Source organism: Oncorhynchus keta, chromosome 11, assembly GCF_023373465.1.
Source record: "Oncorhynchus keta strain PuntledgeMale-10-30-2019 chromosome 11, Oket_V2, whole genome shotgun sequence".
In the NCBI taxonomy this organism is placed as follows: domain Eukaryota; kingdom Metazoa; phylum Chordata; class Actinopteri; order Salmoniformes; family Salmonidae; genus Oncorhynchus; species Oncorhynchus keta.
The window spans coordinates 38,978,267-39,096,658 of NC_068431.1; the positions used below are offsets into that span (position 1 = coordinate 38,978,267).

The window sequence follows — 118,392 nt, forward strand, 5'->3', positions numbered from 1 at the left end:
GAGCCTGTAGTAAATGTTTGCTGCCAGTCAAAAGATACCCCCTGTGTTAAAAAGGGTGATTTTTTTTTGTGGCGTTCATTGCCACAGTTATGAACTGTATGGCACAAGCCTCAAAGAAATCTAAGAAACTGGACATTATTGTGTCTGCAGCAGAACAGTTTTGGGGATTTTACACCTGAAGACTTGCAAGGGATAATGGTGCCGGAAGACCCGCCCTTCCTGGTTTCCTTGAGCTTGTGTAGGGATCAGATTTTTAAAAATTGTATATATATTTTCTTATTTAGTTAAGTTTATTTTTTGGTCGTTTTTTTATAGTTTTGGTTGGTGTTTTGGGGAATCCTGTTTCCTTCCCGCACAGTAGGTGGCAAATGCACATTAAATTATGCAATCGTCAAAATACCATAGACGAAGGATAACTTCCTCTTACGTCAGACTAATATGTCGGCGTTCAGGAGAGGTTTTTTTTTTATTGGTTTGAGGTAAGTTATCAGCTAATTCACGTACTAAATTATATAAGTGTGTCAAGTTTGACCTAATATTAACAGCTAGGCTATGTAAGGCCGGTGTATTTCCAAAGGGTTAACGTTAATTAGCGTTTGGATATGTCGAAACAACTAGCTATGCGAGCTAGCTAACATTAGCTAGATATGATTGTTTAGCTAATGTTACTGTTCTTAGCTAACTAACGTTACTCTTGTCGTGGCTACTTCATTACACGTAGGTTGTGGTATCTTGAAATGGCAATTCACTTCGTGATTTATTTATTTTTTCTTTCTGTCTTATAGCTATGCCTCAAACCTGGGGAGACTCAGTGGGGCGTTGGTGCGCCGACAAGCCATGAAAATCCCCACGGTGATCCGGAAGAACTGGATATCGCTGTCTGCTATTGGTGGCCTATGTGCAGTGCCCTTATCACAGGTTGTTTTACACATTTAAAAGATATACACATAGCTAGTCATGCATACTTGTAAGCCAGTTGTAGATTCCTTCAGCAGTTTCATGTTCCAATTCAGTCGAAAACTAAACCAAAAATAAGACTAGCTAAGCTAACCATCCATCTCTGCCCTCTTCTAGAAACAAGACAACCTATCTCATGAAGCCTTGGTCCGCAGGGCATCCTCTTTGGTCACAGATAGCACCAACACCTTCCTCTCTCAGACCACCCTAGCACTCGTAGACTCATTCACACAGTACGTTAAGGTAACCGCTTTTTTACATTACCATGTGTTAGGAGACAATTAAACTTGGGCTTTGATGTTATACTTTGTATCCCATGCTATATAGAAGCTTTGCAGGAACTTAAAACATGTTGATTCATTAGGATAGGACTTACCATAGCTGAGATCTTATTTTCAAGTTATCGAAAAAGTTCAATAATGTCACGGCCAGGTCAATGTTAATCCTTAATCAATTGTGGCTCCAAATCACCTGTTTGGATTCTTAAATTCAACACATTTAGTTTAGTATTTCAATATAGCATGGTCATATTGTAATGACATTTTCAGGGCTGATGTAGAGCAGGGATGATTCAAATAAATGTATAATTTATTACAATTTTATTTTATTTGAAGATAGACATGTAATATACAAATGAGTCTGTATGGAATACGTATTTACAGTAATTTAAGCTCAATAATTCAAAGTAGGGTGGTAATATTAACAAATATGACTGCTTTATGCAAACCTGAGTTTGTAACAATTTATGAAATTAGAATACAACTTTTTGTACACATTTATGGAAATTAGTTACTTAATACACACAGCACCTACACAAACACCATCTCACACACAGCCTAACAGACACACACTTCTCACTAAGTCTGAACTTCAACGCAGAAGGCTACTAGTCTAAAAGCTTACTTCTAAGGTAGGCCTACCTGTTAGATTACATTGTAATGTTATTTTTGGTGTTGATTAGTTACTCTTGGTCATGGGAGGTTTAACTGAAGCAAATAATTTGCCTAGGCACAGATGAGACGGTGAGCTGCCTCCTAGCCAGCTTCACAGTAAGATAATGTAGATGGGACACATTTTCAATTCACTGGTATTTAGCTATGTTTTTATCGACTGTAGGGCTGTAGCTACTGAATTCTGGTAGTTTTTACTTTAAAGAATAAAACCATCACAATACAGCCAATGCCACGCAACGTTGCCTCAGCCAACGGTGTCAGGCACTCTCACACAGCTAACACTTGTCATAGAAATGTGGGTGGCTAAAGGTGAATTTGGACCAATCCCTGACAACCCATCTCTGAAAACATCTGAATGACAGAAGTGAAGAAAAAAACAATTTACCTTATATTTCAGTCAAAAGGCATCTGATGACTGTGAAACACCCTCAGGATATTCCTGCACTTATTGGCCATACAATGTTACATTGATCTTACTCTGACAGGTTGAGGAATACACGTCACAAATATTAACTCACCAATTCCACGGGTTTCACAAAACAGATTAGAAAGTCCTTAGCACAGCACTTGCTTTACATTTGGGCTCATATCGTGTAAATATCATAATGTACAGTATTGGGATTTTTTGTTTTTGTCATGGGTAGCAACTGCCACATTAATGTTTTCAAAATATTTTTGTCTTAACTATCACATTTGACATTTACCATTTTTGTAAAGTTCTTTCATATTGTCCATTGTTTGTCACCTAACATCCTTCAAATGTCACAAAAGTGATTTTCATAGGCCAGTGTTCAGCATACTTCACTGTATTAGGGGAGAGTGGGGTATGTTTAGCCAATTACATTCAGCATCACTACGTCAGGGAAATATAGAATTAGTTCTAACAAAGCTATCTACATATATTTCAGGATGTTGTATATCCCTTTAGAAACATATGTTTCTGAAAACAGGTTGTCCAAAAAAAGTTGTCTCTTTGCACAACCTACCCCGGGTAATGGGTAAGTTAAGCATAGGGACATGGTAAGTTGAGCCGCCTTGGGATAAGTGGGTGATGGTGCTGGTAGGTCAGTTTAATTAATGCAATGTCGGTGTGATATACAATATCTTAAATGTATGCCTACATTCAGATATAGATCTCTCTGTTAAATATCATTTACCCTTACATTTCTTGACCAGTTGTCTGGGACAGGGATGTGCCAATTCATAGGAAATTTCTCTACATTTGAGGTTTCTAAGCCCATGTGAAATTCTTGATAGGATTAGCAAGCTCAGACTCCATGGCATCGGATAAGACCTTGTGCACTTCTGCTACTCTGTCATAACCTCTCTTTTGCAAAGTACATGTTTTATTTTTGTCAATTTCTCTTCAGTGTCATTCAGTAAATAGGATCTTGCTGCTGCTCAAATGGACTTCTCGCACTTCCTTGGCTGCTCTCTCAATAACCTCGTGGGGGTCTTGTTTTACTTCAGTATACATGGGGTGGGATGTTTGCTCTAACAATGCAAATCTTGAGTTCATTGCAAAAATACTATACATATTATGCGTAAAACGGACAAAATATAATCATAATTTGTATGGTGGCCTTTGGCTCAACTCACCCCCACGCAAGCATTTTTACTATTAGCCCAAACAGCTACCAGGATGCACTTTCATGATAGGTTTAGGACCTCATATTGTGGCTTATAGAGACCCCAACTGATGTAGAAAACAATCTACTTTAGTGTAGATACAAGCATCATGAAACTATAACACAGTACATTCGTTTGAGTTTGTGAAAATCGTTTAAAAAAATTGACATGCGCTACGTGACCAAAAGTATGCAGACACCTGCTCGTCGGACATTTCATTCCAAAATCATGGGCATTATTAATGGAGTTGGTGCCCCCCCCATGCTGCTATAACAGCTTCCACTCTTTTGGGAGGGCTTTCCACTAGATGTTGGAACATTGCTGCGGGGGCTTGCTTCCATTCAGCCACGCACATTAGTGAGGTCGGCACTGATGTTTGGTGATTAGGCCTGGCTCCCAGTCTGCGTACCAATTCATCCCAAAGCTGTTCAATTGGGGTTGAGGTCAGGGCTCTGTGCAGCCCAGGCAAGTTCTTCCACACCGATCTCGACAAACCATTTCTGTATGGACCTTGCTTTGTGCACAGGGGCATTGTCATGCTGAAATAGGAAAGAGCCTTCCCTAAACTTTTGCCACAAAGTTAAAGCACAGAATTGCCTAGAATGGAATTGTATGCTGTAGCATTAAGATTTCCCTTCACTTGAACTAAGGGGCCTAGCCCGACCCAATGAAACAGCCCAGACCATTATTCCTCCTCCACCAAACTTTACAGTTGTCACTATGCATTGGGGTAGGTAGCATTCTCCTGGCATCCGCCAAACCCAGATTCGTCCGTTGGACTACCAGTGGGTGAAGCGTGATTCATTACGCCAAAGGAATGTGTTTCCACTGCCCCGGAGTCCAATGGCGGCGAGCTTTACACCATTCCAGTCGGCGCTTGGCACTGAGCATGGTGATCTTAGGTTTGTGTGTTGCTGCTTGGCTATGGAAACCTGCTGACAGTGCTTCCAGAGGCAGTTTGGAACTCTGTAGTGATGGTTGCATCCGAGGACCGATTTATTAAAAAATATATATATATATTTTTGTTTCAGCACTCGCCAATCCCACTCTGCCTGTAGCTTATGAATCTGAACTTCTAATATTGTCCAGTTTCAGTATATGTAGGTGTTCTAAACTAGTGCTTCTGCTTCTAGAATCACGGAACATAAGATGGCGGACCATTCAGAACACAAAGAATGTACACTTTGCGGCTGACTTGTTGCTCCTAGACATTTCCACTTCACAATTACAGCACTTACAGTTGACTGGGGCAGCTCTAGCAGGGCAGGGATTTGATGGACTGACTTGTTGGAAAGGTGGCATTCTGTGATGTAAGTCACTAGAGCTCTTCAGTAAGGCCATTGTACTGCCAATGTTTGTCTGTGGGGGGGTTGCATGGCTGTGTGCCTAATTTTGTTTTAATCTATTTAAAAAAATATATATATATACACCTGTCAGTAACGGGTGTGACTGAAATAGCCAAATCCACTAATTTGAAGGGGTGTCCACATACTCTATATTAAAAACTGGCTTACCAGTTTGTTGCATGTGGTTTCTTCCTTCATAAATTGAATAACTCTTCCTAAATGTGGTCACATGATTGATTTTTGTGTATTGTTTCCTAGAAGCAAGGGTTGGCTCAACAGACCCCACTCTCCTCTACTCGGCTTTTACTGTGGATTCATTCTACTGTCCATTCATAAACTCTGAAATATATTTGTCTGTGACAGTGGAAGTCTGCACACTCCAGTAATGTGGCTTTATCTTAGGTTTGACACAAACAGCCCTACTGTAGCTGCACGAGCAGTGTATGACATCACAGCACCGTTCAATTTAGGACACTCCACTTGTGTACACACAGTATGTACTTGCACGTGTTGGTTTGTGCGTCTGTCTTCGCCAGCTAGCTAATGTTTGCATTTTCTCTCTAGACTATACATACACTGGTGACCCTACACAAGCACTATGTTGCCTCAGGCAGCAAGCTGACCCCTTCGGAAGAGGACTCTGTTTGGCAAGTGATTGTTCGCCAGCGCCAGGAGGTAGGTGTCATCAGTGGTTTAAGAGGTCAAAGGTCATGCACTACTCAAGCTGCCTTGTTAGCTTAGACTATTCCCTGTCAACATTCACCCTCTGTATTTGTTAAGTTAACGTCACAAATGTAAAACAAGATAGTTTTGTATGTATGTTTTTACCGGATGAGTAACTCAAGTCCTGTCCTTGTCCCATCTTTTGCTGTCTTTGTCTAGGTGAGTGATTTGAGGGAGGACTGTAAGAGGTTTGAGTCTAACTGGATGATGGCCATCAACCTCTCTAAACTGGCAGCTGAAACGGCATACAACGCGGGTACTGTATCCTATGCACCTACTCCCACATTGGATGGTAGAAAGTAGATTTGTTAGGATTTTTATGTTCACTTCAGGTTGACCCGCCTATACCCCTACCAGTTAGCCTGCGTACCAGCCTGTTTGTGCTATCATTCCACTCCTTGTCATGCCAAACATGACATGATGGCATAAACAGATCTGGGACCTGGCAACCTACCAGTGCTTCTGGGTATATTGCAAGGAACATTTGCCAGTGTACTGACAAGGTAATCTCTTGTTAAACCATCAATACGTGCTAAAATTACCCGCACAGCTGTTATCAATTGCAACCGTTGGCCACTGATTTACCACTCCCTAAAGTGGATTTCCAGGTTCTTTTAGTTCTGATTGCTGCCAACATTGTTCAAGATTTTGCGCTCTTGTGGTTATAATAATCAGAACAAATTAATCCTACTTTTTAAACCGACTAAGGGCGACTTGATCTATTTGACAATCATTCCGTACAACTGAAATAAAGTATTTACTATTTTACCATGGGTAATCTACTGTGATAATTTACCCTACATGTTGTATGAATGGAAAACTCATGTTGGTGCAGCCTCATTAATTTAGTTTCCAATTAATGTAATATTTTAATTACAATTTATCATTAAAGCATAATTTCTTAGTCAATCGTGATGAGTCATATCATTTTATCAAATGAAATGTAGTCTAAAACTCAGCAAAAAAAGAAATGACCTCTCACTGTCAGCTGCGTTATTTTCAGCAAACTTAATGTGTAAATATTTGTATGAACATAAAATTCAACAACTGAGACATAAACTGAACAAGTTCCACAGACATGTGACTAACTAAATATAATAATTTGTCCCTGAACAAAGGGGGGGTCAAAATCAAAAGTAACAGTCAGTATCTGTTGTGGCCACCAGCACTGCAGTACTTAATGCAGCATCTCCTCCTCATGGACTGCACCAGATTTGCCAGTTCTTGCTGTGAGATGTTACCCCACTCTTCCAACAAGGCACGTGCAAGTTCCCGGACATTTCTGGGGGGAATGGCCCTAGCCCTCACCCTCCGATCCAACAGGTCCCAGATGTGCTCAATGGGATTGAGATCCGGGCTCTTCGCTGGCCATGGCAGAACACTGACATTCCTGTCTTGCAGGAAATCACACACACAACGAGCAGTATGGCTGGTGGTATTGTCATGCTGGAGGGTCATGTCAGGATGAGCCTGCAGGAAGGGTACCACTTGAGGGAGGAGGATGTCTTCCCTGTAACGCACAGCGTTGATTACCTGCAATGACAACAAGCTCAGTCCGATGCTGTGACACACCGCCCCAGACTGTGACGGACCCTCCACCTCTAAATCGATCCCGCTCCAGAGTACAGGCCTCGGTGTAACACTCATTCCTTCAATGATAAACGCGAGTCCGACCATCACCCCTGGTGAGACAAAACCGCGTCTCATCTGTGAAGAGAACATTTTGCAAGTCCTGTCTGGTCCAGCGACGGTGGGTTTGTGCCCATAGGTGACGTTGTTGCCAGTGATGTTTGTTTGGTGAGGACCTGCCTTACAACAGGCCTACAAGCCCTCAGTCCAGCCTCTCTCAGCCTATTGCGGACAGTATGAGCACTGATGTTGGGATTGTGCGTTTCTGGTCTAACTTGGGCAGTTGTTATTGCCATTCTGTACCTGTCCCGCAGGTGTGATGTTCAGATGTACCAATCCTGTGCAGGTGTTGTTACACGTGGTCTGTCACTGCGAGGCCGATTAGCTGTCCGTCCTGTCTCCCTGTAGTGCTGTCTTAGGCATCTCACAGTACGGACATTGCAATTTATTGCCCTGGCCACATCTGCAGTCCTCATGCGTCCTTGCAGCATGCCTAAGGCACGTTCATTCAGATAAGCAGGGACCCTGGGCATCTTTCTTTTGGTGTTTTTCAGAGTCAGTAGAAAGGCCTCTTTAGTGTCCTAAGTTTTCATAACTGTGACCTTAATTGCCTACCGTCTGTAAGCTGTTAGTGCCTTAACGACCGTTCCACAGGTGCATGTTCATTCATTGATTATGGTTCATTGAACAAGCATTGGAAACAGTGTTTAAACCCTTTACAATGAAGATCTGTGAATTTGTAAAAATCCAAATAACTTATCTTTGAAAGACCGGGTCCTGAAAAAGGGATGTTTTTATTTTTTGCTGAGTTTAATTATTTCAAATGGCACACATTATTTTTGATTTAATAAATAAATAATAATTAAGATGAACATTTTGAAGTTTAGGCCTACTACTATATTCTGATGCTCCTGACGGGCCATTATTTCATTGGGGGTGGGGATAGAGAACCTAGACAACGAGTGTTCACCTGTGTCTGTTTTGGTCCTTGGTTGTAGACTGTTTTTTTCCCCCCAGGTGCCGACCAGGCGTCTGTGACAGCACAGAACAGCCTCCAGGTGGCGCAGTCTCATGTCAATCAGATCAGACAGCTCTTTATGGAGGCAGAGAAGAACCTAAAGGAGTCCAAAGCAGAGGACAGTCAAAGGATCAAGCTACCTGCTGCCATAGAGGAAGAAGACATCCCTGAGGCATATCTGCGAGAGGACTAAACTCTACTTTATTACATCCATTCCCACAGCTTTGAACCATTTACAGTCTTATCCACCTGATTCTGTTTGTATGATGTGATACTAGGCCACATGGACTGTACATTGATGCTGCCTGTATGGCAGCCTAGTGGTGATACGCCTCTTGATGAATGGAGGGGATTTTCTTGTTATGACCCCTGATCAGTTATTGATACGTTTTGACTCAATCATGGGAACCAATTTGTGGGTCCAATATTTTGCATTGAGTGTGGGATATCAGCTCTACAAATTAAATATTGTTATTTTGTTGCTAATGTGAATATACTGCTGTCGTGTTTGTGTGCATTTAAGCAGAGAAGTGCAATTTGAGATTACAGCTTTCACTGCTGTTTTTAGATCATGTATTACGATAAGTATTTTTAGGAGTTAAGTGCTGAAAATACAAGTATTGTTATAACTTTGAAGGTGATTTTTTTTTTATTGCTGTCTGATCTTGTTTGTGTATCTATCAGTTATGTCACTTTTAAATGCAAGTAAAAAAAGGTTGATTTCTGATTCTATTGTTACTAGTATGTAACATGCCAATAGCAGAGCGTTTGGTCTGGGCAGAAACACTTGTGTTTCTTATGCACTTTCTGTCTTAAGTTGACTTAACGTGAACTAGAGTCAAATGTTGCCTTAAGTCCATGTTCAGTATTCGTATCTCAAGTCTGAACCGGGGTCCCAAATGAGTAGCAGCATGCTGTGTTCCCAGTGTCACTGCCTTTTTGATTTATTTATGGCCAGCAGATGTCGCTGTAGGTTCATATGTCTTTGCTGTGTAACTCAACTCAATCTACTCATGCATGATGAGGTGCAAGCTTGGGAGGAATAAAGATACTCAATGTGAGTGGAAATTCAGACTAGGTTCTAGTGAATGAATGCAACACTTTATAGTGGTATTATTATAATGCACTCACTTTAGAGATCTCTCAGAATTTCTCTCTTTCAAATGGTGCCCCTTTCCCCTTCATTGACGCGTATAACTTGATGGTCTTCGGTGTGAAGTCATCTTGATATTAGAGTGCTGAGGTTTAAAACGTCAGGCCCTTAGTATACCCCAGGTTCAATCACTTTAAGGCACAAAATCCATGGTATTCTTTTGACTGTGATTCTATAAGGATTTAGCCTTCATGTGAAAAGCTGAGTGAAATGGTCTAGAACTCTAAAAGTAACTCAGCCTGAATAGAGTACAAAGTATAACTGTCCCTGGGAAAACATGTCCAATGAAAACCTTGTAGGGATACAGAGAGTCTTATCAAGGGGCACCTAAGGAGCTGCAGATGAACATTCGTCCATCCATCCCCTGGCCTGGGAAACTGGACACTTGATAGTGTTCAGTTTGTTCCCTCTGTTTTCTAAATGATTTATTATGCTAAACAGTCTCAGACCTGCCCATGGCCAAGACAGACACGTGTTTAAGAGGGCAGGAAATATGGATAGATGTATGAGGGGAGGAGACCCACAGAATAAAAGGATAAAGGGGGACTTGCACTTATTACACTGAGCTTCACTTCCACCAGCCCCTCCAATCCCCCTGGCACTCATTGAAGAGCCCTTGAGGCTTACTCAACATTCCTCAGAGAGACAAAGTGCTCTGTGAAAGGCAACAATGTGAACACGGATTGCACGACGGGATGTTTGTTATCCCAGCCACAGGACAACAGTTTTAAAGAGACCACAAATCCACCATCAAAAATGTCATAGTTCCTGTTCAAAGTGAAAGTTATGCTGTTACACAGTTCCTTTTCCTCTATCGCCCTCGGCTTCAATTTATTGCTTCATTTCATCAGTTATGCTTTATAACAGGTGTATTATGGTCCCACCAGAGAATTTGTGTAACAAATGTGCTCTGGTGTCTGACAATGGTAGTGCAATTGTTTTACTTCTCTACCTTTTAATAATGCTGCCTCACTCAAAACAAACCATCCATGTTCCTGCTAAAGATATGCAGATGTGTTCTTTCATTAGCAAACCATGTGGGTAAGGTGATGACAAAAACATGCAGAGAATTCATCAGACTAACATGGATCAGAGTGCAAAGTATTAATCTAAGATTAACAGGAGAGGACATTAACTGCCGGTGCTGTTTCCATTTGTTTGTGTGTGTGTGCTTGAGTGTTTGTATGACCTATGTTTGGTGTAAAGTCTGGTGGGTGTGTTTGTTGTTCTTAAGGGTAGAACTTGTGAAATGGGGTGATCGGAAGAAGAGGATTCTGCAGTCTGGTTCTAGATTATTTGCATAGCAACAGACGTATGTCTCTATAATGATATAGAGGGGAAAATGCAAGCAGATAAGACACATTATTGATTTTAAGTCACACACAAACAAGTTCCATAGACTTAAAAATGTAGTTAATATGGTAATTCTGAGGCTAAGAGTCACTTGCAAGACCAGTTTATTTTTATATTTTATGTTGGTGAAGCAATAAACACACTGCACTGTGAACACACAATAATGAAATATGTTTTATTTCATATTCACTTGACTGCTTTAGGAAATCCTAATATATGTCCTCATTGCATGAATTAAGGTATTGCATCAGTGGGAAAGGTTGTGATGGAAAAAGTGAAGACACCTGAGGGATGTGAAAGTTTTAAAAAAGAAAAACATTGAAGTTTGAGACAGCTAGAGGGGGAAATAGATTGAAATAGAACACGGTGTCGAGTTTCAGGTCTCAGTTGATCTAATCCATGGCAGATGAGAAGGTCTTGAGCTGAATGAGTGCCTCTGCTCTCAGGCACATCGAGGTGAAAGCTCCCTGGGCTCTGCTGCTGGGGCTACTGACAGGCAGCCACAATGTTTCTGTAATGACAGCCACTCGCTACCCCGTGAAGAGGGGTTGTGGGAGAGTTTGGTGAAACTTTGAAGTCATTGTATTTTGATGAGGCCATGAGTGTGGTGTAACCATAGATCATAAAATGAAACAAATGAAGCATGTATCGGATCCACTTTTTCTCACCATCAAAACTCTCTGACAGACTCCCTAACAATAAGACTGTACCAACTGTAAGCCTGCATCTGTGCAAGTAATAATGGCTCTGGCTGACTGGTATCTAGCCTAGTAGCCTATAAACATTCTCTCTTTTTTCAAACAGTAGGATATCAGTGTCTGAGCACTTTATAACCCCATTATTAATGGAATTTCATTACTAATCTGACAATGTATCTCTTAGAATCCAATACCAGGACATTGTGCTTAAAAAAAAAAACAGTCTTCTTTTGTTGTGGTCGGAAAAGTATTCTTAGCATCCTTCACAATGGCTAGGGCACTCTTTAAGATAGATTCTTCCCCATCTCATAAATCAGATGGAAAGACATTCAGAACACATCCCAACACACACACACACACACACACACACACACACACACACACACACACACACACACACACACACACACACACACACACACACACACACACACACACACACACACACACACCCTGGCCTGCCTCACACTGTGCCAGGGTGTGGATGAATAGGGTGTCAGGAGAGGAATTGTGTCCCTGGTGGCTCTTGAGAAGACAGAATATGAGACTGAAATTAAAGCACTGACCTGGTTAGGTTCCAGCCAAAAGGAGGGGTGCCCCCCACAATTGCTGTTTGCAAGGATTAGCTAGCTAATTTCTGAACGCCCCAATTAGACTTGGGGTTGTGTGTCCTAGTTGTTGAAGAACGGCAGGGGGACGGATGCACAGATTGGGTTTTTGGAGAGAGGTTCTAGTGGGGGGATTACCAGTGGGGAACAGGGGATTAAGGCTGATGCTGGTCCTGAGTTAACTTGCCTTCAGAGAGAGGTGACTGGGCCAAACATGCATTGAAACAGGAAGGAATTCGGACATGGGGAGCAGAGATAGGCTTACAGCAATGGATGTGGACCACACTGGCACATGTGCCATGCTCAATGTGCTGCGTTCTCCATGCTGTATATAACAATGTGTCTGATTGCAACCTCCACTCGCTTAGAATACATATTTGTGTAATATCCCTTTAACTAAAGATTTGTTGCAAACCGCAAAATATGTCTAATCAGCGGTTGATCAAAATTCAGGCCATATTGTTACTCATGTCTCTTATATTGATCTCATTCAGAAAATCTTTATTATTTCTTCAGTTAATTAATGATAGGTAATGTGTTTTTACTTACCAATTACCACGGGGAAATGACCCCCGTTCAGAAACACATCTTATTTCATAGGCCTACTTCAGTAAATGTGTACTTCAACTGTAACATAAATGTATAAATCTTTATTTACAATATGGATGACGTAATCTATATATGACACAATTCTTTCAGGGGTGGTGTGCTGGAGGATTGCTTCTCATTTGACTGTATCGCTGGAATCAGGTGAGCCCCCCTATTGGGTGCTCTAGTGGTACAGTCCAATCGCAGTTTGGAGTTGTTGCTGAGGAGGTTTCGTAGTCCGGCGGACAGACAAACGTGTTCGATGGAAGACGGCTCTACTTTCAAAATGTTCCTGCCTTGCCTAAGGAATTACCCGCTTTACAAAGGACAGCATGATGTATTTATTGTTCTTCTGTACATCTTGACAGGTATGCTATACATTGTGAACGCTCGGTAACATTAGCCAATGTAAAAGATTTTGAGAAGTTCTGAGTGCATTCAGTGAGAGCGCGGCAGCAAGCCGACTTGGGTCTCGTCTTACACAGTCTACAAAACATTTGTTGTAGTAGTTCATTTGAGATTTGGACTGTAATTGTTTATATACGAAAGGTTGACTTGTTTTTCGATCGCCATTAACGACTGTGCAAGGTAGGGGAACTTTTGTTGAGAAGTTTTAGTGCTGGTATGGTGCCGCTGACTGATGATGGTGTGATCCGCGGCTGCCATGGAAACATTGCCATAGGAAACCACCGAGGAGCAACGTTGAGGTAGATGCTCTTAATGAGTGGTGGGGCAATTTGAAGAGCCGCACGGTAGCACATATGTTGCTCTCATCAGTACATTTTGGGGCCCTTAAACGATATTTGGTTGGGCCTCCCCACCTTGCAGGCAAAACATAAAAGTTTGAAAGTTAATATCCTGCAATTCTACACATTTTGCCATGGGGTGGAGTATACATTTTGCAGTTTTAAAGCAAGATTTTTCAGTTCTACACCATAGGAAGCTGCTGAGGAGAGAACAGCTCATAATAACAGCCAGAATGGTGCAAATGGAATCAAAAACATGGAATTCTGCTCCAGCCATTACCACAAGCCTGTTCTTCTCAATTAAGGTGCCACCAACCTCCTGTGTTCTACACATTTTGCTATGGGGCAGACTTAGAGAAAAAAAAATGCAGTTTTACTGCAAATTTCCTGCAATTCCACACATTTTGACATGTTAAATATTTCTGAGTGAGTGACAAGGTAAATGGGAGCCCCCTGGAGGTCAAGCACGTGCCAGTTGGTATTCGTTCATGATTACTACTAGTTTAGGTAGCTAAACTAACTTACCAATAAAAACATTATCTGAAATGGCTAATTGGGTGACTGACATAATGAGGAAAGTTGCTGATGCACAACCAAATGTTGAACTTGCACCTTGTGCATTCTACCATTCGATCTCTCAACCGCCAGTTGAGACCCCATAGGCAACCAGCCGGCCTAGAGCCGACCCTTAGTCCTTTATCTTACCTGAAGATGTCTGACCAAACAGCCAATCCTTGCATTTTGTTATTTAATTGAAGTTATCATTTTTGTATTTTTAAGTGCTCCAAACTATGACTTGTTTTGGAGAGTGGAGACCCATTGCTGATCCTTGCATAAATTCCAGAATATAACATTGTCAGTCATCAGTGGTGTCTTATGTCCTAGAAGTAGGAACTAGGTATTTTCTGATATATGTAGGATTTGAGGAACGGGCCAGAACGAATCAATATGAGCTGTTACTATCCACCATCTGTTTGAATTGGAGACAATCTGTTAAGCTTTTATCATCCAAGTCAGAGAATTTGACTTGGTAGCCTTTTGCTGGTTAGAGTCAATTGTGGGTAATACAGTGCTTGATATAACTTACGAATATGATATTTAAAGTTTCTTTGTGGACACCTGTCTCCATTTACTAGACTGACAAATATCAAACAATGGTCACCCTTGACAGAAGATGAAATAAACGTGTGGCAAATTGGTCCAATTGCTCTGCAATAGGCAGCACCTGTCACCGGTGTTGAAACAGTTGCTGTCAAGCAAGGGGACATAAGCTGATCGATTTAGGGTATGTGTGAAGTTTGTTCAGTTTCTCCTCTCCTGGAATTATTGATATGCACTTTTTTAAATGTAATTTTTTTATTTATTTCACCTTTATTTAACCAGGTAGGCAAGTTGAGAACAAGTTCTCATTTACAATTGCGCCCTGGCCAAGATAAAGCAAAGCAGTTCGACACATACAACGACACAGAGTTACACATGGAGTAAAACAAACATACAGTCAATAATACAGTATAAACAAGTCTACATACGATGTGAGATAAGGGAGGTAAAGGCAAAAAAGGCCATGGTGGCAAAGTAAATGCAATATAGCAAGTAAAACACTGGAATGGTAGATTTGCATTGGAAGAATGTGCAAAGTAGAAATAATGGGGTGCAAAGGAGCAAAATAAATAAATAAATTAAATACAGTAGGGGAAGAGGTAGTTGTTTGGGCTAAATTATAGGTGGGCTATGTACAGGTGCAGTAATCTGTGAGCTGCTTAAAGCTAGTGAGGGAGATAAGTGTTTCCAGTTTCAGAGATTTTTGTAGTTCGTTCCAGTCATTGGCAGCAGAGAACTGGAAGGAGAGGCGGCCAAAGAATGAATTGGTTTTGGGGGTGACTCGAGAGATATACCTGCTGGAGCGTGTGCTTCAGGTGGGAGATGCTATGGTGACCGGCGAGCTGAGATAAGGGGGAACTTTACCTAGCAGGGTCTTGTAGATGACATGGAGCCAGTGGGTTTGGCGACGAGTATGAAGCGAGGGCCAGCCAACGAGAGCGTACAGGTCGCAATGGTGGGTAGTATATGGGGCTTTGGTGACAAAGCGGATTGCACTGTGATAGACTGCATCCAATTTGTTGAGTAGGGTATTGGAGGCTATTTTGTAAATGACATCGCCAAAGTCGAGGATTGGTAGGATGGTCAGTTTTACATGGGTATGTTTGGCAGCATGAGTGAAGGATGCTTTGTTGCGAAATAGGAAGCCAATTCTAGATTTAACTTTGGATTGGAGATGTTTGATATGGGTCTGGAAGGAGAGTTTACAGTCTAACCAGACACCTAAGTATTTGTAGTTATTATTATTATTATTAGTTGTCCACATATTCTAAGTCAGAGCCGTCCAGAGTAGTGATGTTGGATAGGCGGGTAGGTGCAGGTAGCGATCGGTTGAAGAGCATGCATTTAGTTTTACTTGTATTTAAGAGCAATTGGAGGCCACGGAAGGAGAGTTGAATGGCATTGGAGCTTGCCTGGAGGGTTGTTAAGTGTCCAAAGAAGGGCCATAAGTATACAGAATGGTGTCGTCTGCGTAGAGGTGGATCAGAGACTCACCAGCAGCAAGAGCGACCTCATTGATGTATACAGAGAAGAGAGTCGGTCCAAGAATTGAACCCTGTGGCACCCCCATAGAGATTGCCAGAGGTCCGGACAGCAGACCCTCCGATTTGACACACTGAACTCTATCAGAGAAGTAGTTGGTGAACCAGGCGAGGCAATCATTTGAGAAACCAAGGCTGTCGAGTCTGCCGATGAGGATGTGGTGATTGACAGAGTCGAAAGCCTTGGCCAGATCAATGAATACGGCTGCACAGTAATGTTTCTTATGAATGGCGGTTAAGATATCGTTTAAGACCTTGAGCGTGGCTGAGGTGCACCCATGACCAGCTCTGAAACCAGATTGCATAGCAGAGAAGGTATGGTGAGATTCGAAATGGTCGGTAATCTGTTTGTTAACTTGGCTTTCGAAGACCTTAGAAAGGCATGGTAGGATAGATATAGGTCTGTAGCAGTTTGGGTCAAGAGTGTCCCCCCCCTTTGAAGAGGGGGATGACCGCAGCTGCTTTCCAATCTTTGGGAATCTCAGACGACACGAGAGGTTGAACAGGCTAGTAATAGGGGTGGCAACAATTTCGGCAGATAATTTTAGAAAGAAAGGGTCCAGATTGTCTAGCCCGGCTGATTTGTAGTGGTCCAGATTTTGCAGCTCTTTCAGAACATCAGCTGAACGGATTTGGGAGAAGGAGAAATGGGGAAGGCTTGGGCGAGTTGCTGTGGGGGGTGCAGTGCTGTTGACCGGGGTAGGAGTAGCCAGGTGGAAAGCATGGCCAGTTGTAGAAAAATGCTTATTGAAATTCTCAATTATGGTGGATTTATCAGTGGTGACAGTGTTTCCTATCTTCAGTGCAGTGGGAAACTGGGAGGAGGTGTTCTTATTCTCCATGGACGTTAGTGTCCCAGAACTTTTTTGAGTTAGTGTTGCAAATTTCTGCTTGAAAAAGCTAGCCTTGGCTTTTCTAACTGCCTGTGTATAATGGTTTCTAGCTTCCCTGAACAGCTGCATATCACGGGGGCTGTTCGATGCTAATGCAGAACGCCATAGGATGTTTTTGTGTTGGTTAAGGGCAGTCAGGTCTGGGGAGAACCAAGGGCTATATCTGTTCCTGGTTCTAAATTTCTTGAATGGGGCATGTTTATTTAAGATGGTTAGGAAGGCATTTAAAAAAAATAGCCAGGCATCCTCAACTGACAGGATGAGATCAATATCCTTCCAGGATACCCCGGCCAGGTCGATTATAAAGGCCTGCTTGCTGAAGTGTTTCAGGGAGCGCTTTACAGTGAGTGGAGGTCGTTTGACCGCTGACCCATTACGGATGCAGGCAATGAGGCAGTGATCGCTGAGATCTTGGTTGAAGACAGCAGAGGTGTATTTAGAGGGCAAGTTGGTTAGGATGATATCTATGAGGGTGCCCGTGTTTAAGGCTTTGGGGAGGTACCTGGTAGGTTCATTGATCATTTGTGTGAGATTGAGGGCATCAAGTTTAGATTGTAGGATGGCTGGGGTGTTAAGCATGTTCCAGTTTAGGTTGCCTAGCAGCACGAGCTCTGAAGATAGATGGGGGGCAATCAGTTCACATATGGTGTCCAGAGCACAGCTGGGGGCAGAGGGTGGTCTATAGCAGGCAGCAACGGTGAGAGACTTGTTTTTAGAGAGGTGGATTTTTAAAAGTAGAAGTTCAAATTGTTTGGGTACAGACCTGTATAGTAGGACAGAACTCTGCAGGCTATCTTTGCAGTAGATTGCAACACCGCCCCCTTTGGCAGTTCTATCTTGTCTGAAAATGTTGTAGTTTGGAATTAAAATGTCAGAATTTTTGGTTGTTTTCAGTTCTTTAGTTTGGGTGATATTATTTAGTTGTTGTGCAGCCTGCCCTAAAGACGACTTTCCAAGAATATTTGAGAATCAATGATGCCCCAATATGGACCGTATGGTAGGTAGTTCTGTGATCATTGAACTCACCTCTTACATGATAAATGGTGGGACATATTTGTTCCTGGTTTTTCATGAGCTAGAGAACCGTTTCTGTTGTCTGTCTGGTTAATAGTCCATTTATATAGTAATTATTAAGGATGCCCTATGCAGAACCGCTCTTCCATTTCCTGGTTGCAAAAATGGCAGTTTGTGATAAAACATGCAAGTATAGTGTAGTGCACGTGTCAAACTCATTCCACAGAGGGCTGAATTTCTGCGGGTTTACACTCCACATTTGTACTTGATTGATGAATTAAGGTCAATAATTAGTAAGATACTCCCCTCACCTGATTGTCTAGGTCTTAATTCAAAGGAAAAAACAAAATCTGCAGACACCCTTCCCTTCATGGATTGAGTTTGACACCCCTTGTGTAAAGACTCGTATCTAAATCGATGTGAAATATATATTTTCCATAACCAAAAATATTGTATTTTCAGCTGTTTGAAGCGGATGTAAAAAAACCATTAGTAACATGCAAAAAATGAAACTTAAAGTAAATATTCACCCATTTTATTTTGTTTTTGTGCATCTCTGAGCGATGTTCTATCAATTCCCTGGGTCAATTCATGTTTTCATGTGTATCTGAGATGAGATATTGCCGTTGGAGCAGGCAGAAATGTGTCTGGTATGACGTAGCATTGAGATAAAGCCACTCTCACTACACTAGAAGTGAATAGGAATATGACTTTTAGATCGCGGAAATGTCTATCATACGTGTCAGATTTCAATACTGGCCAATATCATGTCTTCTCTCGAATGAGCCATTGATCATATTTTTGCAATATTTCTACCTCAAGGAATGTCATTTAACAGAGGGTCTAACACATTTATCCTATTTGTCTGCCTCTTCAGTCCAGAGTGCATTGCATGGTGCTGTTGCGAATGTCAGACTCAACTCTTTGAGGCACATCGAGCTGCAGGTTGAAAATGGTGTGTTTGTAGTCCTAAATTGATAGCTGTAAAATTGCTTAAACAAATTGCACCAACTAGCTACTTCACATGCTGATATTGACTTTGATATTATTGTGTGTAGCTACATTTGCTACCTAGCAGTGCATTGTTGGTTTTGGAGTCAACTTGAGCTGCAACAGATTACCACAAATATTTTCATATATTGTTGCCAACGTTATTTTAATGATAAAATGATTTTTTTAAACAAATAATATTGTTCTCACATTATTTTTTTTATTTTTTTATTTCACCTTTATTTAACCAGGTAGGCTAGTTGAGAACAAGTTCTCATTTGCAACTGCGACCTGGCCAAGATAAAGCATAGCGGTGTGAACAGACAACACAGAGTTACACATGGAGTAAACAATTAACAAGTCAATAACACAGTAGAAAAAAAGGGGAGTCTATATACAATGTGTGGAAAAGGCATGAGGAGGTAGGTGAATAATTACAATATTGCAGATTAACACTGGAGTGATACATGATCAGATGATCATGTACAGGTAGAGAGATATTGGTGTGCAAAAGAGCAGAAAAGTAAATAAATAAAAACTGTGGGGATGAGGTAGGTGAAAATGGGTGGGCTATTTACCAATAGATTATGTACAGCTGCAGCGATCGGTTAGCTGCTCAGATAGCAGATGTTTGAAGTTGGTGAGGGAGATAAATGTCTCCAACTTCAGCTATTTTTGCAATTCGTTCCAGTCACAGGCAGCAGAGTACTGGAACGAAAGGCGGCCGAATGAGGTGTTGGCTTTAGGGATGATCAGTGAGATACACCTGCTGGAGCGCGTGCTACGGATTTGTGTGGCCATCGTGACCAGTGAACTGAGATAAGGCGGAGCTTTACCTAGCATGGCCTTGTAGATGACCTGGAGCCAGTGGGTCTGGCGACGAATATGTAGCGAGGGCCAGCCGACTAGAGCATACAAGTCGCAGTGGTGGGTAGTATAAGGTGCTTTAGTGACAAAACGGATGGCACTGTGATAAACTGCATCCAGTTTGCTGAGTAGAGTGTTGGAAGCGATTTTGTAGATGACATCGCCGAAGTCGAGGATCGGTAGGATAGTCAGTTTTACTAGGGTAAGCTTGGCAGCGTGAGTGAAGGAGGCTTTGTTGCGGAATAGAAAGTCGACTCTTGATTTGATTTTCGATTGGAGATGTTTGATATGAGTCTGGAAGGAGAGTTTGCAGTCTAGCCAGACACCTAGGTACTTATAGGTGTCCACATATTCAAGGTCGGAACCATCCAGTGTGGTGATGCTAGTCGGGCATGCGGGTGCAGGTAGCGATCGGTTGAAAAGCATGCATTTGGTTTTACTAGCGTTTAAGAGCAGTTGGAGGCCACGGAAGGAGTGTTGTATGGCATTGAAGCTCGTTTGGAGGTTAGATAGCACAGTATCCAATGACGGGCCGAAAGTATATAGAATGGTGTCGTCTGCGTAGAGGTTGGATCAGGGAATCGCCCGCAGCAAGACCAACATCATTGATATATACAGAGAAAAGAGTCGGCCCGAGAATTGAACCCTGTGGCACCCCCATAGAGACTGCCAGAGGACCGGACAGAATGACCTCCGATTTGACACACTGAACTCTGTCTGCAAAGTAATTGGTGAACCAGGCAAGGCAGTCATCCGAAAAACCGAGGCTACTGAGTCTGCCGATAAGAATCTGGTGATTGACAGAGTCGAAAGCCTTGGCCAGGTCGATGAAGACGGCTGCACAGTACTGTCTTTTATCGATGGCAGTTATGTCATTTAGTACCTTGAGTGTGGCTGAGGTGCACCCGTGACCGGCTTGGAAACCAGATTGCATAGCGGAGAAGGTACGGTGGGATTCGAGATGGTCAGTGACCTGTTTGTTGACTTGGCTTTCGAAGACCTTAGATAGGCAGGGCAGAATGGATATAGGTCTGTAACAGTTTGGGTCCAGGGTGTCTCCCCCTTTGAAGAGGGGGATGACTGCAGCAGCTTTCCAATCTTTGGGGATCTCAGACGATATGAAAGAGAGGTTGAACAGGCTGGTAATAGGAGTTGCGACAATGGCGGCGGATAGTTTCAGAAATAGAGGGTCCAGATTGTCAAGCCCAGCTGATTTATACGGGTCCAGGTTTTGCAGCTTTTTCAGAACATCTGTTATCTGGATTTGGGTAAAGGAGAACCTGGAGAGGCTTGGGCGAGGAGCTGCGGGGGGGCCGGAGCTGTTGGCCGAGGGAGGAGTAGCCAGGCGGAAGGCATGGCCAGCCGTTGAGAAATGCTTGTTGAAGTTTTCGATAATCATGGATTTGTCTGTGGTGACCGTGTTCCCTAGCCTCAGTGCAGTGGGCAGCTGGGAGGAGGTGCTCTTGTTCTCCATGGACTTCACAGTGTCCCAGAACTTTTTGGAGTTGGAGCTACAGGATGCAAACTTCTGCCTGAAGAAGCTGGCCTTAGCTTTCCTGACTGACTGCGTGTATTGGTTCCTGACTTCCCTGAACAGTTGCATATCGCGGGGACTGTTCGATGCTATTGCAGTCCGCCACAGGATGTTTTTGTGCTGGTCGAGGGCAGTCCGGTTTGGAGTGAACCAAGGGCTGTATCTGTTCTTAGTTCTGCATTTTTTGAACGGAGCATGCTTATCTAAAATGGTGAGGAAGTTATTCTTAAAGAATGACCAGGCATCCTCAACTGACAGGATGAGGTCAATGTCCTTCCAGGATACCCGGGCCAGGTCGATTAGAAAGGCCTGCTCACAGAAGTGTTTTAGGGAGCGTTTGACAGTGATGAGGGGTGGTCGTTTGACTGCGGCACCGTAGCGGATACAGGCAATGAGGCAGTGGTCGCTGAGATCCTGGTTGAAGACAGCGGAGGTGTATTTGGAGGGCCAGTTGGTCAAGATGACGTCTATGAGGGTGCCCTTGCTTACAGAGTTAGGGTTGTACCTGGTGGGTTCCTTGATGATTTGTGTGAGATTGAGGGCATCTAGCTTAGATTGTAGGACTGCCGGGGTGTTAAGCATATCCCAGTTTAGGTCACCTAACAGAACAAACTCTGAAGCTAGATGGGGGGCAATCAATTCACAAATGGTGTCCAGGGCACAGCTGGGAGCTGAGGGGGGTCGGTAGCAGGCGGCAACAGTGAGAGACTTATTTCTGGAGAGAGTAATTTTCAGAATTAGTAGTTCGAACTGTTTGGGTATGGACCTGGAAAGTATGACATTACTTTGCAGGCTATCTCTGCAGTAGACTGCAACTCCTCCCCCTTTGGCAGTTCTATCTTGACGGAAGATGTTATAGTTGGGTATGGAAATCTCTGAATTTTTGATGGCCTTCCTGAGCCAGGATTCAGACACGGCAAAGACATCAGGGTTAGCAGAGTGTGCTAAAGCAGTGAGTAAAACAAACTTAGGGAGGAGGCTTCTGATGTTGACATGCATGAAACCAAGGCTTTTTCGATCACAGAAGTCAACAAATGAGGGTGCCTGGGGACATGCAGAGCCTGGGTTTACCTCCACATCACCCGCGGAACAGAGAAGGAGTAGTATGAGGGTGCGGCTAAAGGCTATCAAAACTGGTCGCCTAGAGCGTTGGGGACAGAGAATAAGAGGAGCAGGTTTCTGGGCATGGTAGAATATATTCAGGGCATAATGCGCAGACAAGGGTATGGTGGGGTGCGGGTACTGCGGAGGTAAGCCCAGGCACTGGGTGATGATGAGAGAGGTTTTATCTCTGGACATGCTGGTTGTAATGGGTGAGGTCACCGCATATGTGGGAGGTGGGACAAAGGAGGTATCAGGGGTATGAGGAGTGGGACAAGGGGCTCCATTGTGAACTAAAACAATGATAACTAACCTGAGCAACAGTATACAAGGCATATTGACATTTGAGAGAGACATACAGCGAGGCATACAGTAATCACAGGTGTTGAATTGGGAAAGCTAGCTAAAACAGTGGGTGAGACAACAGCTAATCAGCTACCATAACAGCAGGTAAAATGGCATTGACTAGGCAATGGGGCCGACAGATAAAACAAACAAGCAGAATGGAGTACCGTGATTAATGGACAGTCCAGCGTGCATCAGCTATGTAGCCAAGTGATCAGAGTCCAGGGGCAGCGGTTGATGGGGCAGGGGGGCTGGACTGGCGAGTGTTATCCAGGTTAAAAAAACTAACAATGACTAAATAGCTTGTAGCTAGTTAGCTGGTTAGCTTCTGGAGGTTCTTGAGTGTGTTCTAAAAAAATAAAAAATAATAGCGATTCCGTATCACATTGGGTGAGGCAGGTTTCCGGAAGGTATAAACACATTTTAAAAATCGGGAAGAGATAGAAATTACATATGGGCTACTGCGATGCAGACGGTTAGCAGGCCTGTGCTAACAAGCTAACAGATTAGCAGGCCGGGGTAAACAAGGTAGTAGTTAGCGGACCTGGGCTAAAGAAGCTAGCAGTTAGCATGCCGAATTAGCAAGCAAGGAGATAGCGAGGGCTAGAGAGTTAGCCTTTGGAGGACGTCGCGATGGGGTGAGTCTGTTTATTCCTCTTCATGCAGTGACATCGATAGACCGGTCGTGGATCCGGGTATAGAAGCCCAGGAGTATGCTAGGAACACAGGAGCTCTGGCCGGGCTAGCTTCAAGCTACGTGGGTGGAAACGCTAGCCAGGAGTAATCAACCAGGGTTGCGGTTTAGCTCGATAGCTAGTTGTGAAGATCCAGCTGAAAAAAATGTTCCGTTTGCGGAGGGAATCCGGGGATAAAAAATAAATAGGTCCGTTATGCTCTGGTTAGCGTCGCGTTGTTCGAACTGGCGAGAGCTTTCCGAGCTAAAGGTTAGCTGATGACCGGTTAGCTGAAGACCGCTAGCATAGCTGGTGGTTAGCTGGCTAGCTTCAGTTGAGGGGTTCCGGTTCCGAAGTAAATATAAATACTTTAGGAAAAGTAGCTACATTGGGTGAGGCGGATTGCAGGAGAGTATTTGGAAGCTTAGGTTTAGCAAAATGTTTTTAAAGATATGCGAAGAAAAATACCTAAAACGAAAAAGAGACGATATTTACAGATATTTACAGAGAGACGATACCACAGGACTACTTACTGCTACGCCATCTTGGATCCAAGAGCGAGTGTTATGTAGCACTGTAAATCATAGTTATGACTGGTTTTGGGTGGAGTTTTAAGAACGGGAAGCATAGAAATAGCATGCACAGAACATTATCTACCACTTTTTAGACTTGCTTTTAATGAGAACAACAGATCTTTAACTCACATTTCTATGTGAATTTGGTGCAGATGTTCCTGTTCAAGATCCCTATTGACTCACTCAATCTCTCTCTCTCACACACACACACACACACGCACACGCACACGCACACGCACACACACACGCACACAGAGGCGTCTCCAGCCAGCATGCGACCTTGGGTCCGATGAGGTGGGACAGCTTCCCCAGGTGGCCCAGGCAAGGCCATTAGCTGCTGTGTTCAGACTGACTGATGGCAACAGGGGAAGGGGAGGAACTGTTAAAATACCACAGGGGAGCGGGGGATTACTGCCGGCATTCCTTCTCTAATATCACTGGTGACTGCTGTGTCTCTGTTCCCTCTGTTCTAGGAGAATCCTCTCTTCCTTTCCTCCTCTATTCTTAATTATATAGTCGGCCCCTGTCTCCTTCCACTTTTGTCAGTATGTCTGCCTGCTTATTGCCTTGGATCGATGAGGGCACTGATGTGACTTGGGAATTGAAACATTAGTAGCCCAATCCTTTTACTGACCCCACACCCACCCTCTCAATGCATCACTGTTGTCTCTAAAGTATTTGTATGTCATTGATGGTAGGCATTACAAGACAACAGACACAATGTTAGATGGAATTTTATTGTTTGACCTGTAGTAACATTAAGACAGCATGTTGTGGCTGTTGCGCTGTGAAGGGCAGGCCAGGGGCTTCTAAGGAGAAAGAGGGGAAGCTGAATAAATCATGTTCTCTTCACATGGAGCCTTTCATCTACTTAGGTGTCAATGTTCCCACAAGCAGACCCCCCCTCGTCCCCGTTCCTACTGCTGCCGGTTGGCTTTTAATAGGCAGGTGGGAGATTCCACGCCAGGATAGCCTGAACATATCTAATTGTTTTGGCAATTCTCACAGAATCTTAATTGGGAGGAAGGATATTTGACATGCTTTGTATCACAAATGATATTTGGAAAAAAATTGTGACAAAGTGGCAATTTGTTCAAGGCCCTTTTTATACCTTTACATGTTTACCCTTGGTGATATTATACTCCTTATAGTGTGTTGTAAAATATAGAGTATACTAGATTCTGTGAGAAGAAAAATCACATTTATTAAACATTTTAAATATGTCTCAAGTATCCTTTTTAGATTTTTTTAACTAATTTATTAGTTCCAAATAAGGCATTCAACAATCACAGAGAGAATGTTCTTGTTTCCAGTTCCAATGCTTCTACAATATCACCCGTTTGCCAAAATTAAACAGATGGATCCCAAATATCATGACAGTCTGGGGCTTTCTTTTTCACTATATAAATACATTTTTCAAGAGCTAGTCTTGATGTTCATTATTTTAACCAATGACCAAGTGAGGGGGAACTGACATACTTCCAGTGGAGAGCAATTAAACATCTAGCTTATAATAGACAGGTCAACCATTTTATTTTCTCTCCTATGTAAAGAGATATTCTGTAGGTAAATATTTAGGATGCAAAGTCTAGCGATTAGTGGCATTGGGGTAGGGGTAATCTCTGAGATATAGCGCAGTACTGAGCTCCTAAACTTGATCTCAGCACACTCCCATAAGCAATAATACAAGGTGCCTAGATTCGTGTTACATTTAACACACAAGTCTGGGATATTAGCTTCACATTTGTGAAGCTTAATAGGGGTGATATGTGTTCTCGTTATCCAATTGTATTGCAACGATCTCAGGCGGGCATTTATCGTCTGTATCTGAGCTCTAGTGCATATCATATCCCAGTTCTCCGCTGAAATATTTTCCTGCATATCTTATATCCACTGAAGTATCTTACTATCAGAGTTGTCTTTAAGAGTAGCTACTATTTTCCCATAGTGACGTAATTTGACCTCTCCCATATTTGAGTGTGCTCCCGAGTGGCCCAAGGCACTGCATCTCAGAGCTTTAGGCATCATTACAGTCCCTGGTTCGAATCCAGGCTGTATCACATCTGGCAGAATGTATTCTTAACTGACTTGCCTAGTTAAATAAAGGATAAATAAATAACACATTAACAGAGAGCGTTTCTAAAGTGGTCAAAGGACGTTGTAGGGCAGATTTGTTTTAGCCTGGAAAAAAGATTCTCAATTGTAAGTATTTGAAAAATGCTTTTGTGTTAAATTACATTTTCCCTTTAGTTCATTCAAACGACATGAGCCCAGTTAGTCCATTGCGCTAACATTACCTTTTCTAGCCCATTCTTTAACCCCCATGTCATTTTTACCAGGTGTGAAATTGTCATTGCCCCAGACGCACTTCCAGCGCCGACAGAAATGGCCGCCTCGCTTCGCGTTCCTAGGAAACTATGCAGTTTTTTGTTTTTTTACATGTTATTTCTTACATTGGTACCCCAGGTCATCTTAGGTTTCATTACATACAGTTGAGAAGAACTACTGAACATAAGAGCAGCGTCAACTCACCATCAGTACGACCAAGAATATGACTTTCGCGAAGTGGATCCTGTGTTCTGCCTTTCACCCAGGACAAGGGAATGGATCCCAGCCGGCGACCCAAAAAAACAACTTCGAAAAAGGGGAAAACGAAGCGGTCTTCTGGTCAGACTCCGGAGACGGGCACATCGTGCACCACTCCCTAGCATTCTCCTCGCCAATGTCCAGTCTCTTGACAACAAGGTCGATGAAATCCGAGCAAGGGTAGCATTCCAGAGGGACAGCAGAGACTGTAACGTTCTTTGCTTCACGGAAACATGGCTCACTGGAGAGACTCTATCGGAGACGGTGCAGCCAGCTGGTTTCTCCACACATCGCGCCGGCAGAAACAAACATCTTTCTGGTAAGAAGAGGGGCGGGGGCGTATGCTCCAAGACTGCTTCCATCACGTGGACTGGGATATGTTCCGTATTGCGTCAGACGACAACATTGACGAATACGCTGATTCGGTGTGAGAGTTCATTAGAACGTGCGTGGAAGATCGTTCCCAGAGCAACGATTAAAACATTCCCAAACCAGAAACCGTGGATTGATGGCAGCATTCGCGTGAAACTGAAAGCGCGAACCACTGCTTTTAATCAGGGCAAGATGACTGGAAACATGACCGAATACAAACAGTGTAACTATTCCCTCCGCAAGGCAATCAAACAAGCAAAGCGTCAGTATAGAGCCAAAGTAGAATCTCAATTCAACGGCTCAGACACGAGGTATGTGGCAGGGTCTACAGTCAATCACGGATTACAAAAAGAAAACCAGCACCGCCACGGACCAGGATGCCTTGCTCCCAGGCAGACTAACTTTTTTTGCCAGCTTTGAGGACAATACACTGCCACTGACACTGCCCGCAACTAAAACTCTCCTTCACTGCAGCCGACGTGAGGAAAACATTTAAACGTGTCAACCCTCGCAAGGCTGCAGCTCCAACCGCGCCCTCAGAGCATGGGCAGACCAGCTGGCTGGTGTGTTTACGGACATATTCAATCAATCCCTATCCCAGTCTGTTGTTCCCACATGCTTCAAGAGGGCCACCATTGTTCCTGTTCCCAAGAAAGCTAAGGTAACTGAGCTAAACGACTACCGCCCCGTAGCACTCACTTCCGTCATCATGAAGTGCTTCGAGAGACTAGTCAAGGACCATATCACCTCCACCCTACCTGACACCCTAGACCCACTCCAATTTGCTTACCGCCCAAATAGGGCCACAGACGATGCAATGTCAACCACACTGCACACTGCACACTGCCCTAACCCATCTGGACAAGAGGAATACCTATGTGAGAATGCTGTTCATCGACTACAGCTCGGCATTTAACACCATAGTGCCCTCCAAGCTCGTCATCAAGCTCGAGACCCTGGGTCTCTACCCCGCCCTGTGCAACTGGGTACTGGACTTCCTGACGGGCCGCCCCCAGGTGGTGAGGGTAGACAACAACATCTCCACCCCGCTGATCCTCAACACTGGGGCCCCACAAGGGTGCGTTCTGAGCCCTCTCCTGTACTCCTTGTTCACCCACGACTGCGTGGCCACGCACGCCTCCAACTCAATCATCACAACAGTGGTATGCTTGATTACCAACAACGACGAGACTGCCTACAGGGAGGAGGTGAGGGCCCTCGGAGTGTGGTGTCAGGAAAATAACCTCACACTCAACATCAACAAAACTAAGGAGATGATTGTGGACTTCAGGAAACAGCAGAGGGAACACCCCCCAATCCACATCGATGGAACAGTAGTGGAAAGGGTAGTAAGTTTTAAGTTCCTCGGCGTACACAACACAGACAAACTGAATTGGTCCACCCACACAGACAGCATCGTGAACAAGGCGCAGCAGCGCCTCTTCAACCTCAGGAGGCTGAAGAAATTTGGCTTGTCACCAAAAGCACTCACAAACTTCTACAGATGCACAATCGAGAGCATCCTGTCGGGCTGTATCGCCGCCTGGTACGGCAACTGCTCCGCCCACAACCGTAAGGCTCTCCAGAGGGTAGTGAGGTCTGCACAACGCGTCACCGGGGGCAAACTACCTGCCCTCCAGGACACCTACACCACCCGATGTCGCAGGAAGGCCATAAAGATCATCAAGGTCAACAACCACCCGAGCCACTGCCTGTTCACCCCGCTATCATCCAGAAGGAGAGGTCAGTACAGGTGCATCAAAGCTGGGACCGAGAGACTGAAAAACAGCTTCTATCTCAAGGCCATCAGACTGTTAAACAGCCACCACTAACATTGAGTGGCTGCTGCCAACACACTGACTCAACTCCAGCCACTTTAATAATGTGAATTGATGGGAAATGATGTAAAATATATCACTAGCCACTTTAAACAATGCTACCTAATATAATGTTTACATACCCTACATTATTCATCTCATGTATACGTATATACTGTACTCTATATCATCTACTGCATCCGTATGTAATACATGATCACTAGCCACTTTAACTATGCCACTTTGTTTACATACTCATCTCATATGTATACACTGCACTCAATACCATCTACGGTATCTTGCCTATGCCGCTCTGTACCATCACTCATTCATATGTCTTTATGTACATATTCTTTATCCCCTTACACTTGTGTCTATAAGGTAGTAGTTTTGGAATTGTTAGCTAGATTACTTGTTGGTTATTACTGCATTGTCGGAACTAGAAGCACAAGCATTTCGCTACACTCGCACTAACATCTGCTAACCATGTGTATGTGACAAATAAAATTAGATTTGATTTGAATTGGTGCAAAACTGGATAGTACAGGGGATTTGCCCAGATATTTCATGAAATATAATTTGGGTGTTTTTAACAAAGGGATTAGTAGTATTCTTCTTTAGTGTTTTAAAGGGAGCAGAGTACAAATCCATCTAAAGTTAAGCCTTTTGTGGACATCTCAGTCAGCAGCTAGGGTAAGTATGGTTTCTTGGAGAACCAAATATTGCAGCCCAATGATATCACTGTAGGTTTGCCCCCCCCCCATCGTAGGGCAAATAAGGAAGAGAAATTCTAAGAATTGGTTTTCTGTTGCTCCAGATATAATTTGAGAGGATCTTTGGGAAAAATAAAGGTGTTGGAGCCAGAGGAATTGATTGCAATAGATTAAGAAATCTGGGCAGAATATTAATCTTATTGATATTTATTCTACCAATAATAGATATAGGCAATGATGTCCATCTGTTGATGGATTCTGTTAATTGTTACTATGGGTTCATAATTTGTTCAACTCGAATCAAATTTCTGGTGATTTTAATACCAATATATGTGAAACCTTGTTCTGCATTCACAAATGGATGCGGTACAACTGGATTCTGTCTGTCTTGCTTGTTCAGGAAAAGGATGGAAGAATTGGTTTTATTAATTTTAAAACTATAGAAAACTGACTAGTAAGAAGGTATCATTGGCATACAGGGCCACTCAATGTTCAAAATCGTATGTTTTAATTCCACTAATTGACAGGTGGGCCTTTACTGCAATGACAAAGGGTTCTATAGCTAAAAGCAAGAGTCCTGGGCTGGCTGGACATGTGCCTTGGTCTTGTGCCCCCCCTTTTACTCGTGTTATGAGTCCTCCAAGGATCACAGACTTAAGTCCTTAATGAAATGCTGTAATTTCTTTAGACACTTTCTGGGAAGTGAATTTAAAACCATAACACCACGAGAATGAGAGGAGAAACCGGATGCTATTACTTGCTCTTGCCATCTCCTGCGTACTTTAAGTAGCTCATCTTTCAACAAGTGAGTTTCTTGTAGGAAGTTGAATAGAGTTGTTTAGGCCTAGTGATAACCTGTTTTAGGCTTGGATGGTTTACCAACTCTACGGACATTCCACTAAGTAAATTTAAGTTTTGCATTTGTCATTTAACCAAAGATGTAAACATGGAATAAGCGATAGCATAAACGCATATCTAAATATGTTTTGCATCGCGTGAGTATTCTTTTAGTTAGGAAAATATTTAAAAATCTGAAACAAACAAATCTATCCTAACAGTGAAACACTGAACCACATTCCCCTAATTCCCTAACCAAGACACCCAACGCTTCCCCTCCCACCTGCCCTTAATCATAAAGTATACGCTGGTAGACAACTGATCCATTAAAGGGAGCAGTCTGACCAAAGTGACGCTAAACCAAACAAAGTGTCCCCTGCCTACTCTCAGCTATTACTCCTCACGAACAAAAGAAAAGGCCTATCAAGCAAGATGTTATGTGAAATATCATGTTGTCTTCGTTTTGAAAGGTAGCTAAGTATAACTCTACCTAAAACAGTAACGTTAGTGAAGCTTGAGACTAACGTTACATTAACGTTACAGTATGGACAGTCCAAAATAGTTGTAGATCTACAACACAAGCTACCAAGCTAATAGCTACCAAGTAACAAAATGGCCCATACATGTAGCGTTAACATAGTATTCCATGATAAGTTTATAAACCTAAAAAATGATCAAAGATCAGAAATGAACAGGCACATGAGTGTCAATCATTTTTGTCCAAGGATATGAATGAAACTTAAGTCTATGTAAAGTAGTCCCGATGTTTATCAGGGGTGCAGAATGAATGAATAAGGTTCCTGTTTCGTTATGGCTGGCTCACTGGCTAAATAAGTGCGTTAAAGTTAACCATTTTGAGTCCTAAACATATTCGCCGGCATTTTACATTGTCTCATGTAATCCAATGGAAGAGAATTGTAACATAACAAAAATAAACTTAAACTTGGCCTCCAACGTTCAATTGACAGCTATCACGCCTGTCGTCTGGAAGAAACGCAGCTAACTGATAAGCACGTACAGGTTACAAATAATATAAGGGAACTTTGAGTGGGCTCGCTCACCATATTATTCACTTAACTGTTATGCTAGGTAGAGTAGCAGCAAATAAATTGGCTAATGTTAGTTAGCTTGCCAACAGTAACATAATCCAAGCTGGTTTAATTCTCCGTAGACCAAAGTGGTGGTAAACTTCACACGGCAACATGACTAGGAAGAAGATTCACGTTGTATGTCACAGATGAACACCTTGACTTGAGGGAGATTCAAACTCCATTTGAATCGTCAGACGTAGTTTAGCCAGGAAGGCTATTCCAAAGGCTGTTTTTCGCATCACTCAGACTGTCTTGAAAGTTGAGAAATGTAATAAGGATTCAAGGAGAGGGGTGGCTTCTTGAACCTGTATGAGCTGGAAGCCGATGGGCTCTTTCAATGGAAAGTTTATTTTATTTTATATTTTACCCCCTTTTCTCCCCAATTTCGTGGTATCCAATTGTTTTAGTAGCTATCTTGTCTCATCGCTACAACTCCCGTACGGGCACTGGAGAGACGAAGGTCATGCGTCCTCCGATACACAACCCAACCAAGCCGCACTGCTTCTTAACACAGCGTGCATCCAACCCGGAAGGAAACACCGTGCACCTGGTTAGCGCGCACTGCGCCCGGCCCGCCACAGGAGTCGCTGGTGCGCGATGAGACAAGGACATCCCTACCGGCCAAGCCCTCCCTAACCCGGACGACACTAGGCCAATTGTGCGTCGCCCCACGGACCTCCCGGTCGCGGCCGGTTACGGCAGAGCCTGGGCGCGAACCCAGTCTCTCTGATGGCACAGCTGGCACTGCAGTACAGCGCCCTTAACCACTGCGCCACTCGGGAGGCCCTCGGTCTGGAAAGTTTTCTGTCCCCAATGCCTTAGGCAGCCATCTCTCGAAACGCAGCTGCATCATCATTTCCCCCTTTTTCAGGTAGATTAACCAGTGTCAAATTAGACCTCGTGGTGGTTCTCGAGCGAGCTTAGTTTTGAGGTAAGGTCCACCAAATGTTTTCCCAACTTTTTGGTTGTTGTTTTTACAGTGACGACAGTATCCACCATGCTAAATCGTTCCTCTGCTTCGTCCAAGCGTGTGGAATAGGCTTGAAGGTCACGTTTAACCTCACTAATCCCTGTTAGGTTGAAAAGTCAACCCTCATGGCAGAGATTGCTAAAACCCCTTTGCTCTGGTTTAGGTTGTCGACATCGTTGATTGCCGTGTCGGACTCATGGTGTGAGGAGCTAGCTGAGCTTGCATGGCTAACTGGCCTAGCCTGGACCATGTTGTCGATGCGAGATGTTCTTCTTGTTTTAGGAGGATGTTTGAGTCTATTCATAATGGATGAAATTGTCCAAGAAAATTGCTGTTTGTGTTACGAGGATTTAAAATAGGAGATTAAAATAAATGTAGCCGAAGTTGGCAGGAGAGCACAAAAAACACTCCCGCTAAGTTTGTCATAACTGTATACCAGGCTATTTGGAAATCATCACGGGATGGTTTTTCAGTACCGTCAATACTGTTGAAACTATTTATTTGAAGTTTTTCTATTCATTTTAGTATTTGTAGCTACTTTTTAAGTAAATACCTGCAGTCAACTTGTGCAACTTGTTAGAAGATAAAGCAGATTGCTTTACTTCTTCATTTCACCTGACACTGACCGTAGTTCCCCAGAACAGTTGAGCCAATCACGTGTTTGTTTGTAAATAGCACAACTGGAGAAAGCATGAGCAGGTGAGTCCAGCTGTGTATTGATGGGTCACGTTTTATATTGAAAGTCAAGTGTGTTCATTTTTTTTGCTTCAATAGAGTGATCAGCGATTTGCAACTATAGTTTTCCTTCACAGAAAATACATTTGTGCTACACATTTTGTTATAAAATAGCTTCATTTTCATCAGATGAAAACAGAAGTGGAACGCTATTTGCCTGGCAGCCACACAATATGGCAAAATGAGCTTACAATATATAAGCAAGGTACTTTTTGCAAAAACTGTTAATCATAAAAAATATAGGCAACATTCAATTCCCAATGTTTAAAGTAGAAAAATAATCTGGCTAAGAAAAGTACAGGAAAAGTACAGGAGAAAAGTAGCTACATATCAGTCAGAGCGCTCTGCTGATAGAATGCCCGTTTGTAAATTCTCATCTGAGTGGAGAAGTGCAACTGAAGCACTAAATTAGTCTGATGCCGAGCAGAAAAGACAATGAGAATCATTTTAGATCTGCTTTTACAAAACGCAGCAAGATTTCTTATGGATTAGAAATGATAGGCTTCAGTGTTAACTGTAATAATGACCCCTAAATTTAATTTACTAGTTATCTAAGTAAGTGGCTGAATTAATAAGATGACGGGGCATCATATTGTGTTAGATTTCTGATGTGTTCAAGTTGTCAAAGCCCTTTGGATTAGTTATCTGTACAGCTGCCACTTCTATCTTTTGATTTCCTTGCGTTTTTCTCCTCTCCGTTCTTGCCGTCTGCTCCTCCCCCATTGAGGATCCTTGACTGGCATCACCACTTGGTACGACAACTGCAAGTCACCCGACCACAAGGCGCTTACAGAGGGTTGTGAGTCTGACCCAGTACATCACTGGGGCCAGCTCCCTGCCATCCAGGACCTCTATACCAGGCGGTGTCAGAGGAAGGCCTAAAATAAATTCTGACTCAGCCACCCAAGCCATAGTGTTTCTCTGCTACCGCATGGCAAGCGGTACCAGTGCCCCAAGTCTGGAACCAACAGGATCCTGAACAGCTTCTACCTCCAAGCCACAAGACTGCTAACCAAGACTGCTAAATAGATCATCAAATGGCTACCTGGACTACCTGCGTTGACCTTAGTTTAAAAAAAATAAATAAATAACTCTCTTGCACTCACTCTATGCACACACTGGACTCTACTCACACATTCACACATACTTACACTGACACGCCAACACACACTCACGTCATGCGCCCGCACACACACAAAATGCGCACACATGCATACTGACGCCACACACATGCTTTCACATTCACCACATGCGCTGTTGCTACAGCTCAGTCTATCTATCCTGTTGGCTCGTCACCTTACCCCTACTGATATGTACATACAGTAGCTACCTCAATTACCTTGTACCCCTGCACATCGATTCGGTACTAGTACCTTCAGAAAGTATTCACTCGACTTATTCCACATTTTGTGATTCATCTTGAATTCAAAATGGATTACACACACAATACCCCATAATGACAAAGTGAAAACACGTTTTTAGACATTTTTGCTAATTTATTGAAAATGAAATACTTCTGTATCTAATTTACATTAGTATTCACACCCCGTGAGTCAACCCATGTTAGTTGTAATCGCACCCAAAGGTGATTCTTTCTGGGTAAGTCTCTAAGAGCTTTGCACACCTGGATTGTATAATATTTGCACATTATTCTCTTTAAAATTCTTCAAGCTCTGTCAAGTTGATCATTTTTAGACAGACATTTTTAAGTCTTGCCATAGCTTTTCAAGCTGATTTAAGTCAAAACTGTAACTAGGCCACTCTGGAACATTTAAATGTTGTCTTTGTAAGCAACTCCAGTGTACAGTGGGAAGAAAAGGTATGTGAACCCTTTAGAATGACCTAGATTTGTATTCGATCTTCATCTGTCACAACAATAGACAAATACAGTCTGCTTAAACTAATAACACAAACAATGAATTGTTCATCTTTATTGAACATACCGTGTAAACGTTCTCAGTGCAGATTGGAAAAAATAAGTGAACCCTTGGATTTAATAACAGGTTGACCCTCCTTTAGCAGCAATAACCTCAACCAAACGTTTTCTGTAGGTGCGGATCAGACCTGCACAACGGTCAGGAGGAATTTTGGACCATTCCCATTCCCATTTGTCTTTTGTTGTGACTTAGATCAGGTAAAATTGATGCAGAAATCCAGGTAATTCCAAAGGGTTCACATACTTTTTTTTGCCGTTGTATATTCTGCCTTGTGTATTTTAGGTTATTGTCCTGCTGAAAGGGGAATTTGTCTGTTGGAAAGCAGGTTTTCTGACTGAACCAGGTTTTCCTCTAGGATTTTGCCTGTGCTTAGCTCTAAGTTTCTTTTTAACCAAAATAACTCCCTAGTCTGTGCTTGAAATTATGAAGAGTGGTACTCATTGATGTGTTGTTGGATTTGCCAACACAAATGTAACTTTTAGACAAAGTTCATTTCTTTGCCACATTTCTTTCAGTTTTACTTTAGGGCCTTCTTGCAAACAGGATGCATGTTTTAGAATATTTTTGTTCTCTACAGGCGTCCTTCACTCTGTCAATTAGTCAAGTAACTACAATGTTGTTGATCCATCCTCAGTTTTCTTCTGTCACAGCCATTAAACTCTGTAACTGTTTTAAAGTCATCATTGGCCTCATGGTGAAATCCCTGAGCGGTTTCCTTCCTCTCTGGCAACTGAGTTAGGAAGGACACTTGTATCTTTGTAGTGACTGGGTGTATTGATACACCATCCAAAGTGCAATTAATAACTTCACCATGCTCAAAGGAATATTCAATGTTGAGGCATTGGAAAACCTCCCAGGTCTTGGTGGTTGAATCTGTGTTTGAAATTCACTGCTCGACTGAGGGTCCTTACAGGTAATTTTACAGTGGATTTGTTAAGTATTACTCCTTTTTCCACATTTCGTTACGTTCCAGCCCTGTTCTAAAATGTATTCAATTGTTTTCCCCCTCATTTTACACACAATACCCCATATTGACAAAAATGGGAATTTTTGCAAATGTATAAAAATGTAAAACTCAAATTTACATTCACAAAAGTATTCAGACCCTTAACTCAGTACTTTGTTGAAGCACCTTTGGCAGCGATTACAACCTTGAGTCTTCTTGGGTATGCCACTACAAGCTTGGCACACCTACACGTTTGGCACACTTGATGCTGTCACCACCATGGGATGGTGTCAGGTTTCCTCCAGACGTGGCGCTTGGCATTCAGGCCAAAGAGTTAAATCTTGGTTTCATCAGACCAGAGAATATTGTTTCTCGTGGTCTGAGAGTCCATCGGGTGCACTTTGGCAATCTCCAAGCGGGCTGTCATGTGTCTTTTACTGAGTGGCTCCCATCTGGCCACTCTACCATAAAGACCTGATTGGTGGAGTGCCGCAAAGATGGTTGTGCTTCTGGAAGGTTCTCCCATCTCCACAGAGGAGCTCTGGATTCACCTAGTTCTGGATTTAACTCTCACACAGTGAGTCCATGCAACCTAGTATGTGACTTGTTAAGCACATTTCTATTCCTGAATTTGGCTTGCAATAACAAAGGGGTTGAATACTTATTGATTCAACATATTTCGGTTACATTTTTAGATTGTTTTCTTAACATTTCTAAAAACACAATTCCACTTTGACGTGTGTGTGTGTGTGTGTGTGTGTGTGTGTGTGTGTGTGTGCGCCAGTAACACACACTCTCAATTGAATCCATTTGAAATGCAGGCTTTAACACAACAAAATATGGACAAGTCAATTGGTGTGAATACTTTGAAGGCATTGTATACTTTTACTTTTGATACTTAAGTATATTTTAGCAATTACATAAACTTTTGATACTTACATATATGTAAAAATCAAATACTTTTAGACCTTGACTAAAGTATCTTTAGTTTTACTCAAGTATGACGATTGGCTACTTTTTCGATACGATAACATGAAAAACTGTCCGCTATTAGAAGAACCGAAAATAACATTCATCACACGTTTGGAAATCAATTAAATGTTTCGGACCTATTAGAACATTTAAAAAAATATTTTCCCAGGCTTATCAAAAGACATGAACAGAATGCATCAGTGATAAGTAGGCAATGGAAAGGCTTTCCCAAAGACCTCAATGAAAAGTTAAGTACAAAGTAGCCTATGCCTACCTGGAAGGATCATGATTATTTGCATAAATCCAAATCTGTCCTCCGCTTTCTTTATTTGCTGTGTTATCGTTTTGATTTTGAGTATAGTGATCCTAAACCTGGCATCTGTGTCGAAGTCAAAATTCTGGTTGTGTGTGTGTTTTACTATACTTGAGGTCCAAATGTCCGCACAAGAATAGTAAACCAAGGAAAATTCAGACAAGTGAGGACATTTGACTGGTCCTAAACATGAAAACGGCTATTTTAGGGTTATATTTAGAGTTACGGTTTGGGGTTAGAAATAGGATTTTGAAAGGGATACAATTACTGGTCCCCAAAATGTCCTCAAGTATAGTACCGGTAATAAAACACTATATTAAGGAGTATTGGGGTGCACTGGGGAGACTAATGCAGTGGCACAGCACAAGCTTTGGAGGATCTGTCTTTTTGTTAGCGCTTTAGAGGATTAGATTCAAGCAATAACGGAAGGGCTAGGTTTAAGTGCTTTTCTGTTGATGTCTGTGTTTTGTTGTGGCTGAGATAAGATAATGACAGGGGCAGGGCCGTAACTACATATGCGGACACAGAGGTCTGGACCTCAGAAAAAATTACTAATTTCATTTGAGTGTACAAAACATATTTTCCATGAAATAGACTAACGAGGTGAATCCAGGTGAAAGCTATCATCCCTTATTGATGTCGCCTGTTAAATCCACTTCAATCAGTGTAGCCTAGATGAAGGGGAAGGAGATGGGTTAAAGAAGGATTCATTCTTGAGACATGGATTGTGTATGTGTGCCATTCAGAGAGTGAATGGGCAAGACAAAATATTGAAGTGCCTTTGAACGGGCTATGGTAGTAGGTGTCAGGTGCACTGGTTTGTGTGTCAAGAACTGCAACGCTTCTGGGTTTTTGACACAACAGTTTCCTGCGTGTATCAAGAATGGACCTCCACCCTAAGGATATCCAGCCAACTTGACACAACTTGTGGGAAGCATTGGAGTCAACATGGGCCAGCATCCCTGTGGAATGCTTTCGACACCTTGTAGAGTCCATGCACCAGAGAATTGAGGCGGTTCTGAGGGCTAAAGGGGGGTGCAACTCAATATTAGGAAGGTGTTCCTATTGTTTTCTACACAGTGTATATATTTTGTACACTAAGAAAATCAATTACCGGCCAACAATAATATATTGATTTAAAGCTTAGAACGCCTCTATTCTTGATCTGACGGAGTTGTTATCCTGCCTGCTTTTTGCAAATGAGTGGAATCATTTACAGTGGTTTGTTCATTATGTTTGCCTTTGTCCCCCGGATTTGCCTAAAGGTTTACCTTTTTTAGCAGCACATTCACCACTCTCTCAAATGGCTAACTCTGCCCTCTCGCGCACAGGCCGGGGCCTCCGCCGTAAAACAAACTACCCCAGCTTGGAGTCGACTCAAGTAGACAATTAGAGACGTGGTTGAGATGGCGGGCAAAAGGCCATTTTAAAACCGTCCCGCGACTCCTGCCGTGTGTACAGACATCCACCAAACAAACCAAATCTGACTCTCTCGGAGAATGACTGACTGCACAACTGCCGGCAGTGAATTCTATTGCAATAATGTTGAAGGGCTGTGGCTAGTGTAACTTAGCCAGCGAGAAGGATGAAATAAGAAATTAAAGTTAAACAATGCATACCTCAGCAGGAGAAAAAAATATGCTACTAAGTTCTCGTAATAGCTTTGCTTTACAGAGAGTAGGCTACTGAGACACAGTGACGTGGTGAGGCTGAGGCAGGCTGCAGAGCATGAAGGAGGAAGCAAAGGAGATGAAGAGAGGAAGCAAGCTGAGAAAAAAGATTAGTAAAGTGGGGTCTACTGAGAAACTGTACTAATCTTATCAAACAAGGTAAGATTAAAACTAAGATATTTTTCAATGGGCCATATGAACATGTTCATATGGCCCATCTTCTCTATAGGCCTACATTTAAAATGTAATCAAAATGAAAACAATACCGTTTTAAAAATGTCACACGTTTTCCGTTTATTGGCGGTTGATTTTTTATTTTTTTTTACCACTACACAACTGATATTAATACAGAATCGTGATTATTATTTGAATAATTCATGTGAATGTGATAATTACAATCATCTGTGTGCTCCATTGATGTTTGTTTGTGCAGAGCTTGATTTAATTATGCCTAGGATTACAAATGTGAACACTATCTAATTTGAGACAATCAGACCCCTTGACTTTTTTCCCACATCTTCTTACGTTACAGCCTTATTATAAAATTGATTAAATAAAAATGATCAGCAATCTACACATAGTATCCCATAATGACAAAGCAAAAACAGGTTGTTTGAAATTTTTGCAAATTTATTTAAAAAAATTAAACGGATACCTTATTTACATACGTATTCAGACCCTTTGCTATGAGACTAGAAGTTGAGCTCCGGGGTATTCTGTTTACATTGATCGTCCTTGATTTTACTGCAACTTGATTGTGGTATATTCTCACTGCTCCAATTGTGGTATATTCAATTGATTGGACATGACTTGGAAAGGCACCTGTCTATGTAAGATCCCACAGTTGACAGTGCATGTCAGAGCAAAACCAAGCCATGAGGTCGAAGGAGTTGTCCCTAGAGCTCCGGGGCAATCGGGGGAGAAGGGCCTTGGTCAGGGAGGTGACCAAGAACTCAATGGTCACTCCGACAGAGCTCTAGAGTTCCTCTGTGGAGATGGGAGAACTTTCCAGAAGGGCGACCATCTTTGCAGCACTCCCACCAATCAGGCCTTTATGGTAGAGTGAAGAGTGGCTTCCCGTCTGGCCAGTGAAAGGCACATGACTGCCCGCTTTGAGTTTGTCAAAAGGCTCCTAAAGACTCTGATCATGAGAAACAAGATTTTCTGGTCTGATGAAACCAAGATTGAACTCCTTTGGCTAGTCAAGATCAAGGGAAAGATGAATGCAGCAAAGTAGAGCAAAATCCTTGATGAAAACCTGCTCCAGAGCGCTCAGGACCTCACCTACCAGCAGGATAACGACACTAAGCACACAGCCAAGACAACGCAGGAGTGGCTTCAGGACAAGTCTCTGAATGTCCTTGAGTGGCCTGGCAGGAGCCCGGACTTAAACCCGATCGAACATCTCTGGAGAGACCTGAAAATAGCTGTACGGCGACACCCCCCATCCAACCTGATAGAGATTGAGAGGGTCTTCAGAGAAGAATGGGAGAAACTCCCTAAATACAGATGTGCCAAGCGTGTAGCATCGTACCTAAGAAGAATCAAGGCTGTAATCCATGACAAAGGTGCTTCAACAAAGTACTGATTTGTCATTATGGGATAGATTGATTCAATAGTTTTTCTCAACAATTTTAGAATAAGGCTGTAACGTAACAAAATGTGGAAAAAGTCCAGGGGTCTGAATACTTTCCGAATGCACAATATATACAAAAGTATGTGGACACCCCTTCAAATTAGTGAATTCGTCACCGGTTTATGACAGATTTATTAAATCAGGCACACAGCCATGCAATTTCCATAGACAAAAATTGGCAGTAGAATGGCCTTACTGAAGAGCTCAGTGACTTTCAACGTGGCACCGTTATAGGATGCCACCTTACCAACAAGTAAGTTTGTCAAATTTCTGCCCTGCTACAGCTGCCCTGGTCATTTGTAAGGGCTGTTATTGTTAAGTGGCAACAACGGCTCAGCCACGAAGTGGTAGGCCACACGAGCTCACAGAACGGGACTGCCGAGTGCTGAAGCGCTTAAAATAAACGTCTGTCCTCGGTTGCAACACTCACTACCGAGTTCCAAATGGCCTCTGGAAACAATGTTAGCACAATAACTGTTCACCAGGAGCTTCATGAAATGGGTTTCCATGGCTGAGCAGCCGCACACAAGCCTAAATTCACCATGCGCAATGCCAAGCGTCGGCTGGTGTGGTGTAAAGCTCACCGCCATTGGACTCTGGAGCAGTGGAAACGCGTTCTCTGGAGTGACAATTCACACTTCACAATCTGGCAGTCCAACGGATGAATCTGGGCTTGGCGGATGCCAGGAGAACGCTACCTGCCCGAATGCATAGTGCTAACTAAAGTTTGGTGGAGGAGGGTTCGGACTCTTAACTCTACAGCATACAATGACATTATAGATTATTCTGTGCTTCCAACTTTGTGGAAAATATTTAGGGAAGGACCTTTCCTGTTTTCAGCATGACATTGCCCCCATGCACAAAGCTGGCTGAATGGAAGCAAGTCCCTGCAGCGATGTTCCAACATCTAGAGGAAAGCCTTCCCAGAAGATTGGAGGCTGTTATAGCAGCAAAGGGTGGACCAACACCATATTAATGCCCGTGATTTTGGTTAAGCGCAGGTGGCTACATACTTTTGGTCATGTAGTGGATCTATGTAAAGAGTTGATGATTTTATGCAATTCATCGTTGCAACTGACTCCGAGTGAAACATTTCTCCACCCCCCCCACCATTTCAGAGATAGAACATTACAATTGTATCGCTAATAGGCTGTGTGTTTCGTGAATTAACCTACAGCAGCAACGGTGATAATGGCTGGGGTCATTTGTTGTTTTTGATGTGCTCCAAATTGCATATTAAAGTTTTAATTGTATAGAAATGCAGTAAATGAGTTTCAACCTAAAAAAATAATCCTGGGGGGAAACTCCTTCCAGACCTCACTAAAACTCAAATCCTGCTTACGGCCTTGGACAGGGGCCACGTTGATGTCTGTTTTTGTGTGGATTTGATATTAATTTATGTGATGAGCCTGATCTCCCAGACGGACTTAGCCCATCTCTTTCTAATGCGTCCCCCCCTCTCTTGACAGGAGTTTAGTATTAGAGATGTACTACTACCAGGTGCAGTTGTTTTTGAACTGATTTTAACTAAAGAGCAACTGCCTTTAAAAAGCAACTAATCCCTATGTGGCATGAGTCAGAAACGGTTTGTAAATAGGATCATTTTGGTCATGAAGTCAGTCTTGTTAGGAACTGGTGTGCGTCACAAAGGGCAAATGAAGATTTGGTTTTGATTTGACGATGTACCACTAAAATGAGGTGAATAAGCTGCGGTGATTGGTCTCTATGCAATAGCATAGACAGTGAGGCAAGTTGCACATTTTGTTACTAGAGAAATGCTGCACCTAACACCTTTTTAGATGTAAAATTGAGCAACTAAAACATCCTCGACAAAAACTCTAGAAATCTGTAATTCATTTGGAAGTTAGCTTAGATTGATTCTGGGGATTTTGAGGAAGTGAAATAGGCTTCTCGTTTTCAGTGTCTCATGGGAGACGAACATAATTAACCAAACACGGAATCGATCAGGAAATGCACCTCCAAGACTGAAATCTCCCTTTTCTAATGAGCAACAGACAAACACACGTGCCCATCGGCATGTTCAGTGGCTCTTTAACTCATGAGACTAAAACTGAGAAAAATTTACCTCTCCCTCCCACTCTGTATTTGGCCTTGATTGAATCAATTTGTTGCAGACTTTGTCTTTGAGTTCCTATCAATGATACCCTTGTAATATATTCCCTTCCCTTTTCTGTTATACTCAGAACAGTCTGTCTTTGCTGCTGTTAAAGTTCAGAGCATGGGTGGTTAAACATGTCTAACTTGCATTATATATGCTCTTTTCCACTCTTTCCGCTGTATTTTGTGGTTATGAAAACTGAGATTTGCCGTTGTGCTTTAATAAGCGGGAGAGAGAGAAGGCAGTATTTAAGTGGGCTTAGACTATTCTCATTCTTGATCACACAAAGGCATTTTAACAGGAAAAGCAGCCTTGGAAAATGACGTCTTTAACCTCAGCAGAAAATGTGCAGCCAGTTGAGGAAATCTAGGACTGGGAGATGTTTTAATGCAAATGTAATTATACTAGAAAACCAGTCCTGGGTGAAAGAGGTCACTCCTAGTCTCCTACCCCCTCATCTTCAGCTCCTCTACTGACTTCTTCTGTCCATCTCTAACCCGTTCCCCTCCTTCTCTCTTCCTCCTTCCTTTCCTTGTACATGACCTGCAATGCAGATAGCAGCACTTGTGATCTATTATTCATCATTGGTGGTTGGTTAGGTCTGATGAGGCCCAGCTGGAGGCAGTGACTTCTCCACCCAGAATCATGCTACAGAGGGGAGTTGACACTGACTGCTCTTGCAGGCTTTCCCTCTTTATGCCAACAAACTCCTAGTCAGCATAGAAGGCCGAGGAGGAGGAGGGAAAACCTGACAACCAACTTCATCTCCTTCTCATTTTATTCCACCCACCTACCCTCAGAACTTATCTTGATAATCTTACTGTAGACCCACATTAAATTATAATTGTGCGGCAAATTATTTATATTTCCGGAAACCGAAAAGCAGATGTAGGGGTTAAAATACCTCCAGGGTTTTCAGGTAGAGCTGTAGTTGACTGTGAGACACTACTATAGTTAGAACATAGGTTACTTCTTCAGTTCCCCCCCAGTCTACTGTATGGGTTGACGCTGCTTCTTCAGACCCCCCCCAGTCTACTGTATGGGTTGACGCTGCTTCTTCAGACCCCCAGTCTACTGTATGGGTTGACACTGCTTCTTCAGACCCCCCCAGTCTACTGTATGGGTTGACACTGCTTCTTCAGACCCCCCAGTCCCCCTTCTTCAGACCCCCCCAGTCTACTGTATGGGTTGGTTTGACGCTGCTTCTTCAGACCCCCAGTCTACTGTATGGGTTGACTTCTGCTTCTTCAGACCCCCAGTCTACTGTATGGGTTGACGTGCTGCTTCTTCAGACCCCCCCAGTCTACTGTATGGGTTGGTGCTGCTTCTTCAGACCCCCCAGTCTACTGTATGGGTTGACGCTGCTTCTTCAGACCCCCAGTCTACTGTATGGGTTGACGCTGCTTCTTCAGACCCCCCCCCAGTCTACTGTATGGGTTGACGCTGCTTCTTCAGATCCCCCAGTCTACTGTATGGGTTGACGCTGCTTCTTCAGATCCCCCCCAGTCTACTGTATGGGTTGACGCTGCTTCTTCAGACCCCCAGTCTACTGTATGGGTTGACGCTGCTTCTTCAGACCCCCCCCAGTCTACTGTATGGGTTGACGCTGCTTCTTCAGACCCCCCCAGTCTAGTCTACTGTATGGTCTACTTGACGCTGCTTCTTCAGACCCCCAGTCTACTGTATGGGTTGACGCTGCTTCTTCAGACCCCCAGTCTACTGTATGGGTTGACGCTGCTTCTTCAGACCCCCCAGTCTACTGTATGGGTTGACGCTGCTTCTTCAGACCCCCAGTCTACTGTATGGGTTGACGCTGCTTCTTCAGACCCCCAGTCTACTGTATGGGTTGACGCTGCTTCTTCAGACCCCCCCAGATCCCCCAGTCTACTGTATGGGTTGACGCTGCTTCTTCAGATCCCCCCCAGTCTACTGTATGGGTTGACGCTGCTTCTTCAGACCCCCAGTCTACTGTATGGGTTGATGCCCCCCCCCCCAGTCTACTGTATGGGTTGACGCTGCTTCTTCAGATCCCCCCCCAGTCTACTGTATGGGTTGACGCTGCTTCTTCAGACCCCCCAGTCTACTGTATGGGTTGACGCTGCTTCTTCAGACCCCCCAGTCTACTGTATGGGTTGACGCTGCTTCTTCAGACCCCCAGTCTACTGTATGGGTTGACGCTGCTTCTTCAGACCCCCCCAGTCTACTGTATGGGTTGACGCTGCTTCTTCAGACCCCCCAGTCTACTGTATGGGTTGACGCTGCTTCTTCAGACCCCCAGACCCCCCAGTCTACTGTATGGGTTGACGCTGCTTCTTCAGACCCCCAGTCTACTGTATGGGTTGACGCTGCTTCTTCAGACCCCCAGTCTACTGTATGGGTTGACGCTGCTTCTTCAGATCCCCCCCAGTCTACTGTATGGGTTGACGCTGCTTCTTCAGACCCCCAGTCTACTGTATGGGTTGACGCTGCTTCTTCAGACCCCCCTACTGTAGTCTACTGTATGGGTTGACGCTGCTTCTTCAGACCCCCAGTCTACTGTATGGGTTGACGCTGCTTCTTCAGACCCCCAGTCTACTGTATGGGTTGACGCTGCTTCTTCAGACCCCCAGTCTACTGTATGGGTTGACGCTGCTTCTTCAGACCCCCAGTCTACTGTATGGGTTGACGCTGCTTCTTCAGACCCCCAGTCTACTGTATGGGTTGACGCTGCTTCTTCAGATCCCCCAGTCTACTGTATGGGTTGACGCTGCTTCTTCAGATCCCCCAGTTCTGTATGGGTTGACGCTTTCAGATCCCCCCAGTCTACTGTATGGGTTGACGCTGCTTCTTCAGACCCCCAGTCTACTGTATGGGTTGACGCTGCTTCTTCAGATCCCCCCAGTCTACTGTATGGGTTGACGCTGCTTCTTCAGACCCCCAGTCTACTGTATGGGTTGACGCTGCTTCTTCAGACCCCCAGTCTACTGTATGGGTTGACGCTGCTTCTTCAGACCCCCAGTCTACTGTATGGGTTGACGCTGACTCTCTTCAGATCCCCCAGTCTACTGTATGGGTTGACGCTGCTTCTTCAGATCCCCCAGTCTACTGTATGGGTTGACGCTGCTTCTTCAGATTTACCCCCAGTCTACTGTATGGGTTGACGCTGCTTCTTCAGACCCCAGTCCCCCAGTCTACTGTATGGGTTGACGCTGCTTCTTCAGACTTACCCCCAGTCTACTGTATGGGTTGACGCTGCTTCTTCAGACCCCCCAGTCTACTGTATGGGTTGACGCTGCTTCTTCAGACCCCCCAGTCTACTGTATGGGTTGACGCTGCTTCTTCAGACCCCCAGTCTACTGTATGGGTTGACGCTGCTTCTTCAGACCCCCAGTCTACTGTATGGGTTGACGCTGCTTTCTTCAGATCCCCCCAGTCTACTGTATGGGTTGACGCTGCTTCTTCAGACCCCCCCTGTAGTCTACTGTATGGGTTGACGCTGCTTCTTCAGACCCCCAGTCTACTGTATGGGGGTTGACGCTGCTTCTTCAGACCCCCCAGTCTACTGTATGGGTTGACGCTGCTTCTTCAGATCCCCCAGTCTACTGTATGGGTTGACGCTGCTTCTTCAGACCCCCAGACCCCCAGTCTACTGTATGGGTTGACGCTTCTTCAGATCTTCTTCAGACCCCCCCAGTCTACTGTATGGGTTGACGCTGCTTCTTCAGACCCCCAGTCTACTGTATGGGTTGACGCTGCTTCTTCAGATCCCCCAGTCTACTGTATGGGTTGACGCTGCTTCTTCAGACCCCCAGTCTACTGTATGGGTTGACGCTGCTTCTTCAGACCCCCCAGACTCAGACCCCCTTCAGACCCCCCCAGTCTACTGTATGGGTTGACGCTGCTTCTTCAGACCCCCCAGTCTACTGTATGGGTTGACGCTGCTTCTTCAGACCCCCCCCAGTCTACTGTATGGGTTGACGCTGCTTCTTCAGACCCCCAGTCTACTGTATGGGTTGACGCTGCTTCTTCAGACCCCCCAGTCTACTGTATGGGTTGGTGCTGCTTCTTCAGACCCCCCAGTCTACTGTATGGGTTGACCCCCCCAGTCTGTTGGGTTGACTTCTTCAGATCCCCCAGTCTACTGTATGGGTTGACTGCTTCTGCTTCTTCTGTATGATCCCCCCCCCCAGTCTACTGTATGGGTTGACGCTGCTTCTTCAGACCCCCCCCAGTCTACTGTATGGGTTGACGCTGCTTCTTCAGACCCCCCAGTCTACTGTATGGGTTGACGCTGCTTCTTCAGATCCCCCAGATCCCCCAGTCTACTGTATGGGTTGACGCTGCTTCTTCAGATCCCCCCCCCAGTCTACTGTATGGGTTGACGCTGCTTCTTCAGTCTACTGTATGGGTTGACGCTGCTTCTTCAGACCCCCCCAGTCTACTGTATGGGTTGACGCTGCTTCTTCAGATCCCCCAGTTTACTGTATGGTTTGATGCTGCTTCTTCAGTTCCCCCCCAGTCTACTGTATGGGTTGACGCTGCTTCTTCAGACCCCCCAGTCTACTGTATGGGTTGACGCTGCTTCTTCAGACCCCCAGTCTACTGTATGGGTTGACGCTGCTTCTTCAGACCCCCCAGTCTACTGTATGGGTTGACGCTGCTTCTTCAGACCCCCCCAGTCTACTGTATGGGTTGACGCTGCTTTCTTCAGATCCCCCAGTCTACTGTATGGGTTGACGCTGCTTCTTCAGATCCCCCCCAGTCTACTGTATGGGTTGACGCTGCTTCTTCAGATCCCCCAGTCTACTGTATGGGTTGACGCTGCTTCTTCAGACCCCCAGTCTACTGTATGGGTTGACGCTGCTTCTTCAGACCCCCCAGTCTACTGTATGGGTTGACGCTGCTTCTTCAGATCCCCCCAGTCTACTGTATGGGTTGACGCTGCTTCTTCAGATCCCCCCCCCCAGTCTACTGTATGGGTTGACGCTGCTTCTTCAGATCCCCCAGTCTTCAGATCCCCCCCTGTATGGGTTGAAGCTGCTTCTTCAGTCTACTGTATGGGTTGACGCTGCTTCTTCAGATCCCCCAGTCTACTGTATGGGTTGACGCTGCTTCTTCAGACGCTCCCCCCTGCTTCTTCAGTCTACTGTATGGGTTGACTGCTGACCCCCAGTTCTTCTAGACCCCCAGACCCCCCCCAGTCTACTGTATGGGTTGGTGCTGCTTCTTCAGACCCCCATTCTACTGTATGGGTTGACGCTGCTTCTTCAGATCCCCCAGTCTACTGTATGGGTTGACGCTGCTTCTTCAGATCCCCCCCAGTCTACTGTATGGGTTGACACTGCTTCTTCAGACCCCCAGTCTACTGTATGGGTTGACGCTGCTTCTTCAGATCCCCCAGTCTACTGTTTGGGTTGACGCTGCTTCTTCAGATCCCCCAGTCTACTGTATGGGTTGACACTGCTTCTTCTCATCCCCCAGTCTACTGTATGGGTTGACGCTGCTTCTTCAGATCCCCCAGTTTACTGTATGGTTTGATGCTGCTTCTTCAGTTCCCCCTAGTCTACTGTATGGTTTGACGCTGCTTCTTCAGACCCCCAGTCTACTGTATGGGTTGACGCTGCTTCTTCAGATCCCCCAGTTTACTGTATGGTTTGATGCTGCTTCTTCAGACCCCCCAGTCTACTGTATGGGTTGACGCTGCTTCTTCAGACCCCCAGTCTACTGTATGGGTTGACGCTGCTTCTTCAGACCCCCCAGTCTACTGTATGGGTTGACGCTGCTTCTTCAGACCCCCCCAGTCTACTGTATGGGTTGACGCTGCTTCTTCAGACCCCCCAGTCCCCCCTTCAGACCCCCAGTCTACTGTATGGGTTGACGCTGCTTCTTCAGACCCCCCAGTCTACTGTATGGGTTGACGCTGCTCCTTCAGATCCCCCAGTCTACTGTATGGGTTGACGCTGCTTCTTCAGATCCCCCAGTTTACTGTATGGTTTGATGCTGCTTCTTCAGATCCCCCCAGTCTACTGTATGGGTTGACGCTGCTTCTTCAGACCCCCAGTCTACTGTATGGGTTGACCCCCAGTCTACTGTATGGGTTGACGCTGCTTCTTCAGATCCCCCAGTCTACTGTATGGGTTGACGCTGCTTCTTCAGACCCCCCAGTCTACTGTATGGGTTGACGCTGCTTCTTCAGACCCCCCCAGTCTACTGTATGGGTTGACGCTGCTTCTTCAGACCCCCCCCAGTCTACTGTATGGGTTGACGCTGCTTCTTCAGACCCCCAGTCTACTGTATGGGTTGACGCTGCTTCTTCAGACCCCCAGTCTACTGTCATGGGTTGACGCTGCTTCCCCCCAGTCTACTGTATGGGTTGACGCTGCTTCTTCCCCAGACCCCCAGTCTACTGTATGGGTTGACGCTGCTTCTTCAGACCCCCAGTCTTGTAGACGCTGCTTCCCCCCCAGTCTACTGTATGGGTTGACGCTGCTTCTTCAGTTCCCCCAGTCTACTGTATGGTTTGACGCTGCTTCTTCAGACCCCCCAGTCTACTGTATGGGTTGACGCTGCTTCTTCAGATCCCCCAGTCTACTGTATGGGTTGACGCTGCTTCTTCAGACCCCCAGTCTACTGTATGGGTTGACGCTGCTTCTTCAGACCCCCAGTCTACTGTATGGGTTGACGCTGCTTCTTCAGACCCCCAGTCTACTGTATGGGTTGGTGCTGCTTCTTCAGACCCCCATTCTACTGTATGGGTTGACGCTGCTTCTTCAGACCCCCAGTCTACTGTATGGGTTGGTGCTGCTTCTTCAGACCCCCATTCTACTGTATGGGTTGACGCTGCTTCTTCAGACCCCCAGTCTACTGTATGGGTTGACGCTGCTCCTTCAGATCCCCCAGTCTACTGTGTGGGTTGACGCTGCTTCTTCAGATCCCCCAGTTTACTGTATGGTTTGATGCTGCTTCTTCAGTTCCCCCCTAGTCTGCTGTATGGGTTGACGCTGCTTCTTCAGACCCCCAGTCTACTGTATGGGTTGGTGCTGCTTCTTCAGACCCCCCAGTCTACTGTATGGGTTGGTGCTGCTTCTTCAGACCCCCAGTCTACTGTATGGGTTGACGCTGCTTCTTCAGATCTCCCCAGTCTACTGTATGGGTTGACACTGCTTCTTGAGACCCCCCAGTCTACTGTATGGGTTGACGCTGCTTCTTCAGATCCCCCAGTTTACTGTATGGTTTGATGCTGCTTCTTCAGTTCCCCCTAGTCTACTGTATGGTTTGACGCTGCTTCTTCAGACCCCCAGTCTACTGTATGGGTTGACGCTGCTTCTTCAGATCCCCCAGTTTACTGTATGGTTTGATGCTGCTTCTTCAGTTCCCCCCTAGTCTACTGTATGGATTGACGCTGCTTCTTCAGACCCCCAGTCTACTGTATGGGTTGACGCTGCTCCTTCAGATCCCCCAGTCTATTGTATGGGTTGGTGCTGCTTCTTCAGACCCCCAGTCTACTGTATGGGTTGACGCTGCTTCTTCAGATCCCCCCCAGTTTACTGTATGGTTTGATGCTGCTTCTTCAGTTCCCCCCCTAGTCTACTGTATGGTTTGACGCTGCTTCTTCAGACCCCCCAGTCTACTGTATGGGTTGACGCTGCTTCTTCAGACCCCCCCCCCAGTCTACTGTATGGGTTGGTGCTGCTTCTTCAGACCCCCATTCTACTGTATGGGTTGACGCTGCTTCTTCAGACCCCCAGTCTACTGTATGGGTTGGTGCTGCTTCTTCAGACCCCCAGTCTACTGTATGGGTTGACGCTGCTTCTTCAGATCACCCCCCAGTTTACTGTATGGTTTGATGCTGCTTCTTCAGTTCCCCCCAGTCTACTGTATGGGTTGACGCTGCTTCTTCAGTCCCCCCAGTCTACTGTATGGGTTGACGCTGCTTCTTCAGACCCCCCCAGTCTACTGTATGGGTTGGTGCTGCTTCTTCAGACCCCCCCATTCTACTGTATGGGTTGACGCTGCTTCTTCAGACCCCCCCAGTCTACTGTATGGGTTGACGCTGCTTCTTCAGATCCCCCAGTCTACTGTATGGGTTGACACTGCTTCTTCAGACCCCCAGTCTACTGTATGGGTTGACGCTGCTTCTTCAGACCTCCCCCAGTCTACTGTATGGGTTGACGCTGCTTCTTCTTATCCCCCCCCCAGTCTACTGTATGGGTTGACGCTGCTTCTTCAGACCCCCCCACCCCCCCACCCCCCAGTCTACTGTATGGGTTGACGCTGCTTCTTCAGATCCCCCAGTCTACTGTATGGGTTGACGCTGCTTCTTCAGACTCCCCCAGTCTACTGTATGGGTTGACGCTGCTTCTTCAGATCCCCCAGTCTACTGTATGGGTTGACGCTGCTTCTTCAGACCCCCCCCAGTCTACTGTATGGGTTGACGCTGCTTCTTCAGACCCCCAGTCTACTGTATGGGTTGACGCTGCTAAGGGAATTTGTGGGAATGCCAGGGAACTTAGGGTTGTGTGGGGGGGTTGAGTCCCTCTGGGGAAGTTATAGGCCTATCCATTCTTCCCCAGAACAGAATCACTTAACCTCCGCTATTGAGGTTGTTTTATAGTTGCTCTTACTGTTACTCCCACCCACAGACAGTGCAGAGAGGAGAGGGGCGCTGTGAGAAAGTAGGGCACTCCTTGATAATGTGTCCAAAGGGAAGGGTGGGTTCATATACAGCTCCAAAAGCACACAGTGTTTCCTCTTCACTCAGAGAATCCCTGCAGTATGAGCACTTTTTATTCTTATAATCCAACCTATTTGTCAGTGCACTAGAAGACATGTCAGATGAGTAGAGTAATGCTGACAGGCTAAGGACAGGATGCTGCTGTGTGTAGCCGAGCATGTGCAGAGTTGTGAACACACTGTTCCATAACAGCAGCCCATCAATTATGAATACACTGCACTTGGTAACATTTGTTACCCTTTCACAGATTGTTTTAATGCCATTATGGCCCAGTGTAATCTCTAACTGCTCGGATGTTGTTTCCTGTTGGGGGACTCAGATGGGTATTGCATGAGGCTCCTCTGTGATGTCATCCGGTCCAGTGCTAGTGGAGGTTGTTACATCCAACTGTGGTTCCTCGGCAGTCAGTCAGTGACTGAGTCTCTGACGGGGACCGACCACCAGGCCACTGTGTGGTGGGTCTGTGGGGTTCACTGTCAGCCCTCACCCTGTCTTTGTGTCAGCCCATGGACCTGGAAGGCTTTAATGAGCTCTTGTTGGCACCGGAGGACCAGCCTAATGTTTATCTGTGTGCACAGCGTGTTTGTGTGTTTTACCACGTATGCCTGAACTGAGATATAAAAAGGTAGTCTGTCTCAAGTTATACTGAACAAAAATGGTTTCATGAATTGAAATATAAGATCCCCAAAATGTTCCGTAAGCACAAAAAGCGTATTTCTCTCAAAGTTGTTTACATCCCTGTTAGGGAGCATTTCTCCTTCACCAAGAAATCCAACTGACAGGTGTGGCATATCAAGAAGCTGATTAAACCGCATGGTCATTACACAGGTGCACCTTGTGCTGGGGACAATAAAAGGCCACTCTAAAATGTGCAGTGTTGTCCCACTACACAATGCCACAGATGTCTCATGTTGAGGGAGTGTGAAATTGGCATGGATTTAGAATTCCTTACAATCAAATGCCAACCGCATTATATACCAAGATAATTCTCTTCGATCATAATCACAGTCATGTATATTCCCCCCCCAAGCAGACACATCGACGGCCCTTAAAGAACTTCATTGGACTCTATGTAAACTGGAAACCACATATATCCTGAGGCTGCATTTATTGTAGCTGGGGATTTTAACAAGGCTAATCTGAAAAAAAGGCTCCCTAAATGCTATCAGCATATCGATTGTGCTACTAGGGCTGGCAAAACCGTAGACAACTGTTATTCTAACTTCCGCAACGCATATAAGGCCCTCCCCCGCCCTCCCTTCGGAAAAGCTGACCACGACTCCATTTTGTTGCTCCCAGCCTATAGACAGAAACTAGAAAAGGAAGCTCCCGCGCTCAGGTCTGTTCATCGCTGGTCGGAACCAATCGGATTCCACGCTTCAAGATTGCTTCGATCACATGGACTGGGATATGTTCCGCATTGCGGCGAACAAGAACATTGAGGAATACTCTGATTCGGTGTGCGAGTTTATTAACAAGTGCATCAGTGATGTACAGAAACCGTGGATTGATGGCAGCATTCGCACAAAACTGAACGTGCGAACCACTGCTTTTAATCAGGGCAAGGTGACCGGAAACATGACTGACAAACAGTGTAGCTATTCTCTCCGCAAGGCAATCAAACAAGCTAAGCGTCAGTACAGAGACAAAGTAGAGTCGCAATTCAACGGCTCAGACATGCGAGGTATGTGTCAGGGTCTACAGTCAATCACGGACTACAAAAGAAAAACCAGCCCCGTCATGGATCACGATGCCTTGCTCCCAGACGGACTACATTTTTTGCTCGCTTTGAGGACAATACAGTGCCACTGACACGACCCGATACCCAAACCTGCGGGCTATCCTTCACTGGAGCCAACGTGCGTAAAACATTTAAATGTGTTAACCGCGTCCTCAGAGCATGCGCAGACCAGCTGGCTGGTGTGTTTACAGACCTATTCAATCAATCCTTATCCCGGTCTGCTGTCCCCACATGCTTCAAGAGGGCCACCATTGTTCCTGTTCCCAAGAAAGCTAAGGTAATTGAGCTAAATGACTACCGCCCTGAAGCACTCACTTCCGTCATCATGAAGTGCTTTGAGAGACTAGTCAAGGACCATATCACCTCCACCCTACCTGACACCCTAAGCCCACTCCAATTTGCTTAACGCCTCAATGGGTCCACAGACGACGCAATCGCCATCCCACTGCACACTGCCCTAACCCATCTGGACAATAAGAATACCTATGTAAGAATGCTGTTCATCGATTACAGCTCAGCATTTAACACCATAGTACCCTCCAAACTCGTCATCAAGCTCGAGACCCTGGGTCTCGACCCCGCCCTGTGCAACTGGGTCCTGGACTTCCTGATGGGCCGCCCCAGGTGGTAAACAACATCTCCACCCCGCTGATCCTCAACACTGGGTCCCCACAAGGGTGCGTTCTCAGCCCTCTCCTGTACTCCCTGTTCACCCACGACTGTGTGGCCATGCACGCCTCCAACTCAATCATCAAGTTTGCAGACGACACTACAGTGGTAGGCTTGATTACCAACAATGACGAGATGGCCTACAGGGAGGAGGTGAGGGCCCTCGGAATGTGGTGTCAGGAAAATAACCTCACACTCAATGTCAACAAAACAAAGGAGTTGATCGTGGACTTCAGGAAACAGCAGAGGGAGCAGCCCCCTATCTACATTGACGGGACAGTAGTGGAGAGTTTCAAGTTCCTCGACGTACACATCACGGACAAACTGAAATGGTCCACCCACACAGACAGCGTGGTGAAGAAGGTGCAGCAGCGCCTCTTCAACCTCAGGAGTTTTACAGATGCACAATCGAGAGCATCCTGTCGGGCTGTATCACCGCCTGGTACGGCAACTGCTCCGCCCACAACCGTAAGGCTCTCCAGAGGGTAGTGAGGACTGCACAACGCATCACCGGGGGCAAACTACCTGCCCTCCAGGACACGTACAGCATCTCATGTCACAGGAAGGCCAAAAAGATCATCAAGGACAACAACCACCCGAGCCACTGCCTGTTCACCCCGCTATAATCCAGAAGGCGAGGTCAGTACAGGTGCATCAAGTGGGGACAGAGAGACTGAAAAACAGCTTCCATCTCAAGGCCATCAGAATGTTAAACAGCCATCACTAACATTGAGTGGCTGCTGCCAACATGTTGACTCAACTCCAGCCACTTTAATATTGGAAAAATGATGTAATCAATTTATCACTAACCACTTTATATTATATAATGTTCTCATACTCTACATTACTCATCTCATATGTATATACTGTACGCTATACCATCTACTGCATCTTGCCATCTTGATGTAATGTATCACTAGCCACTTTAAACAATACCACTTCATATACTGTTTTCATACCCTACATTACTCATCTCATATGTATATACTAGAGGTCGACCGATTAATCGGAATGGCCGATTTAATTAGGGCGGATTTCAAGTTTTCATAACAATCAGAATTTTTTTTTTTTTAAACATTTTTATTTAACTAGGCAAGTCAGTTCAGAACACATTCTTATTTTCAATGACGACCTGGGAACGTTCTGCCTCGCTTAGGGGCAGAATGACAGAATTTTACCTATTTAGCTCAGGGGATCCAATCTTGCAACCTTACAGTTAACTAGTCCAACGCTCTAACCACCTGATTACATTGCACTCCACAAGGAGCCTGCCTGTTACGCGAATGCAGTAAGTCAAGGTAAGTTGCTAGCTAGCATTAAACTTATCTTATAAAAAAACAATCAATCAACGACTGTCGTTGCTCCAATGTGTACTTAACCATAAACATCAATGCCTTTCTTAAAATCAATACAGAAGTATATATTTTTAAACCTGCATATTTAGCTAAAAGAAATCCAGGTTAGCAGGCAATGTTAACCAGGTGAAATTGTCACCTCTTGCGTTCATTGCTTGCAGAGTCAGGGTATATGCAACAGTTCGGGCCGCATGGCTCTTTGCGAACTAATTTGCCATCATTTTACGTAATTATGACAAAACATTGAAGGTTGTGCAATGTAACAGGAATATTTAGACTCATGGATGCCACCCTTTAGATAAAATACGAAACAGAATAAACTCGTAGGCTCATATTTCTGTGTGTTTATTATAGTAAAGTCTATGATTTGATAGAGCAGTCTGACTGAGGGGTGGTAGGCAGCAGCAGGCTCGTAATAGTCAAAGGTATATGGTTTAGAGAGAGATAGTTGACGCGTTGTAATTCCTGTAATAACTTGCGGCTGAACTTGAAAGGGGTTCCTTCATTATTTTACCGTTCATGTCTTCCATAGAGAATGTCTTGATCTACTTCAAATAAGGTCTGTGTTTCGTGCATTATTAAAATAGGATTTCCTGCATATAGAAATTACAGTTTTTGTTTTAACATTCATCATTCATGTTATTTGAGACTAAATTGATTGTATTTATGTATTATATTAAGTTAATATAAAATTCATTCAGTATTGTTGCAATTGTCATTATTACAAAAGTGTGTGTGTGTAAGTAAAACATTTTTTTTTTTAAATAGGCCGGTTTAATTGGTATCGCCGTTGAAAAATCATAATCGGTCGGCCTCTAGTGTATACTGTACTCTATACCATCTACTGCATCCTGCCTATGCCGTTCGGCCATCACTCATTTTTATGTACATATTGGTATTCATTCCTTTACACTTGTATGTATAAGGTAGTTGTTGTGAAATTGTTAGGTTATATTACTTGTTAGATATTACTGCATGTTTGGAACTAGAAGCACAAGCATTTCGCTACCCTCGGATTAACACCTGCTAACCATGTATGTAACAAATAAATGGGATTTTATTTCGATTTGACTGCAGGAATGTCCACCAGAGCTTGTTGCCTGAGATTTGAATGGTAATTTCTCTACCATAAACTGCATCCAACGTCGTTTTAGAAAATTTGGCCTCGCATCCAACTGGCCTCGCATCCAACTGGCCTCGCATCCAACTGGCCTCGCATCCAACTGGCCTCGCATCCAACTGGCCTCGCATCCAACTGGCCTCGCATCCAACTGGCCTCGCATCCAACTGGCCTCGCATCCAACTGGCCTCGCATCCAACTGGCCTCGCATCCAACTGGCCTCGCATCCAACTGGCCTCGCATCCAACTGGCCTCGCATCCAACTGGCCTCGCATCCAACTGGCCTCGCATCCAACTGGCCTCGCATCCAACTGGCCTCGCATCCAACTGGCCTCGCATCCAACTGGCCTCGCATCCAACTGGCCTCGCATCCAACTGGCCTCGCATCCAACTGGCCTCGCATCCAACTGGCCTCACAACTGCAGACCTTGTGTAACCATGCCTGCCCAGGGACCTCCACATCTGGCTTCTTCACCTGGAGGATCGTCTGAGACCAGCCACCTGGATAGCTGATGAAATTGAGTAGTGTTGCTGTCTGTAATAAAGGCCTTTTATAGGGGAAAACAACTTCTGATTGGCTGGGCCTGGCTTCCAAGTGGGTGGGTGGGCCTGGCTCCCAAGTGGGTGGAGAACAGTAACTCTGTAAAATCATTGAAATTGTTGCGTTTTATATTTTTTGTTTGGTAGAGTTAGTCCTGTCTTTTAGGGCTGGGACGATACCAGTATTGCGATATATTTCCTGAAAAAAATTAAAACACAAAGCAAACCAAACTCTTTGGTCCTTTTTAAAAACCTGGTGTATGCTATTTTCCCGACCATACTGTAATCTTCTTGATGATTTGAAACCTCTACTTTGAGGTGGCTGAGTAAGGGCATTCCAGGCCTTGTGATTGAGTGTGAGCACCTTAGCCTACGTTGAGGGCTTATTGCAGATCATGTGGTTGGTTCTATGAGTTAGTTAAACACAAGGCCTATTGGTTACCAGAGGAGGAAGGCTGTAAATACGACTCACAACAACCATAGGAAACAATACTTTATAACAACTCTGCAAACAATCACTTTCTTCAGAGACTTAACTGAAACGTAGCATGTAAACATGTCTTAGTGGGTAGTATGTCTCAGGAGTAACCACAGTTCAAAACTAGCCTAGTTTTCACAGAACCGAGATACGCAGCAGCCACCGTTAAGGCTATTATTACTATGTCAAGTTATTTTCCTAATCGCTCTTGTCTTGGTACTTTGTGGCATTGCCAACAAAGCTTGTTTTAGTTGGGGTTTTCTGTCAAGTAAAGGAGTCAGAGAGCGGGAGGGTTGTGGAAGGAGAAACCTCTGTGATCCACAGAATGCTGCCTGGTGTTGTGCCACATCCCTCATAACTACATTTCGCTTTGGGATAGGATTCACTCTCTCTCTCCCTCTTCTGGTCTTTCTTTCTCAAACACATACACACACGTAATTACTGTGGCTCTCCTGGCGACAGGCAACCTCTATTTAAACTAGCTCAAACCACAGCCAATCAGACCATCTCATTCATCCCCAAATCCACCAATCAACCAGTCTCAAGGCCTGAGGCTCATAGGCTGCATTTACACAGGCAAACAAATTCAGATGTTTTATTTATTTTTTGATCTCTGTAATTGCTCTGAAAAATATGTGATATGAAAAGATCTGATATGATTGGTCAAAAGACCAATTAGTGGAAAAAAATATCAGAATTGGGCTGCCTGTGTAAATGCAGCCAAATTACCTTAACACTTACAAAACTTCAGCAGACATCATTCCCTCTTGCCTAGCTGTTGCTGTCCTTGTTTTTACTCCCTTAAGTTCTTTTCCCAACTCTCTCTCTCTTGCTCTCTCCCTGGAGATTTGTCAGAAGGGCAATCTGTGTACAGCAGCTAGCAGCCACATCTCTGTAGTTCTACTACTAGTCGATTAATGAACATGTAGAGCAGCTTTGGCTGACATGCAAACAAAGTGTCTGAAATAGGTGAGAGTCATTGAGTAATGTGTGGTCTGTTTGTGTGAGTTTGAGTGCCTACACACACACACACACACACACACACACACACACACACACACACACACACACACACACACACACACAACGCCTGGGCATTATACACCCTCTGCTGCTCTTTGATGCAGAAATATGTAAAAAAGCCTACATTAGTGTGGACCCCTGCCTGAGATTGATGACTCAATCTACGAGGTGCTCTGTTTTCTTCCTCTACGGATAGGCAGTGTCTCAGCTTCCCTCTGCTTTCTCACTCTTTAAACTCATATTACTAAGCAATCATATGTCTCTTATCTGACTCATTTGCACCAGATTTGTTCACATAAGTTCAGTGTTTGTGTCTGTCAGAGAGTTTATGGGAATTGGAAATGGTCTTTTGAAGGGAATTTTCCCTCCACAGTCTGGCTGGCCAGATATGCTAGGCAGTTTTGTGTCCTTAGAGTCCATTGTCGAATATGTTTTTAGGCATGCAGGCCGTGTTGGCTTGGTGCGTTCCTGGCATTCCCTCAGTGAGGTGACTGTGTGAGTTGTTCACCGTTTTTCACACACACAGGATGTGTTCCCCACCCCATTAGCATGGGCCTGTACACTATCCATGACTGCTCCCCTGGCTGTCCTAGTGCTTCAACCCACAGTCGTAGGCTCCAAGCCACTGGTGGTGCCTGTCTGTAGCTGTCCTTCTGATTCTCTATCCACATGGACCTTTCCTCCTTGGTTGAGGACCCTTGTTTTCACTGTCACGCCGCTGAATGATATGGGAGAGAGTGGTGCTCTTCAATGTGACGGTCCATTTAAGTTTCACCACATTTCTTTCATTCATCTCAGAATAAGGGTCTGTGAATGCCATGGCTGTATGCTTATGTGAAGGATGGATGGAGTTGAGAGAGACCTACTCTTTGTAAAGGAAGGCCGCTCTTCTGTCTGTAGTTTATTAAGATGATCGAACTCCATGAGTCGCTCCCCCCAAGCCGCTCTCCCCCCGTATTGACCAACCTTTATATGAACATTCTGGAATGGTTTTGCCAGTGTTACCACAACATTATTACAGCATTAGTAAGGCATTATGACACCATTAGCAAAGCACTAGCTTCCACAGTATGAGCCCTGCGTTATCATGGCCATGGCATTACCCTAGCAGGCCTGGTTCCTCCATCACCCAGCAGAGATATACTCCCCTGTCTGGTACAGGAGGCCTGGTTCCTCCATCACCCAGCAGAGATATACTCCCATGTCTGGTACAGGAGGCCTGGTTCCTCCATCACCCAGCAGAGATGTACTCCCCTGTCTGGTACAGGAGACCTGTGGCGGGATGAATCCTACCCCTCCTCCAGACAGAGTTAACCACCTCTGGAGAGTTCAGGATCTCTGGAGCTGGGGCATATGTTTTTTATTTTGGCGAGGACTTATGTCAAGTCTCCTGTGCATTCCAATGCTGAGAATTCAGGTGTGTGTGTCAGAGAATGGGGGGGGGTGGAAACCTGATGCCTCTAGAGCTGCTACTGTGCACAAAGTAATGATCTAACCTGTGACCTTGTGTGTAAAAGCAAACACACACACGTAATGACTAAACCTTCTGTCCCTGTGTTCAGCGCGCATGTAACTTTGTGTGTTCAGTGTTTGACAGATGAAGTCCGTGTTAAAGCCCTAGTCTGTTCTCTCTGACTAGAACACCTGCTGTCTGTGCTCGCTGAAGTGGCTCTCCAACCATGTCACCACGTGCATCATCCACCACACACAGTCACCCTGCTCACTCTCCCAATTTCCCCACCATATGGAGGGAGTTGAGTTAAATTATCAAACTTAATAACAGCCATTTTATATTGGTACTAATGGATCTGTCCTTAGTATGTCCATCAATATACTTGGATATTACAGTATTCTCTCAGTGCCTTCAGAAAGTATTCACACCCCTCGTTTTTTCCCACATTTTGTGTTACAGCCTGAATTGAAAATGAAATGCTGAAATGTCTTGAGTCAATAAGTATTCAACCTCTGTGTTATGGAAAGCCTAAATAAGTTCAGGAGTAAAAATGTGCTTAACCCTCATCAATTTCCATGGCCCCGTGGAAATGTATTATTATTTAAAAAACTGTCTAACAAGTTACATAATAAGTTGCATGGACTCACTTGTGTGTGCAATGCTAGTGTTTAACATGATTTATGAATGACTACGTCCTCTCTGTACACCACACAAAATGATCTGTAAGGTCCCTCAGTCAATCAGTGAATTACAAACACAGATTCAACCACAAAGACCAGGGAGGTTTTTCATTGACTCACAAAGAAGGGCACCTATTGGGAGATGTATAAAATAAAAAACAGACATTGTATATCACTTTGTGTATGGTGAAGTTATTAATTACACTTTGGGATGGTGTATCAGTACATCCAGTCACTACAAAGATACAGGTGTCCTCAGTTGCCAGAGAGGAAGAAAACCCCTCAGGGATTTCACCATGAGGCCAATGGTGACTTTAAATATTAAATATATCATATTTTCAAGCATGGTGGTGGTTGCATTATGTTATGGGTATGCTTGTCATCGGCAAGGACGAAGGAATTTTTTAGGATAAAAATGAACAGAATATACCCAAGTACAGGCAAAGACCTAGAGGAAGACCTGGTCTGCTTTCTAACAGACACTGTGAGACAAATTCATGTTTCAGCAGGACAATAACCTAAAACACAAGGCCAAATATACACTGGAGTTGCTTACCAAGACGACATTGAATGTTCCCAAGTGGCCTACTTAGTTTTGACTTAAATCGACCTGAAAATCAATGGCAAAACGTGAAAATAGCTGTCAAGCAATAATCAACAACCGACTTCACAGAGCTTGAATAATATTTTTTTTAAATACAAATGAGCAAATATTGTACAATCCTGATTAGACGCCTGGCTCTAGTTCTCTGAGACCTCCAGTGATGACGGAGTCACCCAGGCATTGTTGTAGTAACTCTAACACACGTCACGACCTAGAGGAACACCTCCCAATGAGTTGATGTCATTTAATATAATGTGTTCATGACACATGTATACCCAAATACACTATCAAAGCCACTAACACAAACAGTAGTTCCTTCCTATCACTAGCACACAGAGGTATAGTAACACACACACACCTGCTGCCACGTGGTACATGTGAAGGTAGTGCTGACGGAGGGAGAATGATCACTTGAGTCTCCTCTGGGAACGATCTGTCCTTGCTGCCAGGACTGTGTGTGTGTGTGACAGAGGCTGCAGTCGTGCTTCTTCTCTGTGATGAGTATGTGTGTGTGTGTGACAGAGGCTACAGTCGTGCTTCTTCTCTGTGATGAGTGTGTGTGTGTGTGTGTGTGTGCGTGTGACAGAGGCTACAGTCATGCTTCTTCTCTGTGATGAGTATGTGTGTGTGTGACAGAGGCTACAGTCGTGCTTCTTCTCTGTGATGTGTGTGTGTGTGTGTGTGTGTGTGTGTGTGTGTGTGTGTGTGTGTGTGTGTGCGCGTGTGACAGAGGCTACAGTCGTGCTTCTTCTCTGTGATGAGTATGTGTGTGTGTGACAGAGGCTACAGTCGTGCTTCTTCTCTGTGATGTGCGTGTGACAGAGGCTACAGTCGTGCTTCTTCTCTGTGATGAGTATGTGTGTGTGTGCTTCTCTTCATGGCTGATTCATTTTGATACAGTAGAAAATGACATTTTGTTTGTTTCTCTGAAAGTGTAGTTTTCACACCCGTTTTATTAAGGAAGATCATGTCATCACAGGAGCGTTGAGGAGGAAAGCATTTGTTGGCCTTTCCTCTTTCTCCTGACGGTTAGGTGATTACATTGAAGATCATGGTGAAAGAGGCTCTCTGCTTTTGAGGGGAGCCTAAAAATAACAACAGAGAAGATGAAAGCACTGATTGAGCAGATCTCTAGTGGTCTGGTTATTAATAGGATATATAACAATCTATTGCAATTTAAACCACCTGACTCCCATTATAAAAATCCAGTTTCAGTAGTGAGCACCGATACAGCCACTCCTCTCCTGGACAACAGGATGGTTCTGTTCTACAGTTCCCCTGATCAGAACCCACGTCCTGTAGGTCCTCCTCTGTGTATGAAGCTTGACCTCTGCTGGGTTGCAGTGTAAATTGTTCTATTGTGGATTTCCTGTCTGAGAATACAGTCACTGTGTGTAACGATCAAACTAAATGAGCCACCAGGAAGTGACACAGCTGCCAGTGATCTTTGACATGTCTAGCAAGAGTCAACAGATGTCCAACAGTAAACACAATACTGTGTTTCCTCCTTGTTGACCTAAGAGCCTTGCAAATTCAACTGTGGGCAATGCGGGGCTGTGCAGTAATTTGGAAAATTCAGACCTCTAGTCGTTGCGCTGCAAGCTAGTAAAATATCTGAGAATTCGGGGAGGGATTACAAAGAGTTTCTGACCGTTTCCCATCCTCTCGGTCTTATCCCACCCCTATAAAATGCCACATAACTCAACCGTTAATCTCCAGGGCACGACATGGCCTTGGATGTTCAGAGAATTGTTGTGTTCTTTGATTAAATCCTGTCCTTTAATGAATGGCCATCCTCCTGTTGATTTTCCTCTCCTCCCCCTCTCTTATCTCTGTGCTCAGGTCGCCCCAGGTTCAAAGGTTGGTGTTAGGGGGACACTCAGGAAAAACCGTCTGTTTTCAGTTGGCGGGGGGGTTGGGAGATTGGGCTGGGATTTTTGTTGGCACGACAAAAACAGGCGGAATGTTTGGAGTCAGTTGCCAAGCAATGCTATACAATGACGTCTTCCACTGGCAGCTTGTTGCAATTAGTGATTTCGTTGAGGGGGCTGGCGGCTTGCAGCATGATGATATTATGATGTTTCGCATGTATTCTATCTGGGACTCATTCCTTACACTTGTTTTTCCTCTTCGCCAGAATCTCTTAGTGATACATTTGTTGCCTCTCCCTCTGTATTCTCCTGTTGCCTCTCCCTCTGTATTCTCCTGTTGCCTCTCCCTCTGTATTCTCCTGTTGCCTCTCCCTCTGTATTCTCCTGTTGCCTCTCCCTCTGTATTCTCCTGTTGCCTCTCCCTCTGTATTCTCCTGTGGCCTCTCCCTCTGTATTCTCCTGTGGCTTCTCCCTCTGTATTCTCCTGTGGCTTCTCCCTCTGTATTCTCCTGTTTCCTCTCCCTCTGTATTCTCCTGTTTCCTCTCCCTCTGTATTCTCCTGTTTCCTCTCCCTCTGTATTCTCCTGTTTCCTCTCCCTCTGTATTCTCCTGTTTCCTCTCCCTCTGTATTCTCCTGTTGCCTCTCCCTCTGTATTCTCCTGTTGCCTCTCCCTCTGTATTCTCCTGTTGCCTCTCCCGATGTATTCTCCTGTGGCCTCTCCCGATGTATTCTCCTGTTGCCTCTCCCGATGTATTCTCCTGTTGCCTCTCCCGATGTATTCTCCTGTTGCCTCTCCCGATGTATTCTCCTGTTGCCTCTCCCGATGTATTCTCCTGTTTCCTCTCCCTCTGTATTCTCCTGTTGCCTCTCCCGATGTATTCTCCTGTTGCCTCTCCCGATGTATTCTCCTGTTGCCTCTCCCGATGTATTCTCCTGTTGCCTCTCCCGATGTATTCTCCTGTTGCCTCTCCCGATGTATTCTCCTGTTGCCTCTCCCGATGTATTCTCCTGTTGCCTCTCCCGATGTATTCTCCTGTGGCCTCTCCCGATGTATTCTCCTGTGGCCTCTCCCGATGTATTCTCCTGTTTCCTCTCCCGATGTATTCTCCTGTTGCCTCTCCCGATGTATTCTCCTGTTGCCTCTCCCGATGTATTCTCCTGTTGCCTCTCCCCTCTGTATTCTCCTGTTGCCTCTCCCCTCTGTATTCTCCTGTTTCCTCTCCTCTGTATTCTCCTGTTTCCTCTCCCTCTGTATTCTCTGTATTCTCCCCTGTTTCCTCTCCCCTCTGTATTCTCCTGTTGCCTCTCCCTCTGTATTCTCCTGTTGCCTCTCCCTCTGTATTCTCCTGTTGCCTCTCCCTCTGTATTCTCCTGTTGCCTCTCCCTCTGTATTCTCCTGTTGCCTCTCCCTCTGTATTCTCCTGTTGCCTCTCCCTCTGTATTCTCCTGTTGCCTCTCCCTCTGTATTCTCCTGTTGCCTCTCCCTCTGTATTCTCCTGTTGCCTCTCCCTCTGTATTCTCCTGTTGCCTCTCCCTCTGTATTCTCCTGTGGCCTCTCCCGATGTATTCTCCTGTTGCCTCTCCCGATGTATTCTCCTGTGGCCTCTCCCGATGTATTCTCCTGTTGCCTCTCCCGATGTATTCTCCTGTTTCCTCTCCCTCTGTATTCTCCTGTTGCCTCTCCCTCTGTATTCTCCTGTTTCCTCCCGATGTATTCTCCTGTTGCCTCTCCCGATGTATTCTCCTGTTGCCTCTCCCGATGTATTCTCCTGTTGCCTCTCCCGATGTATTCTCCTGTTGCCTCTCCCGATGTATTCTCCTGTTGCCTCTCCCGATGTATTCTCCTGTTGCCTCTCCCGATGTATTCTCCTGTTGCCTCTCTCCCTTTGTCTGTGTCTGTGGACCACTGCTGATCTTAATGCTGTGTGTGTGGACAGGACATGTAAATGACTGGAGGGGATGACATGGCTTTAGGGGGAAGTTCTGATTGGACACCGGGACAGAGTGAGCATTTTCACAAAGGGATGCTTTTAATTCCTGGATTCAGGTCAGAAGTAGGGCAGGCAGCTATTGCACCAGAATGCACTGATCTTCGGGAACACACGCAAACACTGGCCTGTGTATTATTATGATGGAAAACCAAATGCCGGTTGCTGTGGATTCATGATCAGGTCAACACAGATGTCTGTGAATGCTTAGTTTGATGGCACTGACTAAGCTTGTGTTTTGTTTGGAATGTCTAAGCGGGAGCTGACGTCAATGCTCTTTCAACTAAATATATATATATATATATATTAACTGTCTCGGTCTCTCCCGACCACACACACACACTATTTCCAGACACGATAAATGTTTATTGAAAGACTATGATAATCTTCAGATGACACACACATGAAATGAAGATATCTACACTGAACAAAAATATAAACGCAACATGCAACAATTTAATACAAAGAGTTAAAGTTCATATAAGGAAATCAGTCAATGTAAATAAATGAATTAGGCCCTAATCTATGGATTTCACATGACTTGGCAGGGGTGCAGCCATTGGTGGGCCTGGGAGGCCATAGGCCCACCCACTGGGGAGCCAGGCCCAGCCAATCAGAAGGAGTTTTTCCCCACAGAAGGGCTTTATTACAAACAGAAATACTCATCAGTTTCATCAGCTGTCCTGGTGGCTGGTCTCAGACTATCCTGCAGGTTAAGAGTCTGGCTGTGGAGGTCCTGGGCTGGCGTGGTTACACATGGTTTGCAGTTAAGGCCAGTTGGACATACTGCCAAATTCTCAAAATGGCTTATGGTAGAGAAATTAACATTCAGATCTCTGGCAACAGCTCTGGTGGACATTACTGCAGTCATCCTGCCAATTGCACACTCCCTCAACTTGAGATATCTGTGGCATTGTGTTGTGTGACACAACTGCACATTTTAGAGTCCCCAGCACAAGAGGTACCTGTGTAATGATCATGTTGTTTAATCAGCTTCTTGATATTCCACACCTGTCAGGTGGATGGATTATCTTGGCAAAGTAGAAATGCTCACTGACAGGGATGTAGACAAATTTGTGTGCCAAAGTTGAGAAATTAGCTTTTTGTGCGTATGGACAATTTCTGGGAACATTTATTTCAGCTCTTGAAACATGGGACAAATTATTTTGTTTTATGTTGCGTTTATTTTTGTTCAGTATAGTTGAGGTCATCCATGAACACGTAGTGTGTGTGTATTATATATATGTGTGTGTATAATATCATATATATATGATATTATACACACACATATATATATATATATAATACACACACACTACGTGTATATACACCGCTCAAAAAAATAAAGGGAACACTAAAATAACACATCCTAGATCTGAATGAATGAAATATTCTTATTAAATACTTTTTTCTTTACATAGTTGAATGTGCTGACAACAAAATCACACACAAATTATCAATGGAAATCAAATGTATCAACCCATGGAGGTCTGGATTTGGAGTCACACTCAAAATGAAAGTGGAAAACCACACTACAGGCTGATCCAACTTTGATGTAATGTCCTTAAAACAAGTCAAAATGAGGCTCAGTAGTGTGTGTGGCCTCCACGTGCCTGTATGACCTTCCTACAACACCTTGGCATGCTCCTGATGAGGTGGCGGATGGTCTCCTGAGGGATCTCCTCCCAGACCTGGACTAAAGCATCCGCCAACTCCTGGACAGTCTGTGGTGCCACGTGGCATTGGTGGATGGAGCGAGACATGATGTCCCAGATGTGCTCAATTGGATTCAGGTCTGGGGAACGGGCGGGCCAGTCCATAGCATCAATGCCTTCCTCTTGCAGGAACTGCTGACACACTCCAGCCACATGAGGTCTAGCATTGTCTTGCATTAGGAGGAACCCAGGGCCAACCGCACCAGCATATGGTCTCACAAGGGGTCTGAAGATCTCATCTCGGTACCTAATGGCAGTCAGGCTACCTCTGGCGAGCACATGGAGGGCTGTGCGGCCCCCCAAAGAAATGCCACCCCACACCATGACTGACCCATTGCCAAACCGGTTATGCTGGAGGTTGTTGCAGGCAGCAGAACGTTCTCCACGGCGGGACTGTCACATGTGCTCAGTGTGAACCTGCTTTCATCTGTGAAGAGCACAGGGCGCCAGTGGCGAATTTGCCAAACGTCCTGCACGGTGTTGGGCTGTAAGCACAACCCCCACCTGTGGACGTCAGGCCCTCATACCACCCTCATGGAGTCTGTTTCTGACAGTTTGTCTTGCTAATTGCCTATAATTTCCACCTGTTGTCTATTCCATTTGCACAACAGCATGTGACATTTATTGTCAATCAGTGTTGCTTCCTAAGTGGACAGTTTGGTTTCAGAGAAGTGTGATTGACTTGGAGTTACATTGTGTTGTTTAAGTGTTCCCTTTATTTTTTGAGCAGTGTATATACACACACACACACACACACATCTATATGTGTGTGTGTGTGTGTGTGTGTGTGTGTGTGTGTGTGTGTGTGTGTGTGTGTGTGTGTGTGTGTGTGGTTGTGTGTGTGTGTATGTATATATATGTGTGTGTGTATGTATATATATGTGTGTGTGTATGTATATATATGTGTGTGTGTGTGTGTGTATATATATATATGTGTGTGTATATATATATATGTGTGTGTGTGTGTGTATATATATATGTGTGTGTGTGTGTGTATATATATATGTGTGTGTGTGTGTGTGTGTGTGTGTGTGTATATATATATGTGTGTGTGTGTGTGTGTGTGTGTGTGTATGTGTGTGTGTGTGTGTATATATATGTGTGTGTGTGTGTATATATGCCATTTAGCGGACGCTTTTATCCAAAGCGACTTACAGTCATGTGTGCATACATTCTACGTATGGGTGGTCCCGGGAATTGAACCCACTACCCTGGCGTTACAAGCGCCATGCTCTACCAACTGAGCTACAGAAGTGTGTGTGTGTGTGTGTGTGTGTGTGTGTGTGTGTGTGTGTGTGTGTGTGTGTGTGTGTGTGTGTGTATATATATATGTGTATATGTGTGTAGTTTGAGTATAACAGGGAGTCCAGCGGTAACGATCGGTACTTGAGTTTTTTAAATGAACAGCAAACCAGGTTTTTAAAAAAACGATAAAGCGGCACCTCATGGCACAACGCCTCTCCCCTATTTGACCTAGATAGTGTGTATTGATATGTAGGCTACGTGTGCCTTAAAAACATTTTTTTATTTTTCAATGTATTCCTGTTCTTGTTTATTAATGTTCTGTATTATGTCATGTTTTGTGTGGACCCCGGGAAGAGTAGCACCTGCTTTCGCAACAGCTAATGGGGAAAAATATAGCATCCATGATTAGGCTATATGCTAGCTCGTAGGGATGTGAATCTTTCCCTTTCAAGACGATTCGATACGTATCTATATACAGGGGCTGGATACGATACCGGAACGATTTAGTGGGAAACGATTCGGTTGCATGAACACATTCATTTTCCATTCTAAATTAAAATCATCTGCTGATGGAGCTCATGAGCTGGCTCTCTCTGCTGCTGGCTCTCTATGAGCTGGCATATTAAGTGTTTGAGCTAGTAATGCATCAATATTTATCATTTACAAATGAGCTGTGACAGCCAATGAATATATAGCATAACTTTGGATTTCCTCTGAAACGTGATTCCGTGGTATAGAGGGTAAAATTAATTAAATTAATATTTTAATATCTAAAATTGACCATATACACTGATTGTTTAAAGAAAAAACTACGAAAACTATTACTGATGGTGAACCTGGACAATCTAAGCCCCGTTCAGCAGATGGCCTATAGCTAGATTAGGTGTGTCTCCAGTAGCTTACTTTCATTCTGGTAAAACACAATTTTCAACTTTGCATAGATAACAATAACCTACCTAGCAAATTACATAGGTGGTCACTCAACTAATAAAGCTTGATATCACGCATGCCATTTTAGCATTTGAATGCTGAATGTGCCACGCCAATGTACAAGATCAGGTACATGCTGCCTACCTCGTGTTAGTTAGCGTGTGCGAAGCTGGGCACAGCGTACAGTTTGACTAGGCTACTGATATTGCATGGAGTGGACGCATCAATTGGTGATTTGTAACATTTTAATACATTTTTGGACCCTGCATGTTAGATTTGGAGTGGTTTAGATTTGGATTGTCCTCCTTACCTATTAGCATACTTCTACACATACATAGGCTCTGCATGTGTTTTTATGTGTGAAAATGGCACCAATGGAGATTGCTGCCATGCTTCTAGCTCTTAGGAAACTCTGCAGTGTTGTTTTAAAATGTATTATTTCTTACATTATTAGCCCAGAATTTTTGGGGTGTTATTACATACAGCTGGGATATCAGAGCGGCGGTAACTCACAAGCACTACCAGTATTACAACCAGGAATATGACTTTCCAGAATCCTTTGTTCACACCCCCCAGGGCAATTTAACTGATTCCAGAGGCCAACCCAAAACCATGCCGGCGGAGGAGAGGTACTCAGTGGTCTTTCCTGTCTGACTTAGGAAGTGCGGGGGTGTATGTTTCATGATTAACGACTCATGGTGTGATTGTGATAACGTACAGGAACTGAAGTCCTTTTGTTCACCCAACCTAGAATACCTCATCAAATGCCGACCGTATTTTCTCCCAAGAGAATTATCTTCGGTTATAGTCACAGCCGTGTATATCCACCCCATTCAAGCCGATACCACCACTGCCCTCAAAGAATTTCACTGGACATTATGCAAACTGGAAACCAAATATCCCGAGGCTGTATTTATTGGAGCTAGGTATTTTAACAAATCAAATTTGATAAAAAAGGCTGCAGAAGTTCTATCATCACATTGACTGTAGTACTCACGCTGCTTAAACACTCGACCACTGCTACTCCAACTTCCGGGATGCCTACAAGGCCCTCCCCCACCCTCCTTTTGGAAAATCTGACCACGACTCTATTTTGCTGCTCCCTTCCTATAGGCAGAAACTCAAACAGGAAATACCTGTGCTAAGGACTATGCAATGCTGGTCTGACGAATCGGAATCTGAGATTATCAAGAAGTGTATAGGAAATGTTGTACCCACTATGACTATTAAAATCTATTCTAACCAGAAACCGTGGATAGATGGCAGCATTCACGCAAAACTGAAAGCGTGAACCACCACATTTAACCATGTCAAGGTGACTGGGAATATGGCAGAATACAAAGTGTAGCTATTCCCTCACCAAGGAAATCAAACAGGCAAAATGCCAGTATAGAGACAAAGTGGAGTCGCAATTCAACGGCTCAGATATGAGACGTTTGTGACAGGGTCTGCAGGCAATCACAGACTAATCACAGCCACGTCGCAGACACCGACGTCTTGCTTCTGGACAAGCATCTAGCTTCTACGCCTGCTTTGAGGATAACGCTACCAAGGACTGTGGGCTTTACTTCTCCGTGGCCGACGTGCCTAAGACATTTAAGTGTTAACCCTCGCAAGGCTGCCGACCCAGACGGCATCCCTAGCCGCATCCTCAGCATGCACAGATCAACTGGCTGGTGTGTTTACAGACGTATTCAATATCTCCTTATCCCAATCTGCTGTCACCACATGCTTCAAGTTGGCCACCATTTTTCCTGTACCCAAGAAGGCAAAGGTAACGGAACTAAATTATCGCTCCGTTGCACTCACTTCTGTCATCATGAAGTGCTTTGAGAGACTCGTCAAGGATCTACCTTACCTGTTACCCGAGACCCATCAATTTGCTTACCGCCCCAATAGATCCACAGACAATTCAATCACACTGCCCTATCCCATCTGGACAAGAGGAATACCTATGTAAAAATGCTGTTCATTGACACTAGCTCAGCATTCAACAACATGGTAACGTCCAAGCTCATCATTAAGCTCGAGGCCCTGGGTCTGCCCTGTACAACTGGGTCCTGGACTTCCTTACGGGCTGCCCCCAGGTGGTGAAGGTAGGAAACAACACCTCCACTTCGGTGATCCTCAACACTGGGGCCCCACAAGGGTGAGTGCTTAGGCCCCTCCTGTCCTCCCTGTTCACCCATGGCTGCGTGGCCACGCATGCCTCCAACTCAATCATCAAGATTTCAGACAACCCAACAGTAGCATGCTTGATTACCAGCAATGACGAGACCGTCTATGGGGAGGAGGTGAGGGCTCTGGGAGTAACCAGGATAATAACCTCTCACTCAACGTCAACAAATCAAAGGAGATGATCGTGGACTTCAGGTAACCGCAGAGGGAGCACAGTGGCGAAGGTGGAAAGCTTCAAGTTCCTCGGTGTACACATCACTGACAAACTGAAATGGTCCACCCACACAGACGGTGTGGTGAAGAAGGCTCCACAGCGCCTATTCAACCTCAGGAGGCTGAAGAAATTTGACTAGGCACATAAAACCCACAAACTTTTACAAATGCACAATTGAGAGCGTCCTGTCGGGCTGTATCACCGCCTGGTACGGCAACTGCACTGCCCCCAACCGTAGGGCTCTCCAGAGGGTGGTGCGAACTGCCCAACGCATCACTGGGGATTAACTACCTGGCCTCCAGGACATTCACATTACCCAATGTCACAGGAAGGCCAAAAATATAATCAAAGACAACAACCACCTGAGCCACTGCCTGTTCACACCGCTATCCTCCAGAAGGCGAGGTCAGACAGGTGCTTCAAAGCTGGGACCGAGAGACTGAAAAATGGCTTCTATCTCAAAGCCATCAAACTGTAAATAGCTATATACAGTTGAAGTTGGAAGTTTACATACACCTTAGCCAAATACATTTCAACTCAGTTTTTCACAACTCAGTAAAAATTCCCTGTCTTAGGTCAGTTACGATCACCACTTTATTTAAGAATGTGAAGTGTCAGAATAATAGTAGAGTGATTTATTTCAGCTTTTATTTCTTTCATCACATTCCCGGTGGGTCAGAAGTTTACATACACTCAATTGTTTTTTTTGTAGCGTTGCCTTTAAATTGTTTAACTTGGGTCAAACGTTTTGGGTAGCCTTCCACAAGCTTCCCACAATGAATTATTTTCTCCATTCCTCCTGACACAGCTGGTGTAACTGAGTTAGGTTTGTAGGCCTCCTTGCTCGCACACACTTTTTCAGTTCTGCCCACAAATCTTCTATAGGATTGAGGGCAGGGCTTTGTGATGGCCACTCCAATACCTTGACTTTATTGTCCTTAAGCCATTTTGCCACAAAATTGGAAGTATGCTTGGGGTCATTGTCCATTTGCTACCAAGCTTTAACTTTAACTGATGTCTTGAGATGTTGCGTCAATATATCCACGGAATTTTCCTCCCTCATGATGCCATCTATTTTGTGAAGTGTATCAGTCCCTCCTGCAGCAAAGCACCCCCACAACATAATGCTGCCACCCCCGTGCTTCACGGTTGGGATGGTGTTCTTCGGGTTGCAAGCCTCCCCCTTTTTCCTCCAAACATAACGATGGTCATTATGGCCAAATAGTTCTATTTTTGTTTCATTAGACCAGAGGACATTTCTCCAAAAAGTACGATCTTTGTCCCAATGTGCAGTTGCAAACCGTAGCCTGGATTTTTCCTTGCTGAGCGGCCTTTCAGGTTATGTCGATATAGGACTCGTTTTACTGTGAATATAGATCCTTTTGTAACTGTTTCCTCCAGCAACTTCACTTGGTCCTTTGCTGTTGTTCTTGGATTCTAGAGCCATGACATAATTTTCTGGAGTTTTCCAAGCTGTTTAAAGTCAGTCAACTTAGTGTTTGAACTTCTGACCCAGTGAAATAATCTGTCTGTAAACAATTGATGGAAAAATTACTTGTGTCATGCACAAAGTAAATGTCCTAACCGACTTGCCAAAACTATTGTTTGTTAACAAGAAGTTTGTGGAGTGGTTGAAAAAAATGAGTTTTAATGACTCCAACCGAAGTGTATGTAAACTTCCAACTTCAAATGTACATAGACTTGAAATCACTGGCAACTTTAATAAATGGAACACTAGTCACTAAAAATGTTTACATACTTTGCATTACTCATCTCATATGTATATACTGTATTCTATCCTACTGTATCTTAGTCTATGCCGCTCTGACATTGCTCGTCCATATATTTATATATTCTTAATCCCATTCCTTAATTTATATTTGTGTGTATTGGGCATATGTTGTGAAATGGTTAGATTCAGTGCCTTGCTAAAGTATTCGGCCCCCTTGAACTTTGCGACCTTTTGCCACATTTCATGCTTCAAATATAAAGATATAAAACTATTTTTTTGTGAAGAATCAACAACAAGTGGGACACAATCATGAAGTGGAACGACATTTATTGGATATTTCAAACTTTTTTAACAAATCAAAAACTGAAAAATTGGGCGTGCAAAATTATTCAGCCCCCTTAAGTTAATACTTTGTAGCGCCACCTTTTGCTGCGATTACAGCTGTAAGTCGCTTGGGGTATGTCTCTATCAGTTTTGCACATCGAGAGACTGAAATTTTTTCCCATTCCTCCTTGCAAAACAGCTCGAGCTCCAGTGAGGTTGGATGGAGAGCATTTGTGAACAGCAGTTTTCAGTTCTTTCCACAGATTCTCGATTGGATTCAAGTCTGGACTTTGACTTGGCCATTCTAACACTTGGATATGTTTATTTTTGAACCATTCCATTGTAGATTTTGCTTTATGTTTTGGATCATTGTCTTGTTGGAAGACAAATCTCCATCCCAGTCTCAGGTATTTTGCAGACTCCATCAGGTGTTCTTCCAGAATGGTCCTGTATTTGGCTCCATCCATCTTCCCATCAATTTTAACCATTGTCCCTGCTGAAGAAAAGCAGGCCCAAACCATGATGCTGCCACCACCATGTTTGACAGTGGGGATGGTGTGTTCAGGGTGATGAACTGTGTTGCTTTTACGCCAAACATAACGTTTTGCATTGTTGCCAAAAAGTTCAATTTTGGTTTCATCTGACCAGAGCACCTTCTTCCACATGTTTGGTGTGTCTCCCAGGTGGCTTGTGGCAACCTTTAAACAACACTTTTTATGGATATCTTTAACCTCTTGCTCCTACCTGACACGCAGGCGTCCCATCTAGACATCTGGAAATGCAAATGCACTACGCTAAATGCTAATAGTACTAGTTAAAACTCAAACGTTCATTAAAATACACATGCAGGGTATTGAATTAAAGCTACACTCGTTGTGAATCCAGGCAACAAGTCTGATTTTTTAAATGCTTTTCGGCGAAAGCATGAGAAGCTATTATCTGATAGCATGTAACACCCCAAAAGACCCGCAGGGGACGTAAACAAAATAATTAGCATAGTCGTCGCTACACAAACCACACAAATAAAATATAAAACATTCATTACCTTTGACCATCTTCTTTGTTGGCACTCCTAGATGTCCCATAATCACTATTGGGTATTTTTTTCGATTAAATCGGTCCATATATAGCCTAGATATCGATCTATGAAGACTGTGTGATAAAGGAAAAAAAATAGCGTCTTATAACGTAACGTCATTTTTTTAAATTAAAAAAGTCGACGATAAAACTATCACAAAACACTTCGAAATACTTTTGTAATGTAACTTTAGGTATTAGTAAACGTTAATAAGCGATCAAATTGATCACGAGTCGAAGTATATTCTTTAGCTGTCCGTCTGGAAATAATGTCCGGGTAAATCTCAACCATAATATCCGCCTTGCGTCTGTTTGACCAAGAAACAAATAGTAGGCAAATTATAAGACTCTAGACAGCGTGTGGAATCTGTAGGTATTGCAACCTCAGCCCCATTAAATGTGGTTCACCTTTATCAATGGGTTCAAGTCGCGCATGGATATATTTTTCCATTTTCAGTGATCAGATTTTCCTGCACTTTTTGATGAAACGCACGTTCTGTTATAGTCACAGCCGTGATTTAACCAGTTTTATAAACGTCTGAGTGTTTTCTATCCACACATACTAATCATGCATATACTATATTCCTGGCATGAGCAGCAGGGCGCTGAAATGTTGCGCGATTTTTAACAATGTTCGAAAAAGTAGGGGGTAGGAGTAACAGGTTAAGAAATGGCTTTCTTCTTGCCACTTCCATAAAGGCCAGATTTGTGCAATATACGACTGATTGTTGTCCTATGGACAGAGTCTCCCACCTCAGCTGTAGATCTCTGCAGTTCATCCAGAGTGATCATGGGCCTCTTGGCTGATCAGTCTTCTCCTTGTATGAGCTGAAAGTTTAGAGGGACGGCCAGGTCTTGGTAGATTTGCAGTGGTCTGATACTCCTTCCATTTCAATATTATCGCTTGCACAGTGCTCCTTGGGATGTTTAAAGCTTGGGAAATCGTTTTGTATCCAAATCCGGCTTTAAACTTCTTCACAACAGTATCTCGGACCTGCCTGGTGTGTTCCTTGTTCTTCATGATGCTCTCTGCGCTTTTAACAGACCTCTGAGACTATCACAGTGCAGGTGCATTTATACGGAGACTTGATTACACACAGGCGGATTGTATTTATCATCATTAGTCATTTCGGTCAACATTGGATCATTCAGAGAACCTCACTGAACTTCTGGAGAGAGTTTGCTGCACTGAAAGTAAAGGGGCCGAATACTTTCGCAAGGCACTGTATTGCTGCTCTGTCAGAGCCAGAAACACAAGCATTTCGCTGCACCCACAATAACATCTGCTAAACACGTGTATGTCACTAATAAAAAAAGTGGTCAGATGAAGCAAATGCTAAACTACAGGACTGTTTTATCACAGACTAGAACATGTTCCAGGATTCTTCCAATGGCATTGAGGAGTACACCACATCAGTCACTGGTTTTATCAATAAGTGCATTGAGGACGTCTTCCCCACAGTTACTGTACGTACATACCCCAACCAGAAGCCATGGATTACAGGCAACATTCACACTGAGCTAAAGGGTAGAGCTGCCGCTTTCAAGGTGCGGGACTCTAACCCGGAAGCTTACAAGAAATCCTGCTATTCCCTGCGATGAACCATCAAACAGGCAAAGCGTCAATACAGGGCTAAGATTGAATCATACAACACCGGCTCCAGACTTCAAAGGGAAGCACAGCCGCGAGCTGCCCAGTGACACGAGCCTACCAGACGAGCTAAATCACTTCTATGCTCACTTCGAGGCAAGCAACACTGAGGCATGCATGAGAGCATCGGCTGTTCCGGATGACTGTGTGATCACGCTCTCCGTAGCTGACGTAAGACCTTTTAAACAGGTCAACATAGGTGTCTTCACTGACATTTTCAACTTGTCCCTGACTGAGTCTGTAATACCAACATGTTTCAAGCAGACCACCTGTGCCCAAGAATGCAAAGGCAACCTGCCCAAAATGACTACAGACCCGTAGCATTCACGTCTGTAGCCATGAAGTGCTTTGAAAGGTTGGTAATGGCTCACATCAACACCATTATCCCAGAAACCCAAGTTCCACTCCAATTTGCATACCGCCCAAACAGATCCACAGATGATGCAATCTCTATTGCACTTCCCTTTCCCACCTGGACAAAGGAACACTTATGTGAGAATGCTCTTCATTGACTACAGCTCAGTGTTCAACACCATAGTGCCCTCAAAGCTCATTGCTAAGCTAAGGATCCTGGGACTAAACACCTCCCTCTGCAACTGGATCCTGGACTTCCTGACGGTCCACCCCCAGGTGGTGAGGGTAGGCAGCAACACATCTGCCACGCTGCATCTCAACACTGGAGCTCCCCAGGGGTGCGTGCTCAGTCCCCTCCTGTGTTCCCTGTTCACCCACGACTGCATGGCCAGGCACAACTCCAACACCATCATTAAGTTTGCCGACGACACAACAGTGGTAGACCTGATCAACGACGAGACAGCCTATAGGGAGGAAGTCAGAGACCTGGCCGGGTGGTGCCAGAATAACAACCTATCCATCAACATAAGCAAGACTAAGGAGATCATTGTAGACTACAGGAAAAGGAGCACCGAGCACGCCCCCATTCTCATCGACGGGGCTGTTGTGGAGCAGGTTGAGAGCTTCAAGTTCCACTGTGTCCACATCAACAACAAACTAGAATGGTCCAAACACACCAAGACAGTTTTTGAAGAGGGCAGGACAAAGCCTATTCCCCCTCAGGAAACTAAAAAGATTTGGCATGGGTCCTGAGATCCTCAAAAGGTGATACAGCTGCAACATCGAGAGCATCCTGACTGGTTGCATCAATTCCTGGTACGGCAACTGCTCGGCCTCTGACCGCAAGGCACTTCAGAGGGTAGTGCGTACAGCCCAGGTCCTGCCATCCAGGACCTCTACACCAGGCTGTGTCAGAGGAAGGCCCTGAAAATTGTCAAAGACCCCAGCCACCCCAGTCATAGACTGTTCTCTCTACTACCGCATGGCAAGCGGTACTGGAGTGTCAAGTCGAGGACAAAAAGGCTTCTCAACAGTTTTTACCCCTAAGCCATAAGACTCCTGAACAGGTAATCAAATGGCTACCCGGACTATTTGCATTGTGTTGCCCCCCCCAACCCCTCCTTTTATGCTGCCGCTACTTTCTGTTTATCTCATATGCATAGTCACTTTAACTATACATTCATGTACATACTACCTGACCAACCAGTGCTCCCGCACAGTGGCTAACCGGGCTATCTGCATTGTGTCCCACCTGCCAACCCCTCTTTGTTCATCATATATGCATAGCCACTTTAACCATATCTACATGTACATACTACCTCAATCAACCTGACTAACCGGTGTCTGTATGTAGCCTCACTACTTGTTATAGCCTCGCTACTGTATATAGCCTGTCTTTTTACTGTTGTTTTATTTCTTTACCTACCTATTGTTCACCGAATACATTTTTTGCACTATTGGTTAGAGCCTGTAAGTAAGCATTTCACTGTAAGGTCTACTACACCTGTTGTATTGGGCACACGTGACAAATTAACTTTGATTTGATTTGAATAACATCTGCTAACCACGTATGTGACCAATGACGCCTGCTAACCACGTGCATGTGACCAATAACGTCTGCTAACCACGTGCATGTGACCAATGTGATGTTATTAGGTAAATGATGTCCAACTGAGAGACAGATGGAGGGTATAGTGTGTTGAGGGGAAGTCCGTATGCTTTTGCCACAGTCCTTTATTGCGTCATCAGTGGGCATATTACATTTACAGCCATACACATTGCACACAGGCTTATGTTTCACTGCCCAAGATAAGTACAACTCTTTTGATTGTACTTCGTGACTAACCACAGGGGAATGTGGTTATTCTTTTCTTTTTGATTCTTACAGTAGTTCTTCAGAAAAAAATGGAATTAACTGATTGTTGATGGTGAAACTAATCATTTTCTCTTTCATTCTCTCCCTCTCTGTGCTCCAGGTGTGGGGTGCAGTCAGGTGTTGGTTCCCCAGAAGGTGAGTGCTGTATTGGGGAAGAATGTGACGTTGGGCTGTAGCGTGGAGGTGGGGGCCAACCTCAGTCTTACCCAGAGTTCCTGGGAGCGCCGGCTCCCCACAGGCTCGGTGACTGTGGCGGTGTACAATCCTGTGTTCGGCATCTCGATCCCCCCAAACTATGTGCGCCGCCTGTCCTTCCGCTCGCCCTCCTCCCATGACGCCACCATCATACTGGAGGATGTGGGCTTTGAGGACATTGGAGTGTACACCTGCAAGGTGGCCACCTTCCCCCTGGGCAACACACAGGCCTCCACCACTGTCAGCGTGCTCGGTAGGAGTGTGTGTGCTTGTGTTGGGGTGTGCTTGTGTTGGGGTGTGCTTGTGTTGGGGTGTGCTTGTGCGCGTGTGTGTGTGCCAATTAGAGCTGGGACGATAAACAGGAAATTATTGACACTGACTATACCGATCACTTATCGCAGGCATTTTGCTGATATTATAAGTAACCTATACTCGAGAAATGTGACGTTTGAAATTAAATAAGTTTGCTAATATGGGTGATTGTTAATGGGACAATTGATGCCTACAACCAGTAGTAGTAGTTTAAAATATTATTTTAAATAATAATTATCTCATCAATTCAGGCAATTTATTACAATATGGATTTTTGGCCATATGACCCACCACTAGTGTCTGTCTCTGTGCAACACACCTCTTGTAAGTGTGTGTGTTTGTATGGCTGATGGTGTGCTTGTAATATTCTGAAACGTAATCCTGCATCTTAGTAAAGAGCCTCATGTAAAAATGTATGAACTACACATGGCCATTGTGGGGGAGAGGATCCTACTCACGTCACTGGGCCAGAGGGAGAGTGGTAAGACAAAGTGTGGAGAGAAAGGATGGAAGGTAGTGAGGACGAGGGGTTGGAATAAGGGTTGGTTAAAGGGGCATTGCAATGAGAACGGTATGGGTACAGTTGCGTGAGAGGAGGGGTGAAGGAATGGGAGCGAGGGAGGGGTGCACAGGAACAGGGTGCTATAATTGGAGCTAGAGGAATGTGGTGGGCAATTGAGACGCCCCTCTTTTAAAGGATCCCGGGGAGTTAGTCGGGGTTAGTTAGATGTATTATTCCAGGCAAGGCCATGGCTTACACACACTGTTTTTGAAGGGTTACAGGAAGTCTCTGAGCTGCTACTGCGTAGTAGGACAGGGGAAAGGAGGGAGATGGAAAGGGGGGCGGCGGTTGAAAGAAAGAGTGACGGAAAGAAGGAAACAAGAGCTTGGTGAATGACTGAACCACTTCCAGACCCTACTCGGGAACTCTGCTTCCCGAGAGCAGGGTTCCCCAATAGGTGGCCCACGGGCCATATTCGGCCCGCTGGTGATTTCATTTGGCCCCTGACAACAACAACAAAATCGGAATATATATATATATATATATATATATATATGTGTATATTTAGAATTTTCGTTTTTGGATGTAAGACTGTAAAATCACCAGAAAATCATCTCAAAGTGATGTTAATTTAGGAAATCAGTTTGCAAATATTCTCACGCATAAATTAAAACGTGATCGTATCCCAATGTAATCCAGGTTTGAAATTATTCTGTTTTTGTCAAATACTACACAGTATCTGTTAGGGATTTTTGTGGTCAATTTGTAGTGTAAAAATTATTTCTAACTATTTTCCAGCCCCCCGACCAACCGCTCAAGGAAAAATCGTCCCATGGCTGAATGTAATTGGGGACCCCTGCCCTAGAAGATACTGGAACACTGACTGAACACTACAACCCTTTCTATCCATATTTCCTCACCCCTTCTCTCTCTCTCTCAGTGGAGCCCAGGGTGTATGTGTCGGCTGGCTCGGTAGCTCTGATCGACGAGGGCAATGAAACAGTGGTGGCCACCTGCATCGCTGAGCGGGCCCGGCCCCCCGCCGAAGTCTCCTGGGAGACTGACCTGTTTGGCCAATCGGAGGTGTCGCTGCAGGACGAGGCAAACGGCACGACCAGCACCCAGGTGCGCTACCTGTGGCAGCCCACCCGCCACATCCAGGGTCACGCCCTCACCTGTGTGGTGCGTCATCCTGCCCTGCACACAGACTTCAGGATCCCCTACCAGCTCAACGTGCAGTGTGAGTCTCTCTCTGTGTGTGTGTGTGTGTGTGTGATTCAGTATGAGTAGTTTTCTGTTCAGAATCATTCACACATACAGTACTAGTCAAAAGTTTGGACACCTACTCATTCAAGGGTTTTTCTTAATTTGTAAAATTTTGAGTGATGACCTCAACTAGGAAATAACACATTGTGTTTATAGAGGCCAGGTCATCTGATGCAGCACTCCATCACTCTCCTTGGTCAAATAGCCCTTACGCAGCCTGAAGGTCTGTTTTGGGTCATTGCCCTGTTGAAAAACGCTAAGCTCAAACCAGATGGGATGGGATGTATCGCTGCAGAATGCTGTGGTAGCCATGCTGGTTAAGTGTGCCTTGAATTTTAAATAAATCACTGACAATGTCACCAGAAAAGCAGCCCCATACCATCACAACTCCTCACGGTGGGAACCACACATGCAGAGATCATCCATTCACCTACTCTGTGTCACAAAGACACAGAGGTTGGAACCAAAAATCTCAAATTTGGACTCATCAGACCAAAGCACAGATTTCCACCAGTCTAATGTCCATTGCTCGTGTTTCTTGGCCCAAGCAAGTCTCCTCTTATTATTGGTAGTGGTTTCTTTGTAGCGATTCGACCATGAAGGCCTGATTCACACAGTTTCCTCTGAACAGTTGATGAGATGTGTCTGTTACTTTAACTCCGTGAAGCATTTATTTGGGCTGCAATCTGAGGCTGGTAACTCTGATGAACTTATCCTCTGCAGCAGAGGGAACTCTGGGTCTTCCTTTCCTGTGGCGGTCCTCATGAGAGGCAGTTTCATCATAGATCTTGATGGTTTTTGCGACTGCCCTTGAAGAAACGTTCAAAGTTCTTGACATTTTCCATATTGATTGACCTTCACGTTCATTTCTCTTTGCTTATTTGAGCTGTTCTTGCCATAACATGGACTTAGCCCTATTTGATAAATATCATCTTCTGTATACCACCCCTACCTCATCACAACACAACTGATTGGCTCAAATGCATAAAGGAAGGAAATTCCACAAATTAACTTTTAACAAGACACACCTGTTAATTGAAATGCATTCCAGGTGACTTCCTCATGAAGCTGGTCGAGAGAATGCCAAGAGTGTGCAAAGCTGTCATCAAGGCAAAGGGTGGCTACTTTGAAGAATCTCAAATATAAAATATATTTTGATTTGTTGAACACTTTTTTTGGATAATAGATGATTCCATATGTGTTATCTCATAGTTTCGATGTCTTCACTTTTATTCTACAATGTAGAAAATAGTAAAAAAATAAAGAAAAACCCTTGAATGAGTAGGTGTGTCCAAACTTTTGACTGGTACTGTGTCTTTGATGCTGGAATTTCATCAGATTTGATTGATTCATGTAACCAAAAAAGGTTGGGGTGGTTGAGTTTTCCACGTTTTCAGGTTCTGTCTGTTGCCCCTTCTCTGTGTCCGTGTCTCTGCAGACGCCCCAGACATCGTGGTCGTAGGTTATGACGGTGACTGGTATGTGGGCCGTGAGAACATCCAACTGACCTGCAAAGCCAACGCAAACCCACCAGCACACCACTTCACATGGATCAGGTGTGTGAGCGTGTGCGCTTGCTACTCGTGTTTTTATGTGCACAGATTTGTTCCCACTGCAGATTAAACGTTGAACCAGTGTTTGTGTATAATGTAATTGTGTGTGGATATCCAAGACTGGACGGGAAAATGCCAGAAGGGGTGGAGATAGTGAACAACACCTTGCTGTTTCTGAGGCCCCTCCAATGGAATGACTCTGGAGTCTACAGGTGTGAGGTTGCCAATGACATCAACCTACGCAGCAGGGACCTGAGGATACGCATACAAGGTGAGCGGAGGAAACTAACGCTGCTGAATGTGCACGCAGCTTGTTATTCCACACGTATTCTTCCTGTCTCTCTTAGGGAGAACTTTAAACATATTGTGGCCTTGATGCTTTCGGTGTCAACATAATAGCATAGAGATGAGTCATGATTTATAGAATATATAATGCTGTCTTTGTGGCTACTAAACACTTTTTAATTGTTATGATTTTGTAACAACAGCATTTACAAAAAAATGAAATAAAAAAACATGATCCGTCCAGCATTTCGTCATTCTTGACCCCAGTCTGTCTAAGCTTGAGGTGCCATGCTGTGTTAGGGCCAATTTATCTCCACCCCTCAGATGTACGAGTCTTAATGAGGCCCTGATTAGTCTTGATTAGGTCTCCAGATTTTCAACAGGAGAGGAGATCTCTCTGGTTCTTTGGCCAAACCCATGTCTGCTCATCCCCCAGACCATTAACTCACTCCTCCACTCTCCTCTGCTGTGTCTCCTCTGTCATTCCCCTGGCCTGTGTCTCTGTCTCTCTGCTGTGCAATATGAACCCTTTTGGCTGTAAACCTCTCTTCCCCTCCTTAATGGAGCTTTCATTTCAATATCACGTTAACTACTGTACATCTCTCTGTCTCTATGCTCCATTTCTCTCCCTCTCTCTCTCTGCTTTTTCCCTCTCCTCTATCTCTACCTCTTTCTGTCTCTCTTCCCTCCCTCTCTCTGCTTTTTCCCTCTCCTCTATCTCTACCTCTTTCTGTCTCTCTTCCCTCCCTCTCTCTCTGCTTTTTCCCTCTCCTCTATCTCTACCTCTTTCTGTCTCTCTTCCCTCCCTCTCTCTCTGCTTTTTCCCTCTCCTCTATCTCTACCTCTTTCTGTCTCTCTTCCCTCCCTCTCTCTCTCTGCTTTTTCCCTCCTCTATCTCTACCTCTTTCTGTCTCTCTTCCCTCCCTCTCTCTCTCTGCTTTTTCCCTCTCCTCTATCTCTACCTCTGTCTCTCTTCCCTCCCTCTCTTTGTCACAGAGTGAAAGGCAGAAACGTGTAGCCTTGACTGAGAGATGAGGATGTCCCAGATTCATAACATTCACCAGCTCTTTTCAACTCCTATTCATTATTTATTCAACCTTTTTTGTTGCTTTTCCCTTTGAGAGGAGCTCTGTGGTTTTGTGTGTGGTGTGTTTTCGCTGTGTGCACGCCTCTGGGAGGGGTGTGTGTGTGTGCGTGTATGTGTGCCCGCCCACACATTCGTGCAGTGTCTCCACGTGGTGTCGCATAATTCATGTGATTCAAATGGAATTCACAGGGCCATGATGCCAGAGATCGATATCTCTACCGACATCTGACCTGGAACTAAGACTGTGGTGTCATCTTATGTCCCTGTTTGAACAACTTTACAACAACACTTTTAAAGGGAACCGTTCGCACATGAAGCAGTGGGACACGTCACTCAGTCCTAATCCAACCATAACCACAATGGTTCAATACAGACTCGGCAAGTCCAGACAGAAATACTAGCAGACGGAATAAGGAGAGCAGATTGACCAGAGATGTAACAGCATGTCCCATCTGTGATACTAAGCTGTTGATGACGGGTGCTTGATCATGGTTCATCTGGCCCAAAGAACATTCTAGGGAGTATTTGAAGATCTGGATCAAGTCATTAACGCATATGCCCAAAACAGTTGTTCAAATTGGCTGAATTGTGAAGGAGTGATTCGCCCTTTTTGCCTATCTCTTTACCCAAGTATCCATCCCTGAACCAGTCCCTACCATTTTAGTAGTCTTTCCCATATCTCCAAGCCCCTAACATTTAGTGCTGACTCTATTCTAGACATCCCCTCCCTCCTACCTATCATTGCCTCACAACATTTATCACTGGCAATGACATGTTTGTCTTTATTTGAAATGCTCTTCATAAAGCCCTCCATAAGCCCACATAACAGGCACAGCATTAAAGTGTTAATCGGTTAGTTAATTCGACCTGATTTTAATGGAGGTAGCTACAGCACGTCATGTGAGTGTCCCTCAAACCTAACAGTAGATCTGTGCAATCCGGAACAAATCTTCTCTTGCATAGATTTACAGACAAGGAAAATAGTAACTGACTATGTGTATGTCATGCTGCCTCTAGTTGTCAGCATTATTAACCACTTATACAGTACTACTTCAAATAAGACACTAACAAAAGCCAGGCAACATTCACTTCAATTGATGATTTGTTTAAAAATGTGTTTTTGCTTTGTAGATGATTTAGTTTCCTGATCACTCATCTCTGGTTCCTCGACTAGTAACATCAACATCCCTCTGCCTTACCTTACTTTTCCATTGACCATTATGACACTAATCACGAAACCGTCTCAGTCTCTGGATTGCTACAGCTCTGCCTACAGCACACTTGGCTGCTATAGAGTGCATGTCATTTTGGGTACATTAGCTCAGTCCCAAGACATCAACTTAATTTACCACATCTATACGTTTTGAACGGGAACTTCTATCCTCAAGTGGTATGTCAAGACGTAACAACTTACTTTGTACAGACAACATGCCAATGCAAGCCAGAGGCTGTTATGAACATGTCATTTTAGATGTAGAAATGTTGGTAGTGTTTTCATGTCAACCTATCCCCTTTCAGTAATATGCTGATGTAGTTGGCATTGACATTCTCTACTTTTCTGTCTGTATTTCCATCCCTCCCTCCCTGACCCTCCTTTCCCCCTCTACTCCTACCTCTCTACCTGACCCTCCTTTTCCCTCTACTCCTACCTCCCTCCCTGACCCTCCTTTTCCCCTTTGCTCCTACCTCCCTCCCTGACCCTCCTTTTCCCCTTTGCTCCAACCTCCCTCCCTGACCCTCCTTTTCCCCTTTGCTCCTACCTCCCTCCCTGACCCTCCTTTTCCCCTTTGCTCCTACCTCCCTCCCTGACCCTCCTTTTCCCCTCTGCTCCTACCTCCCTCCCTAACCCTCCTTTCCCCCTCTGCTCCTACCTCACTCCTTGACCCTCCTTTTCCCATTTACTCCTCCCTCCCTGCCTCCCTCCATTAGATCCTCCCACCACCTCCATGCCCTCCACCACCCCTGCGCCTGTCCTAACCGGCTCTGCCTCCTCATCCACCTCTGTGGGAGACAAGCGACGGGTCTTCACCTCCCCCACCCTGGCAGCCCTGCCCCCCGACAACCACCTGGGCACCATTGTGGGCGGGGCTGTGGGCGGAGCCTTGTTCCTCCTTCTGCTGCTGGTAGTGGGCGGGGTCTGTTACCTACGACAACGACAGACCTTCCGCGGGGACTACTACACTAAGCAGTACCTAGGGCCTTCAGACATGCAGAAGGCTCCTCCACAGCACGAGCTCCACCCTACTAAGCCTGAAAATAACGTCTACCTAGACAAGGACCGCGAAGAGTGGGGCGACCGCGAACGCAACCACGTGCGGGACCGTGAACGCCTCCACCTGCATCCAACATCAACAACCATCATAAACAACCAAAGAGAACCGGAGTACCAGCCCAACGGCCTCACGAGGGCGATGAGGAACGGAGACCACCTGCGTAGCTACCCCAGCCCACACCAGACAGGCCATGCTAGATATGCTGCCCCTTCACACCCACTGAGCACAGGCTCCCCCTACCTGTCGGATGACTGCTATGACAGCGGGGCTGAGGGGGACTATGTCTCCCATATGGACGGCTCAGTGATCTCACGCAGGGAGTGGTACGTCTGATCCCACCACCACCAGGCACGCTACCCTGCCAACAGACTCTGCCACCAGAGAGAAGAGAGACCACAGCGCAGAAATCACAGGAGGATTTCATACATTATTTAAGAAAAGAGAATACTCACATGTTCTGCCTCTCTACATCTCTCTCTCTCTCTCTCTCTCTCTCACAAGCTCATGTTTGGACATTGTCTTTATACTGTAGTTTTCTCTTTCAACATGCTTTGTCATTTCTCATACACAAGCTATTTTCCTCTGATTCTGATCCTCATACAGGAGGTGTTTTCCTCTGATCCTCATACAGGAGGTGTTTTCCTCTGATCCTCATACAGGAGGTGTTTTCCTCTGATCCTCATACAGGAGGTGTTTTCCTCTGATCCTCATACAGGAGGTGTTTTCCTCTGATCCTCATACAGGAGGTGTTTTCCTCTGATCCTCATACAGGAGGTGTTTTCCTCTGATCCTCATACAGGAGGTGTTTTCCTCTGATCCTCATACAGGAGGTGTTTTCCTCTGATCCTCATACAGGAGGTGTTTTCCTCTGATCCTCATACAGGAGGTGTTTTCCTCTGATCCTCATACAGGAGGTGTTTTCCTCTGATCCTCATACAGGAGGTGTTTTCCTCTGATCCTCATACAGGAGGTGTTTTCCTCTGATCCTCATACAGGAGGTGTTTTCCTCTGATCCTCATACAGGAGGTGTTTTCCTCTGATCTTCATACAGGAGGTGTTTTCCTCTGATCTTCATACAGGAGGTGTTTTCCTCTGATCTTCATACAGGAGATGTTTTCCTCTGATTCGGATCCTCATCATGGGAGGTGTTTTCCTCTGATTCGGATCCTCATACAGGAGGTGTTTTCCTCTGATCCTCATACAGGAGATGTTTTCCTCTGATCCTCATACAGGAGATGTTTTCCTCTGATTCGGATCCTCATCATGGGAGGTGTGTGGATTGCCTTCATTCTGAACTAGAGGACAAATCTGTTAACTAGTTAATGTGGCTCACAGTTCACTACACATGCACTACTGGGTAGGCCTTGTGGTATTGTTTTGATTGCAAGCCTGCAGCAATTTTCCTTTTTATGTTAATTACTTTGTAAACAAAGGCAGAACTCTTGCTCCTTTTCAGTTCATGATTCTTTAAATGAAATGAAGTCATTTTTCGGGAATCTGTATTGGAGGAAGGAAAGAGGAAAAAGTGGACAGTATTTACTTGTTATTCCAGATTTCATTTCTTCTTGGTCTGTGGTTTGGTACCCACAGAAAGAGAAAAGTATGTACAGCTTTCTGGCACATACATGTGTTGCAGTTGCTACGTGGATAGCACGGATACAAATCACAAAACATTATTGTCATTATGTGCTGTTACACGCGTATGTGTGAGTGTATTATTAGTACCAGTGCCAACCTGGTCAATATTGTCACATAGCGTTAGATGCTGTCATTGCAGCAGGATGTCGTAGGTTAGAACTACTTCCTGCAATGTTCTGTATCAGTGTGATGGTCCGTCTCGGAAAGCAGGACAGTAATGATAACTAACGAGTTACAACTGAGTATTAGTTGACTTGTTGTATATCACCTCTTCATACAGAGATGTTCAGCCCTTAATAGAATTAAAACATATTCAACTAGAGGTCCCTTTTCACAGATGGGGGGGGTCTGTATGTTCAGGAGCTACATGCTTTCTGTCAGCACCTTCTTCCTCTCGATTTGTGTGTGCTTTTCTATATATAATCTGAAATGCTCATAAAAATAGGGTACGATGTATAGACTGTCTATGTTAAAGGCTGTTTAGGAAACAGTGAATGGACATAATACTTCTACTTCCTGTTGTTATTTCAGCTGTGCTACTGTGAAGTAAATAGAGAATCGTTGTTCTGTCTATTGAGATTTCCTCTGTTACTCACTGCTCTGGGTTCAGTTATGTGACCGGTGCCTTATCCCAGAAGAGTAGTAAAGTAATCAAGTAAAATGTACAGACAGAAGTGCAAGGCCCGTTTCATCCTCTGTTGAGTGAGATGTTTGTTGCCTTTGTTTTTTTTTGTGTGTTTTTTTTTTTGACAATGTTTTGATCGAGTCATTCTGTTTTTGTGGCATATCCTCTTTTCTCTATTCTCTGACGATAGCATTATTTTTGCTCATACAATGAATGACATTTTGCAAAGTCTGAGTTGCAAAACACCTGAACAAAGCTGAGCTAAGCTAAAACAATGATTATCTTATTGTACAGTTCCTATATGGCAGTCTTCTGTCAGAGCAGCGGAGTTAAAGGGATAGGTTGGGTTCCTTACCCTGTAAGCAGTCTATGGACAAGGTATGACAGAAATCCATGCTTTGGTTTATATTCAGATCATCTAGAAGTGACTTTGTTGAGCTTCGCAATCAATTTGAAATACTTTTAGATGATTTGGACATGATGCGTGAAAAATGCTAATATCGTTCCCATGACTAAAACATTAGCTTGTGGAAACAGTGCCTGGGAAAGCATGGATTTTTGTCATACCTTGTCCATAGACCGCTTACAGGGTAAGGAAACCAATGTGTAATTTGGGTGAACTATCCCTTTTAAGTGTGCATGGTATATAAGAAAATGAAGTGGGGATTTTTGGACTTCCAGATGGTTTTGTTTATTTCTTGTACAAAGTCTGCGAGAATGGAGAGTGGAGCACCCCACCACCTCACCAGGGTCAACCTCCAACCGTAATTCACATTCTCCTTGCAAGCACCTTCCCATTGTGTTCATGCTTGTTTTGTATATAAGAGAAGAGCTACTGTAAGTCTAAAAATATATAATGCAAGAAAACATTTAAAATAATCACATGTTGTATCATCAATGACAACAAGCATTATTTTGTACATATTTTTTTTAAATACTTTTGTTTTCAATAAAGCACCTTTTTTTTCTGTGATTTGCATTTCCTGACTGATCTGAGCTCCTAAACAAGCTTCCTCGGGTAGCTACTGTACTCTCAAAGTGATGATTCTCCTCCCTGTGCTCTTCAAGGTGACGTCATCTTTAGCTCGCTCACTCATCATACCGCCTGTGCTCCGGTGCATCACATGGAGAGCACACACTCGCAGAGTAAAATCTTCCAAACAAATCCATAGCATGTTACTGCCACTATCACAAGCCAGCGTTGCAATATGAGATTTCATTTGGTTTTTGCTCTATTTGACTGCTGCCCATCTTTCCCTTCCTCCCCTCTCTCTTACTCCGCCTCTCTCAATGCTTTCTGTAGAAGTCAGCGGAGATCCAAAAAACTCTCGTCTTTAGTCTCTTTCCCCTCTCTGGTTCTCTTGTCAACTCTCGTCTGGCTTTGTGACAGAACATAATTTGCCCCCTGCTCCCCTCTACAGCTTGTCTCCTTTGTGAATTTCCCCTGTGCCTCTCTCCCAGTATCTCACAGCTGGTGAAATCAAGTGGTTAGTGTTTATATCTGCCCCTGAGCTCCCCCTCTCCGGGCCATTGACTCTGTCCCCATGGCAACAGTCTCATCTGGAGCTGGTGACAGGCGGGCTCCATTAGGGCCCAACCGCATGTACCTGCAGACCGAGAGAGAGGAGGGAGCAAGGTTAAAGGGGCTGTTGAAGGATGGGAAAATGAGAGGTTTGGCCATCAGACATGAAATGGCCCTTTATGACAAGCTGACAGTTGCATAGAGTGAGCTCTGCGGGGTTAAGAAATCATTTGACCTTGGCATTGTGTTAATGAATGTCATCACCACATCTTCTTTCTGCTCAGCTCTTATTTCAGTAGATTCTGTCCATGAAAGTTTTTCAAGGTCTCATTCACCTTGGACTGGAACATGCCTGATTCTATTGTACAGAGTGGGCTGTTGATTTAGCACCAGCTCTCCAGCAGTAATGATTTTCAGTCTGTTATGCTTGAATTATGTTGAAACCCCCATATAAAAAAATCTATTCATTGATTTGTCTTATCACCTTCAGCAGATATGAAGAGATTCTAGGGATACTTTACGAACCAGAGTCGACCCACAACACAGACTGCAGGGTAGTGTACAATCTAAATTAATGTGAAAATGTTTAATTTAGGAATCAGTTTTAAATGAAGATGGAGTTCAACTGCAACAAATAGAGTAGTGGGGACCACTAGCACTGTATCCCACTGTGCAGCTAGCTGGTGTCTAATTGGGACAGATGCCTGAGAGGTTGACAGACCACGACCACCCGCACTCTTCCTGTCCCGCCGCCTCGTCCCATCTGATCCGCCCACTACATAAGCATCTGCTTCCTCAGAGCTCGCTGATGTCCTGGTAACCACATGACCCTTGACCTTGCTGTTGAGATTTATTTTCTCAGTTTGACCTCTGTAGGTCAGTGAGGTGTGTTCAGTCACCTGGGGTTTAGGTTTGCCCTGACCTGGGGTAGGAACTGTTGTGGTCATACACCTCTGATTCCCGCTGTCCTTTTAGAGGGGTTTGAGTTTGGTTTTGTCTGTCAGCACTGTTCTGAGAGGAGTGGATAAGTAGACTGAGAACCTGAGACAGGATTAAACCTCTACCTGGGTCAGGTTGCAGTTTGGGAATGTGTCGGCGGGATGTAGTGTCTATCAGATCCTCTAAGGTGTTGGCCATGGCAGCCTTAGAGCTAGAGCATCAGGACCCTTAAGGCTTGTGCACATCACACTGAATGTGGATCTAGCGTTAGTCTGCTGATTTATCAGTGTGTTGTGTTTTAGGGACCATCCACTGCAGAAGTCTGACTGACAATATTTTTTCACGTGATTCTACATGTAAAATCGGTGCGCACTCGGTTCACAAATTACTTTCAGAGGTGCTGAGTACTCTCACCAGCAAACACTATTGGTGTGTCTGAGCCATTAGAGCTTGATAATCAGGATCCTTGTGATCAACCCTGACAGCCACACACACACACCACACCACTCCTCTCACCTACACGTCTGTCTGCCATTACCACCACCCCACTCATAGGAGCAGTATATTCACTCTTGCCTTGTCTGGTCAGATGTACGTCAGCTGAAGTGGGCAGAGAGAACAGAGTCTTAAGGTCATTGTACTTGACTCATCATCTGCTGTCATGGTTATCAAAAGGAGTTACTATAGCCCTTCATGGAACGTCTGGCTAATCCCTCTAATTTTCCCTTCCGCATCTCACTCAAGAGGCTGTGTTCTTTACTGCTCTGTAGTGAAGCGTAATCTCTCCCTGCGCTATTGCTAAATCCAATACCCCCTATTGTCGGTCATGTGAGGTGTGTATTGAGGGAGAGCGAAGGATAGGGGGGGGTCACCCCAAGGTCCCACGCTGTTTGTTCTGCATCGTAATTGACATGTTATTTTGGATTCTCGTCCTGCAGATTATAGATTTTTCTACCGCTCAAGAGCTAAGCAACTTGACTTGTCTGTCACTCTCTCGCTCCTCCCCCTCCCTCTCCGCTCAGTGTCTTAAGGATGCTTCTTTCCATGCAACTAACTAATTAACAAATACAATGTTATGTTTGACCGGGACCCATAAGGTCCACTAGGTTGTATGCCACTAGGTTGTATAAGGTTCTGTGATTTTAATTCATCTTAATTAATCGTGATCATTGCAAATCTCTCCAGACCCCTGACATGGAGGATAACAAGACCACATTACACACAACATGAGCAGGAGCAGGAAGAAAGATGGAGAGAGAGAGGGAGAGATGGATAGAGGGAGGCTGAGGTGAAAAGTGAATGAGGCCCATTGAAGTATGGGGGAGCTGCAGGGGAGAGACTACAGAAGCAGGGCTTTAAGAGGAGCAGCATGGCGCCCCTAATCACACTTGAGTTACTGTAGTTCATACTGCTGGGAGACAGTCAGCAACCTGCCTGCAGATCTCTCTATCTCTCTCCCACACACACACACACACACACACAGCTTCTTACACTTAGGCTGTGTTTACACCGGCAGCCCAATACAGATCTTTTGACCAAGCAAAACGGAGATCTTTTCACATCAGATCATTTTCAGAGTGGATCTGATTGGTCAAAAGACCAATTAGTGAAACAAATATCAGAATTGGGTTGCCTGTGTGAATGCGGCTGTATACTGTTAGAATGCTCCTGGATTTGTATAGTCAAATGTTTTGCCGCATGATTTCTACACTGCTCTGATGTGGGGTTGTGTCTGCTGTTTCATATCATCCGTCTGTGTTCTGTTCCAGACCAGTCTCAAGAAAAGAGGGCGAACTCTGTTGCTGTGGCAGGGGCAGTGATGGGGGCTGTCCTCGCCCTCTTCCTCATAGCCGTCTTCACCATCGTCATCCTCACTGCACGGAAGACCTCAGCCCCAACGTACACAGACAAAGTGTGAGTTGAAGTGCTGTCACAGAATACTGCAGCTGTATTGGATCAATTCATCCATTAGTTAATATCGTCAACTGATATGTTGTGACTATCATATCATCATGGAGTTACAGTCTAACTCAAATCCAATGTGCTTTCCTATATATACTGCACATGGAGTCATTCCACTGCAGTGTACCATAAAATGGAGTCTGGTGCAGGGAGGTAGAGAGGTGGTGGTACAAGGTTGAGGGGTGACAAGTAATTGCAGTCTTGGCACGAGTCCCTTGTCTTGTTTTGCTGAGTAAGTTTCTATTGCTAGACCTGCACTCATGTTAGCGTTGGGGCAAAAATAAGGAAGGAAGTTTTAGAGTAAATTATTTACATAACAGTTGGGTCACTCCCTGCCCAAGAGGTCTGTGACTGACATCTGGCCCTGTGTGTGTGTGTGTGTGTGTGTGTGTGTGGGTTCAAGTGATTGGGATGCCTCAAAGCAAGTGGCTAACATATTCCTCAACTCTTACATGTGTATCCTCCTGTCCTTCCTTTACGGTGCAGTTTCATGTCAGACACACACACATGACCCAATAAAAACAGAGAGCTTTAACCAGTCTACCCTCCAGTTGAAACAACATTTTCCAACACAGGATGTGAAGCAAAACAATCGCATATGTTTCTCATTGGTCTATCCTCCTATTACACCATAGATATGGAGCTCCATCCGGCATCTATATCCCCACAGGGATTACATCATCTCTGTTTTCCTTTTGTTCTTGAAAGGCCTCCTCAATCCCATTCCTCCCCTGTCTGCATTTCCTCACTGTACGTTCACACATTCAGCTTCTGACAAGCTGGCCAATCAGCCACTCCCGTTCCATGGTGGTGGGAGGCCCCGAGCGGACCATCACTCCCAGATGATGTTAGTCATGAGGGAGACAGAGAGAGACACAGTGAGCTGAGGATGTGTCTGATGTGGGAACAGCCAGTCTGTGGTGCTACAGACTTTATTACCCTACTACATTACACACTGTTAAACAGGGCAGGGTTCCGTTACATTACACACTGTTAAACAGGGTAGGGTTCCGTTACATTACACACTGTTAAACAGGGTAGGGTTCCGTTACATTACACACTGTTAAACAGGGTAGGGTTTCGTTACATTACACACTGTTAAACAGGGTAGGGTTCCGTTACATTACACACTGTTAAACAGGGCAGGGTTCCGTTACATTACACACTGTTAAACAGGGCAGGGTTCCGTTACATTACACACTGTTAAACAGGGTAGGGTTCCGTTACATTACACACTGTTAAACAGGGTAGGGTTCCGTTACATTACACACTGTTAAACAGGGTAGGGTTCCGTTACATTACACACTGTTAAACAGGGTAGGGTTCATTACACACTGTTACATTACACACTGTTAAACAGGGTAGGGTTCCGTTACATTACACACTGTTAAACAGGGTAGGGTTACATTACACACTGTTAAACAGGGTAGGGTTCCGTTACATTACACACTGTTAAACAGGGTAGGGTTCCGTTACATTGCACACTGTTAAACAGGGCAGGGTTCCGTTACATTACACACTGTTAAACAGGGTAGGGTTCCGTTACATTACACACTGTTAAACAGGGTAGGGTTCCATTACATTACACACTGTTAAACAGGGTAGGGTTCCGTTACATTACACACTGTTAAACAGGGTAGGGTTACATTACACACTGTTAAACAGGGTAGGGTTCCGTTACATTACACACTGTTAAACAGGGTAGGGTTCCGTTACATTACACACTGTTAAACAGGGTAGGGTTCCATTACATTACACACTGTTAAACAGGGCAGGGTTCCGTTACATTACACACTGTTAAACAGGGTAGGGTTACATTACACACTGTTAAACAGGGTATGGTTCCGTTACATTACACACTGTTAAACAGGGTAGGGTTACATTACATTACACACTGTTAAACAGGGTTGGGATACATTACACACTGTTAAACAGGGTATGGTTCCGTTACATTACACACTGTTAAACAGGGTAGGGTTACATTACACACTGTTAAACAGGGTAGGGTTACATTACACACTGTTAAACAGGGTATGGTTCCGTTACATTACACACTGTTAAACAGGGTAGGGTTCCGTTACATTACACACTGTTAAACAGGGTAGGGTTACATTACACACTGTTAAACAGGGTAGGGTTCCGTTACATTACACACTGTTAAACAGGGTAGGGTTACATTACATTACACACTGTTAAACAGGGTAGGGTTACATTACACACTGTTAAACAGGGTAGGGTTACATTACACACTGTTAAACAGGGTAGGGTTACATTACACACTGTTAAACAGGGTAGGGTTACATTACACACTGTTAAACAGGGTAGGGTTCCGTTACACACTGTTAAACAGGGTAGGGTTACATTACACACTGTTAAACAGGGTAGGGTTCCGTTACACACTGTTAAACAGGGTAGGGTTCCGTTACATTACACACTGTTAAACAGGGTAGGGTTACATTACACACTGCTAAACAGGGTAGGGTTCCATTACATTACACACTGCTAAACAGGGTAGGGTTACATTACACACTGTTAAACAGGGTAGGGTTCCGTTACACACTGTTAAACAGGGTAGGGTTCCGTTACGTTACACACTGTTAAACAGGGTAGGGTTACATTACACACTATTAAATAGGGTAGGGTTCCCTTACATTACACACTGTTAAACAGGGTAGTCTTCCATTACATTACACACTGTTAAACAGGGTAGGGTTACATTACACACTATTAAATAGGGTAGGGTTCCCGTTACATTACACACTGTTAAACAGGGTAGTCTTCCGTTACATTACACACTGTTAAACAGGGTAGTCTTCCGTTACATTACACACTGTTAAACAGGGTAGGGTTCCGTTACATTACACACTGTTAAACAGGGTAGGGTTCCGTTACATTACACACTGTTAAACAGGGTAGGGTTCCGTTACATTACACACTGTTAAACAGGGTAGTGTTACATTACACACTGTTAAACAGGGTAGGGTTCCGTTAGTTAAACGTGCTCAAATTTGTTGGTACCCCTCATAAAAACGAAGATTGCACAATTTTCTCTGAAGAAACTTGCAGAAGTAATTGTTTATTGTTTGTTTATTCCATTGTTTATTCCATATTTAATATAATTGTTTTATTCAACATAATATTGTAAATAATAAAACAAACGAAAATGGCATGAACAGAAATGGGACCCTTAATATTTTGTTGCACAACTTTTAGAGGCAATCACTGCAATCAAATGTATTCTATAGCTCTCAATGAGACTGCATCTGTTAACATGTAGTGTGGCCCACTCTTCCTGAGCAAACTGCTCCAGCTGTCTCAGGTTTGATTGGTGCCTTCTCCAGACTGCAAGTTTCAGCTCTTTCCATAGATGTTCGATAGGATTCAGATCAGGACTCATAGAAGACACTTCAGAATAGTCCAATGTTTTGTTGTTATCCAGTCTTGTGTGCTTTTAGCTGTGTGTTTTGGGTCATTATCCTATTGGAGGACCCATGACCTGAGACTGAGACAGAGCTTTCTGACACTGGGAAACAGGGTACGTTTTGCTCCAGAATGCCTTGATAGTCTTGAGATTTCATTGTGCCCTGCACAGATTCAAGGCACCCTGTGCCAGGCACAGCAAAGCATCCCCAAAACAGAACCGAGCCTCCTCCATGTTTCACTGTAAGTATGGTGTTCTTTTCTTTGAAATATTCCTTTTTTCCTCTGTAAACATAGAGCTGATGTGACTTGCCAAAAAGCTCCAGTTTTGACTCAGCTGTCCAAAGGACATTCTCCCAGAAGGATTGTGGCTTGTCAATTTGCTTTCCAAATTCCAGTCTGTCTTTTTTATGTTTTTCTTTTACAAGTGGAGTTCTCCTGGGTCTTCTTCCATGGAACCCACTTTCGCTCAAAAAGCAACGGAGGGTGCGATCAGAAACTGAAACGTACCTTCACCTTGGAGTTCACCTTGTATTTCTGGCAGTTATCCTTGTTTTTTTTTTACCATTCGCACTATTCTTCTGTTCAATCTGGGGTTGATTTTCCTCTTGCGGCCGCACCACTGTTAAACAGGGTAGGTTGGCTTACAGTTAAACAATCTGGGGTTGATTTTCCTCTTAAACGGGTAGGGTTCCGCGCCCAGGGTGGTTGGCTACAGTTCAATCTGGGGTTGATTCTCCTCTTGTGGCCGCACCCAGGGAGGTTGGCTACAGTTCAATCTGGGGTTGATTCTCCTCTTAAACAGGGCAGGGTTCCGTTACGCACACTGTTAAACAGGGTAGGTTGGCTATAGTTCAATCTGGGGTTGATTTTCCTCTTGGGATACATTACACACTGTTAAACAGGGTATGGTTCCGCATTACACACTGTTAAACAGGAGGTTGGCTACAGTTCAATCTTAAACAGGGGGGTTGATTTTCCTCTTGCAGGGTAGGGTTCCATTACATTACACACTGCGCCCAGGGAGGTTGGCTACAGTTCAATCTGGGGTTGATTTTCCTCTTACACACTGTTAAACGGGTAGGGTTCCGCGCACTGTTAAACAGGGTAGGGTTGGCTACAGTTCAATCTGGGGTTGATTTTCCTCTTGCAGGGTAGTCTTCCGTTACATTACCACTGTTAAACAGGGTAGGTTGGCTACAGTTCAATCTGGGGTTGATTTTCCTCTGTTAAACAGGGTAGGGTTCCGCACCCTGTTAGGGTAGGTTGGCTACAGTTCAATCTGGGGTTGATTTTCCTCTTTAAACAGCGGCCGCGCCCAGGGTAGGTTGGCTACAGTTCAATCTGGGGTTGATTCTCCTCTTGCGGCCGCGCCCAGGGAGGTTGGCTACAGTTCAATCTGGGGTTGATTTTCCTCTTAAACGGCCGCACCCAGGGAGGTTGGCTACAGTTCAATCTGGGGTTGATTCTCCTCTTGCGGCCGCGCCCAGGGAGGTTGGCTACAGTTCAATCTGGGGTTGATTTTCCTCTTGTTAAACGGCCGCACCTGTTAAACAGGGTGGTTGGCTACAGTTCAATCTGGGGTTGATTCTCCTCTTACACACTGTTAAACAGGGTAGGGCCACAGGGAGGTTGGCTATAGTTCAATCTGGGGTTGATTTTCCTCTTGCGGCCGCACCCAGGGAGGTTGGCTACAGTTCAATCTGGGGTTGATTTTCCTCTTGCGGCCCCTCATAAAAAGCGCCCAAGGGAGGTTGGCTACAGTTCAATCTGGGGTTGATTTTCCTCTTTTAGAGGCCGCACCCAGGGAGGTTGGCTACAGTTCAATCTGGGGTTGATTTTCCTCTTGCGGCCGTTTCACTCTTTTCCAGGGAGGTTCAGGCTCACAGTTCAATCTGGGGTTGATTTTTAGCCTCTTGCGGAGACTGAGACAGAGCTTTCTGACACTGCCCTGAGGGAGGTTTTTTTTGCCAGGCACAGCAAAGCATCCCAAAACAGAACTTCGCACTGGCTACAGTTCAATCTGGGGTTGATTCTCCTCTTGCGGCCGCGCCCAGGAGGTTGGCTACAGTTCAATCTGGGGTTGATTTTCCTCTTGCGGCCGCACCCAGGGAGGTTGGCTACAGTTCAATCTGGGGTTGATTCTCCTCTTGCGGCCGCACCCAGTGAGGTTGGCTACAGTTCAATCTGGGGTTGATTCTCCTCTTGCGGCCGCGCCCAGGGAGGTTGGCTACAGTTCAATCTGGGGTTGATTTTCCTCTTGCGGCCGCGCCCAGGGAGGTTGGCTACAGTTCAATCTGGGGTTGATTTTCCTCTTGCGGCCGCACCCAGGGAGGTTGGCTACAGTTCAATCTGGGGTTGATTTTCCTCTTGCGGCCGCACCCAGGGAGGTTGGCTACAGTTCAATCTGGGGTTGATTTTCCTCTTGCGGCCGCGCCCAGGGAGGTTGGCTACAGTTCAATCTGGGGTTGATTTTCCTCTTGCGGCCGCACCCAGGGAGGTTGGCTACAGTTCAATCTGGGGTTGATTCTCCTCTTGCGGCCGCACCCAGGGAGGTTGGCTACAGTTCAATCTGGGGTTGATTTTCCTCTTGCGGCCGCACCCAGGGAGGTTGGCTACAGTTCAATCTGGGGTTGATTTTCCTCTTGCGGCCGCACCCAGGGAGGTTGGCTACAGTTCAATCTGGGGTTGATTTTCCTCTTGCGGCCGCACCCAGGGAGGTTGGCTACAGTTCAATCTGGGGTTGATTTTCCTCTTGCGGCCGCGCCCAGGGAGGTTGGCTACAGTTCAATCTGGGGTTGATTCTCCTCTTGCGGCCGCACCCAGGGAGGTTGGCTACAGTTCAATCTGGGGTTGATTCTCCTCTTGCGGCCGCACCCAGGGAGGTTGGCTTCTGTTCAATCTGGGGTTGATTTTCCTCTTGCGGCCGCACCCAGGGAGGTTGGCTACAGTTCAATCTGGGGTTGATTTTCCTCTTGCGGCCGCACCCAGGGAGGTTGGCTACAGTTCCACGGACCTTAAACTTCTTAATAATATTTGCAACTGTTGTCACAGGAACATCAAGCTGCTTGATGATGGTCTTGTAGCCTTTACCTTTACCATGCTTGTCTATTATTGTCTTTCTGATCTCCTCAGACAAATCTCTCCTTTGCTTTCTCTGGTCCATGTTCAGTGTGGTGCACACAATGATACCAAACAGCACAGTGACTACTTTACTCTGGTCCATGTTCAGTGTGGTGCAACACAATGATACCAAACAGCTCAGTGACTACTTTACTCTGGTCCATGTTTAGTGTGGTGCAACACAATGATACCAAACAGCACAGTGACTACTTTACTCTGGTCCATGTTCAGTGTGGTGCAACACAATGATACCAAACAGCACAGTGACTACTTTACTCTGGTCCATGTTCAGTGTGGTGCAACACAATGATACCAAACAGCACAGTGACTACTTTACTCTGGTCCATGTTCAGTGTGGTGATCACAATGATACCAAACAGCACAGTGACTACTTTACTCTGGTCCATGTTCAGTGTGGTGCAACACAATGATACCAAACAGCACAGTGACTACTTTACTCTGGTCCATGTTCAGTGTGGTGCAACACAATGATACCAAACAGCACAGTGACTACTTTACTCTGGTCCATGTTCAGTGTGGTGCAACACAATGATACCAAACAGCACAGTGACTACTTTACTCTGGTCCATGTTCAGTGTGGTGCAACACAATGATACCAAACAGCACAGTGACTACTTTACTCTGGTCCATGTTCAGTGTGGTGCAACACAATGATACCAAACAGCACAGTGACTACTTTACTCTGGTCCATGTTCAGTGTGGTGCAACACAATGATACCAAACAGCACAGTGACTACTTTACTCTGGTCCATGTTCAGTGTGGTGCAACACAATGATACCAAACAGCACAGTGACTACTTTACTCTGGTCCATGTTCAGTGTGGTGCAACACAATGATACCAAACAGCACAGTGACTACTTTACTCTGGTCCATGTTCAGTGTGGTGCAACACAATGATACCAAACAGCACAGTGACTACTTTACTCTGGTCCATGTTCAGTGTGGTGCAACACAATGATACCAAACAGCACAGTGACTACTTTACTCTGGTCCATGTTCAGTGTGGTGCACACAATGATACCAAACAGCACAGTGACTACTTTACTCTGGTCCATGTTCAGTGTGGTGCACACAATGATACCAAACAGCACAGTGACTACTTTACTCTGGTCCATGTTCAGTGTGGTGCAACACAATGATACCAAACAGCACAGTGACTACTTTACTCTGGTCCATGTTCAGTGTGGTGCAACACAATGATACCAAACAGCACAGTGACTACTTTACTCTGGTCCATGTTCAGTGTGGTGCAACACAATGATACCAAACAGCACAGTGACTACTTTACTCTGGTCCATGTTCAGTGTGGTGCAACACAATGATACCAAACAGCACAGTGACTACTTTACTCTGGTCCATGTTCAGTGTGGTGCAACACAATGATACCAAACAGCACAGTGACTACTTTACTCTGGTCCATGTTCAGTGTGGTGCACACAATGATACCAAACAGCACAGTGACTACTTTACTCTGGTCCATGTTCAGTGTGGTGCACACAATGATACCAAACAGCACAGTGACTACTTTACTCTGGTCCATGTTCAGTGTGGTGCAACACAATGATACCAAACAGCACAGTGACTACTTTACTCTGGTCCATGTTCAGTGTGGTGCACACAATGATACCAAACAGCACAGTGACTACTTTACTCTGGTCCATGTTCAGTGTGGTGCAACACAATGATACCAAACAGCACAGTGACTACTTTACTCTGGTCCATGTTCAGTGTGGTGCAACACAATGATACCAAACAGCACAGTGACTACTTTACTCTGGTCCATGTTCAGTGTGGTGCAACACAATGATACCAAACAGCACAGTGACTACTTTACTCTGGTCCATGTTCAGTGTGGTGCAACACAATGATACCAAACAGCACAGTGACTACTTTACTCTGGTCCATGTTCAGTGTGGTGCACACAATGATACCAAACAGCACAGTGACTACTTTACTCTGGTCCATGTTCAGTGTGGTGCACACAATGATACCAAACAGCACAGTGACTACTTTACTCTGGTCCATGTTCAGTGTGGTGCACACAATGATACCAAACAGCACAGTGACTACTTTACTCTGGTCCATGTTCAGTGTGGTGCAACACAATGATACCAAACAGCACAGTGACTACTTTACTCTGGTCCATGTTCAGTGTGGTGCAACACAATGATACCAAACAGCACAGTGACTACTTTACTCTGGTCCATGTTCAGTGTGGTGCAACACAATGATACCAAACAGCACAGTGACTACTTTACTCTGGTCCATGTTCAGTGTGGTGCAACACAATGATACCAAACAGCACAGTGACTACTTTACTCTGGTCCATGTTCAGTGTGGTGCAACACAATGATACCAAACAGCACAGTGACTACTTTACTCTGGTCCATGTTCAGTGTGGTGCACACAATGATACCAAACAGCACAGTGACTACTTTACTCTGGTCCATGTTCAGTGTGGTGCAACACAATGATACCAAACAGCACAGTGACTACTTTACTCTGGTCCATGTTCAGTGTGGTGCAACACAATGATACCAAACAGCACAGTGACTACTTTACTCTGGTCCATGTTCAGTGTGGTGCAACACAATGATACCAAACAGCACAGTGACTACTTTACTCTGGTCCATGTTCAGTGTGGTGCAACACAATGATACCGAACAGCACAGTGACTACTTTACTCTGGTCCATGTTCAGTGTGGTGCAACACAATGACACCGAACAGCACAGTGACTACTTTTCTCCATTTAAATAGGCTGAATGACTGATTACAAGATTGGAGACATTTGTGATACCAATTAAAGAAACAAATTAGTTTGAAATATCACTATAATCCAATTATTGATTATCTTTTCTAAGGGGTACCAACAAATGTGTCCAGCCATTTTAGAATATCTTTGTAAAATAAGCAGTGACTCGTCTCTTTTCACAGCTTCTTTGCATTATTCTATGACAAACCAAAGGCATGCAAGTATAGATGATAAAATAACTTTTAATTTCATCACTTTTCAGGAGGAATGAAGTATTTCAATGAGACGTAAGGGTACCAACAAATGTGAGCATGTGTGTACTTTACAGATGAAGATAATGGGAGTTGTTGGGGTGCAGGTACTGTAGTTCTGCTTAAAGGATCTTGTTTATCTGTCATGGGAGCAGTTTAGGATACAGCCTATGGAGAGACTCTCAGCTAGTGGGAGATAGGTTTGTTTGGATTTATCAGGTGGAAAGCATCTAGGTGTGTGTCTGTGCCTGTGTGTGTCTGTGCCTGTGTGTGTGTGCGTATATGTTTGCCTGTGATTCTGACTATCCCTACATTCTACCCATTTCTGATAAAGAGCATTAGGGTTAATCCTGTCAATAATGGTGATAATAAGCCTAGATCTTTTAAATTAGTTTTGCCATTTGATCCAAGGTCTTATTTATTTATGATTGCAGTCTGGTCACTTTGCTAAATCCTCGACCATGTCCTCGACTCTCTGGCTCTTTCACTGGAGATTCACATTTGGATTCTACAGCTGTTTGTCTCCGCTGCCTTGGAGCCGACGAGTGTGAAAGCAGATTCTCAGACTGACTGTTGGAGGGGACTCTAATACAGCCTGTCTGGCCAAAAGAAACACAACCCTGATCTGAAACCCAGTAGTGAACAGCTGTGTGGAAAAGAGACTTTCTGTGCCTGCATGCACAGCTCCACTACTCAGGTCCAGAGTGGTGTGTCTTTTCTACTCTGGGCCTTCCTGTTTTGTGTCTGATGCCAAATGAAAGGCAGTCGGCCTGAGTGTGGCCCTGGCTGTGTGTCTCTGAGGGCATCCCTGTGGACCCTGTGGGCCTGGCTGAATGGATACAGGCCTCATCCCTCTGTCATCACACACACGTTAAAGCCCAGCTCTTCTTCTAATGGATCAGGTGCACTCTACAGTCCCACAGCCTTCTGTGGGAAACACATGCAAGGTCATTAACTATACATCAGATATGTGTTCTCTCCATGTCTCATCCAAGTCAGATAGAAGGAAAAGGAGACCTATGAGTTCTTATGCCTGGCTATGCTGGGCTGCACTTCAGAGCAGTGTTTCCTAACCCTGTTCCTGCAGTACCCCCAACACTACACCGTTTTGTTGTAGCCCTTGACACACACCTCATTCAACTCATTGAGGGCTTGATGATTAGTTGAATGAGGTCTGCTTGTCCAGGGTTACAATAAAAAATATGTACTTTTGGGGGTACTGGAGGACCAGGGTTGGGACACACTGCTTTAGAGTGATCAATGTTTTTAGAAATCAATGATTATGACATGAGATAATAACTGAACACAGGTCAAAGTGTATGTTTTTGACCACTGGGGGAAAGTTGCAATAATGAACTATGACCTCAAGCTGCTCTCTCACTCTGATGTGTGAGGGTGATCACTATAATAATAGGAAGTACATCCACAGCCTAATATGACATGTTCCTGTGTGTATGTCCTAGCATGGGAATATGGTCAGAGAGAGGGTGACGGACAAAGATTTGGCGTTAGAGCAAAGGAGATGATACTAGAGCTCTCCAAAACCGGAGTAGAGTGTAGGGCAGGGCTAGGCAACGCTTGAAGGATGTGGGAGGAGATTAGGTTGATTGGCGTGAGCTGGACCTTGATGAGGGGACGGCTGTTAACCTAATCACTCTATTTAACTCGGCTTAGCGCCTGTCGATTCTAGCCTGTAATTGATTTAATTCACAGTGGAAACCGTTCCTAACACAATTTGAATTCCTCTTGTTCTACAACTTTGCAATTACCTGGTTTGCCATGGCACAGTAACATGTCTTAAGTTGTGCGTTATAGTCACTGTCAGTTGACATTTTATTTTAGGGACAGACAATGTTTTTTATTTTCTCCTCTCTCCCTGCAGGATTGATCTACCTCCGACGCACAAGCCTCCTCCTCCCTACACAGAGAGACCATCAGTCATCCCTCTGGTTGTCCACACACCACAGGTGGCCTCCCTTTCACAGGTAAACACTCCTATTATTGTGTGTAGGGTTGCAGGTGGAGCTATGGTTGGGGTTATATCTGGAGTTCAGGTTATGGTTAGGGCCAGATTTGGGGTTAAACTGGGATGTGGACATGAAGCTAGGGTTAGGGTTGTTGCACTACAACACACTGCTCCTAACTGGTCAACTTCGCATTCAAGTAAACCTTAAATAAACTGAGCTCTGGGGAAGGAGAAGAGCCAGATTGGGGTTAAAATGGAGTTAGATTCATTCAGCTCAGTGAGATGCAAAAGGTAGTCTTTTAAGATCATTGAATGATTCAGTGTCCTCTGTTTCCAACCATGCATCTCTCTCGCTCCCTCGCTTGCTCTCTCTCTTTCTCGCTCTTTCATCCTACCCTTCTCCCTTCTGTTTCTATCTTTACCTCGTTTACCGGTTCATTTAAGAGTGTTATTAGTATTCAGGTCCATAAAAGGAATGTAATGGCTTTGGCCTGAACCCTACCTCACACTATTCAAACAGCACCAGTAAAATGGAGTTTATCTGTGTTTCTGTGTATGTAGAGCTACAGAGTCTAGTATTCCCAACAAAGACTGTCGTCTGTCTGGACTACAGGGAGAACAGTCAGTTCTATCCATCTAGCGTCTCTCCTCTGAGACCCTCTACTGATTCAGTGCCAATTATCTTCAACTCACTCCCTCATATTTGATGTGTTTTTCAGCTGCATATATTTAGGGTTGAAATGAAAAGTTTTGAGTTTTTTTAGAAAGTTGATATGACTCATTTCCGGAATATGTATTTATTTTGTATCAACAGCGACACAGTGAGTCATCCCATCCTCTATTTTTGCAGGCTCACAGGGCTGTGCGGCAGTTTGAGATGGCAGAGGGAACACCTGCCAGGCTCACACCCCGGGAACCCCGAAGCCCCTCCCACCAGCCTCTGTCCTATCAGGAGTGGGTGTGTCACCAGAACGGGGCGGATCGTATCTACATCAACCACCGGGAACACTATGTGTGACCGACACGTCCTAAACCTTCTATGGACCTGTCAATCAATCACTCACCCATCGCCATGCAGGCTCACAGATACCAGCCTTTTCAATGTGAAGAACCCAGGCAACAAAATAGTTTATGACTTGACCAAGCCTTCATCGATGAGTCTACTCCACATTTAACATAATTTGAGAGCAGCAGTTATCACCTGTAAGAAGCAAGACTAATGAGGCCGAAGCATAAACTGCTGAGTTTCTCTGAGGAACGACAACCCAAACACCCCTCCACTCCCCTTCTCCGAACCACCTGTTCTGTTCCCAACCACATCAATGAACAGAGGATAACAGCATAGGGAAGAGCAGGTAGACAGATTTGGTGCAGGACCACAAAGTAACTGTTTAAAATGGAACACTAAGCTCTACTGTGTACTGTATAGGAGTGGAATGATATGAAAACACCATACTAAGCTCTATTATGTATAGTAGTTGAATGTGTTACTATGTCACTGTGGCTGTGTGATAATCCTGTGTACAGTTATGCTCTTTGAATTAGTTAGAACTAATACTTTTTTTAGGATTGTGGTAAACACCAGGCATGTCTTTGTACGGTTCTGGTAAACACACAGCCAATTAGGTAGGATTCTAACTTCATGGTATAAGAACAGAAATAGTAACATTGTCTGAAGGACCGTGCATCAGGATCTGAACAGAGATGGTAACATTGTCTGAAGGACTGTGCATCAGGATCTGAACAGAGATGGTAACATTGTCTGAAGGACCGTGCATCAGGATCTGAACAGAGATGGTAACATTGTCTGAAGGACCGTGCATCAGGATCTGAACAGAGATGGTAACATTGTCTGAAGGACCGTGCATCAGGATCTGAACAGAGATGGTAACATTGTCTGAAGGACCGTGCATCAGGATCTGAACAGAGATGGTAACATTGTCTGAAGGACCGTGCATCAGGATCTGAACAGAGATGGTAACATTGTCTGAAGGACCGTGCATCAGGATCTGAACAGAGATGGTAACATTGTCTGAAGGACCGTGCATCAGGATCTGAACAGAGATGGTAACATTGTCTGAAGGACCGTGCATCAGGATCTGAACAGAGATGGTAACATTGTCTGAAGGACCGTGCATCAGGATCTGAACAGAGATGGTAACATTGTCTGAAGGACCGTGCATCAGGATCTGAACAGAGATGGTAACATTGTCTGAAGGACCGTGCATCAGGATCTGAACAGAGATGGTAACATTGTCTGAAGGACCGTGCATCAGGATCTGAACAGAGATGGTAACATTGTCTGAAGGACCGTGCATCAGGATCTGAACAGAGATGGTAACATTGTCTGAAGGACCGTGCATCAGGATCTGAACAGAGATGGTAACATTGTCTGAAGGACTGCATCAGGATCTGAACAGAGATGGTAACATTGTCTGAAGGACCGTGCACCAGGACATCAGGATCTGGACAGAGATGGTAACATTGTCTGAAGGACCGTGCACCAGGACATCAGGATCTGGACAGAGATGGTAACATTGTCTGAAGGACCGTGCACCAGGACATCAGGATCTGGACAGAGATGGTAACATTGTCTGAAGGACCGTGCACCAGGACATCAGGATCTGGACAGAGATGGTAACATTGTCTGAAGGACCGCGCACCAGGACATCAGGATCTGAACAGTGATGGTAACATTGTCTGAAGGACCGTGCACCAGGACATCAGGATCTGAACAGAGATGGTAACATTGTCTGAAGGACCGTGCACCAGGACATCAGGATCAAGCATACCAGATAGCAACAGTATACCAGATAGAGTACAGCGAATTTCATTATATGTTACTATCATGTCATTTAAATGTTGAGAAAAGATGAATGTGGTTTTGAGAAGTTAACTGAATCATAGAAAAAGGAAACTTTCGCACTTGGAATTGAAACATAAATCATTCATACATCAGTGGAACAATCCGATTTGTGTTATTTCGCTGCAATTTCGTAGAGGTCTTTCTAGCGCCATTTATATATATATGAAGGGGATCTTCTCAACTGTTGATGATTTTGTGTTCTCATTCTTCCATTGTGAGTAGATAATATATATGCAGTGTTTGTTTTTTACACATTGGTCAGGGTTAGAGTTTTTTAAACCATATTTATACAGTATAGGTAGTCTGTGTACATGACAACGTTTTTATATGGTCAAACGTTCGGAAGAGCAGTCGCAGCCTTAGAGGCATCTGCTAAGGACGTTAGCCTCACATAGCAGTGTGTTAATGAGTTAGGCCTCCGTGCCTCTCCTCTCCTGTCCTGGTGGGGACCAGGGCTCTAGCTGAGCCAACCCACAATAAGGCCATTGTTTGTTTCCCTGCCACTAGTGAATAAACTCTCAGGAATGCATTAACTATTGAAATATAAAAATGTGTCAGTTTCCATCAGCTAACAAACTGCCCTGCTGGAAGTGGAGTATGTACAGGGCAAGTTTTACCAGGCCTTTCTGAGGGGCTGAATATTATGGACTGTTATGTCATGTAGCCTATTGGTTTGTTAGGGAGGGTGGTTTGGGATTGGACTGCAAAACGAAGTTGAGGGATGAGAGGAGTAGACTTTTGTAGCTCTTCTGTACAACTTAAGTATCGTCATGATTGTAAGTGATGGTATGTGTAGAGTAGCATTGGTGTTTTGGGATCTGATCTCGGCACATTTTTAATAAGCCTACCTCATCCTCAGCTCATTCATACTTAAATATAATGGTTCACGTCTTAAAGGACAAGACATTTTAGAAATTAAATATGAGTTTATGAATGGAGGCTAAAGAAAAAATCCTTAGTTTTTAAACATGCCTTTTGCACTGTGAGTTTGTGGATGTGAGTAATTGAGAGTTTGAGGATAAATGTGTACTTAGTTTCTTCACAGAGGGATCTTTATTTCTGACCAGTAACCGCCCTCCGTCATGGCCTCTTCCAGACGTCCTGTAAAATGTGGTGTTTAGGTCATCCTCACTATGTTTTATGAGGAGGGCTCCTGTGTTTGTTTTGATGTACAGGCTGGATAGAGAACTTCTCGCATGCAGTTACAGCCAGGAAATATGTCTCTAAAAGCCTATGTCTGCAGAGACACCTGAGTTAGCCCTGTGAGGAGAATGCAGCCAGCTCTGGTTCAGGTCAGTGAAGGATCATCATCATTTCCATCCAGGACATTTTCTGGCCATGGAGGGACTCCAACTCATCTGTTAGAGAGACAGCAGTAAAACGGTGACGGTGAGAGGGACATATGTGACCCATAGCCAGGGTTGGATAGTAACAGATTTACAAGTAATCCGTTACATGTAAATTATTGCAAAAAACAGTAACTGTAATCTGTTACTTTACCTGCAAAAATATTGTTATCAGATTACAGATACTTTTGAAAAGCTAGATGATTACTTTGAGGATTCAATTTTAATTCAGAAAGGATGTTTAAAAAAAAATAAAAAATCTTTGACACTTCTCTGTTTTCTCAATGACATAAAAATCAGCATTGAAAAAAGCGCAAGTTTAAATTTGTTCCACCTGAGTGAGTCTGACCAAGTCAGAGACCACTACGATGACACACCAAACGTGTTTGATGGGTCGCGGGAAAATCGCTTTTATAGGCTACAGTCCAAGCTATGTCTTCCAATGGTGCGACTGCTGTTTTGTATCCAAAGATTATCCAACTTGAATAAAGACTTGGAGGTAAGGATGACAGCAGTGGTGTAGTCTACGGCGATATGGATATCACTTATTATTGATATCTACATAGCGCATTGATGTGAATCACACTGCTGCTCTCTCATTTAGCTATTTCTGCCATAAGGATAGTGGTGGTTGTGGATGGCTGTTCACAAATCTAAATGCGTATATAAATCCAATAATGATTGAATTCAAGAAGATTAGATTGCCTATCAATCATTGTTTTTTAAACCAGTGGACAGCCAGTGAAAATGCTCCTCTTGCAACAGCTGCATAGTGCGGATCTAAGCCCATGGAATAAAAGTGGTGTTTTATTGCTCAATCTAATTCATGCTGATAAAAAATAAACAAATCCATAGGCCTAATGGACACATGCTCAAAGTTGCACACTTTTGATAGACTTAAAGGGTCAATCTGTAGTTAAAACATCCATTTATGGACTTGTAAATTATATAATTATGACGCTCAAGCTTGCAGCCAGCTCTAGGAAGAGTCTTTGTGCTTCCAAACGTCTTCCATTTAAGAATGATGGAGGCCACTGTGTTCTTGGGGACCTTTATTGCTGCAGAAATGTGTTGATACCTTTCCCCAGATCTGTGCCTCAACACAATCCTGTCTCTGAGCTCTATGGACAATTCTTTCTCATGGCTTTTTTGGAATTGACATGCACTGTCAACTGTGGAACCTTTATATAGACAGGTGTGTGCCTTTCCAAATCATGTCCAATCAACTGAATTTACCGGAGGTAGACTCCAACCAAGTTGTAGAAACATCTCAAGCATTTTCATTAGAAACAGGATTGCACCTGAGCTCCATTTTGAGTGTCATAGCAAAGGGTTTGAGGACGTATGTAAATAAGCTATTTCTGTTTTTTATTTTTTTATAAATGTGTAAAAACCTGTTTTTGCTTTGTCATTATGGGGTATTGTGTGTAGATTGAGGAGGATTGTAATTTATTTAAACAATTTTAGAATAAGGCCGTAACAAAGTGGAAAAAGTCTAGGGGTCTGAATACATTCCGAAGTCACTGTGTGTGTGTGTGTGTGTGTGTGTGTGTGTGTGTGTGTGTGTGTGCAAGTTTTTGTGTATTTGTGCATGTATGTATTTGTGCAATTGTGCAAGTTCTCCCACTTAAAAAGATGAGGCCTGTAATTTTCATCATAGGTACACTTCAACCATGACAGACAAAATGAGAAAAAAATACAGAAAATAACATTGTAGGATTTTTAATGAATTTATTTGCAAATTATGGTGGAAAATAAGTATTTGGTCAATAACAAAAGTTTATCTCAATACTTTGTTATATACCCTTTGTTGGCAATGACAGAGGTCAAACGTTTTCTGTAAGTCTTTTGGCCCATTCCTCCATGCAGATCTCCTCTAGAGAAGTGATGTTTTGGGGCTGTTGCTGGGCAACATGGACTTTCAACTCCCTCCAAAGATTTTCTATGGGGTTGAGATTTGGAGACTGGCTAGGCCACTCCAGGACCTTGAAACGATTCTTACGAAGCCACTCTTCGTTGCCCGGGCGGTGTGTTTGGGATCATTGTCATGCTGAAAGACCCAGCCACGTTTCATCTTCAATGCCCTTGCTGATGGAAGGAGGTTTTCACTGAAAATCTCACGATACATGGCCCCATTCATTCTTTCCTTTACACGGATCAGTCGTCCTGGTCCCTTTGCAGAAAAACAGCCCCAAAGCATGATGTTTCCACCCCCATGCTTCACAGTAGGTATGGTGTTCTTTGGATGCAACTCAGCATTCTTTGTCCTCCAAACACGACGAGTTGAGTTTTTACCAAAAAGTTATATTTTGGTTTCATCTGACCATATGACATTCTCCCAATCTTCTTCTGGATCATCCAAATGCTCTCTAGCAAACTTCAGACGGGCCTGGACATGTACTGGCTTAAGCAGGGGGACACGTCTTGCACTGCAGGATTTGAGTCCCTGGCGGCGTAGTGTGTTACTGATGGTAGGCTTTGTTACTTTGGTCCCAACTCTCTGCAGGTCATTCACTAGGTCCCCGCGTGTGGTTCCGGGATTTTTGCTCACCGTTCTTGTGATCATTTTGACCCCACGGGGTGAGATCTTGCGTGGAGCCCCAGATCGAGGGAGATTATCAGTGGTCTTGTATGTATGTGTATGCTCCCACAGTTGATTTTTTCAAACCAAGCTGCTTCCCTATTGCAGATTCAGTCTTCCCAGCCTGGTGCAGGTCTACAATTTTGTTTCTGGTGTCCTTTGACAGCTCTTTGGTCTTGGCCATAGTGGAGTTTGGAGTGTGACTGTTTGAGGTTGTGGACAGGTGTCTTTTATACTGATAACAAGTTCAAACAGGTGCCATTAATACAGGTAACGAGTGGAGGACAGAGGAGCCTCTTGAAGAAGTTACAGGTCTGTGAGAGCCAGAAATCGTCCTTGTTTGTAGGTGACCAAATACTTATTTTCCACCATAATTTGCAAATAAATTCATTAAAAATCCTACAATGTGATTTTCTGGATTTTTTTTTTCATAGTTGAAGTGTACCTATGATGAAAATTACAGGCCTCTCATCTTTTTAAGTGGGAGAACTTGCACAATTGGTGGCTGACTAGATACTTTTTTTGCCCCACTGTATGTGTGTGTGTATATATGTTTATATATATATATATATATATATATATATATATCCATTGATTCTTGAAGAATATAACTTATAAATGTCTCATGAGCTTAGTTCAACTGTCATACTCCATGAGAACCCAAAATATAAGCTTGTTTTTCTCCTATGTTTGTAAACATTGTAAATGTAAACAACCACTGTATATCAAATATAAAAAAATGTGTCACACGCGCCGAATACAACAGGTGTAGTAGACCTTACAGTGAAATGTTTACTTACAACGCAAATAGTGTGGGTAGCCATTTGATTGGCTGTTCAGGAGTCTTGTGGCTTGGGGGTAGAAGCTGTTAAGAAGCCTTTTGGACCTAGACTTGGCGCTCTGGTACCGCTTGCCATGCGGTAGCAGAGAGAAGGATGTATGACTAGGGTTGCCATTCAAGTTTGTTGTTGATGTAGACACCAAGGAACTTGAAGCTCTCAACCTGCTCCGCTACAGCCCCGTCGATGAGAATGGGGGCGTCCTTGGTCCTCCTTTTCCTGTAGTCCACAATCATCTCATTTGTCTTGATTACGGTAAGGGAGAGGTTGTTGTCCTGTCACCACACGGCCAGGTCACTGACCTCCTCCCTATAGGTTGACTCATCGCTGTCGGTGATAAGGCCTACCACTGTTGTCGTCGGCAAACTTAATGATGGTGTTGGAGTCGTGCCTGGCCATGCAGTCATGAGTGAACAGGGAGTACAGGAGGGGACTGAGCACACACCCCTGAGGGGTCCCTGTGTTGAGGATCAGTGTGGCGGATGTGTTGTTACCTAGCCTCGCCACCTGGGGGTGGCCCATCAGGAAGTCCAGGATCCAGTTGCAGAGGAAGGTGTTTAGTCCCAGGGTCTTTAGCTTAGTGATGAGTTTTGAGGGCACTATGGTGTTGAACGCTGAGCTGTAGTCAATGAATAGCATTCTCACATTCTCTTTTTCACCCTTATTTAACCAGGTAGGCCAGTTGAGAACAAGTTCTCATTTACAATTGCGACCTGGCCAAGTTAAAGCATAGCAGTGCGACAAACAAACACACAGTCAATAACACAATAGAAAAATCTATATACAGTGTGTGCAAATGTAGTAAGATTAGGGAGGTAAGGCAATAAATAGGCCATAGTTGCAAAATAATTACAATTTATCATTAACACTGGAGTGATAGATATGCAAATGATGATGATGTGCAAATAGAGATGCTGGGTGGACTATTTACAGATGGGCTGTATACAGGTGCAATGATCGTTAAGCTGCTCTGACAGCTGATGCTTAAAGTTAGTGAGGGAGATATAAGACTCCAGCTTCAGTGATTTTTGCAATTTGTTCCAGTCATTGGCAGCAGAGAACTGGAAGGAAAGGCAGCCAAAAAGGAGTTGACTTTGGGGATTACCAGTGAAATATACATGTTGGAGCACGTGCTATGGGTGGGTGTTGCTATGGTGACCAGTAAGCTGAGATAAGGCGGGGCTTTACCTAGCAAAGACTTATAGATGACCTGGAGCCAGTGGGTTTGGCGATGAATATGATGCGAGGGCCAGCCAATGAGAGCATACAGGTCACAGTGGTGGGTAATATATGGGCCTTTGGTGACATAACGGATGGCACTGTGATAGACTACATCCAATTTGCTGAGTAGAGTTTTGGAGGATATTAGTAGGATAGTCAGTTTTACAAGGGTATGTTTAGCAGCATAAGTGAAGGAGGCTTTGTTGTGAAATAGGAAGCCGATTCTCAATTTAGTTTGGGATTGGAGATGCTTAATGTGAGTCTGGAAGGTGAGTTTACAGTCTAACCAGACACCTAGGTATTTGTAGTTGTCCACATTCTAAGTCAGAACTGTCCAGAGTAGTGATGCTTGTCGGGCGGGCAAGTGCGGCCATAATCGGTTGAAAAGCATGCATTTAGTTTTACTTGCAATTAAGAGCAGTTGGAGGCCACGGAAGGAGAGTTGTATGACATTGAAGCTCGTCTGGAGTGTTGTTAACAGAGTGTCCAAAGAAGGGACAGAAGTATTCAGAATGGTGTCGTCTGCGTAGAGGTGGATCAGAGAATCACCAACAGCAAGAGCAACATCATTGATGTATACAGAGAAGAGTCGCCCCAGAATTGAACACTGTGACACCCCCATAGAGACTGCCAGAGGTCCAGACAACAGACCCTCTAATTTGACACACTGAAATCTATCTGAGAAGTTGTTGGTGAACCAGGCGAGGCAATCATTTGAGAAACCAAGGCTGTTGAGTCTGCCGATAAGAATGTGGTGATTGACAGAGCCGAAAGCCTTGGCCAGGTCGATGAAGACGGCTGCACAGTACTTTTATCAATGGCGGTTTTGATATTGTTTAGAACATTGAGCGTGGCTGAGATGCACCCATGACCAGCTCGGAAACCAGATTGCACAGCGGAGAAGGTACGGTGGGATTTGAAATGGTCGGTGATCTGTTTGTTCACTTGGTTTTCGAAGACTTTTGAAAGGTGTTTCTTTTGTCCGGGTGGGAAAGGGCAATGTGGAGTGCAATAGAGATTGCGTCATCTGTGGATCTGTTGGGGCGGTTTGCAAATTGGAGTGGGTCTAGAGTTTCTGAGATAATGTTGTTGATGTGAGCCATGACCAGCTTTTCAAAGCACTTCATGGTTACAGATGTTAGTGCTACGGGTCGGTAGTCATTTAGGCAGGTTACCTAAGTGTTCTTGGGCACAGAGACTATGGTGGTATGCTTGAGTTATGTTGGTATTACCGACTCAGTCAGGGACAAATTGAAACTGTCAGTGAAGACACTTGCCAGTTGGTCAGCGCATGCTCGGAGTACATGCCCTGGTAATCCATCTGGCCCTGCGGCATTGTGAATGTTGAGCTGTTTAAAGGTCTTACTCACATCGGCTACGGAGAGCGTGATCATAGTCTTCCGGAACAGCTGATGCTCTCATGCATGCTTCCGTGTTGCTTGCCTCGAAGTGAGCATAGAAGTAAAATATCTCATCTGGTAGGCTTGTGTCATGGGGAAGCTCGCAGCTATACTTCCCTTTGTAGTCTGTAATAGTTTGCAAGCCTCATATAGCCTCATAACATGGTTAAAACAATAATTTGGATATCATGGGGGGGCAGTCCTTGCATCCATAACTCTGTCTGTTAATCTGAGTGGTTGCATTTCTCTAGGCCCATCCCTCAGTTTTTTACCAAAACAGAGGGGTGGCCATTTTGTTATTGTTTCATCTGTATATTTGCCCTTTTAAACAGCTGCAGCATATCAAGATATCAAAGTGTCACCAACAAAAAGGTAAACAATAGGCCTATTGCAAATGCAGTATATGGCATTCATTTTTCAGGTGTAAATAGCACTTTTCAGTAGTGCTCAAAGCATGCCATTACATGAGCGTAGCATTTATTTTTCAACCCGAATCCATGAGTCCAATCAGTCCTCCATGACAACAAAATCATAAACAACAGAGTAGGGCTGGCTATTAAGTCCTTAGTTTTGGGGTCATGCTCAGGTTAAACAATTTGGCTAATCTATATTTCCATGTTCTATTCTTGAAGATCAAGCAGTATAACATTTATTGGAATGACTGGAATTCTGATAGACTTTGGTTTTTAATCGTATTATTATATGTAGTAGAAAGAGATGGGTTAGAAGAAGCCAACATAACCAAGCCATAAAGTAAAATGTAACATCCATATGTGGCCAGCTATGTAAACTTTAACAGTGATTTATCCTGCAGTAGATGTCATTCAATTGGTGACATACATTTTTGTTTTCTAATAATGCCTCTTCAGGGGAAACTAATCTAAAAGTAACTGAATGTAATCAGATTACGTTACTAATTTTGGGTAATCCCAAAGTTATGTTACTGATTACAATTTGACAGGTAACTAGTAACTAACAGATTACATTTTAAAAGTAACACCCTACCCATAGCAGTGGGAGAAAACCATTGAGGTATTTTAAAACTAACACTATCAACATGTTTGTGTGCCAATGGCTGGACTGCAGGTGATGATGGTGTAATTTAGGACAGCCACAGTGATGGCAGCAGGTCATGACGATTCGGTCATACAGCAGTTTTCACAACCCGGGAAAAGCTCTGTCTGTCTGTCTGTCTCTGTCGGTCTGTCTGTCTGTCTCTGTCGGTCTCTCTCTCTCTCTATGCTTCTTGGCTGAGACATTGTCCTCTGAGAATAGCCTGGCCACCTGCCATCCTTCTCTCCCGTCAGACTATTAGTCTGTGTGCAGGGTAGTGGGTGGAGGGTTAGGGGGAGGGGAGGCCACTGTAGGGAAGGGGGTGTATGGTAGTGGGTCGGAGGAGAGAGGGTGGGGGGTGGTGGACAGGGGGATGGTGAACAGGGGGCCAGACTGACAATTTACTGCCGTTAAGAGGGGCCTTTTGTTCTTCGCCTGAGCCTTTAGTCACCTTTATTTTATGTCTGTAAAACGTGGATGAAGAAATACTGTGCCATGGAGATGGGCATAATGGATGGCTGTATGGTGAAGCAGTGGAGAAAGAAGGGAGAGGGGAGATGAGTGTGGCAAGGCTTTACAGCCATTCAAGGGGGATCACGGGCACTGTACTTTGATGTGCCATCTGTTGAAATCGGCTGCATTTCTGTGTCTCTGCGTGGATGGCTCAATCAGTGGAACTCAGAGCCAGCTCTGCTCTCTATAGCAATGTGAAAAGTCTATAAATCAACCTGAGAACACAATTATGAAACATGATCAAACATATCAATTATGAATGCATCTCATTATTGATCTGTGTCTGCTTATAGAACAGTGGTTTATCACTGAACATCAGCCAGCAGATTGTTTACAGAGCAGTCCCCAGCAGGGAGACACACTATTAGATATGTCCAGCTCATGACATCTCAATGGGAGAGCAGCCTATTGTTTCTGAAAGCTCGTCTATAAAAATCCAGACTAACAAAGAGGCACAACAAAACCAGAGCAACTCTCGCTCATGAAGTCAATGGTATTTTTCGACAAACCCAAATATGTGTGTATGTATCTGACACTATGAGAGGATGATAAATGTGTACCTCATTGTTGGATAATATACTGTAGTACTTTTGATGGGGATAAATTTGTATGTTTTGTGTATGATACTCTACCTGTAACCTTATGAAAGGTCATGCTGGTTGTTTAAGGACATACAGCCTTTCTCCTTCTCTAGGATGCTTCCAGTAGGAGTGAAAATGCACAGAGACATGTTTCAGACCCTCCCTGTATTGGAATGAAACGTTTTCCCCTGCCTTTCTCCCTAATAACAGGGAGGGGCTCCGGGCAGCCGAGCGGAAATGGAGGAAAACTCGCCTCCCTGCGGACCTGGCATCCTTTCACTCCCTCCTCTCTACATTTTCCTCCTCTGTCTCTGCTGCTAAAGCCACTTTCTACCATTCTAAATTCAAAGCATCTGCCTCTAACCCTAGGAAGCTCTTTGCCACCTTCTCCTCCCTCCTGAATCCCCCCCTCCTCCCTCTCTGCAGATGCAGATGACTTCGTCAACCATTTTGAAAAGAAGGTCGACGACATCCGATCCTCGTTTGCTAAGTCAAACGACACCGCTGGTTCTGCTCACACTGCCCTACCCTATGCTCTGACCTCTTTCTCCCCTCTCTCTCCAGATGAAATCTCAGCCTTGTGACGGCCGGCCGCCCAACAACCTGCCCGCTTGACCCTATCCTCCTCTCTTCTCCAGACCATTTCCGGAGACCTTCTCCCTTACCTCACCTCGCTCATCAACTCATCCCTGACCGCTGGCTACGTCCCTCCCGTCTTCAAGAGAGCGAGAGTTGCACCCCCTTCTGAAAAAACCTACACTCGATCCCTCCGATGTCAACAACTACAGACCAGTATCCCTTCTCTCTTTTCTCTCCAAAACTCTTGAGCGTGCCGTCCTTGGCCAGCTCTACCGCTATCTCTCTCAGAACGACCTTCTTGATCCAAATCAGTCAGGTTTCAAGACTAGTCATTCAACTGAGACTGCTCTTCTCTGTATCACGGAGGCGCTCCGCACTGCTAAAGCTAACTCTCTCTCCTCTGCTCTCATCCTTCTAGACCTATCGGCTGCCTTCGATACTGTGAACCATCAGATCCTCCTCTCCACCCTCTCCGAGTTGGGCATCTCCGGCGCGGCCCACGCTTGGATTGCGTCCTACCAGGTGGCGTGGCGAGAATCTGTCTCCTCACCACGCGCTCTCACCACTGGTGTCCCCCAGGGCTCTGTTCTAGGCCCTCTCTTATTCTCGCTATACACCAAGTCACTTGGCTCTGTCATAACCTCACATGGTCTCTCCTATCATTGCTATGCAGACGACACACAATTAATCTTCTCCTTTCCCCCTTCTGATGACCAGGTGGCGAATCGCATCTCTGCATGTCTGGCAGACATATCAGTGTGGATGACGGATCACCACCTCGAGCTGAACCTCAGCAAGACGGAGCTCCTCTTCCTCCCGGGGAAGGACTGCCCGCTCCATGATCTCGCCATCACGGTTGACAACTCCATTGTGTCCTCCTCCCAGAGCGCTAAGAACCTTGGCGTGATCCTGGACAACACCCTGACGTTCTCAACTAACATCAAGGCGGTGTCCCGTTCCTGTAGGTTCATGCTCTACAACATCCGCAGAGTACGACCCTGCCTCACACAGGAAGCGGCGCAGGTCCTAATCCAGGCACTTGTCATCTCCCGTCTTGATTACTGCAACTCGCTGTTGGCTGGGCTCCCTGCCTGTGCCATTAAACCCCTACAACTCATCCAGAACGCCGCAGCCCGTCTGGTGTTCAACCTTCCCAAGTTCTCTCACGTCACCCCCGCTCCTCCGCTTCTCCACTGGCTTCCAGTTGAAGCTCGCATCCGCTACAAGACCATGGTGCTTGCCTACGGAGCTGTGAGGGCAACGGCACCTCAGTACCTCCAGGCTCTGATCAGGCCCTACACCCAAACAATGGCACTGCGTTCATCCACCTCTGGCCTGCTCGCCTCCCTACCACTGAGGAAGTACAGTTCCCGCTCAGCCCAGTCAAAACTGTTCGCTGCTGGCCCCCAATGGTGGAACAAACTCCTCACGACGCCA

General features: G+C 44.6%; 2 protein-coding genes across 40 annotated transcripts; both read left to right on the forward strand.

Annotated features, from left to right (window-relative positions):
• The first annotated feature begins 328 nt into the window (after window positions 1-328).
• diablob (diablo, IAP-binding mitochondrial protein b) lies at window positions 329-9,327 on the forward strand. The gene is made up of 6 exons (XM_035780575.1): window positions 329-479; window positions 786-918; window positions 1,075-1,200; window positions 5,450-5,560; window positions 5,768-5,864; window positions 8,255-9,327. Exons 1-6 carry the CDS (start codon window positions 439-441, stop codon window positions 8,446-8,448), a joined length of 702 nt encoding a protein of 233 aa, XP_035636468.1. The 5' UTR covers window positions 329-438; the 3' UTR covers window positions 8,449-9,327.
• A 3,441-nt stretch (window positions 9,328-12,768) lies between these two features.
• Window positions 12,769-107,456, forward strand: nectin3b (nectin cell adhesion molecule 3b). Of its 39 annotated transcripts, none has more exons than XM_035780576.2 (8): window positions 12,769-13,023; window positions 78,383-78,730; window positions 80,232-80,531; window positions 81,996-82,113; window positions 82,230-82,381; window positions 92,249-92,393; window positions 103,893-103,995; window positions 104,827-107,456. In XM_035780576.2, the coding sequence occupies exons 1-8, from the start codon at window positions 12,918-12,920 to the stop codon at window positions 104,992-104,994; spliced, it is 1,440 nt and encodes a 479-aa protein (XP_035636469.1). In that variant the 5' UTR covers window positions 12,769-12,917; the 3' UTR covers window positions 104,995-107,456. The 39 variants fall into 39 exon arrangements, with proteins under 39 accessions (XP_035636469.1, XP_052313124.1, XP_052313118.1 ...); XM_052457164.1 differs by lacking the exons at window positions 92,249-92,393; window positions 103,893-103,995; window positions 104,827-107,456 and adding exons at window positions 85,412-86,753; window positions 86,810-86,837; window positions 86,901-86,978 and having other exon boundaries at window positions 12,772-13,023; XM_052457158.1 differs by lacking the exons at window positions 92,249-92,393; window positions 103,893-103,995; window positions 104,827-107,456 and adding exons at window positions 85,412-86,781; window positions 86,935-88,991 and having other exon boundaries at window positions 12,772-13,023.
• The last annotated feature ends 10,936 nt before the right edge of the window (window positions 107,457-118,392 follow it).

What these genes read in the sequence shown, in the direction of transcription:
- diablob (XM_035780575.1), top strand. Translation starts at nt 439, where the DNA reads ATGTCGGCGTTCAGGAGAGGTTTTTTTTTTATTGGTTTGAG. An exon ending in CATTCACACAGTACGTTAAG is followed by an intron (nt 1,201 to 5,449) that starts GTAACCGCTTTT and finishes TTTTCTCTCTAG; the next exon opens with ACTATACATACACTGGTGAC. An exon ending in TTGTTCGCCAGCGCCAGGAG is followed by an intron (nt 5,561 to 5,767) that starts GTAGGTGTCATC and finishes GTCTTTGTCTAG; the next exon opens with GTGAGTGATTTGAGGGAGGA.
- nectin3b (XM_052457158.1), top strand. Translation starts at nt 12,918, where the DNA reads ATGGAAGACGGCTCTACTTTCAAAATGTTCCTGCCTTGCCTAAGGAAT. An exon ending in TCTTCTGTACATCTTGACAG is followed by an intron (nt 13,024 to 78,382) that starts GTATGCTATACA and finishes TCTGTGCTCCAG; the next exon opens with GTGTGGGGTGCAGTCAGGTG. An exon ending in CACCACTGTCAGCGTGCTCG is followed by an intron (nt 78,731 to 80,231) that starts GTAGGAGTGTGT and finishes TCTCTCTCTCAG; the next exon opens with TGGAGCCCAGGGTGTATGTG.